The 137192-nt window shown below is 37.1% G+C and overlaps 12 protein-coding genes across 17 annotated transcripts; 5 read left to right on the top strand and 7 right to left on the bottom strand.

Annotated features, from left to right (window-relative positions):
* Positions 1-186: 186 nt before the first annotated feature.
* LOC103964224 (ethylene-responsive transcription factor ERF023-like) lies at positions 187-1002 on the bottom strand. The gene has a single exon (XM_009377131.3). It carries the CDS (start codon positions 941-943, stop codon positions 383-385), a length of 561 nt encoding a protein of 186 aa, XP_009375406.2. The 5' UTR covers positions 944-1002; the 3' UTR covers positions 187-382.
* A 15806-nt stretch (positions 1003-16808) lies between these two features.
* On the top strand, positions 16809-21889 carry LOC103929309 (exportin-2). Of its 2 annotated transcripts, none has more exons than XM_048565921.1 (2): positions 16809-20023; positions 21203-21889. In XM_048565921.1, exon 1 carries the CDS (start codon positions 17070-17072, stop codon positions 19983-19985), a length of 2916 nt encoding a protein of 971 aa, XP_048421878.1. In that variant the 5' UTR covers positions 16809-17069; the 3' UTR covers positions 19986-20023; positions 21203-21889. The 2 variants fall into 2 exon arrangements, with proteins under 2 accessions (XP_048421878.1, XP_009336759.2); XM_009338484.3 differs by having other exon boundaries at positions 16814-19988.
* Positions 21890-40886: 18997 nt separating this feature from the next.
* On the top strand, positions 40887-45520 carry LOC103964226 (auxin response factor 18). Of its 2 annotated transcripts, none has more exons than XM_009377136.3 (14): positions 40887-41502; positions 41761-41876; positions 42005-42100; positions 42197-42253; positions 42550-42702; positions 42811-42895; positions 43076-43166; positions 43266-43430; positions 43524-43637; positions 43726-43798; positions 43886-44033; positions 44131-44738; positions 44832-45019; positions 45111-45520. In XM_009377136.3, the coding sequence occupies exons 1-14, from the start codon at positions 41457-41459 to the stop codon at positions 45253-45255; spliced, it is 2085 nt and encodes a 694-aa protein (XP_009375411.2). In that variant the 5' UTR covers positions 40887-41456; the 3' UTR covers positions 45256-45520. The 2 variants fall into 2 exon arrangements, with proteins under 2 accessions (XP_009375411.2, XP_048422146.1); XM_048566189.1 differs by having other exon boundaries at positions 40895-41502; positions 44128-44738.
* Positions 45521-51694: 6174 nt separating this feature from the next.
* Positions 51695-53523, top strand: LOC103964227 (uncharacterized protein At4g00950). The gene is made up of 2 exons (XM_009377137.3): positions 51695-52330; positions 53155-53523. Exons 1-2 carry the CDS (start codon positions 51719-51721, stop codon positions 53230-53232), a joined length of 690 nt encoding a protein of 229 aa, XP_009375412.2. The 5' UTR covers positions 51695-51718; the 3' UTR covers positions 53233-53523.
* A 391-nt stretch (positions 53524-53914) lies between these two features.
* LOC103964228 lies at positions 53915-55724 on the bottom strand. The gene is made up of 3 exons (XM_009377138.3): positions 55571-55724; positions 54674-54756; positions 53915-54105 (listed from the first exon to the last, which is right to left on the bottom strand). Exons 1-3 carry the CDS (start codon positions 55647-55649, stop codon positions 54076-54078), a joined length of 192 nt encoding a protein of 63 aa, XP_009375413.1. The 5' UTR covers positions 55650-55724; the 3' UTR covers positions 53915-54075.
* A 1391-nt stretch (positions 55725-57115) lies between these two features.
* Positions 57116-60195, bottom strand: LOC103964229. 2 transcript variants are annotated; one of them, XM_048566203.1, is made up of 4 exons: positions 59978-60195; positions 59665-59799; positions 57935-58854; positions 57116-57793 (listed from the first exon to the last, which is right to left on the bottom strand). In XM_048566203.1, exons 3-4 carry the CDS (start codon positions 58813-58815, stop codon positions 57325-57327), a joined length of 1350 nt encoding a protein of 449 aa, XP_048422160.1. In that variant the 5' UTR covers positions 58816-58854; positions 59665-59799; positions 59978-60195; the 3' UTR covers positions 57116-57324. The 2 variants fall into 2 exon arrangements, with proteins under 2 accessions (XP_048422160.1, XP_009375414.2); XM_009377139.3 differs by lacking the exon at positions 59665-59799 and having other exon boundaries at positions 59978-60194.
* Positions 60196-62054: 1859 nt separating this feature from the next.
* Positions 62055-75944, bottom strand: LOC103964230. 3 transcript variants are annotated; one of them, XM_009377141.3, is made up of 16 exons: positions 75451-75940; positions 72210-74942; positions 71499-71958; positions 70539-70767; positions 69901-70065; positions 69343-69615; positions 68976-69221; positions 67950-68342; positions 66459-67847; positions 66235-66291; positions 65109-65537; positions 64281-64504; positions 63516-63649; positions 63103-63372; positions 62826-63004; positions 62055-62711 (listed from the first exon to the last, which is right to left on the bottom strand). In XM_009377141.3, exons 1-16 carry the CDS (start codon positions 75854-75856, stop codon positions 62616-62618), a joined length of 7683 nt encoding a protein of 2560 aa, XP_009375416.2. In that variant the 5' UTR covers positions 75857-75940; the 3' UTR covers positions 62055-62615. The 3 variants fall into 3 exon arrangements, with proteins under 3 accessions (XP_009375416.2, XP_009375417.2, XP_048422087.1); XM_009377142.3 differs by having other exon boundaries at positions 72210-74922; positions 75451-75605; XM_048566130.1 differs by lacking the exons at positions 62055-62711; positions 62826-63004; positions 63103-63372; positions 63516-63649; positions 64281-64504 and having other exon boundaries at positions 65317-65496; positions 75451-75944.
* Positions 75945-76750: 806 nt separating this feature from the next.
* On the bottom strand, positions 76751-80344 carry LOC103964231 (protein KINESIN LIGHT CHAIN-RELATED 1). Its single transcript, XM_009377143.3, has 3 exons — positions 79258-80344; positions 77808-78716; positions 76751-77153 (listed from the first exon to the last, which is right to left on the bottom strand). Exons 1-3 carry the CDS (start codon positions 79851-79853, stop codon positions 76919-76921), a joined length of 1740 nt encoding a protein of 579 aa, XP_009375418.2. The 5' UTR covers positions 79854-80344; the 3' UTR covers positions 76751-76918.
* A 2908-nt stretch (positions 80345-83252) lies between these two features.
* On the top strand, positions 83253-87140 carry LOC103964264 (probable alkaline/neutral invertase F). Its single transcript, XM_009377182.2, has 4 exons — positions 83253-84280; positions 84745-85185; positions 85565-86123; positions 86527-87140. Exons 1-4 carry the CDS (start codon positions 83591-83593, stop codon positions 86817-86819), a joined length of 1983 nt encoding a protein of 660 aa, XP_009375457.2. The 5' UTR covers positions 83253-83590; the 3' UTR covers positions 86820-87140.
* An 874-nt stretch (positions 87141-88014) lies between these two features.
* On the top strand, positions 88015-88697 carry LOC103964232. The gene has a single exon (XM_009377144.3). It carries the CDS (start codon positions 88058-88060, stop codon positions 88343-88345), a length of 288 nt encoding a protein of 95 aa, XP_009375419.1. The 5' UTR covers positions 88015-88057; the 3' UTR covers positions 88346-88697.
* A 3125-nt stretch (positions 88698-91822) lies between these two features.
* On the bottom strand, positions 91823-93947 carry LOC103964233 (pyridoxine/pyridoxamine 5'-phosphate oxidase 2). The gene is made up of 7 exons (XM_009377145.2): positions 93788-93947; positions 93657-93706; positions 93525-93582; positions 93358-93390; positions 93143-93238; positions 92105-92272; positions 91823-92016 (listed from the first exon to the last, which is right to left on the bottom strand). Exons 1-7 carry the CDS (start codon positions 93881-93883, stop codon positions 91915-91917), a joined length of 603 nt encoding a protein of 200 aa, XP_009375420.2. The 5' UTR covers positions 93884-93947; the 3' UTR covers positions 91823-91914.
* Positions 93948-126143: 32196 nt separating this feature from the next.
* On the bottom strand, positions 126144-129234 carry LOC103964234 (myb-related protein 308-like). Its single transcript, XM_048566242.1, has 2 exons — positions 127195-129234; positions 126144-127010 (listed from the first exon to the last, which is right to left on the bottom strand). The coding sequence occupies exons 1-2, from the start codon at positions 127325-127327 to the stop codon at positions 126280-126282; spliced, it is 864 nt and encodes a 287-aa protein (XP_048422199.1). The 5' UTR covers positions 127328-129234; the 3' UTR covers positions 126144-126279.
* Between the last annotated feature and the right edge of the window lie 7958 nt (positions 129235-137192).

Raw genomic sequence — 137192 nt, 5'->3', positions numbered from 1 at the left:
TTCACGGTATTCACCTTAACAAATGCTAGAACTTCTCGCGCCCCAAATGTTGTGGGGTTAGGCTAGGAGCCTAGTGACTAATCAAACCAACCAACAATAATTTAATAGCTATTCATGCATGCATACACAAATTTTCACATATTTACGGGATAATTGTACTCGATTTTAAGTGTGATTTTTAAATAATGAACTAAATTTAAAAATATGATTAATTCAAATAATGTGACTGTCCACATCAGATGTCACTTAAGGTGATATAGAAATGTTGTATAAAAATATGGTATGAATAACATTACTCCACGCCCAAAAACAATCTAATCTACCTAACAAAATTAACTAGTACACATAAATGGCCTTACCAACCACACCCAACACTTCTTAATCAGAGGCAAGCCTCTCCCTCCGGCCATGCTACCGCCGCTGCATCACCTGAAAACGCAGTCATATTCCAGCCACATGAATTCCAATAGCACCCGCTATTGTTCATCAACTCAGGCAACTCAATCTCTCCCCAAAAATCATCACCACCGTCCAATCCACCGTGATGATCGTCGTCGTCGTCATTTTTCTTGGTGATATGTGATGACTTCATGACTCTCCGTGCTGCTTGGGCTGCTGCTGCCTGAATGTCCCTAGCCGTACTCGTGGAGGGCCTGGGCAAGTGGTCGACGTCCTCGGGGAAGTTCAGCTGTGCTTTTCGGCCTTTGAGACAGTAGGCGGCGACGTCGTAGGCCTTGGCTGCCATCTCGGGCACGGGGAAAGAACCTAGCCAAATGCGTGACTTCTTGCGCGGTTCCCTAATTTCGGACACCCATTTCCCCCACCTCCGCTTCCGGACGCCTCGGTACACCGGGTGGCGGGTGCCTCCGCCTTGCGAGTTGGCTTTTTGGGTGTTGATGATGGTGGTGCTCGGATCATCTTCAATGTACGGTGGTTGTTCCATGTACAATATTAGAACCCTCTCCTCTGAAGGGGAGTGTCACTCGCACTTGTTACTTTGTGTAGCCCTTTGGCCTTATAAGTTATAGTTTTCTGTGAAATGTCAGTTATGCCCTCGCATAATAGATCAATGGACTGGTTATTTCAATGCCATGTGTGCGCGCCGAGTGATAGTTGATTGTGATGGTGGGGTTCTACAGCTTTATAGGGTGCGTGCATGATTTAATTGAACATTCAAGTCTAAAAAAGCTCCCTCATCATGCCCAAGAAAATTACGAAGTATGATAAGAAAAAACAATACTTTCTAAAGCATCTTAAAAGAGATGCCAAAATATTTAAATTAGCACTAACAATAAAAAAAAGATAATAATGATATTTTTCAACCGAAATTGACAGTAGCTTCAAATTTTTTTTTTAAATGATTATAAATGAGTTTTATTATTATTTGTTTTTGTCTTAGTTTTAAAACATTTATTATAATAATTTAATTTGACAACTCGAATGAAGAGCAAAACTTTAAAAAGATGTCAAAATGTCACATAGACGGTTAAATTAAGGGGTGTATTCAATTAAGATTTTGAGGCATTTTAATTCTTTTAATGAATGTAGGGGGTATTCAATTAGAATTTCAAGTGATTTTCTAAAATTTAACATGTTCAATCAAGATTTTAAAATAGTTTTTTAAAGTCATTAGCAATCCGAGAGTATTCAATTAGGATTTTAAATAAGTTTATAACATATCAGGTGTATTCAATTAGGAATTTATTCTAAAGAATTTTAAAAAGTTAAGGAATTTGAGGGAATTGGAGAGATTTCGTAGTGTATTTTAAACATTCACAAATATCACCTCTCTCCCTAAGATTTCAAGAGAATTGAATCAAAATTTTATATTGAATCTCTAAAAATCAATTAAACTCCATGAAATCTATGAATTTATAAATTCATTAAAATTTTACAATTCCTTTGCAGATGCTCTTAAAAAACAAACAGTTCTGATCGTTGTATAAAATCAAGGAAGATACATAATTTGAGTCATCAAGCAAGTAAAGGAAACTTACGTAGTTGGTGCCTAGTAAATAGATTTTTCTCATGAAAAATAAATGTGATGGGTTGAACCCGAAATTAAATGAGTTATAAGGGAGAGAGTCTAATTTTCATTTTTTTAATCTAGTGAAACAGTAATCCTGCATGAAAAAGAGAAGAAAACCCAAGAGTTGCAGGTTATAAAGAGAACTTTTATGAAAAAGGTTTGAACTAAGTTTACCTTAATAAAAAACGATGCTATAACTTTATTTAATAAAAAAAATTTAAATTTTAATGAAAAAGACATAATTTTAATATTTAAAATAAAAAACAACTTACACTCGGATCCACGCACTTCTCACACAAACTGTTTATGAAACTTACTACACTGTTTATGAAACTTAATAGTACTATACTGTTTATGAAATTTAGTACACTGCTTATGAAACTTAACGATACTACACTATTTATGAAACTTAACGATAGATGCTCGTCCTAGATTTTCAAGTTATTTCACCAGAATGCAATAAAAAGATCAAAAAAAAAAAAAAAAACATGATAGAGATCAACATCCACGCTGTTAAAGTCATGCATGGCTAATAACTCAATGCCACACAACCCATACCTGACCGACTCCCACCCAACCATACTGCCCCAGATGTGGTTCTAAATCGAACAAAACCCACTTCAATTTGAAATTTTAATTTTAGAGGAATAAAATATGCTTGGATTATGTCAAAGGGTTATGCAACTGAAGGGCTAGTTGGGTGCTCCTTGCATGCGCCTTTAGTTAGGGTTTTTTAGTTTTTAGTTTTCTTTCTCTTGTCCTTATCATTAAATAAAATTATAGGATGATTTTTTTGTTAAAACTCAAAGTTTTGAAGCCCTTTGCATTAGTTTTCTTTATAATTTTTTTGAAAAAATTCTACAATGCACACATACACTGGAACATTGGACGGCTAAATTTATATAACCCACTGTTGAAAATCTCAATCTAGCTACTCAAACACCGATGTTTATCGACAAGGGCTGAGCCATTCATCGAATCCGGGATGCCCTAGAACTTTATGTGAATAAGCAAGTATATGCAAGAAGGCACCCAAGGGGGTGGGTGGTGTTTCTAAATTAATGATTTTGTTGGGTACGTAGCTGTTATTTAGACCACAGGAGTAGATACCCCAAGTGTATGCAACACGTGAAGAAATGTTTTGGAAGAACAATGGCATGTGGAGGAAAATTATATGAGGGTATATGTCTATGTCACAATTTTAATTTTAAGCATGGCCCTGAATGGTATATGATTGAACCTTTTCCCAAATAATTAATGAGCCTGATTAGGACGGATGGGCTATACATTTTGGTCCAATGTATTCTAGCCAGGTGGAGAGTGAGAGAGACAAAAATTGGCATTTTAGGAGGGGAAAAAAAAAAAAAAGGTTTGTTGCCACTTAATACTACGGTCTAATGATATTCTTCTTTACTTAGGTAAGATATCTTAGATTTAATTTTCACAAAAAACGCAAAAGTTTGGAGGTTCCGGTGCCAAGAGACCATGGAAGAGATCTCATCCGGAGATTTGGACCCTTAAAATTTGATTAAACAGTTATAAACAAGTGGCTCCTCTAAAAGTTAAAATAATTGTAGCTGTTTGATCAAATTTCAAAAGTTCGGATCTCCAGATCCTTAGAACTTGGTGAGAGAGATCCGAATGGAACCTCTTCCTAGAGACCATATACGATTAAGTGTTCTTTTCTTCTTCTTTTTTATTTCTCGTATAATTTGGGAAATTGGCTACCATACTGGTAAGCATTAAGTACATTTTTTTTTTTTAAGAAAAATCAGATGAAATCAAAATATCAGTCACATATCACTATTAGGCCCCATCATTTGGTGGCCCATTGACGTAGTTCCACATGGTATATAATTTTCTTATACTTTAGTTTAGAAATTTCATAGTAAATTTATTGTACCTTGAGAAATATCTAGGAAATTGCTAAATGTCCTCCTGTTTGGACCCAAAATTGCATCATCGGTCCGTGCAATTAAGATCGTTGAATGGGTATAGCTCCCAATCGTTGGATGAAAAAGTGAAGATAATTTTATTATTATTAAAGGATAATATTATGGTTTTGATCATAATTATCTTTTAATAGTGATTTGTCTTGACATTTTCTTACGCAATGAGATGCAAATTATATCTCCGACTTGAAAGCGAGCAATGCAGTTCAATTTGATTTGGGATTCTTGGAATTTAGACGTTGGTGGATTGGAGTATCAAAGCATTTTATCAAGAGTCCTAATGCACTACGGCGTTTGGTTGGCAAATGGATATTGATTGGCAGAGAGATTAATGCATGCATAAAGATGAAGATGCCAAATATTCTGGTTTAAATGGGATACCAAGATGGAATCAACAAGGAGTATCCTCCACGTGTGCTTGGAGTTGGTTAGCCATGCATGCAGGTTATTAGCATATTTCAAATTGGGATGCTTATCAGCACAAAGATATATGCTAATAATTGGTATATGCTATTAATTAGTACGTGGTGTTGTCGTGCTGGTAAGTGACAAGGCATAACAATCTTTTATTTTGCATGAGATTGTTTTGCAGGAGGAAGCTTTGATATTGACGACAGTTTTACAACACGACGACCATCAAGATGATAGTCCTATAAATACGAGATGTGTAGAAAACAGAAAGCCCCTCGAACTCAACACACAAACTGCCATGCGCAAACTCTTACTCAACACGAAACCTCTCAACAACCTTGAGATTTTTATTTTCTTTTTCCGCCAACACATCTTCAGTTTGGATAAGTGATGTTAAAATTTACTTGACACTCAAATTAAACCCTCGTTTGACAATTGTAGTAGAATGGATAAGTGAGGGATCGTTCTAGACCGGGGATTAGGAGGGCTTGCTAAAACCTTCTAAATTGACTTAAAAACGTAGAAACAATATAAAACACTAAACTGGACTCAAAGAATGCAAAACTAAAATTTAAAACATTAAGATAAACCAAAAGACTCAAAACTAATTTTGGACGAATTTAAGAATATGGCTTGATTCAAAATACTTTAAAACATAAACTAAACAGATTCTAAGCACTAAAGAACAAGAAAGTAAAGGGGGGGGGAAAAAGTTTTGATTTGACAAAATTTGAAATAACAAAACAAGTTAATAAACTAAGCGGAATGTAAATATGAATTTGTGATGGAATGAATGGAATGAAGGCTAGCTAAGGGGTTCTTCTCCACACATGTTATACTTGCATACAAGATTGATTCTCAGTTGGTCTTTCGATAAATTATGAAACTCAACACTCCGGATTAATTAGGTCCGCTTAAATTAACCGTCAAGTTTTCCTTAAGTTAATGAATTGGATGGGTTTGCGCAACGCAATTCACAACATTCTCCAAAAGTCCTTTACGTGAACAGCACAATAAAGATACAATCAAAGATCATTAAGTATTATGAAAACTATAAGTGTTGACGAGGCATTCTTACTATGATGAGCATGAAACTCGTGCCAAAAATTCATTTAATGCGATTGTTTATAAGCAACCTCCACTACTTGTGAATATAAGTTCATAACGATTAGGTGAAATTCACTTATATTCTAGCGTCATATTTATGCATGAAAATTAAGCGCGCATTCTTAATAAACATTCATAAATAAGTTATCAATCAAACGGTTAAACAAATTGAATCCACAACTTATGAAATTCCAACGAAAGTTAATCAATTCATATTGCAAATATAAACATAGTTTCGAATCACCCCCTAGCTAAAGGGGGTTTAGTTCCTCATAACTTTGAAATCAAAGAAACACCTAAACATTCTAACAACTCAAAACTTGAATTGTATGAACGTTTAAGCACTCTTTTCTTCCATTTCTCATACGTACAAAACAAAGAGAATTAAAATGAAACTTTGAAATCAAAGAAACACCTAAACATTCCAACAACTCAAAACTTGAATTGTATGAACGTTTAGGCACTCTTCTCTTCCTCGTTGTTGTAGCACAAGGTTTAAGGATAGGTTGGTTGGGGGGATGGAAGTGTGGAATGGAGTGGAAATGGAGGAAATGGAGAAGTGTTTGTGTATTGCAATGGAAAATGAGATGATTTGGTGAATGGAATGAATGGGTATTTATAGGAAGAGAATGGGTGTTAATGGATGTTTGTTTAAGGTATTTGGTGGATGGGAAAAGGTGTGGATGGTGGGAATTATGGTGGATGGATGGTTTAGTGGATGTAATTTAGGGTTTATTTAGGTGAATGTGGATGCATGGTTTAGTGGATGTAAAGGATAATGGGATGGTGTGGAATTAAAAGCTAAAAAAAATGGGATAATGGGCATTTAAGTGTGAATGGAATGGTGGGATGCACTAATGGAAATTATGGAATGGAATGGTGGGATGCACTAATTAGGAGGAAGAATTAGGGTGAAGGGCTTAATGCATGGATTTGGGCCAATTAGGGTGAAGGGCTTAATGCATGGATTTGGGCCTAAAATGCCCCCCCTTGCATGGCAATGGAAAGGACTTGGACTAAAGCCCACGACAATGGCTCTAAAATGGGCTAAGGTTAGGGTTTAGGTGCGGCATAGGCTTAGGGTCCACAAAGAGTTAGGGTTTAGGTCATCTAAAAGCCCAAAGCCAAGAATAGAAACTCACGACAATGGAAACCTCCAAGAATAGAAACTTCCAACTTTAGAAACTTTGGTTACCAATTCCGACTTTCTTGCTCTTCACTTTCATTTCTTCATTTCTTAAGCTCCTTTGACCTTCAACCTCGTTCATTCCTCAAAGTGCTCCATTTGCATACACCACATTCCAGCTCAGTTTTGCTCCAAAAGCTCCCAATTGCATCATTTCATGTAATATGTCCTTTAAACCTGAAAACACATGAAAGTAGCTTAAAAGACTACTTTAACGAATAAAACATAACAAAAATGCATAAGAACTAGCTAACTAAGGCGCATAAATATGCTCCTATCAATAAGCAACACTGTGAAGGCAATCGGTGACATCTTCAGTTTAGATAAATATCATTGTTGCCGTAGAATCAGCCGACCGCAGAGCACCTTCAATTTGGATAAACAACACTGTATCGAGGCCGACTAGTTATCTATCCAAATCTCGGTCAAGAAGGATTTTTGAATCTTTATTGGCAGATGTCATCTAATTAGCCTTCTCGGTGAAGTGAGGTGTTACAGATTACTACATTCGGCATATTAAAAGCCCAATTTGATATTGAACTTTGCAGAACTAGCAGCCTTGTCTTCAGGCTCTAGAACCCGAAGACCGAGACATGTTACTTCCTCGGCTCTAGTCGCAAGATCAAGAAGTCAGCAGCACGCCCAATGCCACATCAACATATTTTACTCCTCAGCCGATGAGTTGGCACACCATGCACACAACCGAATAACGTAGTTAGCCTATTAATTACTGGCATGCATGCCACGTAGGCTTGGTAGTTTTTAGGGTCAACATTTTGGCACGCCCAGTAGGACCTAGTGCTAAAACTATGAAGTTCACATGATAGATCAAGATCTCAATCAGCTTCCATTGGACAAGATTTGGTGCCAAGTAAAGAATTGCTACAAGAAGAAAGCAAAACTCCTTGAGAAGTTGTCTAGAAGATGGGAGCAATTTTCCGCTCCAGCCACAATCAAAATTCGGCCTAGGAGAATTGTCAAGACGGCCGAAGAAAAACCTAGGCCACCTATTTTTTCAGTCAAGACTGAAAGTTTGGTTGGCCTAATAGAAAAAATTCAAGTTTCTGAGCCAAAAATCAACTTAGAAAATGATTCGTCAGATGAGTGCTCTAATGATGAACAAGGCCGAGATATAGGCCTAGCCGAAAAAACCACGATAATTGATATGATTATTGGCAATAAAGCCGATATAGAGAAATCTCATTCGGCTAAGTTGTTCGAGTTAAAAGTCGAAATTGGCGACATTATTATGCTCGGGGGGCTTAATAATTGCTCAACGCATTCGGCGGGCGATGATGAAAAATCATTCGTCAAGCCAAACATATTTGGAGATGATATTTTATTCGGCCTTGGAAAAACTCAAAGTGGAAATTTTGATATCAAAAATCTCAGCTCGGAATAAGGCATCGTTGACCTCCTCTTGGTTATGATTTGGTTTCTTTTATCTTCTTTTGTAAAAATAAAATAAAAAAATGAATAAGAATTTATTTTCTTAACCATTCGTCTGCTCAACCGATGCCTAAGAAAATAAAGGGGACAGGTGGTACATTTCGACAGTTTCGGCAATTAAAATTGTTTTAATCTCGCCGAGGAAGAGCATATATAAAGGAGCTGCTTGGTGAAATCTGATACTTGGTGCAGAAGAGAGAAAAAGGAGGAATCATGGTTTACTTCTTGGTGATCATGGTCTTTGATGCACCGACTGAAAAAATAATATAAAAAAAAAAATCGAACAAACTCAAGAATCTCCGTCACTAAGCAGTGAACAAAAGGAAAATACAGAGCCTGTAAGCCAAGGCAGTCGAGTGGAGCAGCGTCGACTCGGCCGACGAGTTCGCCATCGATGAGGCAAACCTGTTTCAGAAACTCAGCCTCCAGGCCTTTGTCAACCTTTCCACCAATTTCTACACTAGGGTATATGATGATGAACATGAATGGTTCTGGTCAATTTTCATCAATTTGAAGAAGGAAGACATTTAGAACCAGTACAAATTTTTCATGCAGATAATGAAAGGCCCAAATCTTTCCTCTCAGAGAAAAGGGTATATGCATGGCAAGTTTTCTGGTACGTCTTAACTGAGAAAATTACAAAAGCTAGCCACCAAGTTTATTTGTCGATAGTCACCGAGCTCGGCAAGGGGGCCTATTCAGTGGAGAAAGACAATTTTGAAGCAACTTTGCTTTGTATCGTCAACATGCAAAGCAAGACCCAAGTTAATAAAGTTTTTTTTTGTATTTTTTGTTTCTTTGTATCGTCAAGTTATGTTCGTACTCGGTGGAGCAAATATTATGTGCATACTTGGTGGAGTATAAAATTTATAAGGTGGATTCTGGAACAAAAATTAGAATGTATGAGCTGCAGACTGGTTGAGGAATTAAATCATTTTTGGCTTCAAAGTGCTACTTGATGGTGGTTTTGTGGAATGTAGTCGACAATAGCATTGCTTTGGGGTAAGCGGTGATGGTCTCCAGGATGTGAGCGCAGAAGCCCATTTACTTCTCAACCACTTGGCGGTTGCATAATGGTAACATATCTCATTCCAAGTTGTTAACAGCCGAGAGAATCAAAATGCTATTTGGTGAAACCATGCATGCTGGAAACAATGACGAAAATTGGAAAAGAGTGCCAACATGAAGACTTAGTCTAAATGGTGACTACGTAACTAATACTCGACCTAAGGAATTTCGTATGGCGCCGAGGTATTTGGACAGCAAGACTTTGCATCGGCATCCTGCCTATAACGTAGTGGTTAAGGATATTGAGGACGTTAATTTTTATTTGGCTCTGTTGGCCGGGGGGGGGGGGGGAGGAGGGGGCGGGGGCTGTGTTTGGACCCAAAATTACATCATCGGTCCATGCAATCAAGATTGTTGAATGGGCATAACTCCCAACTGTTGGATGAAAAAGTGAAGATAATTTTGTTATTATTAAAGGATAATATTATGGTTTTTATCATAATTATCTTTTAATAGTGATTTATCTTGACATTTTCTTATGCAATGAGATGCAAATTATATCTCCAACTTGAAAGCGAGCAATGCAGTTCAATTTGATTTGTGATTCTTGGAGTTTAGACGTGTGGTGGATTGGAGTATCAGAGCATTTTATCAAGAGTCCTAATGCACTACGACGTTGGTTGGCAAATGGATATTGATTGGCAGAGAGATTAATGCATGCATAAAGATGAAGATGCCAAATATTCTGGTTTAAATGGGATACCAAGATGGAATCAACAGGGAGTATCCTCTACGTGTGCTTAGAGTTGGTCAGCCATATATGCAGGTTCTTGGCATATTTCAAATTGGGATGCATATCAGCACAAAGATATATGCTAATAATTGGTATATGCTATTAATTAGCACGTGGTGGTGTCGTGTTGGTAAGTGATAAGGCATAACAATCATTTGTTTTGCATGAGATTGTTATGCAGGAGGAAGCTTTGATATTGACGGCAGTTTTACAACACGATGGCCATCAAGATGATAGTCCTATAAATACGAGATGTGTAGAAAACAGAAAGTCCATCGAACTCAACACATAAACTGCCCTGCGCAAACTCTCGCTCAACACGAAACCTCTTAACAACCTTGAGATTTTTATTTTCTTTTTCCGCCAACACATCTTCAGTTTGGATAAACAACACTGTTGTCGTAGAATCAACCGACAGCGGAGCACCTTCAGTTTAGATAAATAGCAATGCATCAAGGTCGACTGGTTATCTATCCAAGTCTCAGTAGAGAAGAATTTTTGAATCCTTATTAACAGAGGTCATCTCATTAGCCTTCTCTTCGAAGTGAGATGTTACAGATTACTACATTCAGCACATTGAAAGCCGAATTTGATATTGAACTTCACAAAATTAGCAACCTTGTCTTCAGGCTCTAAAACCCGAAAGTCGAGACGTGCTTCTTCCTCGGCCGCAGTCGCAAGATCAAGAAGTCAGTAGCGTGCTTAACGCCACATCAACATATTTTACTCCTGAGCCAAGCTCAGCCGACGATTTGGCACACCTCACACACAACCGAATGACGTAGTTAGCTTATTAATTACTCGACCTGTGCGCCATGTAGGCTTGCTAGTTTTTAGGGTCAACACCTCCTTATAAGTTACAACTATTCTGGCAGGGAAAATGATCCTTTTTGGATCCTTTCCTTCTAATCTATCAAGTCCGGGGATCTGGGCAGTTGAAATTTGATCTAACGGCTACAAACAGGGGCCCAGTTTAAAATTTATAATAACTTTAGCCGTTAGATCAAATTTCAACGGCCCGAATCCCCGGACTTTGTGAATTAGGAGGAAGGAATCTGAAGATGATCCATTTCCCTTTCCTTCTGGCAGTTGTGGAAAAAAGTAGCGGGTGCCTATCAAGTCCTAGGGCATTGAGTGGGCCAATATAGAATAAAGCATGTTTAATTTCATGTTTTAACCTCAAATCAACCGGCTCAATAATGACAATAAATAATTTAAGTAAATCCACAATCATGGAATCAGAATTAAGCTCAAGAAAAAGGTAAAGCATTCCATAGGTAAGTTATTGATAACCTCCTTAAATTAACCAAATTCCATCACTAGTCTTCAACCTTTCAATCTTGTTTCTTCTTTCGCCTTAAAAGAATGGAAATGTGAAAGAACTTTGTATTTCTGTGCCAATCCTTGCGAAAGCACAAGCATCATTTTCTGATTCAGGAAAGAATAAGCTTTGTATTGCTTCGAGTGTAGTGAACGCTGCCCGGGAGGTTAGTGCGAACGGTTGAAGCAGCTTCTTTTAGAACCCACTATGTAAATAGTTGTTCGTGTCTTAGTTGTAGTTGTGGAAGCCGGGTCTTTCTATTTCTGTGTAGTGAAATGGTCTCTAAAACGGGCTCAGGACCGCGGGTAGCAGCTGTTGAAACAGAATTCATAGGCAGCAGCGCCAGATAAGTACTTCGCTAACCGCAGATAAGGACTTCTTCACAAAGTGGCACAAGTGCTCATAGAATGACTTTGCTTCTCTGAGATATCCTTTGACTCACATCTATTCCAAACCTTGATATGAAATAGCCCCCTATTCTCTAGCAAGTTTTTTTAACTCTTGAGACATTGTCTTCTTCCCTATGGATCGAAAACCTTACTTTTCTTAATAAAAAGTTATCCAAAAAACACAAATTTGTTTACATACTACTAAGTATGTTATAACTTAATTAAACTTCATCACCTTATAACACTTATATCAACTCTTAATTTCAAAAGTTGTTAAAACATAAATGTTGGTCGGCTAGCCTTTTTACCCTGGCCTAAATTCTAGATTAAATTTGCTCAAATTTTAGGTTTTAACTCAAACTTATTTTAGGTTTTAACTCAAGAATGAGATAGTCTTAGTGTAGGACAATGTCATTGTCGTATCTCAATTATGTGTCATGTTCTTCGCGCAACCATGTCCCTTGCTCATAGGCTCAAACCACCACCATCACTACCACCATGGCATCAACCATTTAGTGTAGGACGATGTCATTCCATCACTACATGTCAAGCTCGTCGGACATAAGAGTAGAGTTTTGTCCTTTCTAGTGATGGAATTGATTCATTTTGGTTTGACTTTTTAGCTAAAATGGTCCCTAAGATTTGAAATCAATGGAAGTGGTCCCTGAGTTTGTTCACCATCAATTATATTGGTATTTTCTTGAAAAAAATTATATTAAATAGGACCCAAATGACAAAAATACCATCAATTTAATAAACAATAGGCCAGATGATTTGACAAAATTGAGAGTATTTTTGTTATTTTAGCCTTATTTAATGGAGATTTTTCCATTGAATGACCAAAATGATTGATGGTGGACAAACTCAGGGACTACTTCTATTGATTTCAAATCTCAGGGACCAAAGTAAGAGTTATACAAACCTCAAAGACTATTTTGGCTAAAAAGGTTTCTCGTTTATGAGAATAGGTGATGCGGAGGAGAGAAAATGAGGTAAGAGAGAGGAAGGAAAAAGAGTTGACAAACAACATTGTTTGTACCATGTAGCAAGCGGTTTCTTTGTTCTTTATTTTCCAAAACACTTTTTCTCAATCGTTATATGTATTTAATGGTCAAGATGGTGAATGCATTCAATACTTAGGGCATGTTTACCAACCCGTAATCAGAATGAGAATAAGGAATCTGATTCCAATTACGGATTATGCATGTGTTTACTAAAATTAGAAGGAATAAAAAAATGCATGGGACCCACACAAAAAATGGAATTCAATTCCTGGGATTGGAGGAATTGGACTCCCTCTATGTATGTGGTAATTGAATCGGGAATACATTTGCTCTTAGAGGAATTGGACTCCCTTTATGTATGTGGTGATTGAATCGGGAATACATTTGCTCTTCCTATTATGCCCTTTTATCAATCTGTCGTTTAACCCAACAAATTAATCTCACGAGCTTGAATTCCGGTTGGGTGAGGGAATTGGAAAGCTGATAGGTTCAAGAGATCTATTGGTTGCATACGAGATCTCATCCCCAAACATTGGATCGCCATCGTTCAGGAGGCGATGAATCAACTGCTTCAACACCGCCGACAAGCATTCACGGACGTAGCTTCGGGACGATGACGTCAACGTCAGTATCTCACGGACATGCTTCTCACTCGCAGGGCCCTCCTCCTGCAACATTGATGCGAGAATTATACGCACACAAATTAAACCCTCTTTTTGTCAAATTGTAGTAAAGATGTAAGTAGGGATCGTTCTAGACCGGGGATTAGGAGGGATTGTTAACCACTTGGATTTGAATTCAAAAACGTAAAAACAAGTTTAAAATACTATACTAAACTCGAAGAATGCAAAACTAAAAGTAAGAAAGATTAAGACTAAAACTTAAACAAAATAAAGGGGGATTGGATTTGGACGAAATTAAACTAAAATGGATAGAATGTAAAGAAACAAATTGTAAATACGGATTTGACGGAAATGAGTGGATGGGAAGCTAGCTAAGGGGTTCATCTCCACACATGTTATACTTGCATAATAAAAAGATTTCTAATTGCATTTCAATAAACCATGAATTCTCAACGCCCCGGGTTAATTAGGTCCGCTTAAATTAACCGTCAAGTTTTCCTTAAGTTAATGAATTGGATGATTGCATACGACAACCCAAAGCATTCCTCACAAGTTCCCTACATGAATTGCATAATAGAGATACAAGCAAGAATCATTAAGCATCATGAAAACTATAAGTGTTGACGAGGCATTCGTTACTATGATTGCATGAAACTTATGCCAAGAATTTGTTTAACGCGATTGTTTATAAGCAACCTCCACTACTTGTGAATATAAGTTCATAACTATTACGTGAAACTCCCTTATATTCTAGCGTCATATTCATGCATGAAAATTAAGTGTGCATTCTCAATAAACATACATAAATAGGTTATCAATCAAATAGTTAAACAAATTGAATTCACAACTTATGAAATGCAATTAGAAGTAATCAAATCAAAATGCAAGCATAAACATATATTTCGAATCCCCCCTAGCTAAGGGGGGTTTAGTTCCTCATACGTTCAAAACAAAGAGAATTGAAATTAAACATTGAAATCAAAGAAACGCCTAAACATTCCAACAACTCAAACTTGAATTGTATGAACGTTTAGGCCCTCTTCTCTTCCTCTTCGTTGTAGCATAAGGTCTAAGGATAGTTTGATGGTGTGGATGGTTTGGGGAGTGGTAGAAATGGAAGTAATGGAGGAGAAGTGGAAGGGAAATGGAGAGAAACTCACGGCTAGGGAGAAGATGGAAGTGTTTGTGGTGTGTTGTGTATGAAATGAGATGATGGAATGGGGAATGAATGAATGATTGCAAGGGTATTTATAGGAGGAGTGGAGATGTATATGGCTATTTGTTTAAGGTGTTTGTGGTTGCAATGATGAAGAATTGCATGTGGAAATAAAAGGGAAAATGTGGTGAAATGATGAAGTAGGAAGGTGGAAATGCATGTGAGATGTTGGAAAGGAAATGGGAATATGAGTAGGCCATGGCATGGGAGTTGTTTTGTTGGTGTAAATGTGCCATGGTTGCAATGATGAAGAATAAAGGGTGCATGTGGGGTGGAATTGAATGAATGCAAAGTGAATGAATAATGAAATGAGTTAAAGAGGGAGAATGTGGTGAAATGATGAAGTAGGAAGGTGGAAATGCATGTGACTTGTTTGTGGAATAAAGAATGAATGGTGGAATGATGAAGAGTTGCATAAAGAATGCATGTAGGGTTAGCTAGGTTGGCTTTGTTTGGGTGCATGTGTGTTAATGGTGGTTTTGCATGTGAATTGATGGATTGTTTTTTATGGAATGGATGGTTCTTTGCATGGCTTTTGAAGTGATTGTGGGCTTTGGAATTGGAAGGAAATGCATGGCCTTGGGGTTGGTTTAAGAGAGAATGGGCTAGGCCCTTTGTTTTATGTCCAAAATGAATACAAGGCCTTCAAATTCGTCCAACACTTTGGCTCCAATCATATGCTATCCATTCCAAGCCCAATTTTGCTCCAAAATGCTCCAAAATGCATCTTTTTGCTTCCTTAGCCATATGAACCTAAAAACACACGAAAATGGCTTAAACTACTAAAACAACTATGAATTAACAACATAGATGCACAAAAACAAGCTAAGTAAGTCGCCTAAATATGCTCTTATCAAACATCGCTTTGACGATTGTGACCTCAAGGTCTAGGGCCAAATTGCTCGTGTGTCTGGTCTTGATGGCTTAGTTCTTTCTGTTTCTGGGTTTTTTCTTCTGCAGGGAGGAAGATGAATGTGGCTGGGTTATTTCTTTGGCTTTTATACAATAGTGGACATTTAACTCTTTAATTTAACTAAATAACTAAAAATAAGTAGTTAAATATTTTTAAAAATAAATATAGAATAAATAAAACAAAAAGGGTATTTTAGTAATCATATCAATTTTTATTCCGATTTAAGTGAATTAGCAAACAACTTCTATGAATTCAGTTTCATTTCTATTCCGATTCCTGAACATTTAAGTAAACAGTTTCAACAGGAATCTGATTATGACTCCTCTTCACTTCAGTTCCTCCTTAATCCAATTCCTCATATTTTGATTACGGTTACATAAACGAGCTCTTATATGTATTCTAGTCGGATCCATAATTTGGAGGTTTAGGTCTCCGTACTCTTATTCCAGTTGGGGTTGATTGGGGTCAGCTTTAGCAAAGGCCCATTAATATAACTGGCAAATGTTAAAACCCAATTTCAGGAATGGGCTTGTTTGTTGTTACCAAACGGGCTACATACGCAGACCTTTGTATAAGAACCCAACAGGGTATTAGCCCACTTTGGTAAACAAATAGCCATTTCATTCATTAATAAATAGTTGAGGAGGTGTTGAGGTGTGGCTGCTCCTTTTTCTTTCGATCGGTTGAAATTTTCGATTAAGTTTCAATTAAACTTACAATGGTGTGGCATATCCCTTTGTAAGATTTTCATCGTACCTTTTAAAAAACAAACATATACAAATTATGATTCGCATTCAAACAAACGAGGTTGGTCAAATTCAATTATCATTATCTTGTTATATTTGCGCATATTCGATCTCAACTATTGAATTTAATGAATTTACAAACTTGGTTTTAAAAAAAAAAAAATTGAATTTGACCGTTGGTTGACAGTTCAACCACGTGGGCCGTCCGATAAAAAAATAATCGTTGGCCTTTCCTCGGTCGACAACATCAGCAACTAGATCCTAACATTGGGTCTCATGCACTAATCTTGGCTCATTGTATGGGCTAAATATGGCCTGAAAATAAGACCCAAAACATTTTTTTACCCCAATAATTGTAGAAACTTTGGATGAGTTTAAAACTTAAATTTTAAATTTTATCTCAACCATTGGAGTTGTTTTAAGTCCTAAAAAAAAACTTGTGATATACCTTGGCCTGGAAGGGGTGGCCTCCCACTATTCATTTACTTTTCTTTATTTTGGCAAAGGAAACAAAAGAAATTTTAAACTGATATAATCCTCCCAAAATCGTATATATTAGGAAAACAATTTCACTAAATCTTTTCCCTTCCCCTTTTCAAGACATATTTTCCTCTGATATAATTTATGAATTAATGGCCTTGGCCCTGAGGGCTGCCAAACGCCGCCGTTTAGAGGGGAATAATCACGGTGCGCATCTCCACATTTTTCTAGCATTGCTGCTTTCTTCCACAGTTCCACTCGCAGACCAAAAATCCCTAAATTAAACCCCCCGACTCTTCAATTTTCCCTCTCCTCTTTCTCTCTCTCTCAGTTATTTACACAAACACCTTTCGCTCGCATTCAAAATCTCCGCACATCGCATAAACCCTAGTCCCCCCCCACCTAACCAAAATCTAGATACTGCGAGAGCTCCATCCCAACAATGGAATGGAACCCCGAAACCCTACAGCACCTCTCTCAGTGCTTCCTCCACACCCTCTCTCCATCCCCGGAGCCTCGCCGCCGCGCCGAGGCTTCACTCTCCGAGGCATCCCTCCACCCCAATTACGGCCTCGCCGTCCTCCGCCTCGTCGCCGAGCCCACCGTTGATGACCAGATCCGGCAGGCCGCTTCCGTCAACTTCAAAAACCACCTCAAGGCGCGATGGGCTCCCAACGCCTCTTCCGACGAGACCCCCATCCCCGACGCCGAGAAGGACCAGATCAAGGGCCTCATCGTCTCCCTCATGCTCTCCGCGACACCCAAGATTCAGGGGCAGCTCAGCGAAGCCCTAGTCCTCATTGGCAAGCACGATTTCCCCAAGTTGTGGCCCGCTTTGCTCCCCGAGCTCATCTCCAGCCTTGGGGCGGCTTCGCTTGCTGGCGACTACGCCTCCATTAACGGTATTCTCGGCACTGCCAACTCCATTTTTAAGAAATTTCGTTATCAGTACAAGACCAATGATCTTTTGCTTGATTTGAAATACTGTTTGGATAATTTCGCCGCTCCCCTTTTGGAAATTTTCATGAAAACTGCAAACTTGATCGAGTCTGCTGCTAATTCCGGAGGGTCTGCCGTGGTGCTTAAGCCCCTTTTTGAGTCACAGAGATTGTGCTGTAGGATTTTCTACTCATTGAATTTTCAAGAGTTGCCTGAGTTTTTTGAGGACCATATGAATGAGTGGATGACTGAGATGAAAAAATATTTAACCACTAGTTATCCAGCGCTGGAGAGTAGCGCTAATGGGCTTGCACTGGTCGATGGGTTGCGTGCAGCTGTTTGCGAGAATATTAACCTTTACATGGAAAAGAATGAGGAAGAATTTCAGGTGTACTTGAATGATTTTGCGCTCGCTGTCTGGCAATTATTGGTGAATGTGTCTCACGTGTCGAGCCGTGATCAGTTGGCTGTTACAGCTATTAAGTTCTTGACCACAGTTAGCACAAGTGTGCATCATAATCTTTTTGCTGCTGAGGGTGTGATACCACAGATTTGTCAGGGCATTGTGATCCCTAATGTGAGACTGAGGGAGGAGGATGAGGAACTATTTGAAATGAACTTTATTGAGTTCATCAGGAGGGATATGGAGGGTAGTGATCTCGATACTAGGAGGAGGATTGCATGTGAGCTTCTTAAAGGGATCGCTAGCAATTATAAACAACAGGTTACCAATTTGGTTTCTCTACAGATACAGAGTTTGCTAAGCTCTTTTGCTACAAACCCAGTTGCGAATTGGAAGGATAAGGACTGTGCTATATACTTGGTTGTATCGCTTGCTATTAAGAAGGCTGGTGGTACTTCTGTTTCGACTGATCTTGTTGATGTTCAGAACTTTTTTGGGACGGTAATTGCTCCAGAATTGCAGAGTCAGGATGTCAATGGGTTTCCGATGCTCAAGGCCGGTGCACTGAAGTTTTTCACAATGTTCAGGAATCACATACCAAAGCCTATGGCATTGCAATTTTTTCCAGATTTGATTCGGTTCCTTCGTGCAGAGTCAAATGTTGTTCACTCTTATGCTGCAAGTTGTATTGAGAAACTTTTGATGGTAAAGGACGATGGTGGAAGACCAAGATATACTTCAACAGATATTTCTCCTGTTCTACCACAACTGATGAACAATCTCTTTGAGGCCTTGAAGGTTCCAGAATCTGAGGAAAACCAATACATAATGAAGGGTATTATGCGAGTTCTCGGGGTTGCTGACATATCGTTTGAGATTGCTGATCCTTGCATTAAAGGGTTAACATTACTACTCAACAAAGCTTGTGAAAACCCCAAGAATCCAATATTTAACCACTATCTTTTTGAGTCGGTGGCTGTTCTTGTGAAGCGTGCATGTGGGAAGAATGCCTCTCTAATATCACTTTTTGAGACGAGCCTATTTCCCAGCCTCCAGAAGATACTAGGGGAAGATGTGACCGAGTTCTTTCCTTATGCATTTCAGCTGCTTGCTCAGCTAGTTGAGTTGAATAACCCGCCAATCTCACCGTCTTACATGCATATTTTTGAGATACTTTTGTCCCCTGATTTATGGAAAAAGGCGTCTAATGTTCCAGCTCTTGTGCGTTTGCTTCAAGCATTCCTTTACAAGGCACCCCATGAGCTCAACCAAGGGGGGAGGTTGCAGCAAGTGCTTGTGATATTTAATAAGCTTGTCTCAGCTCGTAGCACAGATGAACAGGGTTTCTATGTGCTAAATACTATTATCGACAGCCTTGAGTATAATGTGATTGCGCCTTACATTGGTGGCATTTGGAGTGCCCTTTTCACGGTGCTCCAAACCAGGCAAACAGGAAAGTTTATTAAGTCTCTCTTGATTTTTATGTCACTCTTTCTGGTCAAACACGGCTCTCAAAACCTTGCGGATACAATGAATGCTGTTCAGGGCAACATATTTCAGGTCATCTTGGTGCAGTTTTGGATATCCAATCTTAAGCTTATTACAGGAGTCATTGAGACTAAGTTGACTGCTGTTGCATCAACCAGACTTCTATGTGAATCTCCAGCACTTCTGGATGCCGCAGCTGTTGAACACTGGGGGAAGATGCTGGACAGCATTATGACCCTTCTTTCGCGGCCTGAACAGGACAGGGTTGAAGAGGATCCAGAAATGCCTGATATTGCTGAAAACGCAGGTTACTCTGCCACCTTTGTTCGTCTTCACAATGCTGGGAAGAGAGAGGACGACCCTCTGAAAGATATAAAGGATCCAAAAGAATTTTTGGTAACTTCATTGGCTGGGTTTTCCAAACTTTCCCCTAACAGATACCCTCAAATCATCAGTCAGTATCTTGACCCAGCCAATCAGGCAGAACTAGGTCGTCTATGTGAATTTTATAATTGCCCGATTGTTTGAGTGGTGAGTATGCATATAAAACATTCTTGTTCTCTTAGTTATGCACCATCCCTACTATTTTCTATGGATATGCATGCACATGTTTTAATTACAATATGGAATTGTTTGTAATATATTTATATTGTGGTAATAGTTGGTGAGTAAACATGTGATACACAATTTTTCGTTTTTTGGTGGGGGTGGGGGTGGGGGTACATATGTTCTGACACAGAAAGGATGTTGGCTAGTTATTTGTTACTCAGCATTGAGTTTATCTTGCAGTTTGATCGAAATGTATTGGGCTAGATAAGAAATTATCTAATCATATCTTCTCTGTCATATGCTCTTCTTCCCTTGGATAAATTTTTTGTATCTAAAAGATGTTTTGTCTATTGGAATGCTAAAATAACGGCCTAGGAAGACATCTTGTTTAGGTAATTGTTATGAGTAGCTTTAATATTTGATTCGTGCTAAAAATACTGCCACTGGTAAACTACAGAGTAGAAGTTGGATGGTAAGGAAAAAGTTATTACTTGTTTGGGAACATTTATTGATTAAAAGTGTAAAAAAAAATAGTTGTTGAAATTGAATGGTGAATCTGGGGTATTAGCCGTAACTGGGACAGGTTTGAACTTTGAGTATTGCCAAAAACTGGTTTGCTCATGTTGTGACTGGAGGAAAGCAATGGCCTTGGGACTCTTAGCCAGTTTTGGCTATACGTTTGTGAAAAGCTGCATTGTCTCAATTTTCTTTCTGTACTAGAGGGTCTCCAGAGTTGATGTTTAGTCCTTGTGTGTTCAATGTTCAAGGGGTTTCCTCAAGTTACAGTGAAAGTTTGGTTGGTTTAAGCTCTTGCTGTATTCGTTTCTATTTCTCAATCTAGGCATGCTAGCACTACATGTCAAACCTGCGAGTGAGTGTTAGCACTATTTTGCATCTATGAATTTCCTCGCTTCCCTGTTTGCATATCTTACCTTTGACTATTAATTCTACTGTAATTGCTACTTTTTGGTAATGATACCTTTGTTTATCATCTCATGTATTTTCGTGTTAGTGGCATATATGTTATATTGCTGTATAACTTAACCTCCTATGTTAGTCGAGTAACTGCTCAGATTTTCCTACAGTTTACCCCCTTCAGATCTTTGTTTTATATTTTATTTTGTTTCTGTCTAATCCGAATATGATTAATGCCACAACATTCAAGAAATCATCTAATTTCATGTGTAAACTTGCAGGATTTCACGTGGCAATGAAGGTGTGGGCTTTCATTTGAAGTTTCAACGAGTCTTGGTCAGCATACATATGTGAGCAACCTGTACTGCCTTGCAGTCTCCAGGTTTTGATGATTGTCGTCTTCATCTCTGCAACATTTAAGATCTTGTGCAGAAATGATGTGAGATTTTTTGTTACACTTGTCCTGAGTCGATCTACCATGACGGCGAGCACCCAGTTACCTAGATTCTAGTGTTGCAGTCCTATGTCCAAGTCATCATGGATACGTCTTTGCCGCACCCCGTCCTGTGTCAGCATGCATTTGTCTAAATTATGGTAGATCTGTATTGTTGTCATGTAAGTCTGTTTTTGTTGAATATTTCCATTGCATGTATGCATATTGTTGCACCTTTGTCTTTCCCAAAAGAAGAAAAAGGAATTGTTGCGTCGTCGATATTTCAGTTCGTGAAATCCCTGGTTGGTTAAGTGAATTAAGGTTTTAGCATTACCCCTATGAAGTTTTTTTTGTGGTGGGAGGGGAACCCGGAAGTTTTCAGGTCTGAGGAAGAAGATGAAGCTTTTCTTCGACTTTGTCGGTGTCGAAGGAAGGAAGGTTTTTAATGGACGCATGCTGGCAGCACTTGTGCAATGTACTTTTTAGTAACATATGGAGAGTACACAATAAAGTGTGCAACATGTTTGTTCGTATATACGACGTTTATTGTTGATATAAAATGTCGTCTTTTGCTAAAACACAGTGACCTACTTATAATCGAGCACTAAACCCCTGTTGGATTTGCTAATTTAACTAAACAAATATGATTCCATTGACATCATGCATACGACGTGCCCGTGTAAGATATAGAATTGTATAAAGGGAAATTATTTTTTCGCTCTTCATTTATGGTCATCGAATTAAATAAATTAAATAGAATTAACGGTTCAAATTAAAATGAGGGGTGTAAGAGGTTAAAATAAGTGTAATAAAAATCTTACGCCAACTATTCCTGTCTTGTGTCAATCATATGCTATTGTGCGTAATTTTCTGTCTACTTGGTGGATTTACGGACACAAGGCCCGCGATGGCGGGTAAAATCGAGAGAAAAACTGGTGTCCACACAGACTTCTTGTTCTTGAAAGTTGAATCAATCAAAGAACAGGTAGATGTGAGAAACTGTCCTAGAATTCCGTAGATGTGAAAATTGTGAGGCTTGTTCATATACCTTTTTACCCTTCGGCCGATGACTCTTGAGAAAGCAAATGCAAATTCATGATCTTGTTGGACTAAGCCCAAAATGCGTATCACTATGATGGACTGTTGCTTATTTGTCCAGATCACAGTGCCTTCCATTTTGCAGTTGCGTTTAAATCTATTTCTCCATAGTTTACTGTATATATAGAGTATCACCTTGTCAAAATAATAATAATAATGCTTGCATTGGGGGAACAAGCTCATTCTTTTTAGGAAAAATTAGAATGTCTTACATCTTTTTTATATTTGTTAGATTAAACATTCATCTCTTTTAAAGATTTGATTAAGATGCCTTGATCAATTGTCACCTCAATAATTTTCTATTTATTTAATTTTCATGTCATTAATTTAAATGCATTTATATAGAGGCATAAGGTAGCTTAGCAACTAATTACCTATAATATAGGAATTTAATTTCATCAATCAACTTCTACGCATTAAATGAATTTTTTTTAATATAAAATAAAATAAAATAACTAATTCCTCATTACCTTATTATCAGTATTTAAAAAAAAAATCTCTTTCTATTAGAAATGTCTCAATAAAAAGTCTTCAATACATATTTTTTCACATATAGATATATAAAAAATATACTTAAAACTTATGGTACATTTGAGAACAAAAGTATTGACTTTTGGTACGTTTAGATTTTAAATGTACGGAGAAACCAAATATACCAAAAATTCAAATGTACCATAAAACCAAATGTACAAAAAATTCAAATGTACCATAAAACCAAATGTACCCATTGTTATGTAACCCTTTTGGTACGTTTCGATTTCAAATGTACAGAGAAACCAAATGTATCAAAATTTCAAATGTACCATAAAACCAAATATGCCCATTGTCAGGTAACCATTTTGGTACGTTTAGATTCCAAATGTACCAAAAGACCAAATGAACAAAAAATCACAAATGTACCACAAAACCAAATGTCTATATTAGATAACCTTTTTGGTATATTTACATTCCAAATATACTGAGAAATACAAAAAATCAAATCCATTATAAAACTGAATGTGTCCATATTATAGGTAACTAGACGTAGCTATATAATCAAACAAATCTTTATTATGTGCGGGGTCTTTTAAATAATAAAATCTGACAATTTTTTTTTGTTATAAAATCACAAAAAAAAGAGTAAAATTATAACAAACAATAAAAAAAAAATGCATAGAGGAGGATAATAAATGCATGAATATAGGGATAAGAGGAAAAGAAAAGAAAGAAAGAAAAAATACGAAATGTCCAGGAAAAGTTGTGAAAAACTAAAATTCTAAACAAAATTGAACTTATGTGAAAAACTGAAATTAATAACCAAAATTTTAGGAAAATGTTTGATCAAATTTTCAAAATGATTGTATGTTTAGTCAAAAAAATTAAAAAACGAGGTGCCTATATCAAAACGCCCCTTCTTTTTATTTGTAAATAATGTGTCTTTATCTTCATATGAAAATTGTCCTTATAAAAAATCATTTAAATCGGCAATTGTTTAATCATTTAAATGGGAATTGGATCCGTTCCAAATCTTAGTATCCGGAGCCTAGGGATCAATTCATCTAAACCATACAAATTCAATCCAATAGTCCCCATTAACACAAAACCAATGACTCTTATTTCTTTTACACACCAATTAGCGGTCTAGATGATCTAATCCCTAGGCTCCAGACATTAAGGTCCGTAGTGGATCCAATTCCATTTAAATGTATCATAACAAACCAACGGTATAGGTACCAAGTAACATATTTATGATGAACTGTTGATTTATTTGATACATTTGGATTACTAAACAATCTGAAATTCGAATAATTTTTTTGTAGGAATGATCTTCAAATAAAGATTAAGAGATTGAATGGTTCTAGTTATAAAATAATTTCGAAGATGACACGTTATTTGCAAGTAGGAGAAAGTGTTCATCCCCAAAGAAAGAAATCAACTAAGTACATCCCAATAATCATTTACGTAGTAATCTATACTAATTAATAAAACACTTATTGTCAATCAAAACATTATGAAATTACCAGTTTAACACTCTAATTAACACAGAACATGAATAAGAAATATATGGTAGAAATAAAATTTCACTCAACCAAATTCTGCTTTTTTTTTTTTTTTGTCAAAACCTCACTTACATGTAATCCTAACATACCTCTAATTAAAAAAAATTAAAAAATAAAAACTTCCCACCCCACATTCTCCATCACTCTCTTCCTCTCTCCTTCTATTTCAAAAACAAAAATAAAAAATTTTCTCACACACTTTACGTGTACCCATATTCTAGTATACAATGATGTTAACCCTAAGCATTGTCTAACAAAAAGTGCACGTAATATTAAATCAGTCATCACCAATGCTATGAATTCTGCTGGGCTGCCTAACTGACATCCACTAAACACACTTTTTCTTCTTCTAATCTTTTGTTTATTTCAAACTTTGTCAAGGGTAAATTATATTATACAAAAACTTATATTTTAGCTACAATTTACCGGAAAGAGATTCTCTCCTAATATCTTCCATCAATGCCACTAGATCAAATGATTTGGATCTTTAAAATTTCATCCAACGGTCAAAAATTATTATAGCTTTTAAAGAATCAAAACAAGTGGACCGTTAAATGAAATTTCAAAAGCCCGAATCACTTGATCCGATAACCTTAGTAGAAGAGATCTGGCAATTTACCCATTCATTAATTGTCTGATGTTTCTTACCAGCAAGCCTTCTCCAAAATAAATATTGGACCCCCAGAGAATTATGAATGCCATGTCATTGGGTGAACTCCACCATATGGTCCAAAGAATAGGAAGAGGATTCTCTCATGATTCTCTTTGTAAGAATCTCATAGATTCATAAATCATATCGGTTTATCGTACATTTTACGATTAGAAATTATTTTAAATATTTTTATTTAAAATTAAATAAAAACAGTACCTGACAAAAATTGACTGCACAATATACAATGAACGGACATGATTTACAAATCTCCATCATCCTCGCACAAAAAAATCATCCGGTTGGCAAAGAATATGGCTAGTGGTCCCCCATAAAATGCAAATAACTTACCATCATCATTTAATTGTGGTCCAAAGGCAATTGATCATTGTCCTATAAGAAGAAGCCACTCCATTTTAGTTTATTTTTATTTTTATTTTTTATTTTTTTTTGTTAATCTACTTTAGTGGTGACTGGAACTAATTTGACCAATCTTTTGCCATCTATGTGTGATGGCTTATCCTCCTCTTGTTTCAATGAAAAGGTTGTGTGAGTGTGATGTTCCAAGGCATTTTTGTTGATGGTGGAAACAACACACATTGGACCTCATAAGAAAGAAATATCCCAGTATCTCAAAATATGATGATAGTAGCTAATTATTGTTTATTTATCTTTAACTAAAATTGTTAGATTATAATTAGACCAAAATCAAAACTTAACTGTTGGAGACCAACACAACAATGCGTATCAAGTTAAAGATTGTGTTAGAGAATCAATAGACTCTAAACATTTAAGCTATTAGGAAACAAAACAAAAATGTACATCAACCTCACAAATAAAAGTACTATTTGTGAGAATGTGAAGGTAAAAGAATCTTACATTGGTGAAAGGATAAACTTTACAATGGTTTATAAGAGATTTGGCTAGTCCCTATATAGCCAATTGGTTTGGAACCTCAACTTTCGTTATGATATCAGAGTAGGTTGGCCCACGTGTGAAGTCCAACGACTATACGTGCTCCATGTCACCCAATTCGTGTTGTCCACATGTTTGGCTTGAAATTTCACCATACGTGAGAGGGCGTGTGAGAATGTGAAAGTAAAAGAGTCTCACATTGGCGAAAGGAAGAACCTTCCAAGGGCTTATAAGAGATTGAGTTACTCCCCATATAGCCCATTGGTCATTGGTTTTATTGTGGAAACTCAACTTCGTCGCTACTAAAATGAAAATGATACATATAACGTATTTAGTAGACTAGATTTCTATTAGTCGTGGACGAAGTTGTTAAATTAATTTTATTGGAGGTCATATGATTTTTATTTGATATTTATTGTTGAGTAAATGAATGGAACTTAGGACATCTTTAACCATTGACGAACTTGATTGCGTAGCATGTATACATATAGGCATCGTTCAATGCCCAATATTGAATTGGTTTAGATAACGTCAATGAAAAGAAATAAGTTTCCTTCATGACTAATTTATCTTCTACTTGCAATTTTACCCCCTCAAGTATGGGGTCAATTACAACCTCATACAATATCTTTAAAACATTTCAATTTCATACATTTAATTATATTTTCTTTTCAATTTCATACATCCGTTAAAAAATTCGTTAAGTTAATTGTTAAGTGATGATGTGGTAAATGTAGTATAATAAAAAAGAATTATTTAATCATTTTATATTATAATTAAAAACAAAAAAAAAGTGAAAAGGGGATTTGGACAATCACCTTCCTCTTCCTCTCCCTCTACCTTACCTCCCGCCACCACTCCTGAGCCTAGAAGGCCCAGCCGAAGCCTGCTGCCGCCGTCATCCACCACTGCATCACCACCGTCCAGCTAGTTCCTCGAGTTCTCCGAAACGCATCCACCACTTCAACAGTTTTCGAGTGGAGTGGGTCGTCATGGCATGCAACAATCTCTCATTTCTCACCTTCGTTCTTCACATTCTCGGCGACGGGAAGGATGAAGAATTTCCATCGCCGTAGAACCTCTGCCAAGCTCTCAAATCTCTTTCCGATTTTGAGCGTTATGCTTCTTCCGACTCCGAAAAACGGACTAATGCCGAGGTCTTAGTCAGAGATCTGGCCCTAGGCCTGACTTGTCTCAGCAAAGTGCCAAAGCATGGCAAAGCTCATGCGTCGAACAATGCGCTTGGTGGGACTGGTGACTATGTTTATCTTTAGAGTCACGGTGTCGTAATCCACATATCTCCGGATATGGTTAGGGTTCGAGCCTCGGTGGAGTGTCCATGGGCCGAGTCGTTCAACGAGCTGGGTTTTAAGGAGAAGGTGGAGGTGGAGAGTGAATGAGAGGGAGAAGGTGGATCAGGGAGGTGAAAGAGGGAGGAGTAGGTTTCTGGGGAGAGAGAAGGGAGGGAAGGAGAGGGAGAAATGGGTCGAGGAAGATGGGATTTAAGATTTTTTTTTTTGGATAAATTACACAGAACTACCTTAATTATTGGTTCATTAATAGTTTCATATCTCATCTTTAAAAAGTTTCAAACTCATACCTTATCTTCGAATTTGTTGCAATTTCATACATCTCGTCAGTTGTCTGTTAATTCCTTCGTTAAAATGCTGACGTGGCTTGAGAAGGGACCCATTTTCTATTAAAAATTTAATTATTTAAAAAATAATCCAAAAATCTAAATCCCCCCATTTTCTATTAAAATTTTAATTATTTAAAAAAAAAAATCCAAAAATCTAAATCTCCCCCCCCCCCCCCGGCGGCTCCCCAAAATCTTCATTCCAAGCCCAGAACCCCACCCCCACCCCTCTTCTCCCTCCTTCGCCTCCCAACCGGCTCCCTCTCCTCCACTTTCTTCACCTCCCCTCCCATTCAAAAAAAAAAAAAAACAAACAAACAAAAGCAAATCTAAACCCATATTGTCCATATTGTCGCACCCCACCAAACCCTTCCTTCCCGTCAAAGTCGGCCCACCTCATCCTTCCCATTGAAGTCGGACCACCACAACTGGTTGATTTTTTTTTCTAAGTTTTCAATGGGAGGGAAGGTGAAGAGAGTGGAGAAGAGAGAGGTGGTTGGGAGGCTCGGGACGAAGAAAAGGGGTGGGGGTTACGGCGGAGGTGGGGGAGGGGGACCGTCGGGGAAGATGGTTTAGGGGGGAAGTGAATGGGGGGTTTCGGGGGAAAGGGGATCTGGGTTTGGGATTTTTGGTTTTTTTTTTAACTTTTTATTATAAATATAATTTTTTAATATTTAATTAATTTTTTTAATAGAAAATAGGTCCCGCCTCAAGCCATGTCAGAATTTTAACAGAGGAATTAACAGACAACTGACGGGAGGTATGACATTGCAACAAATTTGAATATAAGGTATGACATTGAAACTTTTTAAAGACAAGGTATGAAATTGTTCATAACTCAATAGTTGAGGTAGTTGTGTGTAATTTATCTTTTTTTTAATAGGATAAATTAGTATCTTTTAAATGCATAAAAAATTAATTTTTTTGCCACATGGCATTTGCCAACCACGTTAGCACAAATGTGGATCCCATATTTGCCACGTCATCACTTAATGGATTTTCTAACAGATGTATGAAATTGAAATAAAATGATAATTAAATGTACGAAATTGAAATGTTTTAAAGATATTGTATGAGGTTGCAATCGACTTCAAACCTGAGAGAGTAAAATGTAATTTACCCAACATTAAATTTAAATTTGTTTAGATAACTCATTGTATATAACGGTAATTTCTACAAGAGTGGTGTTATCCACGTGCTCATTTTTACTTTTCACAAACTCCTTTCAAAATCTGAGTGTTTGATCGATTAAATTGAAAAATATCAATAAACAAAATTTAACAAAAATATGTAAGAAATAAAAAAAATGGGTAGATAACACTTCCCTTTTGCAAAGGCCCACCTTTCGACAAAATGAAACGAGCTTTTCTTACCATAAGGTACGTATAAAAGAATACAGATCATCTCTAGATCTGTGCAACCAGAGCCACGGATTAATGGATTCAGACCACTAAAATTTAATCCAACAGTTATAATTATTATAATTTTTAGAATGATTCCTTATTTGTAACTGTTAAATTAAATTTCAATGATCCGAATTCATTGATCCTGACTCTCATTGCACAGATCCGGAGAGGATCTGTGTTCCATATAAAAAGGTAGAATGGGCAGAGAAAGCGTACTACGAGGTCCAATGGATCTCATAGATCTTGGCCTAAGAAACTGATCCAACGGCTCACAGAGTTTCAAAATTGGTCAAAAGTGAAACATAATTTGTACGGCCACTGACATGATCAGATATGAAGAAAATAATATCTTATTCATATAATTTGTGAATATGGAAGATCCGATCTGCTTCGATCAGATATGAAGAAAATCCACGGTATTATATACTTTAATGAAAAATCATATTTTTACATTAAAAAAATCAATTCTGGTACTATTTATTTTACCTTTTATTTTGTTTTTATGATTAAAATTCAAAATTTTCAAATCATTTTCATTAGTTTTCCTATATATATGTATATATTATGTTATTTTTTGTCTTTATTGCATTATATAAGTGTTGTGTTTGTAATAACACAAGAAACTCAGTATAAGTTGTCTAGTCTCGTAGTAAGAGAGCATAGTAGTTTTAGTTGCGCTATAAAGTGAGTTGGGTTGTTGTGTTATCGGTATGGAGGTTCACCAAAGTATCAGAGGTGAGCTGGTTAAGTTTGTTGAATCTACTATTAAATGGTGTTTTATGATCATAAGGCAATATGGAGCTGCGATGTCCTTCCTTGCATAATCTAGATAAAAGCATGGCGTTTTTTATCTCTCGCACTATCTTGTAACACTTGATACATTGGTTGTTATGAATCCTTTGTTTCTTACAATTATTTTAAACATCTAAGATATTATTTGTAATTTCATATTTTCGTTCGCAAGTACCCTCTTATTGTGATCATGTTCTTCATTTCGTGTGAAATTGAATCTTGTATTTGCCCATTTCATAAAGAAAAATATGTCGTTCTTTAAAAAAAATAAAATTAAAAGGACATGTTTCTTTTAGATATGTTATCTAGGTTTTATTGTTATTTATTCAATGCTTATAAATTTAAGTAACAAAGAATATACAAGACAAGCAACAACCTTTGAACCCAACTTATCCCTTTTCTTTTTTGTTAAAGAAAGATGATCCACAACGAAGAAGTATTACAATCTTCAAGGACATGAAACACTCATGTATGTGTATAATTTCTAAGGAGACTTAACTTATAGTTGAGCCGGATTTGTAACACAATTGTTTTTTCACAATTTGTGATAAATGTTTTATGAGTTCGAGTCATTAATATATTTTGACGATCCGAATTGTTTATGTTTTAGGATATTATTCATAGATCGTCCTTACAAAAAATTAGACAAATCCAAAATCATTAAGACATTCATTTGTAATGAAGAAAATTGATGAATATGGTTCTATAAAGAAATCCTAAACTCTTAATCCAACGGTATATGATTTCAAATTTGGTTTATTTTTAGTAGACATAATCTTTGAAATAAGAACTAGAAGATAGACGATTTGAATTGTTGAAATACGTTACGAAGTGGGCCATGAAAAAATATATACCAAAAATTATGTAAAAAAATTGTGTCACATATTCGTTTTTATTTATATTTTATTTATTGGACAAAAGGCATTACAAAGATATATTCATAAGGGTGTGATATCCACACATCCCATATTACTTCTCACACAGCTTTTAATTTTCAACCGTTGGATCGGATAAATTGAAGAAGATCAACGGACATAAATTATCAAGAGGTGTGTGAGAAGTAAAATGAGCAGTGTGGATTACACATCCTTATTCATAAACAATTAACTCCACCGTCCACCGTAATTTAGTTACCTGTGATTATTTTCACATGTAGCATGGATCGTAACCTCATATGCTACTCTGGTTATAATTTCATCTTTGGCACTTTGATTTTTCTTTTTTTTTTTTTCTTTTTTTTTTTTTTTTTTTTAAGAAAAAAAAGAACTAGCTGGTGACTTAGTTACGATAGTCCATTATTACGGGGACCGAGATGACTTACGGAGGCATTTCAGCTTCTTCCTGGCCACCATCGTGCGATTACGAGCGCCACAAATCGAACACATGACATGTCGTGTGAAATATGACTATGAAATTCATTTTTAACTATGGAACCAATCCGGGTTGGTTATCTTTGGCAATTTGATGAATTAAGTTAAGAGTAAATTGTACCAATGGTCCCTCAACTTTAATCAAATTGGAGCAATGGTCCATCAACTAAAAATCCATTACCATTGGTCCCTCAACTCATCAAAATATGTAGCTATGGTCATTTTTATCAACTTCGTAAAAATTTTGTCAAAATGAGTTATGTTGGTATGATCATTGTTACAATTAGGGTCTCTTAACTCATCAAAACGTGTAGCTATGATCCTTTTCATCAACTTCGTCAGAATTTTGTCAAAACAAGTTATGTTGGAAGGACCATTGCTACAATTGGGTTAAAGTTGAGGGATTGTTTCTCTAGTTGGATTAAATTTGACCAATGGTAACTGATTTTTAGTTGAGGGATCATAGCTGCACGTTTTGATGAGTTGAGAGGCCAATGGTAATGAATTTTTAGTTACGAGACCATTGCTCCAATTAAATTAAAGTTAAACGGTGATTGCTAAAATTTACTTTTAAGTTAATCATTTCATGTAGGGTACACCTACATCAAATAATACGAAAACCTAGGTGGGAAAAAAAGGGCAAAGGACTAAGGTACCCATGCCCCAAGAGTGTGAGGGTTTAGGGCAGCCAAGAAACATGAACTGAAATGGTCTCCACATGGGGTTTGCATTCAAAATCAATTGTCCCACAGTCCCACCAATCATTTTTTCTTCTCAATATTTTATGCCTCGCTACAAGGGCACATCCCTTAACCTAAAGGGCTCTAGTTTAGCATGCCATATAACTTTTAGCATGATCTCCCAAAAGGAAGAGACTAATTATTTATTTAATTTTAACATAAAGCAATGGGAACAATTCAGAAGATTCTGCCAAGATACCAACTCTTTGTACAAAAAACTTGTGTCAAATGAAAGCAAAGGAGATGCTTAGGTCAGGTTAAAACGACAAAAGAAGCCATCTTTATTTGAATTAGTCACCAATGGATCGTCCATGTTATAATTGTGTTTGTAAAATTTAAGGGATCCAATCTCCAATCCAAATGGAATCTTCATATCGGAATCAGATGGATATTATTCGATTAGGGTTAATCCCACTTTACATATTATATTTTTATGGCTTTTTAGCCAAAATTATTTATGAGATGGTGTAATTCCTCATTTTGGTTCATGAGATTTTAAATCGATATAATTGGTCCTTAAAATTCTCTATCATCAATTATTGTGGTCATTTAGGAAAAAATCTAGGTTAAATAAGGATAAAATGACAAAAATGCCCTCACTTTTTGTCCAATCATTTTGGCCAATTGCTTATTAAATTAAGGGTATTTTTGTCATTTTAGTCTTTATTTAACAAAGATTTTCCATGGAATGACCAAAATGATTGATAGTGGGCAAACTCAGGAACCAGTTCCATTTTACTTAAAAAACCTATTTTTATTGGAGTAGTTATAAGTAATGGAGGAGATCTTAACCCTTAAGAGGTGGGAAGAGTCATTTTCATTATTTTAACCCTAACTATAATTTTTTATAAGAAAATTCATATTGCAAAGTATAAAGTCTCCTAGTCTCCAATAATTAGGATAAAAAAATTAATTAATAGTTGTTACCTATTGGGCTCTGTTCTGCTTGAACAGTTAAAACTTTCCCTTAATTTTTTGTTGTTGTTTGGATTAGTGGGATGGAGGAAGGAAAATTATGAGTCAAAATGCTTGCTTAATGTTTAAAAAGATGCAAAGCAAGAATCAAATCCTCTTCTGTTGCTTTAATTTAAAGTTGGTTCTTAAGACATACCCTCCTTATCATCTAATTGTTCTCTAAACAATAAGGTAAACTAAACAATTTGCCACTTTAATCATATAAAAACCAAGAAATAAAACATTTATCTTTGATCAAATTTAAATGCCTCTCAATTAAACTAGAAGAATGGCAACAACTATGTTTTTTTTTTTTCATTCGATTTTAAGGGTTATGTTTTGTATGGTTGATGATATTGTTGGAGTCTCTTGACCTCATCACATTATGGTATAATTTTTCTTCGTTTCGGGCTTTTAAAATTAGAAGAGATGGAGAGAAAAAAAAAAACTATACTTTTATCTAGGCATGTGAGGAAATGAATAATGTACTAAACCTGAAAGGCCCACCCTAATAAAAAAATAGTGAAACATATAAAGCTCGTCTAGAAATACTTTTAAAATTATTAAAATTGTTTTTTATGAGAGTGTTTTTGGAACCAATCTTTAGCAAAAATGCAAGTGAATTCTGAAAAAACACTTAGAATGTAGGAGCAAGAAGCGCACAACTGGTGTTTTTTTGTAAAAAGTACTTAAAGTGTTTTTGAAACCCAAAAACACTTTCAATAATTTTAAAAGTACTTTCCAAACGAGCCAATAATTAGCATAATATATAAGAATCATTTGGTGCTATATATAATAAAACTATAGCGTAGAGACCATAAATTGGATCCTACTCCACCACGGCACATTATGCTATAGAATAATAATTTGTAAATAGTTAGTGGTTGCTTTGGAAGCAACGGTTCTCATTAACCTTCAAAATTACATTAAATAAATAATGATTAAGCAGCTAATAGCGATTCCCTCCGCAGCTCCTCTCCCCTCCACTCCCCCATGTCCCGTCAAAGAATATTTCAAGGGCAAAACAACACACAAACATTCAACTGTAAACACGTAAAACTAGCCTATCAGATCTTATAAGTATCTGAATCTAGTTCCCATGACATAAGAACCACGCTTGTCGTAGAGGTTCTAGCTTGTTTTCTTTAAATTTTCATTTACTTTTATTGAGTTGATGAGTCTTCGTACGGAACTACTAATACATATGCTGTTAGATGATCAATGTGAGGGCACCTGCTAATGTTTGAGATCACACATTATGAAGATTCGAATAATATATACTGTCTTTTCGTAATATATAGAACCACGCTTCGTTGCTGAAAAAAAGAATATCAAGTGCTGTTGAAATCCAATCACAAATGAACAAATGTCCAATCATAGTTTTCAATTTCAACTATTTAGACACAATGTCAATTTATGATTATTTTTCCAGCAGTACCTGATGCTCTTCTTTCAGCAACAAAGCATGATTATAATATTTATACTAATTTTGATCTCTCATACATCCCCTACTAATTTGTGTATGTACTTTGATTTTCTTTAATTTATTTGATTGATAGCTGAAAATTAAGAAGTGTGTGTGGAAAGTAAAAAAAATAAGTAAATAACGCCACCTTTTTTTATTTGAAGGAAAACAAAAAAAGCAAGATTATGAGTAATATTCGATGAGATAAAAATGTTCCTGCGGGTCAGCTAAAAAAAGCTTGTGAAAAAGCTCAATGGTATATAACTTTATATGGTCCTCAGGCTTCTTTTGCCATTTGTATTTCATTTTAATGATCTCTGAATTGATCTTTGCTCCTATAAGAAATAAACTATTATTTTCTTGGGTATCATGTTAATTTGTGTTACTTTGTTTTTATTATCTTAATCGATGCTCTCATCTTTGTTGAAGGTGCCAAAAGAATATACAAATTAGAGGAAGGTTGAAAAAAAGAGGTCAAAATTAATAGTTTAGTTTAGTGCATGTGGTCCACTGGTTTATCAGTATCAACTTCATTTGATTATTCTGTGTATATTTGATTTGCAACGAAAATAATAAGGTAATGAAATGTTCGATTGAAGAAAAATTATGCCCCGCGATTTGGAACAACATAATAGGCAAAGAGTAATGATAGGCACATTAGTTCTATATAATTACATTGTACGTATAGATCCTTTATCTAGAGGGATACCCATTTTTTAGTAAAAATGAGAATTAGTTTTGGGGTCAACTTTATATCGAATTTTAACGATTCGGATCATTTATTTTTCTAGATGCACTTCATAGATTATCTTTACAAAATATTAACCAAATTGGAAATGTTTGAGACATCTAATCGAGTTAAAAAAGTTTGACGAATCCTATGTTCTAAGAAATATTGAAATTTCATCATGAAAATCAAATGAGTAAATGAGTTTGGATTAAATTGATTTTTTTGCAAGGATGATTTATGAATGACGACGTAAAAATATACGGTTCAAATCATTAAAGTTCGATATATAATAGGGCTCACAACTAGTCCTAATTTTTTTACCAAAAAATAAGAATCCCTTGGAATAAAAACCCTCTTACATCTATTTGAGAAACTCACTGAAATAAGCATTTGATTAAACTTACTGACTTAATCAAAGAGAAATTTTATTTAAACCGGTACAACCTCTTATACACCCAAATTACTCTCTACACTCATATTATTTTTAATTAAACTATCAATATCTCTTTAAACTCAAACTTATTATCTAAACTACCACAATTAGTATCTCTCACGTATTTGTTTCGTCCCTAATCCGTTTTAATTGATTATGCTTGAGCTCATATATCTTTTCTGGATGACAACATTTAAAATTTAGGTTGGATGTAGAAAAAAATTATATAGGTCCAAATAAAATTACCCTTGATCAAAATGGCAAACATATATGTCAAGCATCGACAATAAATTTGTAAATTAATGATTTCAACAAATTTTCCTATTTACTTCAAGTGCATAATTAGATTTTATTTTATTTTAATTTTAATCTTTAAATCTAGATTTATTAATCAAACATGTAACGACGCTGAAAGGACTCAGGGGGCGTTTGTTTGCCCTCACTAAGTTGGACTGGACTGGACTGGACTAGCTATTAGTCCAATACTGTGTTTGTTCCATGCTGGGACTAACATTAATGAGACTAAAGAGGACTAGCCTGGACAAAACCCTTTACTAAGAGGTCTTAGCGAGACCCCCCAATAACCATGGGACTAGCTAAGACTATCCTCTCTTTCTCATACTCGCCATGCTCAACGACCACTCCCGACAGATTCCTCATCATCTCCGGTCACCTAGATCAATCATTGACTTTCCGACTCTCTTTCAGATCCATTTCATAACCAACTTTCATATAAAATATACCAAATTGAAGCTGGGAGTGATAAGATTACGATTTTACCTGAATCAAGGCTAAAATGTGATCGAATGTGGCCGGAAAATGGCCTGGAAGTCTCAGCCTGTTTGGACTTCTTCAAATCCATGACAGATTCGAGCATTCAAAGCTAAGATCTCGGTCCAGGGATGGTGATGAATTTTTTAGCGGTGCTAACTTCATCCAATTTAACGAGGGTTGGCCGGAAAACATAGTGGGAAATTTGCAACTCGTCGGGAAAATTGAAGCCGTGAGGTTCCGTTCGAACAACGCATAGCTAGAGAGGGAGGGAGGATAGAGAAATAGAGACTGGAATCAATAAGGAGTTTGACCAGGAATGAGAAAGAGACTTGAATTGAGGGGTCTAATAGGAAAAAAAGAGGGAGAGGGTGGGACGATGAGAGAAAAGAAAAAGAGTGGGACGGAAATGGTAGGAAAAGATGGAGAAAAAGATAAGATCATAATAAAATATTAATAATTTATATATTAAATAATATAATATTAGAATTTGTTATTATCCAGCTTCTTAGTCCAATACTGCACCAAACGCTTTACTAAGTTAGTCCAGTTTAGTCTAGTCTAAGCCAGTCTAGCTTAGTCCTTGAAGCTAATCCAGTCCGAGATAGTCTGGCGCAACAAACGCCCCTCAGAGTATTCAACAGGACGGTTGTCCATTTTTTAAATATTTTTCCCTCTTTATTTGAAAAAAGTTCATATTTTCCTCTAAATTATTTGTTGGGTTGTTTTTATTTGTCCAATGACTTGTACGCAGAACGTCCTGCATCGGAGAGGAAAAACGGAAGCATTTTTTATCACAATCATTTATAATGATGTATATTTATCATTTTATTTATCATTATTAGATAAATTTAAATTTTAAGATTTATGTTTATCTGCTATGCAAATCTCGAAATTTAAACTCATTTAATGATGATAAATAGAAGAGTGAACATACATCATATTTATAGTAATGATAAAAATTGTACTCAAGGAAAAGCTAGTTGGCACACGACACGTGGGCACGGAAACGACCAGACCACGTGGCTAAGCTTAAAGAGTTTGGCAAGAGGACGTGTACGGTGAGAGCAGGACCACCAAACAGATCCGAGTGGTCACATAGATTATTGATAAACCCTAGGATGTTTGTCATAAGCCAAGCCGCATCGGCCAACGCTCTCTTCGTAACAAGTGCGTTCACGCGCACCTTCTGCTTGCTATTTTATTTAAAACTTTGGTTCACTTCAAGGGTTTTCTTTGGTTGTGTTCGTAAGTAAATAAGGGGGCATTCTGTCGAAGGTTTGGTTCTTTTTAATTGCTCTGAGCGAGAGGAAAGAGTAAGTTGCTTAGCTAGCCACTGATCATGTTTTGATGTGTATTTAGACTCACTTAATTTTCTACGATGAATTGAATTACTTAATACATTATCAATTGTTATCATTAATTTACGAGAGCAAGTTCTCCATTTAATTATGAAACTCTCAGTCATAATATTATGAGAAATGCTAATGAGGCTTTATTAAAAGTGAGACTTTTCATGAACTCTTTGTCACCTCATGTTTTTGGCATATGTTTTATAATGTTGGCACGAAAATTAACGTTAAACTATGAGATGTAGAGAGTTTATGTAGAATCTCATTTTAGGAGTCTCCTTAGCATTTCTCTAATATTATATATGTAGCTATAAACTTTTATTTTGGTATAATAAATGAGATTTGTAATTGTAATTAAAACAAATAATCTATTAGCAATATTTACTTGAGTACTGATTTGCCCTCGTAGTCATCCACTTTTGAGTGAAAATTTTAATAACAAATTTAACCTTTTGTAAAGGGGAGAAAGAAAGAGATAGAGAGGAACAAAGAAAGAAGAAGAAAAAGAAAGGAAGGTAAATTTCCTAGCAAGAAAGAGAAAAGAAGATGCTTCTGTTATATGTGATGTCTGATTGTTATTTCTTATCCACTTAAAATTATTAGGAATATTTTCAGAATATAAGCAGGTGGGAAGAGAGTATTTTTTTAATTTTTTTTTAACATTATATGGTGTTAAAAAAAAAGAAAAAAAAAAGCATCTATGTACATTTAATCATTTTACCTTGCTCCAATTAATTGCTAATGAGTTAATTGCTATACTCGCTACTTGGAAATAGTGTTATGGTTGCGAAGCGTGGCCTACAGTTGCCAACGGCGCGCGGAATCCAAAGTTCCAAACACTAACCAAATAAATGGAAGCGGTGGCAAGTTGCGTAATAAGAACCGCTGTACGAGGTCAAAAACTAACGAGAAAATATCAATAAAAACACACAAAAACATCAAAAGGAAATTCTTTGCCGGATTTACACGAGCCAATATGATTGCCTGACACGACGCAGACAGCGACAAAAACGGCGACGAAGCAAAACCTGTAACGGAGGCCGTCCAAGTATAACGGGGTAGCGTTAGACTCCGTTTGGTCAATGATGACGACGGAGGCATTAATTGGCCCGCCGTTGTTTTCAGATGGTCGAGGTTCGAATTATCGTGAGCCCTACTGTAGCACCACGTACTAAACTAGCTAGCACAGTAAAAGCACTAGCTCATTTACTTAACGAAGAAAAGGTCGCACAGGTTTGGTCCAATTAACTAAATTAGTTTTATTCTCGATACTTAAGTTCGAATTTTTCCTTTTGTGTAAATTTTTATTAATTTAGTGTAAAATATTAAGATTGTTGAGTACTGTGTTGTTTTGGTTATATAATAAATTAAGGTGGTGCTATACATATATTTTTTAATTTTTAGTTGTTGGATCGAATGAATTAAAAATAATCAATTAATGGGAGGTGTGTAAGAGATAAAAAAAATGTGGATAACACCATCATGAATCACTATTGTTTTGGCTGAAAAAAAGAAGTTAATGTAGAATATTAATTGATATTAAAGAATTCAAAAAATGCAATAATATAAATTTAATGTAGAATATGAACATCACTCATATATAATGGGTAATATAAAGAAAAAAAAATATTATTTCAGTTTTCTTGATTAAATAATTAGAATATAATAGAGATGTTACTTAAATTTTAGAGTAAGCTCATTTTTCATTTGTTTAAAAAACGATTAAGAATTTATTCTAAACTATTTGAAAGGAGAGTTTTTAAACTTGGAACGCAGTTGATGGAAGAGAAATGCGTTATTCACTAGGGCAATCCACTGTTCACAAAAGTCATTTACCAAATTTGGTACTACACGAAATTCGCGAACAAATTTAAGGATTTTTTTTTTCAAAACAATTTGACAAGTTATGCTAACAATTGCCAATTTGAAATATTAAAATAGTGATTTTTTTCCTTGAATGTATGCAACCAATTTACAAACAACATACCATATTCCAAATTTAACAATATACCATATTTCCATAACATATACTAATTAAATTGTGGATTGAATTTTTGGCCAGGAGGCATGCTACATTGCCAAACTCTCCACCTTAATCATGATTAGGTAAATTCTTATTTCATTGTGTAATACAAAGAAGAAGATGCAACACATTAATATTATTTGATACTCTAATTTATTTATTTATTTTATTGAACAAATGATATTATCTACACTAAAGGGAATGAGATGGACTTAGTTTCACAATAAATTAACAATAATATGATTTAAATTTATCTTTAACGAGAATCAAATTGTTTTCTTTATAAATGCGTACATTACTTCAAATGGGTAGAATACTTTTATTCCTTTTCTTTTTCGTTGGGTCACCAACCCACACAGCGGCTATGATAATTAACATTGCAGTCCCGGTATCTCACACAAATAGTGGGGGTGGTCCAATTATTGGTCTAGGGTTTCAATTTTTTTCATTTTTTCATGATAGGTATTGGTCCATCTTTTTTTTTTAAGAAATCTTTTTTGAATATACAATTTGAGTTTTTGTTGTATAAAAACATTTGTAAGGTCCAAAGCTTCCATTACAATGATTGGTCGCGTACCATGAACCATCAATACAAAAGACACTAACAACATGTCATCATATGTGACCTAAAAAAGAAATAATTTTTGCAACTCGATTTACTTCTAATTTTTTGTCACTCGATTTTCCAAAATTTATGTGTTTTAATAATTAAAAGTAATGTATGTAGAGGAAAAAAAAAAGTGCAAAAATCACTTCACAACTTGAAAAATCAAGTACTCAATTCATAATGGAAGAAAATTTTCAATCAGCTGGAACACACAGCCTAGTTCAGCAAGTGTCATAATACAAATGTTTGATTTTTTTTTTTTAAGTTTTCAACCAATTGAATTATGTTAGCCATGTTTCCGGTACATTGAAAAATCTTTCTATAATGAGAAATGGAATATTATCAAGTACAATTAATTACTTAACTAAGTAATTTAATTTAATTTTTTTTTTTTTTGCAGTGGAATGGGCTGTTATAATACAATAAAATCCCACTCATTTGTAAAGAAAACTGAATAAATAAACAAATGGGCATATGATAGATAGATCCCACTCCCAAGTTCCACTCAATTACATGAGAGAATTGAAAATAAATAAATAAATGTAGGCGTTTAAGCATTTTGCAATTTAGTATAATAACAACATGACTTGTAAAAAGAAGCAGCGGTTTTGGGGATTTGGTAACGTCGATTCAGATTAAACAAAGCCCAGCAGAATTAGAAAGCCACAAACACTCACAGAGAGAGGGAAGAGAGAGAGTCCTAGAGAGAGAGAGGAGAAGAGAGAGCTGTTTTCGCTGGGCTGAGAAGCCAAAGCAAAAGGCGGGTTTGTAACTGAAACACCCTCAGAGAGAGAGAGAGAGAGGGAGTATTAAAATTCAGTCGTTACAGAGAAAAAGTAAAAAAAGATAAAAGAAAAAGGAGGGAGAGCAGCAGAGCCACTAGCAATAATGGCCGCTTCCATAACCGTCCTGTCTGTTTAGCCTCTGTGCTCTCCTTCTTCTGGGTCTCTTGTCTGTAAATGGTGTACGTTATCATGGTATTTCACCCATTACGGCCTCAGCATTGAAGACCCTGCTGTTTTGAGCTTTCCTTCTTCTTCTTCTTCTTGATTTGTTTCAGTACTGCAACTCCTCTGCTCTCTGCTCCTCCGCTGCCCTGAACGACCTCGTTTAAGCTCTTGAATGGCACACCTCGAGTGTGAATCCTCGATTTCTCGTGCGGAAACAGGTGGGTTTGTTTGCTTCGTAAGTTTAGCAGAGCTGAGTAAATTGGAAACGATATGCAAAATGCTATAAATTTTGCAATTTTGGTTTCTGGGTTCTGAGCAAACACAACAATGCAGTCACCGAAGGCTCTAACTTGCTATAAAGTCTTAACCTTTAACCTGTTTTAATTTCTGGGTTTTCTTTTTTAGACCCATATATTTGTTTATTTATTTATTTATTATTTTTCTTAATTTTTATGGGTGTACATTTTGTTTGATAGGTTTGAGAGGTGATGATCTGTATACAGAGCTATGGAAGTTGTGTGCAGGGCCTCTGGTGGATGTACCAAGGCCTGGAGATAAGGTCTTCTACTTTCCTCAAGGTCATATGGAACAAGTACAATCCTTTCTTCTATCCTTCTTGTTTTAATTGTTTCTCAATGGATCAAAATCTGTTATCTTTTTTGTTTAATTTGTTTTATTTTCTGGGTTTTTTTATTTTATATGTTATCTGGTTTTTTGTAGCTGGAAGCATCAACAAATCAGGAACTGAGCCAGCAAATCCCTCTCTTTAATCTTCCCTCAAAGATCCTTTGTAGTGTGGTCAATATTCGATTACTGGTATTGCGTTTCGGAATCTAGTTTTTCATGTAAATCCACGGTTTTGAGCGGTTTTTGTTGGTTTTCATTGAAATTGAAGTTTGTTTTTGCTAACAGGCAGAACAAGAAACAGATGAGGTTTATGCTCAAATCACTTTGCATCCAGAAGCAGATGTGAGAAACATTTTTTTTTTGTTGTCTTATTGAATGTTTTGTTTCATCTTCCTCTGTTTGGTTGCGTAGAAGTAGGAGAAAAGAATATAAAGTCACTAATGTTAAAGTCTTTTTAAATCAGTTGGGATATTATCTGAAAAACGAATAAGGGAGATTTCACATTTTTCTCAACCTTTTGCACAATTTTCGTAATAACTGAAGGTGTTTAGATAAGAAAATTTAAGTTCCAACTCTGAGAAAAGTGTGTAAGGTTCTCCGCTTTCTTTGTACTCATCTTCTTTCGGCTGGTATTACAGCAAAGTGAACCTACAAGTCCTGATCCATGCAAACCTGAAGCTCCAAAGCCAACGGTTCACTGGTTTTGCAAGATTTTGACAGCTTCCGATACAAGCACCCATGGAGGGTTCTCAGTCCTTCGAAAGCATGCCACCGAGTGCTTACCTCCATTGGTATTTACTCTCGTTTACATACATTTTTGTTGTTTTTTTACCATGCTAATGGTCAGTCAATGTTTTCTTTTCATATTTTCACGTGTACTTGTATTTTTACTTCATTAGGACATGAACCAAGCAACTCCAACTCAGGAGTTAATTGCCAAAGATCTTCATGGGTATGAGTGGAAATTTAAGCACATCTTTAGAGGTATCCTCTCTGCAACCAAAAGCTTGGTTTGTGATGGAATATGAATGCGAATGTGGTTTTGTCTTTGACTGCTGAAAGAAACTAATTGAAAGAACTAATATTATTAGCCATGTCGAATGCTAGAAACTATCCTGTTTTTGTGTATGATTGATGGGCTTACTTCTCACTAATTAATGTTAGGTCAACCCCGGAGGCATTTACTTACCACAGGATGGAGTACATTCGTCACTTCAAAAAGATTGGTTGCTGGTGACGCCTTTGTGTTTTTGAGGTATTTGCGTTTGAGAGGTGTAATCATTCTTCGATCACAATTAATATGAATGCATATTCATGGTAGCATGGATTTTTGTTAACAAGGACATGTTTGTAGGGGTGACAACGGGGAATTACGGGTTGGGGTTCGGCGTCTAGCTCGTCAACAGAGTCAGATGCCATCATCTGTGATATCAAGCACGAGCATGCATCTTGGAGTGCTTGCAACTGCTTCGCATGCTCTTATGACCAAAACACTGTTTGTTGTGTATTCCAAGCCAAGGTTTGGACAATGGTTTCATTTTGTCTGTAATTTAAGATTCTTCAATTAATTAGAAATCCTTTTATTCTGGAGCCTTTTCCCGTTTTCTCTCAGGACTAGCCAGTTCATTGTTTGCTTAAACAAATATCTGGAGGCCATTAACAATAAATTCTCACTTGGGATGCGATTCAGGATGCGATTTGAGGGAGAAGAATCTCCTGAAAGAAGGTTCTCCGCGTCTATAATGGATTTTGGTCATTAATGTTTTCTTAACACTCAACTAGATCGTAAATTTCTACATATTTTAATTGCTCAGGTTCACAGGCACAATAGTTGAGGTTGGGGATTTATCTCCTCAGTGGTCGGAGTCTAAATGGCGATCATTGAAGGTTAAGATAGATGCTAACAAGTAACAGATCAAATGCTGATTTATTTGCTCCTGTTCATGTACTTATCTTTCACTGTATTTCTTGCAGGTTCTGTGGGATGAACATGCTGCAGTTCAAAGGCCAGAGAGGGTTTCTCCTTGGGATATAGAACTTTTTGTAGCTTCTGCTCCTTTAAATCTTGCTCAACCAGTGGTAAAGAGTAAAAGGTCTCGACCTGTAGAAATTGCTTCATCTGGTATGAAAAATAACCGCACTGGATTATTTACTTATTAAAAAAAAAAAATCTAAGTTCTGAATGTCTTCTCTTGTTTGCATAAATTGGACTGTAGAAGTTACCACCAATTCAGCTGCTTCAGCTTTTTGGTATCATAGCTCACCCCAGACTGCAGAGTTAAACCAATTAGGTGGTGTTCCGGAAGTCCAAAGCTCTAGTAGTCAGATTGTCTGGCCTATGAGGCAGAAAGAAAGCAATAGCAGCAGTTACTCTAGTTCAAGGGTATGCTCAGATGGCATCTGGCCTTCTTCCCCGAACGTGAATGTTTCTTTGAGCCTTTTCCCAGACTCAAGGGAAAGCAACAAGAATGTAACTATGGGGTCTGTGCTCTCTAGCTTTGCCTCCCCAATTACCTCAAAGCCAAATAATGTCCCGATGCATGACCAGGTGGAAAAAGGGAAAAAATCTGGCACTTTAGGTTTTAGGTTGTTTGGTTGCAATTTGACAAACAACACTAAAACAACTTGTCCTCAAGAGATAGAGCCAGTGTTTAAAACAATGCCGTCTGGTGCCAAAGGACCTATTCCAGCTGATGCATTTGAGTCCGATCAGATTCTGGATGTTTCGAAGCTGTCAAAAGAGCAGAAACAAGTAATCTTCGAGGCATCACCAAAAGAAACACAGGGCAAGCAAGGATCAACTCTTTTAACAAGAACTCGGACTAAGGTAAAATGTGGACTATTGCTGGTTCCGTTTTTATCACACCACTATTTAAAAGAAGTTGTTCCTGACGAGCCATTTGTTTTGTCTATTGAGAAGGTGCAAATGCAAGGGGTTGCTGTTGGTCGTGCTGTGGACTTGACTGCATTGAAAGGCTACGATCATCTAATTGATGAGCTAGAGAAAATGTTTGAGATCAAAGGAGAGCTTCGTCCACAGAACAAATGGGCAGTTGTTTTCACGGATGATGAAAATGACATGATGCTTATGGGCGATGATCAATGGCCGTTAGTAACCTAAGATTCGGTCTACTGCACTATTTCATTTCATTGCAAAATGAACTGGGTTCTAACTACATTAAACTTTTTCCAAATGCAGAGACTTCTGTAAGCTGGTGAAGAAGATATTTATATATTCAAGCGACGAGGTACAGAAGATGAACAGATTAAAGCTTCAGAGTTCATCTTTAGATTGTGAAGGGACGGTAAGCATGGATTCTGAGCGTAGATCAGAGCATGATTAGTTCAAATTCCCTTTTTGCTTCTTGTGGTGGTGGTAGTTTTACTCATATTTTTAGAGCATGCTGTAGGAAAACAGAAGGGGGCTAGGTGGGATTTAGGGGTTTTGTTTTGGTGCTGGGTTAGCAAAGCAACTACTCTTAATCAGGACTAGAAAATGGAAATCTGTCAATACTTGGTCTGGGTTAGGATGAGTCGGCCTGTAAAAATACATAATATGTATGTTTGCCATTTGGTTTTATATATGTATGTTTGCCATTTGGTTTTCAATTTAGTCCTTTGGTTTTATTGTGTGGAAAGTCCTTTGGGAGAAACTTACCTACTGAAGAAGATGGTTTTTAAGCCAGTCATGCATTGTCAAGCGCTTTAATTTTACAGTGCAGTTGAACATTAACGTAACGAGTAAAAAAAGGTGTTGGAAAAAGGAAAAAAAAGAAAGAAAAGGCTATGGCAAGGTGTGATGTGTGGAGCAAGTGGGGGAGGCAGCAACTTTTGGTCTAAGATGTCTGAGATGTGGAGGCAGGTGGTGTTTTCATGAAGATAGAGAGGAAAGTGGAAGTGGAGAAAGGGTGGAAAAAGGAGCATCAAAATGTGTAAAATCCATTTGACAAGGACACAGAAGATATGAGGGGATTTGCATCATTATTTTGTCTATGAAATTTTCCTTCACCAACTCTCTTTTCACTAAGAAATAAAGATACTAAAAGTTTGATCAACAACATTCACTCTTACGCTTGAGTTCTCGAGTTCAATTCTTCCCTCTCTGTCTATCACTTGTATTGAAAGTAAAAAGATGTGGGTTTTCCATGCATTTTCTCATTGCCTTCAGTTGCAGACATTTCCAACTTAAGCTCAAACTCAAACAACTCCTCCAAGGAAAAATGATCTTAAGAATTAAAAATGATAACATATATAGGAAAAAGCAAGGTAAAACTGCACCAAACATTAGTTTGAACTTCCACATATTTCAAGAAGGCTGGAAGAGACCCTTTTGTCCACTACTGATATTGGTGGTTTTAAACTTTACATTAGTTGTTAGCTGTAGATGGGTTGTGGATTCAAATTGTTAATGGACTTAGATTAGTGGTCTTAAAATTGAATCCGCACCCCTTGACGGCTGACTATCCTTATTCAAAATACTAATAAGCGCAAAACTTGTTCAACATTTTTCATGTAACATGGCATAGTGAGGGACATTTAATATCATAATATTTGTTGCTTTGTTGAATCAAACAAAATAATATTTGTTCTTTTGGTTCTTCCAAAGCTTGTTTCTATTAAAAATTTACGTGTTTTTGTTATACATACTACACATAAGTTGGAAATGTTCTTTTATTAACGTGTTATATCGTCAAACTGTTAATTAAAACATTAATTGGTCATATGGATTCATATTTGAATGCTTGATGTTGACGGAGATCAGCAATTTTCAAAAAATCAAAGTTAATTGTTTGTTTATTATAAATAAAAGACTATATTGTATATGCCTTATTTTAGGGGAAATGGAGTTGGGGAAGATTGCGTGATAGCTCCAAATTTGTTTATATTATGTTTTAAAAATATAAACGAAAGGCAGATTCAATTGTCTTCACATAACATACAAAATTTTGTTACAATATTATTCAAGGCAGTTTCACAAAAGAGTACGTATGAAAGTCCAATAAATGTAATATATATATAGTCTGACCTATTCCCTTTGTTTAATTCCTTCTTTGCCCAATGTCCATGTCTACTAGATTCTCCTACAAATCATGTGTGTGTGTGTGTATGTTTGCAAACGATATCGTTTGGCGAGTTAATTTGTTAAATGTTAGAAAAGGAGGATTTGTGAGGATCAAACTCGCACCAAAGTACATAAATATTATTACTTTCCGTCACTGTAATAAAGAGTTGTATGCTGGGATAAGTGAAATATAACTAATAATAAAATATGTGAAGTCAATTAATTAAAACAATTTGTGGCCTCTTAATCTAAATTCGAATAATCCTCACCTGCAAGTTAAAGTTATTTAAAATATAGTCTTATAAAAACATAAAAAACTATAGTTGGTCAACCACCTATGATGTCAAAATTCATCCATTAGTGAGGTGAATGGCTTCTAGTGTTTACCGGATCTATGCTCACTTTTATCATGTTTACAAAGAGAAGTTTTCTTTTATCTCTTATGTTTTTTATACGACGACATTCTGTATATATATTTTTTATACAGAGATGCATTTACACTAAAGTTCAGAGATTTGCGTTAATCATACATTAGTCATATGTCATAATAATTAGATTTTGAACTTGTTATTCGCGAGATTTGAACCTAAGATCCCTTCCTTTTTTTTTCTAGAACAAATGATTGCGTTAGTATATTACATTGTTAAACGTTAGAACATAATATTCGAATTTAGATACATGAGCCTGACCTAGTAGACCACCAAAGGTAACTCGCATCTGCTACCTCTACAATTAAAATGCTCGTCATCTTAGTCTTAAAAGGGTCGCCCTAACTCAAAAGAATAAGCCCATGAATTTATGTGTTTTGTATGTTACTAAGCAGAAATGAACATTTTTAATAGTAATAGCCCAAAGCTAAGAAGCCCTTAAAACGATTAATGGGTATGGGAGGGTTGTTTGTTTCCACCACCAAACTCTCTCCCAGACAAAATGCTTAACGATTGATTTCCCCTTGGAACTATCGTTGAGCTGCACTTTACTTTCTGAAACTGTTTTTGTCTCACTTCATCTCATAGAATTGCCATTTTCATCTCATTTAGTCTCAGTTCATCTTATTTTCGTGAATTCTATCAAATAAATCTTAAATTAAAGGATGGTATGGACATTTTATTTTTGACATAAATCTTTACCTCCAACTTGCATGCTAAAACAATCACAATTCAATTTTCGACAACTCTAGTTCAAACCCCCTTATGTCTCCTTGCGGATTGATGCTTAGCTGTATATGCAGTAGTTGGATTCAATGAGTGGCTTAAATTAGATTTTGAAAGACAACTCATTATTTGCTTTTAAACACACAACCCATTATTTACTTTTGCCAACAGTTGCAATTACAGCTCCACACCAATCTGCAAGAAAGACATATGAGGTATGAATCAGAGTTATAAAAAATGGAATTGGAATTGTTTAGCAAACAAGTTGGAGGCAAAGAGTTGTGACAAAAATAAAATTTTCATACTATCCTTTAATTTAACGTTTATTTGACGGAATGTACGAAAATGTGGTGAACTGAAACAAAATAAGACGAAAATGACAGTTTCATGTGGCAAAGTGAGACAAAACTAGTTTCAAAGATAAACTGAAGCTAAATGATAGTTTCAGAAGATAAATCAATTAATAAGCCTTGAAAAAAAAAAAACGTTTTTGTTTCATGCGTTTTTCATTTTTTTTGCTTTCTACTCTTTACATAATTACACTTCAATCGTTATCACCCTTAGTTTCTTACTTATTGGAGTTTCGCTATGATTAGGGGTTTAGCGAGTTTTTAGCATTTTTGCCAAACAAGACGAAGAAGCAAATTATATCAACATTGATTATACTAATCCAAATTATATCAACATTGATTATACTAATCTAATTTATGGATCGGGATTTATGATACAATATATTTCAATTACTTTCACTTAACCTAATTAAGACTTTTACGAGCATTTCACAATCATGACGTTTTGCTATTGTTAGCTGTAACGTGGACACAATGAGAAACTCAGTGTACATCCTCGTTACATGCTTCCCATGTGCGTAGGGATATAAGTACTATTGAAGTTAATGGATTGCAATTAGGCCTATTCTATATGGATTTGGATCCTTGTTGGATTCCCTTCGTAGGAATTCCAGGGATCAACGCACGTGGACTGTTGATAAAAAATCGTGCGGTCGCAATTTTATTTTTTTATATTTTTCATGCAAAACGAGGTTACTTTACTTTTTAAAAATATAAAACGTATTTAATTGGAGCCGTATTATTTTTTATCAACGGTCCATGTGCGTTGATCATTTTGATCCCCAGGGAGAAGATCCGACGAGGATCCAAATCCTATACTATATAGTCATAGGAGAGATAAAACAAGGACTTTGATCTCCCTTTTATGATATCACAAATCTGCTTTTGAGCAAAGCTAATCCTTTGATTATGAAAATGACTTGCTTTCTGCTTTTCCCCTTGACTTTTGATCCTGGATGACAATTGACAAGTAGCAACTCTACCACGCCACGTACAACGCTGATGGTTAGCCACACGATTCCTCCTAATACCACCATCCAAGTGTCCATGACTTGGATGAAGCTTGAGTGAAACTAAGTGGAGGTCTAAAGCGACTGATGTTAAAAAAATCAATGAATGAGTTGAAGTTATATGTAAACATTACTTCTTGCACTATGTCACACAATGCCTATGATTGCTTCCAAATCAACTAAGATTTCGTATAGTATTATTGACTTTCATTTCATTAGAGTTGATAAAAAAAGTTCCTATTATATGAGGCTTGGATTCTTAGGTGCATCTTTGCTACTAATCCTTAGTCAATGGCAAGGCAAGTCAATGGACCGTGATTAATCAGTACCCTAATCAAGAACTCGGCAATCTAGAGACAAATAACATTCTCATTAAATGTGAATTTGTACATAAGAGTTTCCTCGATAACAAATTTTTTTTGGGTGCAATCAATAGTATGTCTCTATCGGTCTATCATTCATCTTTCTCATCTTAATCACGTGATGAAAGAGACAGAAAAAATAACACGTCCGACCAGTTGCGTGACGGAATTCCCTTTAATATTTTACATGTATGGTCAATGTGGAGGCAGGTTTTGTTAGGCCTTCGAAAGCCAGCTGGTATCTTCTTCTTAGTGCCAACCCTTCAAAATCCAACTCTTTAGCACTATATTGGTCGAATGTGTTTTCTCATGCTTCGAAGCTTTAGACTTACAAGACTATATGCAGTTGCCTTGAGAGAGTGGGAAGGTTTTTAGGGTTTAGTGGCACAGAGAAGATGACTTTTGGTTGCAACTTTGATTGACCAACTAAGTTGCTAAAGTCCAAAGAAAGGCTCAGTAGGACTTCCGAAAAGGGTTTTATTCTCCATCACAGGTTGGCATCCTATGCTTTCATGACTCCAGTTCCAATCTGGTATACTCCTGTGCACCAAATGCTACCTTGGGGCTTTGAAATTGGTACAGAATATCTAACTTCCTATGCTTTTTGCAAGAAGCCCCATTTGATTGGCATAGTACACTGGACTACCTCTGTGATCCTCTTCCGACCTTAGTGCCCCCGAGCTTACGGATGGGAAATCCGGGGCTCTTGGATTGTGTGAAAGAAAAATTGAAGCACCTGATTTGTGTAAAATGGGCCAGTAACATGAGTTAATGGGGATAGTCAGATTCAATTTGAACGGTCTGGATTACCCGGTCCTTCGGCTCCGGACAGTAAGATCCAGAGTGGATCTCTATCCCAATGTACAGTGAAGCCATTGTCAAATTTTTATTTTTATGGTGGTAAAAGTTATTGTCAAATTGCTTGTTATGGTGTTCCCAATTACAGAGGAGATAGGATAAAGTGGATGTCTTTGTATTATTATCATGAGAAATGTTAAGATCAATCGCGTAAGTGTGCAGGATTGATCTTCATCGTTTATGCTTTGCTTTTAATATTCAAGAGGAATACTATGATTAGTAGCAAACACACATTGAACGGAATCCTGCTTTGCTTTTAGTATTATCCAACAGGAATTGCTAAAACAATCACTCTGTGTAAGACTAATTTTGCCCGATCTTGCTTTGTGAGCTCAATTAGCAATGTAGCATGAATGATTAGGATTAGTTGAGAACACGTGCGAAACTGATATGGCCTTTCTTACTTTGTGAGTTCAATTAGCACAATGGTTAGGAACAGTCACAAATTGATACAATCATTTCCACTTTGTCAGTCCAATAAACATAAACGATTAAAATTAGGAAGTGAATTGTCTGCCCTCTCATTTCTATACTTTTTTTATACTCTCTTGTTTGTGTGGTCACCGTTAAATCACATTAACATTTTATATTTCTATTACTTTTTGTTTTATTATTTCTATAAAAAATTAATATAAAATATTAACGCGATTTAACCGTGATCACATATCATAGGAAGACATAGAAAGAGTACGAAAATGAGAGAAGAGACAATCCACCTCCTTAAAATCAACCCACACTTTACACGCGATTGATCCTAACATTTTTTTATCCCCAACAGTAATTCTAATTAAAAACAAAAAGTGGGGGCATTGGATATTACCGCTCGCCATCAAATACCATATGTGGGGATTTCCTGTCAAGCAGCAACAATACGAGCTTAGCAAACATAGCAATCCTCAATTAAAAGGTATATGTGACTTTTGCCTTTTATTTTCCTCTGGGGACTTTCCTTTCTCTCTTCTCCTCCTCCTTTTGTCTCTCCCTTTTCACACTCAAAAAACTCTTACAGCAATGGGGCTGGGATCTGATGAGGCAGAGCCACCACAGCTGCCCTTATTTTCTGCCCCACCATTTCACTCCCACGAGCCATCAGGGACCCTAACCCCACCCCACCACACCTCAGTCTCTGTCCCATTCCGCTGGGAAGAACAGCCCGGGAAGCCAAGGTTCTGCACTGCCCTGGCCACCCTTCAAAACCCCACTGACTTTTCCCAAAAGTGCTTAGAGCTCCCTCCGAGGCTGCTTTTGGAAGCCAAACAGCTTTCTCCCACCACAGTGTTGGAGGGTCCTTATGTCGGCAGGCCAAAGTTTCAGTCTTCCTCATTCAGGATGGAGTGTTATGGCGGTTTTAGCCCCGAGCGAGGAGGGGGGCTTGGTGCTCTGGTTCTGAGCAGGAAAGGGAAGGAGAGAGGGTGGTTTGACTCATGGGGGAGGAGGGTGTTGAAGGGAAAAAGAGACGTTGGTGGGGCTAGTTATGTCTTTCCATCTTCTGTGGACGGAGAGATTGACGGTGGTGGCAGTGTGGGAGGAGAGAGTGGGAGGATGAAGGTGAAGAAGAAGGTGCCAAGGATTACAAGGGTTGGGAGCTTTTCTAGTCTCTCTCATGCCAAACCTCACTTCTGGGTAAATAATTTCTTTCATTTATCTCATCTTTTGATTTTTAATTTTAAATGGATTTTTATATATTATGGCACGTTCACATATCATTAAAATTCTGTCGGCGCATTCACCCTTGCACCTGATGTCCTGAGTTCCATTCCACCTTTCTTTAGTATCGCTTGTATAAATTTTGACCGAGAAAGTATGAACTCTAGATGGTTTTAATGTCATTGAGAAACTGGTCCAAAGCATTGGAAGGGTATGACAGGTTCCCCTCCTCTGCAGGCGAATTGATCTAAGGTCTTTGCTAGAGAAAGAAAGGGGTTCGTTTAGCATGCACCGGTATATAGTATGCACATACACACTGGGATCTCTAGTCGTTAGAATCTTGGCCGCATATCCAACCCTCTATTCATCCGGTGCATGCCATATTCATCTGGTATATAGCATGCCATAATGCCATACTATATGTACCCAACTAAGCAGGTCTCTAAGTAGGACAAGATAGATTGGGGTTTGTAGGGTAGGCAGAGGAATGGAATGGGAGTGTGAGAACATGTTATGTTGCTGGTTTGGCCAAGGCCAAGAGTGTAAAGACTTGAGGAAAAGTCGTTATGGCCCATTTTAAGATGCTTTTGGAAGAAGCACTTTTGATTATAAGCATTTTAGCTAGAAGCATTTGGAATTGCTTTTTGGAGAAGCACTTTCAAATGCTTATTCAATCTTTGCAAGCCATGTGCAAGCGCTTTCAAGCATTCTAAAAGCAATTCCAACCAGACGTTTAGATTTTCGTTTGGGAACATTGAAGTTATTTGTAATTGAAGTAAAACTTACTTCCATGTTTGCAGGCGACAGTCAAACAGAGCTTGAAGCAGGCAGTTCCATGGAAGAATAGAAAATTCAAGAAAGATGGGTTTGTTATATGATTTAGGCTTGTCTCTGTGTACTTGTGGAGTGCATCCAAATCAGTTAAACTGTCAACTTCTCTAGTCCTGTAATATTATATGTCAATGGAAAATGACCTTTTCTTCTCCATACGCAAGCTAAAGACTTCAGAAACACCGCCGCTGGCGGTGCTGAAAACCGGGATGGTCCCGAATTGTGGGGGACTTTGTTATGGGTTAGGGCTTAGGGTCAGTCCCCATAGGGACATGTAAAATGTAAAATGAATTTGTAATGTGTTTGCGTAAAATTTAGCCCTAATTTGATGTGCTTTATCCTGTCAACAATTTCAGTACATTTTGCCTAATTTGGTGTTAATCGCTGTCGTGTGAGCCTCCGTGTCTGTGCATTAACACCGTAATGACACGGAAATGACCCAAATACTTAACAGATTAGAACTCAGTGACCAAATTGGCCAAATCGAAAACCCGAGCAAAACATGGGGATCAGAAACGCATTCAAACCTGTAAATTATGTTTATCGGGACGAACGAAAGTTTATACAAGACGATGGAAAGAAATTTGAATTCATATGAAGAATAAAACAGCAGCAGACACTTGTGTCCAACATGCATTCATTAAGCTTCAAATTAGGCTTCAATCTAACAAGAACTGCATTGATTAGGCTTCAAATTAAGCTTCGGCTAGTTAAAGTTAACGCGACAGGAAACCAATCATCTGCTTGTAACAAAAAGGATAATATTCAACATGCAGCATCACTGTCTCCATACAAGTTTGTCATGCTTATTTCAATGCTCAAGAAAATGGAAAAATGACACAGGGAAATCGTTCGAATTTTGTTGCCTGTACCGATAAATCATATCACCGCTATTTTTTACCTGTCATACCTGCAACCACCTGCAAAAAATACCCGGGCAATTCAGAAAAGGAGTGATAGTAAACAAACAAGTTAGAACATGTCAAAATGTTGTGAGGGTATCAAATCATTTGTAACATTTTTTTTTTTTTGAGAAAAAATTGTTCACAACTCGTGGACGTGTAAAAGCACATAATCAAATCATGTCAATGTATGTAAGGGACAGGGCAAGTTGAGAGGATCCGATTATTCTATGTTCTTGTTTTCCTATCCTTTCCAAGTTACATGCTCATTGCAATGTAAGAGCACCAAACCATGTAGACCTATTTAAAGGGAGAGAAAGCAAGTTGAAGTACACCGTGTTGGATAGGTTCCTTAAAGCAGCTCAGTAGTGATAAGATCTAAGTTGAACACCATCATAGTATCAATGCTAGATCTTTTGAGCAGTCACTTTATCCAAGTTAAATTATGTTCTAATCTGGAAAATCATGGATCAGCCGTGAATATTTCACTACGAGCAAAACAACGTACCAAGTACTCCAATGGTGTAAAGTGCATAATTAGGTGGTACGAATGAAAATTAAAATTAACATGTGATTTAACACTCACATCACTTAAAGCAGGCTGAGGGACTTGCTTAGAAGCTTCAAAGGAATCTAGAATTGGCCTTACTACAGCGGGAAGGAAGAGTCCTGAAATTCAATCCACAATAACAAGTTAGTTGAAGATGGCAATAACCCCGACAGGAATGCCCTTGAAACCTTAACAGATACTGATTAGATGATTCTTAGAATGCTTGATTTATTAACTTGAAAACATTAGGAGCCAAATTTGACCCGAATCAAATATAGCAAAATGGAACATAGTTTCTCACGAGCGATCACTTCTCGTAATACAATTTCTATAGGGATAATTTTGCAATTGGAAAATGCAATTCTAATTCATTAAGAACTAATTATTTTTCTGAGAACGTAAAACTAAAAAAATATATTGCAGTTCAATACGATTAACAAAATGAGTATCCCAACCGTTCAGGCACTGCTTTTCCAGCCATGGAAGCATATGGTTACTCTACTAAGCTCAAGCAAGAACCAAGTCCTAGAATTTTTCTCCGATAAATGAATGCAAACAGCTCCAAAACATGGAATTCTTAAACTTGTAAATTGTAAGAGATCACGAGATATCGAAATTCAGCCAAAAGATTCAAACTTTGCCTTGAAACATGCATGCAAATTCCTCCTTTAAAGTATGCAATACTTCACACTTCAAAGGGGAAGAAACCAAGACTTCCTTGGCATCAAACGGCTCTAAATTACACCTTCATTGCTCAGAAAACGCATTGGCAACTGCCCATCATCTAATTTGAGAAGAAAACCCCCTCAAATCGGTAACTTTGAACACGAAACCAAAACTCAATTTATAAAAATTGAAATCAGTGCTCCAATTCTGGGCATTTGAATCCCATCAATTCGATCCTAAATTTAACTAGAGGGACAGAGAGAGTACCAACGCCGGCGATGAGGCAAGAAGCTGCGACGACAGGCTCCTGAGCGACGAACATCCTGAGCTTCTCCATGACTGCCATCTCTCTTGTGTGTGTACTTTCGAGTTTGTGCGCGTGACTGATCCTCTTCGTCGTCTGAGCTACGACCTAGAAGGCTGCAAGGAAATGGAAGGAACCAGAAACGGATCTGCTTCGCAAGAAGACCCGGGTGAAGGGACGGGTCATTAACGAATCGGGTTCGGTACTTAATTTTGGGCTCAAACTTGGGCTTCTTATTAATCCAGTCCTAACTATTATGGTCCACTTGCTTCCTTGATTTTGGTTCCAATAGAGAGACCCAAGTTTATATTTGGGTTATTTTCTCTACAACTCATGGGCAAAATGGAAATATTCATTAATAATCACATTTTCGGGCTAAGATGCACGTGTGTCTACTTTTTCCACGAAATATATTTTTAGTCTGTCTATTTTTTTGTCAAACGATAGATTTGGTTAGATTAGATGTTAGATTAGCTAACGACGGGACTTGAACTCACGCTGTTATGCAAAGGTTCAACACCTTTCTACCATTGTAGTAAAGGGTCACTTGCATTTTTAGCCCCCTCCTTGACACAGTTTGACGCACGGTAAACCATATCGCCTTCAAATTGTAGAAATAATTTTATTCAAATTGAAAGACTTCTTTGCAGTTAGACGTCCACTCGAATATGGTAATCTTCTTCATGAGCTAAAAAAGAGGTATTGCACCACCTACTGAAGATGCTCTAATGTATAACACTATTTTATGTCAAAGTGAGTTCTCTTTTGAGTTTGAGGATCACGATGTGTTAATATATTATCAATGTGATATAATAAGAGTAAATCATAAGGTTGAGTGAGTTTTAACGTTATAAGTGGATAAACGTATTATAACATGAATAAAAGTAGCACAACATTGTAATGTGACAATAACACCGATTGATTCCTCTCTCATCGATGGCAAATAACTCTTCATTCAGCAGGACAGGAAAGTCGTCCCTTCCAAATTTCCGACCGTGACGCCATATTCTGAAGCTACACAAAAGTATCATAAATCATCAGACCATCAAAGTCAAAACACACAAAATTTAAACACCAAACTGGCTTTCAAGGTCTTGATATAGACCTGGTTTGGTACTGAGGTGATTCTGAAAAAAGCTGCTATCAAAAAAAGCTGGGAGCTGCTTTTGTGTTTGGTAAACACTCAGCTTCAGCTTTTTTTCACAGTTTTGGATGAAAAAAAGCCAAAAACAAGAAGCTGCAAAACCTAGCTTTGAAAAACTGGCTTTTTTTCACATCTGTTTTACATAAAAGTTTACCAAACACTCTAATACTGCTTTTTTTTTTCAAAAGCACTTTTACAAAAAAGTTTACCAAACACTCTGCTGCTTTATTTCACAGCTGCTTATTCTCACAGCACAGCAGAAGCAGCTTTTTTTCAAAGCACAGCAATACCAAACCAGCCCATAGTTACATAGGAAAACAAAAGGAAAAGGAAGCAAGACTCGTAATAATTTACAAACATAAGGTGGAAGAATAACAACCAAATTTATGCAAAATCTCATCCGTCCTCACAGTATTTATACACGTACATCGGGGTATATTTACACATGAAAACTACGAATAACCTGCACGAAATACACAGAAAAAAAAAGAAACTAACCCAAAATACCTATTCCCTTTTAAACAATCATTACAAGAAGCATGAATTGGTCAGAACTCAGAACTACCACACAGCCTAGAAATGGGGTAACATCCAACCCACAGTCCATCCCAGGAGCAACCCAGCACCAACAAGACCGAACCCCAATGCAAAAGCAACAGCATATGTTGTAATGTCGTGTCTGGGTTCGGCCCTCCTTCCTCTTTTACCCTTGGCACCCTTACGCTGGCTCCTCCGCAGTTTCTTGCCTTTGGATGGCATCCATGGAAGTCCCTTCGGGAAAACAGTGGTGCTTGGACGCTGGTCATTGTTTTTGATACGGAGATAAAGGCTTTCCAGCTGCAGCAATCGGAACCACTGCTTATAGGCAAAGAGTTCAGAGGCTTGTCTGAAGAAGAGCTTAAAGATGTGCTCCTTCTCGGCATAAGCTTGCTTTGCTGCCTTCTCAGCTTCCCTTGCACGTGTTTGAGAATGGCAGAGAGCCTCCATTAGCTGAGCTTTTGTAGGCTCACCCTCAGAAGGTTGTTGAATCTCCATGACGTCTCTGCACGTAGTAATACAACTGATCTCAGATTGCTAGTCCCAATTTTTTTTTTTTTTTTAAGATGGAGTACAATCTAAAAATCTGAAAGAATTCGTAAATAACACAAGGACCTGAAATGTCAATCTAATATGTAATAAACACCTGAATGACTTGTCGGAGTGCCCTTCTCCGGATGCTTCTCCCTTTCCAGATTCTGGATAGCCATGTGTAGGAGTAGTCATATTGGAAAGATCATTCGCCTGGGCCTTCGCATCTAAAGATGTCCCCAACATCACATTCGGGTCGGAACATCCAATATCAGCATATGGATGTCTCTTAAGATACATTTTCTGAGGTGGGGGGAGGTCGCAGTTCTCAATATGGTTAAGCGACTTCTGAGCAACCAAGGAAGCCAATTCATCTCTGTCCGTTGTCCGCCACCACGGTTCAGCCCTCCCACCTCCAAGCCAAGGATAGTCACAACTAAATTCCTTGGGTTTCTTGGAAACTGGGCAATCAATGGTATCCATCACCATTATTTCACATTTTTCCTTCATTTCATATTGGAGAAGTTCCTGCATGTTTTCACAATATTTGGCGTTTACATCTTGCTTTTGGACCTCGTAATCTGTCTTCATACAAACAGCGGAGATACTATCCGCATCAGCGAATTCTGCTTTTTGCTGGTGAACCTCGCTAGTGTTGGTTGTTGATATCACGAACCCAGCTTTCAGTGTTTCCATGTCAGCCTCCAATGCATTTAACTGTTCGTATGTAAAATCATTTTGGTACCCATAGCTAGGTTGCAGCCACCATCTTGTATCGGGGGGTCGACTAGAATATGGATTCCGGTTGATAGGCATGAAACCAGCGGCGGGATGATCTGGCCCTTCTGCTCCAGTTGCAGGCCCAGCATCAACCTGCCTAGTTGTCGAAGACGAGGATTGGCAGCAGGCTAACTTGGGAGCTCTTTTGGCATCCTCTTGGACGAAACAACGATTAGCTGCTCTCTGCCACACAGCCCTTGCTTCTGCTGCTGCCATCAACTTGCTATTCTTATGCACATTTTACCTTGTAAAGGGCTACACATTGTTAACAAAAAAAAAAAAAAAGAAGAAAAGATCAGAAATTTAATCCAACAGAAAGGGTCGTACTATTTCACTACCGAAATCCCACTAAAGAAACAACAACAGAAAAACAAAACAATTATTCATTAGAAGAATCCAAGATAGGTTCTAAAATTAAAATCAAGACGATGGCAAGTCTTCAACATATTTGACAAGTTCACAGTTCATTTGGAGAGTCAGTCGAAGTTATGTAATGGGACACCGGATATCCCGATTTCACACACTAGAAGTAGCCGAAATCCTTCATTACCCGAAAAACTATAAGATACAAACCAGATTTTAAAGCTTGCTATACTTCATATCATGATCGGGCAGGTTTTGCAAGCATTGTCAACCCAGCCAATTTGACTGGTGACAAGTTCTTCCATAAACAAGGATCTTGATTCAAAACCCGAATCTCCTTACAATTCACACAACTGCGATCGATGTGGAAATTCCTAGATTCCAACTCCACAACCTACTCCCCTTTATATCAAGCTCGCTGCACGCGCGCTTGACTTTATGAGAATCCCACTCGAGGAGAATCAAAAACCCCAATCACCATCATTCCTTTTCTTTAACTCCAATGAAAAAACAAATCTTAATCCGCATCGCTCAAAACAAATACAAAACAGAAGTTCAAACGAATCAAAACACCAACACAATCAGAAGAAGAACAAAAACCAATGGATAACACAATTAGCAACTGCACAAAAATTTGAAACCACGAAAAAATTAGAAAGCTTTAACAACATTATACCAATTAAGATGTTGAAGAGCCATTACCTCCACTGGATGAGTAAAAGCAAAAGACCAAACCCTCAAACATTCATTCAACCGTCCGTAATCCAACCCTTGTTTTCTTTCTATAAGCAACCCCAATGCAAAATGCCAAGGGGGTTCTGAATGACCTTACTAACCCTTAAACAGCCAGCATATAATATCTCTTGTTAATTTATGAGACGAACCCAGATTAGCAAACATGATGAAAAACAAAACCCAACCAAAAAAAATCCATAAAAAACTTAGAAACAAAAGCATCCACCAATTCAATTCCATCAAACGGGAAGAAGAAGAAAAACAGAGAAGCAGAACAAACCTCTGAGGTAAATGAAAAAGTGGGAACTCGTTAGACTTGGATCTAAACCATTCAATGAAACGAACCGTTTTGCGGTTGCAAATACGGAAATTCAGACAAGGAATCTGAGAGGAAGCGAGAAGATGTCAGAGAAGAGCTTTCGTTTTTCGGTTATCACTTTCCTGCTTTTATGTCATCGGTTTGCAGTTTTGCACAGCCCGATTCAGCAACGAAATATTGCACAGCCCCTCGAGACTCCTACGACGCCGTATTGGCGTTACCCGCATTGTCTTTGTCGTGTGGGGGCCCATGTTTCATAATTTGGGTCTGAAATTAAATACCGATATATGATATCCACTCGAAGATGTAAAATTGCAGTCGGCTGGTGGATTCGTGACACGTGGCAGTGATGGGAGATCCAAGGGTACAAGATAGGTCCACATATTGCATAGGATAGGATTGTACCTTTTGGAGTGTTATTTTTTAGTCTTTTTGGAGGGAAACTGTCGTGGGGCAAGGCAAATGGGGAAATGGGTTTTCTTTGGATTTATTTTGTAAGGATTTTAGGGATTCTCACGTTTAACCGTTTATCGTACATCATGTTATCAAATTTTATTAGATATTAATTTAAATATAAAATTAAATAATTTCTAATCACACAATTCACAATGATTATTTAAGATATGAGAATCTCTAGAATTCTCACAATTTAGATTCGGATGAAATCCAAATCGGAATTGGATTCTCTCCGAGGCAATGCCTCGGGATCCTCCTGACCGGATAACACAGGCCGTTGGATTTTGATCCAACAGTTACAATTATTATAACTTTTAAAAGAATCCTCTGTTTGTAATCGTTAGATCAAAATTCAAACGTCCGTATTGTCTGGTCAAGAGGATATTGAGGCACTGCCTCGGAGAGGATCCAATTCCATCCAAATCCGGCACATGGGTGGGTTGGCAGAAATTTTTTAAAGTAATCAATATTCAAGCAATTAAACGATGTATCATAAAATAAATAGAAATATATTATAATATTAAAAAAAAAATCTTTCTAGGGATGGGGGTCCAAATAGACCTACCAACCATTTCGGCTTCTCCCAGGTAATAGATATACATTGATAATATGGAGCGAAATTTGGCATCTAGGGTGGGCCCCATGACGAAGTGAGAGAGTGATGAGGTGGACCCTTTTGTGTACAAGGGTTAAGATTTTAGCTTGAATTAATCACCAAGATCTTGAATTAGGTGACTATGATATGTAGAATTGTGCTAGCGTTGATCTCGTGGTGCTATCATAGTCCTCGTTGATGTGCGTTAGATTGTGCTAGCATTGATCTCATTGTGCTGTTATAGTCGTTCTTGATGTGTGTTGGATATACCGCACGAATTATAATCATCAACGGTTGTGTCACTGTCACGCATGACTGATGCTAGTATAAGTTATGTACAAAATTGAATATGATTCGTTTTTACTTGAACATAGTGATCATCAAGGCAGCCATGAGGATATAGTGTGTGCCCACCCAATGTTTCGTGCCACTTCACACATTGCCAATTGATTTGAGAGCTGAATCCTCACATTCTATCACACGAGTGATGTGTTATTGCATCTCAAATCAAAGAATAAAAGCATATCATAAGCGTTTCAAAAGATCTGGTATTAGTAGGTTTTGAATTTGATGCTCACGTTTTAACATCATCGTCACGACTCAATACGAAAGATCGAGAGAGGCATGAGGTATTTTTCAGGGTGTGCCCATTGATTTATGGCCAAGCATGGACAACCTATAAAGGCTAATTAAGTGGCCTAATTGATGGGAATTTTAGTTATCCAATGGGCAAAAGGTGTGAACCAAATTAGAAGCATTCCTTCCAGTAAAAGTTACCACCAAAAGCAGACTAAAAGTACTTTTGACTTTTTTTGTAGTTGCTTGCAATGCAATCCGGGAGTGCCACGTGCTTATCGTGTGCTGTCTTTCTGCCCACGGACTCACCCTCTCTTCCCACAGACAATCAGAGATTCAGGGTCGAGACCACAGAGAATATCTTGACATTTCCGTCTCCTTTTTCTTTTACTTTCTCTCCGGGGGCTGGAATGGCAGTAAAAAACTTTCAGTAAAATATAACGTAAAATGGTAAAAAATTGATTCACTTTACATTCTCTCCTAATAGCTTTTTGGAACAGTTTTGAGTTAATGCAAAATACTACAAGTAGATAAAAATAAGGGGTAATTTTTCTGTTTCAGCACATAATGCACATTAAGTAATTCGAAAACAGATACTGCCATGAGAAGGGCAGAGCAGTCGACGGAAGACACTCGACCATGCCGGCTTTCCGAACAACGTTGCTCGAAGATCACGGTGAAAAACCAATAAACTTCCTATCCGATTTCTTTTCTTATTGTATGGTCCTGGAAGACGCCTCCAAGCAAGAAACGTTATACAGTTCATACTGCCTTCACTTGTCCAAATGTGTAAAAATTCCAGGAGCGTCTCTTTGTCATTTCATCCTCCAGTCGACTACAGTATATGCTAGTGACAAGCAACAGTCAAGCAATGTGGGAAGTATCTCTCGTTTTCACCAATCACCAACTTTGAATTGTGGACGGTTAAGCAAAATTTTGTGTTTTCTGCAGTCAGTCCTATTGTCCATGAGTTCAGATGTGGTCTTTGAGTTGAACCAACTTTACAGTGCCGTCTCCACCGCACGAAAGAAAACCGTGTGAAACGACTTTTATATCTGTAACAGCAGCCTATGACATGGAATGTAGTGTCACCTTAAGTAATTTATCTTACGAGGTAACAGAAATCACTTACTGTGTCTAACTACAATACATATACAGACATATGATGAACAAAGGACTTACCTGGACTACTCCGCCAAAGCCTCGAGTGCTTGGTTGCAAAAATGTGTGCCTTTCATGCAACTTCGGCCAGTGATGTACCAACTTAGCTTTCTTGGCATCCCAAAGCTTAACATCTCCATCTTTGCTTCCCGTTAAGAACAAACTTGTGTTTGGGATTATGGATATCTTGGTCACACTCCCTTCACCCAGATTAATTCAGTAAAAAGTTAAATGATAAGTGATCCAACAAATAATTTTATTCACAGTTACTCTTGCATGAAAATTAATCAGGTTATACCTGAGTGAGCCTTCGGTATATACCAAAGCATCCCATTTTGATTTTGTTCCCCAAATTTGGTACCATTTTCAGAATGCGTATCATTATTCGGTGATGTCTTGATGACTTGTTCACCTTTATCCGAATGCCTATGCCTTTTACTCCTTCCAGTAGCAATGTAACGGAAATCATGAAGTCCGACATCACCACCCTTACCACCAGTCACAATAAGTGGGGAGACAGAGCCACTTCCTATGTCATTATCAAAGACAGCAAGAGAGCGTGCACCACCTTCACACAGAAAAAAATCAAGGCATATACAAGATGAAGAAAAATTATTAACTGGACAAGAAAGTTAATAACAATGTCCAACGTGTCACACAGAGAGAGAGAGAGAGAGAGAGAGAGAGAGAGAGAGAGAGAGAGAGAGAGACCTTCATGACAAAGAATAGAAGCTCGTGAGGTTGTAGGTGGAGCCAATGTATCCCATATCACCACATTAACACCATTGGAGCTATATCCAGCCACAGCAATGATTGATCCACTTGAAGTGACATAAGCAACATCGCTGCAAATGAAATTACAGTTGAAACGATAAGAAATTATCAGACTAAAATTGAGTGTTAACCACAGGTCAACAAATAATCATGCACATACAAACAATACTAGACAACCAAATGACACACATAAATTAAGCAAACATGCTGAAAAAGGTTACCAATAATAAATCAAGGTCAATAGATAAGCACTTCAATACAAATGGTCATTTGACTAGACAACCAAATGACACACATAAATTAAGCAAACATGCTGAAAAAGGTTACCAATAATAAATCAAGGTCAATAGATAAGCACTTCAATACAAATGGTCATTTGCTATGGATCAACATCCACCTAAACAGTTAAAGTTTAGGTCAACAACAAACTGTTGAACACAATGAAGTCCAGAACTATACGAGGGTATTACAATAATATCAGGTTTCTGCTATCACCGTAGAGTGATTGCATTAAATCATAACGAGGGAAGTAGCCATCCCAAAATGAAAAAATCTTGACGCAAAAGTTACTGTTACTTCATCTTAACACATACTGCAGCAATGCTCAAAAGAATTCCTGATGCTACACTTTTGTCCAAAACGTAGTTAAGAGCTTAACAATTGGAATTGTGTGATGAATTTTAAAATTTACATAGCACTTACGATGCGTGGCTGTTAAAGCATAGAGATGACTCCGTGGGACCAATGTTACTCCTTCCTCCGACCTCCAGCTGCCACGTGCACACAGTTCCATCTAAGGCCGCAGTAGCAAACCTGTGTCCACAGTGGTCAAACTGCAAAGCGGATATTGATGCAAGAGCATAAGGCGGAGGGACATTTGCAGCAGGCAGCACTCCATAAGTTGCAGTCGTTTTGTCCTTACCAAACTGCATTTATAAAATTTACATATAATTATATGCCCTTAAAGGTGACATACAGAGATGGCAAAATATTCACAAGATTGCACTTTACAGCACTTATTATGATTGTATTTGAACATAGTTTCGGTGCATTCTTCATAGTGCATTGTAGGAAGAAATATTTTACAAAAAGTGTGCGGGATAGATTGGAGGTCAGGGTAGAATAACATACAAGTGTATCATGAAAATATAAGTTACCAGTTACCACAAAGGGGACAAAGATATAATGTTTCTGGGGTAATTATGAATGTCTAAAAAAAAAGGGAAAATAAAAAAAAAATACTGCATGAATGCACCCTAGTAACAAATTATTGTAGTTAACTGTAATCAACAAAAAAACTTTGGATTTGACCACAAGACTCATCAAGCAAAGTACTATATGATAATACAATTTAAAATATCCTCGTAAGAAGACTTTCCTTAAGATTCTATCCTGCTCTGTTGAGATCTATAGGAATCTTCACAAAAACCACTCAAGGAAACCCAATGCAGATATCAGATAACAGATTGCAAATAGTATCTACAGGATCTTGAAGCAAATCCAATAACTTCACTGTCAAAAGTTTCATACCTCCCATAAGTAGATGTGTGTATTGCTAGACCCAACCAAGAAGAAAGGTCTAGATGGGTGACTTGAAAAAGCCCTCGTATTTGCATTCTCCACAGTAGCTGGAGGGTCAACAAGCTCCTCAAAGTCCTCTTGAGTTTCCCAACCTAAACCAGATGCCCCCATACCAGCATAACCTGGAACCCCAAATGCTCCACCACCTGTCAAATCTCTTCCCGGCCTTGCAAAAGAACCCACGCCAACAGTTGCTCCACCCAATCCAAGGTGTGCTCCTTTCTTGCTTCCAAGACCAACACCAGGAGAAACACATGTTGGAGCAGGGGTTGACTGAGAACCAGCCCACCCATTTGGTGGCCAATCAGCCAGTGACCAGATATAATCTGATTGATCTCTGAAAGGCATATCATTCTTCCAATTAAAAAATATAATCCCCTGAACCACAAGAAGTTGAAATTAATACTCTCTCAGATGCGCTCCCATACGGGGTGCAAAGTATAAACAATGACATTTGTCAAAATTGAAAAATCAGTTTAAATCATTCACAATATATGCATTTCTGGAAGAGCTGATCTTGCGATAAAGAAATCAGGCAAACTGATTGTAGGAAAGATCATAACTAAATATAAATTTATTTAGAGTTTTAGTAAATTTTTCATTGTTTTCTTAAGCTGCAGTTTCAACTTCAATAAATTTATACAGTTTTAGTAAAATTTTCATTGTTTTCTTAAGCTGAAGTTTCAACTTTAATTTTACTTGTTTGCTTATGTAGGTATATAGAGAACTCCATAATCAAAGGAAAATGAAATTTAACAATTTTAAATACACAGGACACATTTCTGGGGAGTAAGTAGTATATATGCAATAATTTAAACATCATTGTGGACCTACTAGTTGGTTATATGGCATGTATTTCAGTACAATTTTATTTTTTTTGCTTTTTGATGACCAAAATACATGAGGTACTTATCACAGTTCTCAAGGAAAAAAATATAGGAGGTTATATCTAGTGCACGCCCAAGCTAATAGAATCAAACCTTTAAGAAGTGTTAAGACACAGAAGATGGTTAGTCGTATGAAAATAAATTTAAGGATTTCCTCACCAGATTTGGGTTCAAGTGAAGGAACATACCTTTCGGTTGCTTGCAAGTGCAGCTTGACTCTGGTCAATGGAGTTGAGACACAACGCCTGATCCAGATAGAAGATAATCACTAAAAAATATCATCAAAAGTGCCAAAAAATGTTCTCTTTCAGGATTTAGAACCCTAATTCAATACAAAGATCTTCATGCAGTGATCAATATAATATTTGTAAATTGCCAAAAGTTAAGAGGAAAGAAATGAAGAGACGTGTACCTCCAAAAGCTCCCCGTTTCTCTTATATATCTCCTTTGGGTTTAGAAAAGGTGTGACTTCCTTTGTAATGGTTGTGTCTTTCTGCCAGGCACCAAGGAAAGAATGCCCACCCCGAAATACACTTTTAGCAGGTGATCCAGCTTCACTATTGGGAGAACTACTATTGAGTGTAACTTGATGATGGTGAATTTCCTCAGTTTCATCTGCAGCTCCAATGCCCCTGTTTATGGTACCCCATCCATTAGAGGGTTTATGATCAAGAGAGTGAGACAAGTCTACTTTTTCCTGGGCAAAACTTTCGGATATTATTTTAGGGTCAGCACAGGCATCCCATAACATATCAGATTCAAGTCTTTCACCTATCGTGTCCAATTTGACATTATCCTGATTTAGATGCTCATTGAGAGCTCCGGGTTGAGACTTGTTAGATTCTTCTAACCAAACAAGAGTCGTTACGCGCAACCCATTATCCATTTTGTGCTGTAGAAGTGATGCTAGCTGTTTTACATGATAAGAGGCAACCTGTGAAAGTGTGGGCTTCAATAACTTTACTAAGCTCAATGAGACCAGCCCAATCAGTTCTTTCAGACTGCTGCTATCAGAATCTAAACTTGCAGAGCTAGGTGCCCATGAAAAATATTTTCGATGGGGTTCACCAGCAAAACAGCCATCATCAAGGTTATACGACAACATGTTTAAGTTATGTTGCATGAATCTGGATATGTGTTGCCATAAGCAAACACTTATGATTTGCCATCTTTCATCTTCTGGAACCAAATGCGTCATATTTCTCTCTTGAGAAACCTGAAGGCCCACATTATTCTGAACCGCCACCTCTGGAATCTGGGTGAGGAGTTTCTTCATATTCATCATATCAACTTCATAAGGTGTATGCCCATTAGTAAATGTGATCAGAAGGGGTTGCACCAATAGTAAGAGAACTTTTGAGTTTCTATGACGCCAAGCATAAGCAAGATGTACATAATACTCGATCAAATCAATGATTGTAAGGGGTTCCATGATGAGATCTTCTGTGACGGAGCAAAATGTCGTTCCCAAAGCAGCCCTTAAACTCCTCAATAACAGTATAAGACCTTGAAAGTAATACTCCAAAGCATCTGACCCTGTAGATCTACTATCACCAGACACTTTGTCTTCAATATAAGGCGACTTCAGAACAGAGCATGTTATACCGCAGGCAACAATAACGCGTGAAAACAAAAGGGAAGTTTCTCTGGTGGCCTTCAAAAGCGGCTTATGCATAAGAGCATATGATAGGAATTTGTCAGCTGTTTGGATTTTATCTAGATCTTGATTTTGAGCAGTGTATCTATGTAATATATCATATCCAACAAACCACAGCCCATAATCGTACAGCGAGATTAAAATCTGCAGAATGAAAAGGAAAAAAATAAGGTCAATCTAGGACAACTAATCACTTTATGTCAGACAAACTAACAGGTTTGATCACATCACAGGCTAAAAATATACCATGCTAACAAGATGGAAGGGAACCACTGAAAACTTCTGCTCCAACTGATTTAGTGTTGTGTATAACTTCTGTTGGAAAGATTCAAGAACTTTTACATATTCCTGATTTTTGCACTCCCTTACACATGTACTATCTTGAAAAGATCCAAAGACGATATCCACCCAGCTTGGATGCTCTCTTACCAACTTTGATAAGTATTGAAGTGTCAAATCTGATTTGGCTTGGAACTCCAGATGGAGAGCCACATTACTCGATAACCAATTGCTAGAATTTCGGGGAGAAGGATTTAGAATTGCACGCAGATTTTCAGAATGCCCAAGATCTGACGTACCCCTTTCATCTGTATCCCCAGGAATGTTTGGTGAAGACGAAAGGTACTCCAAAGCTTCAAGCTTACAATAAGTATGAGATTTATTAGTCGCATATCCTTACAAAACATAAGAATTGTCCAATCATACACCTATACAATAAAATCCAATTACACTTGACAAGCCATAAGACAATAGAAAGCAGTATGAACCTTAGAAGAGCAGTTGTAACAAGAAGTGCAAAACCATATGCACAACCAATTCGAATGCCTTTCAATACATGTAAAGTCGTATGGAGTTTTTATGTAAAATTGGCAGGAGGCTTTTCTGTTTTTGGATAAGTTCATTACAGAGATCTGGATGTACATGGTACACATAGTATGACACCTATCCGCCTACTACAGAAAAAAATCATCAACATATTCCAGTACAAAGACAAGAAACCAGTTTGTATACGCAAGTCCTACAGATTATAGCATCTCGGTGTATAAACTTGACGGTGAAACTATATAGTCAAAACTCAAGCAGTATTTTGATAGAAACAGGTTATGAGCTATAAATTATGCAATTCATGAACAGGTTAACATGAGACAATAATATGGCCAACATTTCAGAATGTCATTAATCTTTCATAAAAGGAAGAATCACCTAAAACACTACATTCGCATCCAGCATATATCATTCAAAACAACAGCATGGATGAAACAGTAAACTTACTGGAAGACCGCATCTGTTTAATGCAGTAGCTGTAGTCAATATTGCCCACCTTCCGAGTAATGCACTATTTTGCTCCCCAACGGCATTTTTCATGCAATTATTGGTTGCTAGCATTAGACAATACAGACCAACGTTTGGGTCTGAAAAAGGAGCACCGTTGGACAAAAGTGCATACTTTTCAGTTGCAGAATTTATTTGGAAACCAAGCATGCATGTAAAAGATTGAGAGTAATTTCCCAGCTCCCACTGCAAATCAAGAAGAGTCACCGTAAGGTATGACATCTAAAGAACTGCGCTGCAGCACATCACAGACAGTGGCAGAGTCCATTTTAACAAGAAATACTTGTGTTAAACTATACAAACACACCTCCAAAAGGCTTCCCAACCAACAGTCGCCCTTCTCAATTGCGGATGGTAGCATGAACTTCGTAATTAAGTGTCTCTCTAGTGGCCCACCATGACCCTCAGCTAGTCGACAGATAACTAATGCAAGCTGTTCATCCGCAAGGTTCTTTGCACAAATATTGACTGCAGAAGAAGTATCACCTCCAAGCAGAAAGAAAGCAATTGCTAATTCCAGCTGATGTCTCCCCATTAAGACATATGCATTCTTCAAAGCCGCTGCCTTATTTTTCTCCTCCTGAAAGAATAAAACGTGGATGCAAAATTGAGATTGAATATTGTTAAGACAACCTAAGATTGAATATTGTTAAGACAATCTACCGGTCAAGTTCAACTGATAGTTAGTAGTAAAAAAAATGTGTGAGAGAGAGAGAGTCCATACTGGCACCAATAAGTGAAGAGAAAAAAATTTGGGACAAGGAGGACCTCAACTCAAGAAGAAACATTTCCTCCGACAGAACTCCTTCTCTATAATCTTGTAAACAAGTGATTATATATTACCCGCCTATAAATTTAAAAGTACCTGAAAATTGCGTGAAAGAAATCCAACAAGGGGCTTATCCTTCTCATCCCTGCTTATTTTGAAAAGGCCAGACAAAACTTGAATTCTATTCAGTGCAATGTACAGCAATGCACAGTCTTTAGGATCTTTCCTTTTCAGATACTGCAATCTTGCCAGTTTCTCCATCTATAGTGAAAGACAAAAACAGAGTCATGTCCTAACTGCATAAAATCATGAAGAGAATTTTAATCACTATATTCCTAGCACAATAAGGAAGCTGCATGAAGTCACTGAACATCTTAAACATGACCATTGATAAACTAAAATTACCGCACAATAATAAAACTAAACAAATTAACTGCCTTTTGAAACTGTTTTCTTTTTATTTATATACTTAAGGTTCATTGCTTATGCGAGATCAATTTATTGCCTTGGTACACTTGGTCAACACAATGCATATTAATCTTTGCCAAAATGTATGGACATCACAGACAGGTTTAACTACTATGTTTTTTTTTTATTTTTTTATTTTTCTAGATAACTACTTGGGAAATTGGAAAGAAGAGAACCGGCTTTTCTGGTGATGTAAGAAGATTGAGAAGAGCCATTTCCCTAGTTTAGTGCATAAAAGTATACAAAGAATAATCTTAGAGTATTACCCTTGAACGCAACTGTGCTGTATTTGTAAACCAAAATCCTACACCCAAATTCCGCATTTCTTGCCAAGATGGATCATTAGGTAGAAACGACCCAAATAAATTCTCCTGGCAATCAGAGTGGTACGCCCATCCAATCAACTTGGAGTCAATTACCAACTCTTCCACGGATGCCGATCTACCAGACTTTCGGAAAAAATGTAGTTGCTGAAACCTCAATCCAACCCAAAACCTACAACGAATGGACAGTTCAGAATAAAATAGAAGAATTAGAAAAAGTGAAAACATTGTTTGAATCACTATCAAGAACTAAACAACTTCAAAAAAGTTATGAGCAAATAGTACAGTTTTATGCAACACTATTAGATAAAATTATTCATCACTGCTCAACCTTTTATTCTTGGATATTTTACCCAGCTGAAACATAGATATTTTCACTATAAATTTCCCTAAATGTCAAAGATTAGTACCCCTAAAGTTGGAAAAGACAAGGCTCATAGAGACGCCCAAAAGCAAACCCTCTCCAACGAAAAAATGTCTCCTCGCTCCTCCCATTGTCAAATATAATTTTATTCCTCTCCCTTTAAATCACCCAGAAAATAGCCATCACCACACACTTCCAATAAGAGTATATATGGTTGGGCAAAGAAGAGGCTTTGTGGATTCTGTGTGTTGGCTGTGTTTTGAATGGTGCGTATGGAACAAAATATAAGAGTCTTCAAAAATTATAGAGGGGAGGGTGCAGATGGTTTGTGGGATGGTTGTCGGTTTGGGTTTCTATTGGGTTTCAGACCTACCCTTTTATAGTTATGCAAATTGGAGGGCTGTTGTTACCTAAAATCCAGTTTTTCATGTTTTATGTTAGCTAGAAATTAGTGTTCACTGTGAATGTACCTCTAATCAAATTCAAGAATTGTAACTCAAATAAAAGAATACAAAATGGGGTACAGAAGTCAGAAATACCTCCGTCCAGGTTCGTCAAGACTTTCATATGCAGAACTAGAGTTTGAACTACACAATTCAGTAAGTAGATCTATAATGGAAAGAATTTGAATCTTCTCTATGTCACTTATAGCTGCTGACTTGTACAACTTCTCAAAAGGCTCAATAAAGTCATTGAGTTCAGATTTTGTTGAGGAAGAATTGATCATATTACTGGAACCATAAGAGTCCAAGCCGTATGTAGATTGGCCAAAGCCTATTTGAAACGGAGAAGATGACGTAAATACAGATGCATCACCATTCCACTTAAATCCTTTGTCATTTGAATTTATTGAGATATGTGCATCAAAGAAATTTGACAAAGGAATCTGCGGAATGCAATGGCTAGACTTTGCAGGGCTAAACTTCCTCTCGGGAGAAGAATTAGAAGAGAGAAACTCATTAAGATGCCTCAGAGCAATGTAAGCACGCTTCCAATTTCCTAAACACATTACAGATTCCTTGTTTATTAAACTAATTAAATATTACAAAAAATACTTACTTGGAAAACAAGGAATTCAAAAAGGATTCTTTAGAAGTAAAAGACAATTTGGAAACTTCAAATTGGGACAAAAAGAGACATGCAGAGAGTGGTAGGGAGGGAGAGGGTGTGAGAGTGAGCGGGGGAGGGGGATGAATAGAAGATTTTAACCAGTACCACACAACTCACTTGAACTTCTGTGATATTAATACCTGAATAGATATTCATAAATAGAGCCTCTGGGTGATAAACTGGCAGAGATCCACTTAACTGCTCAACCACGTCATGCATGGTCCATATACCTACTTTAGTAGCCCCACTACACTTCAGTTGAGCCCTTGCTACAAACAAGCTGCTAGAAAGATAATCCTTTTTCAAATCAATCTCCAATGGAATACGAGACTTGCAATCTCCTCTGTTGTCATCAAGTAATATTTTACTAAATTGACCAAGTGCACAATCAATGAAAATTCCAGAACTAATGTCCTCTTCCATTCCACCCACAGAATCCAAGCAATTTTCCATGATGTAACTTGGATCGACATTAACAAGATGTTTCTTATCTGCAAGGAATAACCACTGACTATTTACACAAAAGTAGCTACTATGAACAAACACAGCTGACAATCTGGGGCCCCAAAAGAAATCATTAATGGGAGGGAAGGTATGAGTCGACGCAATGCAGACCCATATATCCGTTTTCAATGATTTTTCAGAGTTTAATAAAGTCTGGCCACCGTAACGCTGCTGGGAATATACTTGCAACTGATTTTTTGTGCAAACTCCAAGTAATAACTGACCATTTCCAAATGATAGCCAATTTAAAGCAACAAGATCTTGACCAAAGGATATTGTACCTTCTAGCATAAAAGACCCTGCACCTGCTAGGAGTACAGAGTCCCATATATGAAGAGTGCTAACAGTATTTGAAGAAAGCTCCTTCCAAAGGGTTGCTATCTTACCACCACAGTCAGACAAGCATACATGGCTAATAGGTCCTTGATGTGCCTGAAACTTACCCACAAGTTCCCATGGAATGTGAGGTGTTGATGGCTTATCCATGTCACTCCTCCACAATTTCAAGCTACCATCGGAGCAACCTGTAGCCATAATATATGGAGGACAGCATCGATCAATAATAGAAGCCAAATTCTTTTCCATAGATATCTTTCTTCCCGGGTAGACCACAGCAAAACTTGTAACCTCATCATATATGTGAGGATCTGGGATCTGTGATGAGCAAGGTTTTACATTAAGACAATATCTTTTATCGGCAAAAGTAGTTTCAAATCCCCACATACTGCCTTCAGACGCATTTCCTGCATCAAAATTGCACTCACAGTAGCTTCTTGACAAATCAAAAGAATGCAAGGTTATTTCCCAAGAAAGAGCCTGAAACCCATTCATCCATACACCCAAAAGCAAAAATTTATTAGATTTTAGGGTTTTAGGACAAGTTGAAGGCAAAGGAATTGAAAAGATACTAGCAGGACCATCCACAAAAGGACCATGACCTGTAAAAGGTATTGTACATAAGTAGTGACATTCTATACTTTCTTCCTCATTGTGATGAACTTTTACAACAAAGCAATCAATCCCTCCAGCATGTCCCATAAGAAGAATAACTGCTTCATTTCCGATTGATGGTGCCCACCTCAAGCTTGTATATTTGGAGCATGAACCTTGAGTCGCAAGCTTCCCACAAAGCTCCCATGTTGGAATTAATGTTGGGCGGTCCAAGATGCAGTTGGAAATGGTAGAAAAGAACCAAAAAAGAAGTAATCCACAAGAATCTAAAGAGACAGCCAATTCAACTTCACAGCTATAAGGATGCACATCTACTTGTAAGATTCTTCCAGCATGACCATCCAAATTCAGGAGTCCACCAGCTGAACATGATAAGATGTTCTCCACACCAGATTTATTAACGGGTGCATCCTCTATATTATTTGACATCTGAGTATGTATTTGTGACCAAACCAAGGAATTACAAGGTAATAAATGAACCGAAGAGCATAATGTTGGTGGACCAGACAAGCAGTTCCTTGAGATAACGACTTTATTAAGAGGTATTCCATCTTTACAATTAGAAAGTCCAGTCCAATTAGAATGTCCCACTTTTAGACCTTGCAGTTTCTGTGTCTTCCATAAAGTAACCCGTGGAAATCTTACTGGTGAGACATCGTCAAGACAGTGTATAGCCCACAAATTTACCAACATTCCGGGGCCAAACCCAATTATCCACTCGCAGTTACCAGCCTGGTCCTGCAGATAACCTTTTGTGGAGAAAATTTGTTTAGCTCCTTCACTAGTTTTACATACACCCCCAATTTCTGTAGCCCACATCACATATATATCAGTGCCCAGAAGTCCATTCAAAGCCTGGTTTATCTCTATTACAGCGGCTACAGAAAATGACCATCTCATTGTTTTGGGGTCATTCATGTCCTTACCAAATTTTCTTCCCCTTCCTTCATCAACCTCGCACCATAACCTAACAGTTCCATCTGTGCTACAAGTGAGCAACAATTGCCTTGGTGGATGTTTTGCATCTCTGTTTAAATGCCTTCCGGTAGATGGTCTCCATTGAATCATTGAGACAGCATGAGGATGATGTAGCTCGGATTTCAAAAATCCAGATTTTCCATCACTTTGACATACTAACACACATTTGCTAGCCTTATTAGTTGACAATCCTTCAGTCTGCCATTTACTCTGATAAGCTGCAGTTGCAAATGGTCCATCGAGAGACCAAGTTGCGGTGACCATACTTTGTGGCAGCTCTGCTTTAAACTTCCAAGCAATTTCCCAAAACCTGCCATTTCTTTTCCACAAAACCACCTCAACTCCACCGGAAATAATTCCATCCCCTGAGCCCGTCCATCTGATTGCCTTAACCTTCGTCGACTGTACAAGTACTGCATTCTGGCTCCAACAAAAAGAACCTGAATATGAGTAAAAAGATTTGAAATTTAATACATACAAACCAAATTAATAACAAAAGAATACAGAATTATTGCCTATAATAAATTACTAAACTTTTAGGAACTAAAAGCCAACATTAATCATATTGCCATTTTGGACCACATGAATGCAGAAAATCACAAGAATGTCAATGTATTTGTAATCAAATATCACTTCCTTTCCTGATTTGCTTTCTCAGAAACCAAACAGAAAACAACTACGTTCGACATCTAACCAGGCTTCTCTGTACTCTATGCCCAAAGTCCAGTCGCCAATTCAAAATATCAACATTTCACCTCATTTTCTATCTTAAATTTCAGCAACCAAACAGGAAATATGAAACCTTTTTGCTGCAAGCAGTTTACACACCTGCTACTAGACATTCATTCAAGTCCTGCTGTCAATTCAAAACCTTAACATTCACTTTTCATTTTCTCTCTCAATTTTCTCAGTAACCAAACACTAAAACAACCTCCAACAATCACGCACCTTTGGACGTCGCCGAGTCATGCGAGAACACCCAAACGCAATTCTCAGCTGCGGCAGCAAGCTCGCCAATCGAGGGCGTGGCTGGGGACCAAGAGACAGCTTCGACGGCCGATGAGGGGTCGCCGGAGAGCTCGAATACCTGCCGGAAAATGGGTCCGATGAGTGTTTCTGTATCGGAGAGTGGGGAGGGGAAGTGGGAGATCACTAGTAGTGATGAGGCTCCGTAGGCGACCCATGAAAATTCCAGAAAGTCGGGGAGCCAGTCGATGGTGGATCCCGGTGGGTCGGATCGGGTCGGGGCAGGAGGTGTCGGGTCGGATCTGAGGATTTGGAGAGGGAGGTGGTGGGTGGGGCCCGCGGCGGAGATAGAGGTTTGGGACGCGGAGGGTGCGTCTGCGTCCGGCATTGGGTTTTGGGTTTGGTGAGACGGTGAGCGAGTGAAAATAGAAAGAAGAGGGAAGGAGGAAGAGGGCAGACGTCGAATGTGGCGCGAAGGAGACGACGTCGTGTAGGCGAAACGACCCTAAAAAAATATTCGCATCAGACCAAAGGCAAAATCACTGAAATGGCCTCCATCTCCATGTGTAATTCGAATCAAACTCAAGGCTGTAAAGTGATATTTTCTTTTGACAATATTAAAAAAAGTGTACCAATTCGAATATTTACTTGAAATTAAAATTGAAAAGAAAAATCAATTTGCCCTAATTACTACTGTATGTATGCGGTAAGCATGTCATGCTACTTGCTACATTCAAATGAGTTTGAGGTTGAATAGTATCATTTGATATTTTTTTTTTCTTCTCAAGATTCGATTCTGATTAATTGACCAAAAATAAGTATATAGATCAAGATTTTCAATCCGATAAGATAATATTTTCGAACTTCAGGCACTGGTCAGCTCCCGTTAAACCTAAATGTTACAACTTTATATGATTCTTTATTTTTGTGTACACAATGAATTTGAAATATAGCTAAGTTTAGCAACTATAAGACTCAATCTCCATGTGTTTTTGGTGGCTTGTATGACATCCATTTGAGGGTTTTGGACTGCAGTTAGACTGCTATTGTCCATTAGTTTGGTTGGTAGTCTCCTAGAAGCAAACCTCACATCGTCAAGAGCCTCTTGCATACAACCGAGATATATCTATGTTCCTATAACACTCATCACGTGGGTTATATCCCGGGTGACAGCCGGGTCTTTCTCGGGTCTTGATTCTTGAGCAGTGGTAACTTATACAGTGACCAACACAACCTTGATAGTAAGCAAGGAACCAGGTAGGAAAAAAAAAACAGTTCAACAAAGGTACAAACACGACTTAAATTTCACAAGAGAAGCATCCAGGAATAAAGTGAACGAGAGTAAAAGAAATACAGGAAGTGAAACCAAGTGGAAGTTAAACAGCTTAAACATGATATGTACAAAATTTGCAGCAAGGGAAAGAAGAGCCGGGGAGAGAGGCGTTCTCTGTCAAGTGTTGTATCCAAATCCAGACCGCCTCTTGGATCCTTCCTTCTTCGTCTTTTGGGAGTTGGGATCGAGCAGATTTTCAAGCGATTTTCCTTTTCTGTTCCTTGCCCTTCCTGCTTCTTTCAAAAGATCAGCTAGCCTTTTCTTCTCGTCGTCAAAATCTGGATTTGCCGTCCCAAGCTGCTCTTCCCTCACCTTTAAGACGTGCTCCAACATCTCAATTGCAGCTTCTACTCTGTAATAAATAACAGAATTTCATGTTCAAAGGACGAACTGAACTTGCTACAGAACTCAAACATCATGGTCCCTATACAAGTTTTACGACTGGATAATCAAAAAAACCTAATACGACGCTCGGCATTTCAGCAATTCTGCAAACACGCAAAATTTTCTATGATCTCAAAGTATAAATTGTAATTGATTTCAAAACGGACAAGCATCTCTACTTTCTGATACAAGCCTTCAACCTTTTACTTTACATCAGCCGCCTGACAATTACCCACGGAAGATCAAAAGAATAGAGGAACGATCATGATGAGTACCAGGGAGTAGCAACTGATTACGACTTCAAGCAAATGTGAGGACTCCTTACTAAAGTGACTTTTGACAGACCTCCCATATTAGACCGCATCAACTCTACAAGCTAAATTGTTCACTATCTATACTTCCACTATATCTTAGACATACAAGCTCACTGCAAGCAAAAGTATTTTTTGATAAACAATAATTCAACATAAAACAAAACAAAACAAAAGTGATCATAAGTATAAACAATGGGGCATAGACGTCTGCCGCCCAAGTGCTTCTGTGTAGATTCTAATAGCAGCGAAAACAAACTATTTACAGAATTTAAGAAATCCTTGTAGCTTATGTGTCAAAGATGAGTTACCTTCCCATGGCATCATATGTTGCTGCAAGATTAGTATACACTCCAAGAGTATCGGCGTGACAAAGGCCACACTCCTGCTCAAGTATCTCCTTTGCTTCTTCAAAAAGTTGAGCAGCCTCGTCCAATTTGTACAACTGCACACCAGCCAATCCCATCTGGTTCAACACAACACCAAAATAGGCAGATTTCCTCTCCCCGCCGGCCCTAAGCTTTGATATAGCACTCTCAAAAGACGTCCAAGCGTCCCTGTACCTCCCGACCATGTAGAACATAACGCCCATCTGTGCTTCTATTCCTGCGATAGAGCTCCTCTGTGCAGGTGTATCATCTAATAACTTCATCGCCTTCTGCAAGAGATTCAGTGCCTCCTCAGGCTCATTGACAGCTTCATAGATGGCTGCGATTTCAGTCAACCCGCTAGCAAGCTCCTCGGGTACGATTCCAGGTAAAGGTTTTGCATATATCCTCAAAGCATTCTCACAGTAGGATTTAGACTCTCTTAACTTACCCGTCTTGTAATACAGGTCAGCAAGGCGAATAAAGACGGATGCTACTGAAGGGTGATTTTCGCCCCTCATGGATTTCATGACAGTAAGTGCTTTCTGGTAGGAGAAAACAGCCTCATCAAAGCGGCAAAGAGATAAGTAAATATCGCCAATGCCCATGTCAATAGCGGCAACCTCATTGTCCTGTCCATTGGCAATCATTATCATGCTTGCAAGGACAAGGTGCTCAAGTGCAGATTCATAATCTCCCTTTGCCTCATAAATGAGAGCCATGAGACGCCGGTCAGCAGCCTCTTCAACAGACGCTGGCGAGTTGTGCTTCCTGCGGATTTCAAGCGTATTCCTACAGTATTTCTCCGCCTCATCGAATTGCATTACTTGGACATGGGCTTCTGCTAGGTACCTGCCATTTCCAATGTCTTATGTTTGTGTTTCCAGCACGTTTTTACGGTGCTTAAATTCTAATTATTATTTTTTTGTTTTCTAAGGATAATAAGAAAACATGGTACTGAAGAAATTACATTGCATAAGCAAGTTCTAAGTGGATAAGCCTATCAATACAAGTAACACAATCAAATTTCTGCCCACATCGATAAGTTGTTAACGCAAAGTAAGTGTTTGATAACCATTGATTCATGCGACATCCTACAACATTAATCAATTGTTAACAATAGCCGCGGGCGAGTGGACATCTCCAAACGTTGATGCGTGTATCAACGGTTGAGAGTTGTTCACACATGGCTAAATGTATCAACTGCTGTGAGTCGCCCACTAGCACAAGCAGACTAACCAAAGCAGTCATATAGCCCCACAACTAATCCTTAAGATAATGGTAATTTAACTACCAGATAAACCATGGCGCAATGTAGCAATTTTACAGCCTCACTAGCTAAAATGAGCCTGTAGAGCTGAACAAGCAGATAAAGAGATGAGCTTTACTTCACCTGCAAGTCTCCGCAACTCTCGGATCCGACTCACCCAGAGTCTCCTTTTGGATCTTCAAACCCGACCCGTAACATAAAATAGACTGCTCAAGCTGTCCCAGCATCGAATACGTGTCACCCAGCTGCATGTACCCCGAGAACTTTGCCAGAGCATGATCCGACCCATTTTCCAGATCCGACACCTCAATGGACCTCTCCAAGACCCGAACCGCCTCCTCAAACCGGCCCAAATTACAGCATATCGCCGCCACTACGTGCAAGCTCATAGCCAGGTCAAGACCAGGACCCGAGCAGCGCTCGAATGACTTGGATGCCCGAATGGCGTAGTCCAAGGCCTTATTCGGGTTCTCACCCGACCCAATAGTGTCCCGGGCGAGCTTCAGCAAAAAGGGACCCAGATCCGGGTTGTCGAGCGAGGTCTCGTCGATGGGTAGCTTCTCTGAGGCTGGTTTTTTGGCGGGTCTGGCCCGAGTGGTCGAAGGCGATGGGGTTTTAGCGCCATTGGAGTGCTCTGTTTTGCGGGCCGGGTCGGGTACGAAAATTGGCGGCGAAGGTGCTCCAAGAGGCGAGTTTTTGGGTGAGACTAAGCCTGGCATGGCTGAAAAGCTGAGGTACCCAGAATCAAATTCGACAAATTCAAGCTAGAAATTGATATATTTCAAATACCCACAACTGAATTTAGCTAAATTTTACCAAATGTGGTGAGAAATAGCTGCGTAAATGAAGAATTTGAATTGGGTTTCCTTTTCTGTATTACAAGAAGTAGGGAACTGATAAGGGGCTGGTAAAAACTTGAATTTGGTTCAGTGTGGAGAGGAGAGAGAGAGAGAGAGAGAGATTAGGTGGGTAAAAAGAGAGAGAGAGAGTTAATGGGGGTGGGGGTGGAGGGTTGCTTGGAAGAGACGCCCAATGATGGAGGAATTGGGGTTGGAGTGCTTTAATTTGATGATCAGCTTTAAAACGAAAAAGGGGACCAACAGAGATACGAAATCCATTACAGTAATTTTTCTTTTTTTTTTTTCACTTCCTTCTGCGCTGTCTTTCTATGCTTTGCTTCGTCTGTAATGTTCCTCTGCTCTGCTGACTGGAAGAGAACGAGAGAGGAGAGAGAGAGAGAGTCAGAGAAGGCTGGAGCTGGTTGGTTTCTGCTGTTTTGTAAGTATCGGCCCACAACGTGGCCCGGAGTATCTGTTCTGTAATTATTGGATTATTTTTAGGTCCGATTATAATGTTACGTCTCATTTAGGCCTTGTTTGACATTGTTTTTACTTATATACAAAACTGTTCAAATTTTAAAGTTAAAAAGTTTGATAAAAGTAGGATTTGGATCCTCTCCTAAGCTTAGGAGGCTAAGTCTCCTGAGCAAATCACACGGGTTGTTGAATTTTGATTCAATGACTACAATTATTATAATTTTTAGAGAGGTCTCCTATTTGTAGTCATTGGAGTAAAATCCAACGGTCTGTGTGATTTGCTCAGGAGACTTAGCCTCCTAAGCTCAGGAGAGGATACAAATCTATAAAAGTAAAATACTTTACTTATTTTTAAGGAAACTTTAACGAAAAACTCCTGGTACTGTTTACTTTAACAAAAAACCAAATTTTTACTCTAAATAGTCAATCATGGTACTTTCACTTACAACACCTTTTTTTCCTTATTGTTAAAACTCAAAGTTTCAAGCTTTTTTCATTAGTTTTCCTTATTTTTAAAGCAATATCTTCCAAACGACAACTTTTATAAGTTGTTTTTATAAAACAAAAAAAAGTTGGACGTTTAATGAATAATTTTAATTGTTATATACCCTCAAAAATTTATATTATTTATCCGTCTATTCACATCCTCTCCATTAGAGAACAAACGACCGCCACCACCTACCACTACAACTATTAACCTTAAATCATTACCGCCATTACCACTATCCTCATTATCACCACTGTCGTCCCACTATAATCGTCGTCACGATTGCTATCACTGCCATCGCACCACTGCCACCACAATCGCCGTTACTAGCACCACAACTGCCACCACGGCCATTACCACCACCATCATTGACATTGTCACACCCATAATCTACAGCCACCACCACCACCACCACAACCATCGTTATCACCTCTATCATTGACTTTAACACCATTGCTACCTTTACAACCTAAATACCATACCCTGTTATTGGTGCGAACATTGTACCCCCACCATTGCAGTAGCCATAGCCCAACATTGGCCTCGCCACCGTTGTTGCCACTACCCACCATTATTTTGTCCCTTTTTGTAATTATATACAATTATATTACTTTTACATTAAAGTTTATCAAACGCTTTTGCATTGTTTTTTTATACTCACAACATTTTTTTTTAAATACAGTTCATTAATTCCTTTATTTTATAACTGATTATTCTAAAAGCACAATATAAACAGTTTTTTTTTTTTTTTTAAGTACAGGTTTCCCAAAATGGCCTTCAATGGTACACATTTTATGTGAGATCCAACCATTACAAAGATCAAGTAGATTCCTATATCCGTCAATTTTCTGGACCACTCAAAAATACCAAAATAGAAAATCATACATATCAAAACTAATCTTGGTTATGTCTTCCATAGAAAAATATATAAACAAGAGTGATTTTAGATTAATATTGTTGTGTATAAGAGTAATTTAAGTTTTTATTTCTATTTTTATGAATTTAATATGTACTTCAGCTAGTTACTTTCTACAAAAAAAAAAAAAAAAAAAATTGAAACAGAAGATACTTCAATGATGGAAAACAATCATGTTTATGCACTATAATGTGGATTTCTATGAACAATTGAGAATAAGATATTTGGTTTTGTATCCACTCAAATGAAAAATTAAGGCGACAACTCAAAGCTTCATCGTCTTGGGATGGCCCAAGGAATCAAAAGTAGAACAAAAATTACAATATTGAAACCCTCGGGTTGATGTTGTGGCGTGTCTTGTCTTGTCATTTTTTTGTTGGTGTTAAAGTTTCATAATTTTATATATATAATTATAAATCTTTTGATATTAATTTCAAGTAATTACTAAGGATAGAGTTTTATATTTATTATTAGAATTTTGACTAAAGGGTTATTTGAAAGTGAAATAAAATAAGAGGGTTCTGAGTGTAATGTCTCAAATATAAGAAGGATTTCCTTAAAACTCGATAAATATTAGAGAATGTTAGTGTAATTAATCCTAATTTAGCGGAAGATTTGTATTTTTTTAACTCACTGTGCCCTGATGATTTGTGTAATTTCAAATATAAGAAATAGGTTGAATACCAAGGAGCTTTTACCACGAGAAATTTTTTATTGTGACGGGAACACAAATGGTACATCACGTGTTTTTATGTAAGTGGTGAGAAATTTTATTTTTTAAGTTATTAACTTTTTAACACGCATATCATATCATTTGTATAATAACACATGGTATACCACCTTATGTGCCGATCACACTGAAAAATCTCTCATTTACCACCTAAACCTTATTGGTAATGCAACTTGTAAAATAAAATTGAAGAGCTTGAGTGGTTTTATGGTATTGCAACCCACAATCCCACTTGCTATGAAAAGTCTAGAGGAAGAAGATGAAGTTATTAGCTTATGCAAGGCCTTGTCGATTTGCATGCAAACATATAGAAGAGCTTTATTGAAAACCATGATATAAATAAGTTTTTTTTTTTTTTTAAATACTTTCAAACGAGCTATAAGACTTTCCTATCATTCTTATTGTCATATCACTATTTGAAAGAAGACTTTCAATTATTTGTTAGATCACCATCAATGAAGATTATTTAAATAAACAACTAAGATATGTATTGTATGATTATATTTTACGGAATTAATGTTGTAAGTAAAATGAGACACGAGAACATAATTTGTGGGCCAAATTGGGTCAAATTAGCTTTGAGAGGAGTCGTAAAATTGACCCAAGTTTAAATCGCAATTTGAGCATAAAGAATTCTTGGTTCGATTTTTGTGGGAATCACCGATTCATTTGTGCCTTATGCGGTGTCGTTTCCAGATGATGAGCACTTCCCTTCCCGCGCAGACGAACGGTCATTGACATTGATTTCCGGAAACGCCCCCAAAGAAATGAAGATATTCCCAACGCCGCCCAAACGAAATTCGTCAGACTCGTTGCTTCAATTCCGTTTCTAACCGCCAAAACGAACCATGCTTTCCCGTCCTCCCTGACTCGGACTCCCCCACCCAGAATCGCGCCCCTTTATATACCTCTCTCTCTCTCTAACTTCTGTACGGACACACACTCTTTCTCTCTCTACCTCAAGATTTTACAGCTCTGTATCGATTTTTTCCTCTTTCTCGTAGGAAATGGGGAAAACGCTCAATGATCTCCTCACCGAAACAAAAGAAGCGGAGGCTCCTCCGCCTCCGGTGCCGGCGACGGTCGAGAAATCTTCCGATGATGTCATCTCGCCGGAAAGGATTTCATGCTCTCCGAACGATGAAGAAGAGCCTGAGACAAAGCCGTCGGAGAAAGATTCCAATTCTTTAACCAATGAAGGCTCGACATCGAGTCTGAAATCGACAGAAGCTTTGGATTACGATCAGATTCACCAAATGATTGCGAATTGGAATGCTGAGTCAAAAAAGTCGGCAGAAGAAAGTGCAATAACCTCTGATTCGAGTCCGACGGAGAAGTCAAGCTCGGAGACGTTTACGGAATCTTTGGATGCTGGCGAGATGCCAAAACGGAAGGAAGAGTGCGAGAGACCGCCAGCGAAGAAGACAACGAACTTCCAGCGAAATGATGACGTTCCAGTGAGTGTGAGCGCGGCGAAGCCAGGGGTACTGTTGCCGTCTCCAAGTGTGGGAGCGAGCCTTATTGAGAACTTGGATCCTTGGAAGGAAGGTTCGCCAAAGACGAAATCGGCAGGGAGTCCAGGGATGGTGGAGGAGGCTTGGGAGAGACTCAAGAAGTCGTACGTCTACTTCAAAGGCAAGCCAGTGGGCACTCTTGCAGCTATGGATCCAACGGCTGAGACTTTGAATTACAATCAGGTATACCAAATGTTTCTTGTTAATAACTTAATTGTTGATTAGTGCTTCTTGATTAATTGCTGATTAGTGCTTCTTGATCAACTGTTGATTAGTTGCTGATTGATGCTTCTTGATTATCTGTTTATTAGTGCATCTAATTGTGGATTAGTGCTTCTTGATTAATTGGTCTATAATTTCTAAGTTTAGGTATTGAAGATGGAGTATTTGCAAGTGTTTGTGTGTCTCTAATTCAGAAATTTAGGCATTGAAAATGGGGAATGCAAGTATTATTCTTCATTGTATTTGATAACTTGTGACACTAATTAGCCAGCTTGTTAGTGTTCACCTGATAGATGTCAGTATTCAGAATACTACAAATATGGGAAAGAGAATTGGTAACTTCAATTTATTTTGTTTATATTGTTTGAATTGGTTGGAAATAGGCGTTAAGAATGATCCCAATCAAGTAATGATATGTAATGCAGGTGTTTGTGAGAGATTTTGTTCCTAGTGGTTTGGCCTGCCTGATGAAAAAAGAACCAGATCAACGAGATGTTGTAAAGAATTTTCTCCTCAAGACCCTCCACCTCCAAAGCTGGGAAAAAAGGATTGATAATTTTACGCTTGGAGAAGGCGTTCTGCCAGCAAGTTTTAAGGTTCTCTTTGATCAACATCGTAAGAATGAAACTTTAGTTGCAGATTTTGGTGGCAGCGCAATTGGAAGAGTTGCGCCTATTGATTCTGGGTTCTGGTGGATCATTTTGCTGAGATCATACACCAAATGCACTCGTGATCACTCACTGGCAGAGCTTCCTGAGGTGCAGACGGGAATAAAGTTAATTCTCAATCTTTGCCTGTCAGATGGGTTTGACACATTCCCGACACTTCTCTGTGCAGATGGCTGTAGTATGATCGACAGGAGGATGGTGAGTCTTTTCTTTTCTGTTTGTAGGATTCTTGAAACTGTGTATCAGTTTTGAGTCGGTTTATTCTCCCAACTCCTATTAGAATATTGGCCTCACTAGCTGAAATGATATGTACTAATAGACACATTCTTGTGGTAAAATCTTGGTTCAGTACAGGATTTGTTTATGTGGCAATATAGTTTGCCTGCTAGAGAAGTTAGAATGCCATAACTCGCATGTTTTTCACTTCGATCTCTTAGTGATTTTGTGGAAAATTACTTGATATCTAATTTTCTGTGGTTTGGCCTTGTCAATTGCATCCATGGTTTTCCCAACTAGTCTAAGGATACCTTATAATTAAGTGAACCAAATTTCATGCATTTTCTTGATTTTTGGACAGGGGATGTATGGTTATCCAATTGAGATTCAAGCACTCTTCTACTTTGCATTGAGGTGTGCGCGGCAGCTGTTGAATCCAGAACGTGGTGGCAAGGAGTTCCTTGAGCGGATAGATAAGCGCATCTCAGCTCTCAGCTTTCACATCCAGACGTATTACTGGCTTGATTTTACACAGCTAAACAATGTGTACCGCTACAAAACTGAGGAGTATTCCCATACTGCCGTCAATAAGTTTAATGTCATTCCAGAGTCTATCCCTGACTGGGTTTTTGATTTTATGCCCTTGCGAGGAGGATATCTGATCGGCAATGTTAGCCCAGCTAGGATGGACTTCAGGTGGTTTTTAGTTGGGAATTGTATTGCCATCCTCAGCTCTCTGGTAACACCTGTGCAAGCTACAGCGATTATGGACTTGATTGAGGAGCGATGGGAGGACTTGATTGGGGAGATGCCTCTGAAAATTATTTACCCTGCATTGGAGGGACATGAGTGGAGAATTGTCACGGGATTTGATCCGAAAAATACACGATGGAGTTACCACAATGGTGGTTCTTGGCCAAGTAAGCTCTTATATGTTTGCTAATTGCTACTGCAGTTGTTATGCTTGTCCATTTTAGAACCTCTAATCCTCATTTTAGCCATTGAAGTAGTGAAGATTTTTCGTTTAAATCGTTGAATAAGCTGTTGGGCTGTTTTTGTTTGTTGCTTGCTTTTTACGTACTGATCAAGTGACTCTTGTATCTATTTGCATAATGTGACAATTTCAATTACCATTTGCCGCCACTTTTCCAATCAAAATCTTCAGCTATGTAGCGTGTCTAATCCGTTGTTCTTCATTGGACGTGATATTTGATGTTTGTTAGTAACTTAGTGTAGCTCATCGAATGCTGACACATGTGTTTGCTCTAAAACAAATATGCAAATGTGGCTTGACAATTGTTAATGCGTCATCCTCTCTTGCAGCGCTGCTGTGGCTGCTTACCGCAGCTTGCATCAAGACCGGGAGGCCTCAGATGGCGAAGAAAGCAATAGAGCTGGTGGAGCAGCGACTCTCGAAAGACGGGTGGCCCGAGTACTATGACGGCAAGACAGGGAGGTACATTGGGAAGCAAGCAAGAAAGTACCAGACTTGGAGCATCTCCGGATACCTGGTTGCTAAGTTGATGATCGAGAATCCGGCCAATCTTGCACTCATCTCTCTTGAAGAGGACAAGAAGATAGCCAAGCCAAGGCTTACCCGCTCTGCTTCTTTCTGAATAAGAAGACCACAGTGAAGTGGCACATGATTACATGGAGGTACATAACGGGTGGTTAAACTGATCGAGTTACCATTCTACTTTTGATTGAATTGGACATCATGGAAGTGGTTTCTGAGATTCTGTTGTGCCATGAATTGGCTATGAACCTATCAAAGTGGTTCATCCATTTTTTGGCTTCATTTCTTTATGGTTTCATAGCCTTGCCCTTTTGATTTGTGTTTTTAGTGATCGGGAATGTTGGGTTAATCATTTTAGTGGTCTTTGAATTTGTACCCGTGTTTCACTTTAGTCGTTGAATTTAGTTTTTAAATATCATGATTCTTCAATTACGTCGCACATCGTTTTGTTACTCTTTATTTCATTTGCATGCATATTTAAAGAGTGATACAGATAGTTTAAATGTACTAAAATAAAATTGATAAAATAACTATAGTGAGACATATGGAAATTGAAAACTAAATTGAAGGACCAAAAGTGAAACTTGGGAGAAATTCAACGGCCAGTATCACAATTAATCCTAATTTTGCATGTTCTTTGCTAAAGGCGTGGTCAAAATTTGGGGATACTATCTATTTCTGATCAGGAGAAAAATAGGAAACGTAAAATAATCAGCTGACAACAGCCCTGATGAAAGTAACAAAATATAATATAATTCTTTTTAGTTTTAATAAACGACTTTTTTTTCAAATAATTTAATAAATGATATTATCTAGAGAATTTTAACGAAAAGCTTGCACTACTGTTTAGTTTAATGAAAAATCATAATTTTTTATTAAAAAGTCAATATTGGTACTATTTATTTTATCCTTTATTTTATCCTTATCGTTAAAATTCAAAATTTTCAAATATTTTTTATTAATTTTTCTTATTATTTTATAATTAAAAAAATATAAAAATATGCTAAATTTCACATTTAATGAAAATTAAATATAACATTTCTCATTTATATATTAAAAAAAAAATACAACCATACCACCGTACTAAAGCAATATAATTTTATTAACAGAATCAAAACCATTTACTTTTAATCGAAAATCAAATATTAATTTACAAGAAACGGACAAATCACACAACGTAGCATAAAGAAGACTTCCGGTATCCCTTTATTCCAAATTCTAATTTCCCAAAAACTCCGTTGTCTTCCTTCCCCCAAAACTCTGCTCAGCTGCTCCTCTCCCTTTCACTGAGACTCTGCACTCGATCAATCTGTACCGCTCAATCAACGTGATCCAACGATGGAGACCAACTGCATGTCCGTGCTGTCGTGTGTGGGCACCAACGTCGCCTCCGCCTTCTTCGCCTCACTGGAACGCTGCTCCTGCATCAATCTCAACACCGCCGATTTCGACGACGACAATCACAACATCACCAACGACGACCGCCCTCTTTTCCTCTCCTCCTCCTGCTCCTCCAGGCCCACCGCCGGGTCCCACCAAGACCAGGCCATCGCCGGCCCCGATCAGCCCATCAAGCCCCCCGCCGCCGCCACCCACCACCGCCTCAGCGACGGCGTTTCAGCTTAATACAGCTACTCACTCGCAGCAGATCTCACATACGGTGAATATTAGAAGAGGAAATTTCAATGCTTTCTTTTGCTTTTTATGTGTAATTTAATTTGTGTCTCGTACGAATTGGAATTCTGTTTGGATTTTGTATGAAATTGGGAATTTTTGTAAAATTTCAATTTTTGATGAGTTTGGGAAAGGGGAAATGCTATATCCAGAGCTGACGTTGTTGCTTCCGTGTCAGGGTACAACCTTTACATGCGTAAGGTACAATCACTGTTTGCATCTAGAGTGCTCTGGAAGCAGCAGTTTTAGCTTCGATGGTAGCATTTTCGTCTGAGAAATAAAAATAAAAATGGATTTAATTTTATTTACGGAAAGAAAACAATCGAATGATAGCATCGGAATTGTATGTCTACATATGCTCTCTCTCTCTCTCTCTCTCTCTCTCTCTCTCTCTCTCATGCTAACATCAGTTATGGTTTTTCTATGTAACGTTATAGTTTGGTCAGAGACTGGCTTATGTCACTTTAGCTTGAAAATTATGTGGGTAAGTCCTCAGTCCCACACATCAGTCGGTGGATTTTATTCGATATTTTACGGACTTATAGTGATTCGAGCTTGATGTTTTACTTGTTTCTGAATTCATATGCGTAATGGGTGGTTACATCTTAGTTGATCAAAGTGTTATGTTGTTTAGGTTGGAAAATGTGGAACGTTTTGGAGTTTGTCTTGGTTTGTTCTTATGTTTCTGGTCATTTGAACCACGAATTTGCATCACGAGCCAAACTTTTCATGGATGACTTTCCTTTCAGATTTTGGACGATGGTCTCATTTTATTGAACCAGTGTGCCTTTTTGTGTGTTGTTGTTGTTAATTTTGGGGACCATAGATCATTTGCGAACAATTAGAGACCAGAAGATTAGAAAGAAGGTACTTTTCCATGTTACTGAGTTTGCGACTTTGCAGACAGAAAAATGGCTGACTAGGGTTCTTTAATTCCTTCTTTCTCCCTTTCTTTTATACATATTGTCTATCGAAACTCAGAGCTTTTCACTGGATTAATGATTATGATCGTGTCTATGTCGCAACATAGGACAAAATTGATTGTCGAGTTAGAACTAACGGTCTGATATGGTGTCTGCTTCTGTAACTATAAGATGTAGCATCAACGGTCTTCACCTTTCTGTTAATGCAAGATCTTCAGCGCTATGTGCGACAAAAGTCGTTAAAGCGTATTAAAGTTTGTCTTTCTTTCCTTGAGAGCCGCATCTCAGTCTTTGTGAAAGATACCACAGACAGAGTCTAGTATTTGATCTGAGTATTGCACATCACTGTGAATAAGTCTTCGATTTTCACCTTTGTATGCAAATGACTTTTTTACCAGATATGGTATGAATTTATTATGTTCCCTTTACTGGTGAAATCAAACATCGTTGAACAACGAATCCCTCTTCAAGCATGAGCATTCAAAACATAACTAAGGAGGAAGGGATTCAAATCTCAGGAGTACCAGAAGTCCTACGTGCCAAGTGTTCACCGCAAATTTGGTGCTCTCAGAGGTATGATTTTATTGTCTGTTTGAAAATAAGATGCTGCAGCATAAAATGGCACGTTTGGTTTGGGATGATTGCTTAACCAGCACAGTGGCTAGAAAGAACGATTCACAAAAAATCATCGAAAGAAAAACAGGGGAATATTAACGAAAGCAGCTTGGATATGCAGAACAAAGGTAGGAAATATTTTTCATTCAGCTCATCATCTAGATTTCTTATTTGCAGATAGCTCAGATGCAACTAATGAAACACATTGATCAATATTTGCTCAGTCGAATAATCTAATCACTACTGACCTTCTTCTCTCCAGCAAATCAGCATCAAGATGCAGCGCTGGATTATGTATAGCCTTGCTCGCTTCCCCTTCAAGACTCTACCCCTTGAAGCCCAAACCTTGCACCCCGTCCTTGGAGGAAAAGGCAAGCACCCCATCCCTGTGAGAGTCTCTGAACCAACTATCAAAACTTAAACTTGGTATTTTGGAGATTGTTCACACTTAAACTGACTGCTCTCACGTTTAGTAGTGCTTAGTGTGGGAGGTTACGAAATTTTATCTTCGAGTGCAGCAAGTTCCTGTAAATTTGTTGCAATTTTGGGGGTTAGAGCATGTGGCGTCCCTAGGGAGTTCTGCAAGGAGCCAAAACCCAATTTTCTGGATTCAACCATTTTTTTCACATCAGTGGCAGTTTCATGGGAGGGGAGTTTCTGCTTAGCTGTCTGTTCAACCAGTTGACCCAACTCTTTTTAACTCCTAGGAGGCTAATTATAACGCTCATCTCATAAGCACTTTTGAACAAGTGCTTTTGACTTCTTTCAGCGAGCTTGAATCTTATATTTTTAAGCCACCGAAGAGAGCTGGAGATGGGAGATTCTTCTCTGCACCAACTTTAGCTCATATGCTGCTTTTGCTGCTATTGTAGTAGCAGTAGTAGTGGTCGTACACACAATTTCTCCAGTGGGACAAATCATTATGGGATACTTGCAGGATGTGAGTGGCCGGTTGGTCAGTTGTGTAATTCTGATCAACTGAATACTCACATCCAGCTACTATCCCGCATTGGAGAAAACCTAGATACATTTGCATGCTCAAATTACTATATGAAACCTTGCACCATGACACACAGTGATGCAGCGTAGTTTTGAAGGCATCGTGGCGTGGCATGGCATGCATTAGACACAATTATGGGTAGCTCAAATTTTGACGTGTACATAATTTAATTTTTTAAATTGATTTTCTTTTACTCAAAAATGCAATTTTGTTTTCGTGCAACTTGTACCTCTTTTCAGCTACGGGCTAATGGCATAATATGCTAGTTTGGGCTGGTAAAAATTGGTACTCGAACGTCTCGATAGATTCTTCAACTTTCTATACAATCGATACATGGTCTCCCCAAGAATACGGAATTCCTTGTAATCTAAGTAGGTCTGATAATTTCTTACACGACCTGTTAACTTGACACGAAACGACATGAAATTAACATATTTCGGGTTGACATGTTAATGAATTGGGTCATTATCTGGTAACTTGATAAACACCTATTAAGATAATAGGTGTACATATGAGTATCATGTTACATGATAAGAAAAATATTATTATAATAATTTTAAAATACTACAAAAGCATACTATAAAATATCTTTATACAACAATATGGTATATGTGCAAATTCTATAAAAATATATTTTTCTTAATGGGCATTTTGATCTAGATGCTTGGTTTTGAATTTCTTTGATCAATCGTTTAAGGTTTTAAGAGATTTGATCAAACTACTTTTCTAAAATTTTAATTAATTTACTGTTGCGGTTGAAGGAGTCTTTATGTCACGTTACAAAGGGCAAGAGAAGCATGAGCACATAAAACACCACCACCACCACCACCACCGCCACCAACATTAGCCACAGATGATGAAGAACTGGCACTAGGCTGAAATACTAGCTCCGGCTTTGGCAATTCCTTTTTATATGTAAACGAAGGAGAATAAATTAGCAGTACATGGCAAATCGTTTGAATCTAAAATCATAGAACAGATGTTTATGGGTTAACCCTTTCCGAAGTCCAGCACTTGTCTCCATTGGGACTTTGCGTCGATGAAAATGTTACCCTCTGGTTACTCTTCAGATTCAAGAAATCAACCTGCGAATGCAATGAAATGCAGGAAAATAAGCAGGGATGAAACTAAGCAAATTTTTAGGTCAATGCAAGACCGGAGAAGCTATTAAACCTGTTGAGGGTCCAGAAAAAGCACGCAAAATGCAGCAGCCGGGCCTGCAGAAGGGTCAAGAAACACTTGCGCCGGTGTTTCTTCACTCAGATTAGGAAGTCCTGGATGCGGCCCCAAATACTGCAGTCTTGATCTCAGAGACGTGGAAAACCAAGATTTCTCTCTTTGCTGCACCAGGCAATTTTAGAGAGGAATATCAGGAACAAACAGAAACCCACAGTTTTAAACATCTGTGTGAGGTCGATGATCGTGACTAACTCATTAGTTAAACACACTTGTTTTTACCATATGATGTCCAACATCACTCAATCGTCTTACGTATACCTTCCACCTCCACATCTTGGCAACATGCTCAACTGTGGGATTTTCTTTCGACAAAAACACAGTATCTTTCATCCTTGCTCTGTAAGGAAGCCGACGAAGTGGCACCATGCCAAAAACTAATTTCAGTCCAGCACCAAGCTTCGCCCAATTTTACCATCTTTGGCCTAAGCATGTCGATTTCTAGAAATTACATGATAAATCAAAATATATTGCAAAATCTAGCTGAAATCTTATAAGCAAACATGAAAAATATTCGGTAAGCTTTGTATGAACTGTATTGACTACCGAATACATGTGCATGGGACTTCATATAGACATGATGATCAACGAAGATCCCAGACTTATGCTTATATAAGTGATGTCAAATTAAGCCTCATCGGGCTTTACTTTCCTCAACAAAACACCAGAGCATGTTGGGACTAGGTTAGGCCCTTGATGACCAAATTTTCTTAACTTAGTTGGGATGAGACCATGCGGTGAGTTTCAAACTGAATTTTGAAGTTCCTACCTGCAGCCCTTCGACGAATCAACTGGATTTGATGAATACATGTTTAACATGCCATCTAACATGGAAACTAGGATTTCTGCAGTATCGCTTACATCCTAAAAAGTTCCGACTCAAAATTTAGACATAGGAGTTGCCACAGCAAAAACACCATATACAAAGTATAAGTTCAGATGACGATGCATACGTTAAAAGGATATTGACATCACCTCAAGTTTTACGGGGTCGGGATTTGATCCATCAACCATGTCAACTGTTCCACTGATCCGAAATTGCTCCCACGAGTCAGTAAAGTACCAACATATCTAAAAACATGGAAAATTAAAGTCCCAAGCACAAAATAAGCATTGTTTGTAGTGCATATCGATAGAAAGCCGATCGTTTCTTAAGAAATTAAGGGGAATGTACCTCAAAGATAAATTACCTCAGCAAAAGGGCAATTCTTAAGCTCCTCAATCTGCAATAGTTTTCAGGCAGAAATGTCAGTTCCAACTTCCATTCCTTCAAAGCTCAAACATCATATCATCTTAAAATCTAAAGAAACATGTAAATTGGGGGAAAATACAAATTGGGTGGAAGGAGAATGAACACCTTACGACTTCTGCAATCGGTGTGGATTTGAATCTTATCACTGTCCTCTTGAAATCCCCTGAGAATTACCCAGAAAAGTTTTCAACTTTGATTTTAGAGAGAGAGAGAGAGATAGAGAAAGAGAGCCAGTACCTGAAAACAACGGTCCGATTTGAAGGTCTCCCGTTACAACCGATCGTAGCCTATATAACCAATTAACCATCAAAGATTCAAACTTTAGCAGAAAAAAATTGATTACGAGAGAGAGAGAGAGAGAGACATACTAGCTGAATGTAGGAAGAGTGCCTTAGGTGGGAATTTGATTCCATTGCGCCGAGAAGGAGCTGCTTCCATGGCGCCGGCGCTGTTAGTGTTCCCATTCCTCTGCTAATCTCTGCTTCTTTGTGTTTCCCCGTTTGTTGATTTTTCCAAGTATAGTACTTGCACAGCCTCTTTAATAGGAGGGACCCATTTTAGCTGAAAAAATGGGATGATGCGGAGAGTCGTCCGATCTCTTTCAATGAGATCGTGCGGTTGCAATTAAACACGACTCGTTACATTTCTTCTCTGTCCCCGTCGCTCTGAATCTCTGCCTCTCGAACGACGCAAATCTTCTTCCCCTTGATCATTTTGGCTTGCAACTGCTTGCAGATTGAGAATACCGGTCACATTTTCCTTCCATGAGAATGTTCGATGTTGCACTAAGGAAGGGACCAATTGCAGTGCGGGATATGTCGATCACACAAGGGGTGGATTTCGAAAAGTCATTACTCGTCCAGTCGTGGTCCTGTCTTCCCCGCACTACATGGTGTTTTTCATATGTTTATAACCTTCCAGCACTCTATCGTTGTGGTTGGGGCATTTCTTACTCTGACGTTGCAGTGTCAGAATGTGGCTGAGTATCCTACACTAACGGATGATGCATTGGAAGTTTTCATAGCATTATGGAATGCTACAGTAGAAACCATGATATTACAGCTTTGTCTAACTTGGATTCGGTTTTTAGGTGCCGAGTCAAAAGTTGTTCCTTCATTTGCCAACAATTACCTTGACAAGTCATAAAAAAGCAAGAAAAATATTCTCCTGGAGCTAGTTGGTGCAAGAATGGCTAGTGTATGCACTGCTTGCTTCAATTTTCATGGCAGTGGAATTATTGCTCTTCGCAAATTCAAACTGGAATCATCGTTTTTAAGGTCTTATTCACCTTATCGTCATCGATGTCACATACTTTTATGGAGAAGATCAGCAAGTTATATCTGCATTGGATGCTTGAGGCTGCTGTGTCTTACACAAGAACAGGGTGTTTTGAGCTAATTATAAAGCCGGTGACAAGTGTTGGGTTCAGCTGGACCACAACATATATAACCAAGCGATTTTGGTACTTTGGACTGCCAAGAGTCTTGAACAAACCTGTACTGTGCTACATGAGACAGCAACAAATGGAATTGTTCATGATATCAAGACTTGGGCCATTTTGTTTGAAGATCATTGTTTCACGGTCATGGAGCTTTACGTTTGGAGAGTTGATACAATATTGTGTTGATGATGCCAATTTGTCTGATGCCTCGCTACTTAATCCGAGGAAGCAAGATTATTACTGGATCAAGACAAAATTTGTCGATACCTACATGCAGAATGTATCACGAACTACAATAGATGAATCGTAGAACATTTCGGGTTTTTGTTCAGCAGCATTGTATGCATCAGGATCATGAAGGAACAAGTTCTTCGGTACATCACTTTTCTGGATTTTTGGAAGCTAGTGTGCTTGTGGGATGCTATAAGAATTGGAAATTTTGCATTTTCACCAAGGGGTACGTGGGAAAATTTTCAGCAACTGAGGACAAGTTTCTAGTCCGTTATTATTATCGTCTCTATCCTTTTTCTTTAAGGGAACCGAGGCCCTCCTTGCACGCCATTGTTTTTGGGCTTTCTACTTTTGTCAAACCAAAGGAGAGGTTGAGTAACTGTTTACGAGATTTAATGATTCGTAGCTCCGATTTTCTACACAGATCATGTATGATAGAAGCACAAATGGGCAGGCTTGGTCCTATTTTCTTTTGTTAAGCCAATTTTCTTGTGGCCATTTTCAGCTGAAATGGGGATCCCGCTTTATAAAGGGCCCGAATAGTTGCATTCCACCTTTACAGGATGATCTCATTCTCACTTACAAATAACATATTTCCACTTAAGAATTTTCAATTTTCATAATTGGAACCATTCAATCTCTTAATTTTTGTTTGAAGATCATCCTCACAAAAAAATAATTCGAATTGAATATTGTTTTGTCATCCAAATGCATCAAATAAATAACGATTTAGGCATCAAGTAGCATGTTCATGATAAACTGTTGATTTATTTGGTACATTTGGATGCCTAAACGATCTCCGGTTCAAATGTTTTTTTTGTAGGAATAATCTTCAAATGAAGATTAAGATATTGAAAGGTTCCAATTATGAAATTTTTATAGTGAAAATACGTTATTTACAACAAATTAGGAAATAAGCCATACCTCAAGAGAAGAATGCAAGCATTAGCCTTTTTCCAAAAGTGCCCGACAGAACATCGCGTGCTTAATGTTACCATTGCATTCCATTGAAAATAGTGCACATATCTCTATCATTATGAATAACGTATTTTTGTGGCATAAAATTTCATGTTCAAATTGTGTAATTTCTTAATTTTTGTTTAATGATCGTCCCTATAAAAAAGTATTTAATCGGAATTATTATACATAACGGATATAGTACGTGAAAAATACTTACGTTTATAATTTGGCAACTTTGCTAAAATAAAAAATTCAAAAAAATTCTGCCATTTTTAATTAATATTTTATTTACTTATATTTGTTTCTTAATAATTTATATTTTTATTTCTTTCTTAATGGTTAAAAATATGTATAGAAACATGAATTTTATACGTTTTATTGAAAAATGTGTTAAAATAATATATACTAAACGTAAAAAATACTTATCAACGTCTATAATACTTGCATGGTACTTTAGAATTATCAAAAATAATTCCTACACCTATAATTGACATTATATGTACAAGTCATTTAATTATCACATAAGATATTACACTAATTGACACATCTCGATCCGTAATGTCCACTAAGACTCCAAATCGAGCTGTGTTGGCCGACAACTGGAAGGTGATGAAGCTATAAAGTGCAGTGATGTGGAAAATGAATAAATTTAAACCTAAAAGTACCTAAAGACAATAGTGTGTTGTGAGTGGGAATGAATCCATTTTAAACGCGACGTCATAACATAAGTAAAGTACAGTAGTGTGGGTAAGGATCATACCCTTAGAGGTAGCCACCAATACTGAGTGGGCGCAAATAAGGGTGAGCGGGTCTGAAGATAAAGTTTTAATAAAAACTTTTTGAAAACGTTATAACTAGACTTGGCAATTCCTGACACGATCCGATAACCCGACACGACACGAAATTAACAGGTGTTCAGGTCGACACGATAACGAATCGGGTCGTTATCGGGTAACCTGATAAGCACCTGTTTAGATAACGAGTTGGTTCGGGTATACACGTGGGTAACACGATACACGATAAGCAAAATATTAATTTTATAATTTTATAACCCTAAAAAAAAAACTATAATAATTATATATATATATATTAATTTAACAATTTTATACCCCTGAAAACTATAATAATTATATATATATATATATATATATATATTAAATTAAATATTAAAAATTGGTGACCATTGGATCGGCTTAAATATACATACCTTTCAATTTCTTAAGTGTTACACACACAAAATAAATAAATTTAAATCTACTTAATAAATATATATATACCATTGAACTTGATGGGATACGAATTCTACGAAATTAATTTTAATGATCCAACCGTCAAACTTGTTTATATATGCTTCGAGATCACATCATCAAAAAATCGTAAAAAACAAATATTCAAAGATCAAGTAACGGGTTTATGACGGTTATTAACGAAAAATCACAATTTAACAATTATTTTAACTCCGATTTTGATGATTTTTTACAGCTACACTCCTTGCCTAGATGAATACAATGAATGAACTCGATCTTCAATTTAAAATATTTACACTAGTGGATACCACAAAATCTTATGTTGTACTTAATGAAGGTACGAATAAACTCTTAAGTGTTAATGAATCTATTGTTTTGATGGGATACGCATTCTACGAAATTAGTTTCAACGATCCAACCATCAAACATGTTTATATCGCATATGCCAAAAATTGTAAAAAACAAACATTTAGAGATCAAGTAACGGGACAATACTTTTCGACGGTTATCAATAAAAAATCACGATTTAATGGTTATTTTAACTCTGATTTTGATGATTTTTTACAATTACACTCCTTGACCCTATATGAATACAATGAATGAACTTGATTTATTTTGATCATTTTTTTACAGCTACACTTTTTGACCCTATACGAATACAATGAATGGACTCGATCTTCAATTTAAAATATTTACACTAGTGAATACCACAAAATCTTATGTTATACGTAATGAAAATATGAATAAACTCTTAAGTGTTAGTGAATTTATTGTTTTGGTGGGATACGCATTCTACGAAACTAGTTTCAACGATCCCATTGTCAAACATGTTTGTATATACTTCAAGACCGCATACGCCAAAAATCGAAAAAAGCAAACATTCAAAAATCAAGTAACGGGACAAAGCTTTTCTATGGTTATCAACGAAAAATCACGATTTAACAGTTATTTTAACTCTAATTTTGATGATTTTTTCCAGCTACACTCCTTGACCATATATGAATACAATGAATGAACTCAATCTTCAATTTAAAATATTTACACTAGTGGATACCATAAAATCTTATGTTATACTTCATGAAAGTATGAATAAACTCCTAAGTGTTAGTGAATCTATCGTTTTGATGGGATAAGCATTCTACGAGACTAATTTCAACAATCTAATCGTCAAACTTGTTTGTATATGCATCGAGATTGCATACGCTAAAAATCGCAAAAAATAAACATTCAGAGATCAAGTAAAGGGACAAAACTTGTTGACGGTTATCAAAGAAAAATTATGATTTAACGGTTATTTTAACTCCGATTTGTATGATTTTTTACAGCTACACTCCTTGACCCTATATAAATACAATAAATAAATTCGATCTTCAATTTAAAATATTTACACCAATGGATACCACAAAATCTTATGTTATGATGATCGATGAAAATTGAGGATTTTGTAAAAGGAATAACATGCAAGCTTTGAGTTCCATTGGAAAGGTTTAAACTTTAGAGAAAGGCTTCACAACCTTGAAACAAAAACTCTTTCATTTTGCATATCCTTGCACATTTAATATTTTATAATAAACTAGTAGTGTATGGATGCTTGTTTATTAGATTCTTATTTTCGAGTGTAGATGTAGTACTTAAATGACAAATGTGTTTTAATGTTTTGAAGTAATATTTATGTGGCAATGTGTGGTATGTGCAAATTTAAGAAAAAAAAATATTTTTCTTAATGGGTCATAACGGGTCGGGTCAGTTTACTTGTTGGGTAAAGTGACCTGACCTATTAAGGATCCTTTAAGATAACGGGTGTGACACAACACGACCCGTTAAGATAACATGTGTTACACGAAAACGACACGAACACGACAGACACAACCCGTTTGCCAGGCCTAGTTATAACCCCTCGTCGTAAAATCCGTATAATTTTCCAGAAAATAATAATATATACGTATATAGAAATCATGCTCGCGAGTAGTGAAAATCGAGTAGATGCCATGTCAAGTATCTCAACAATGAAATAAGTAAGCCAGGTGAAATAAATCAATGTAAAATGATATGCCAGCCAGAGTCACCTAACGTGCCCTGTACGGCTAAACCTATAGCTCATTAACCAATTCCTACACACGAGTCGGAACCAACTAATGTGGTATGCACGACAGGGCTGAGTTTAAATAAGTGCGCTCAAGTGCTACGATCATGTAAAGGTTGTGCGAATAATCGCGGGTCACCTATGAGTTGGAACCACCTAATGTGGTTTGTACGACAGGGTTGTGCACCAAACTTGGATCCAAGGTGAGCGTGCAGAGTGGGAGGTGAACATTATGTGAAGGACAGTGCCATGGCCACGGGCATGAGCACTAACACCGGGGTGTAGGATAATGAACTCTACATGCCTCTACGTATAACCATAACCAATGCAACCACTAACATCATACAATACTCACCTGAAACTTACCTGGTCTACAATAATATGCGTATACATACCAATGCATATAATAAAATGAAATGCAAGCATGACATGGCATTTAAAAGAATACGCTTTTTTCAAAACAGTTTCTGGGAAAATGTAAAGCATATATATACGTATATATAGAAAACCAAAAGCCCACTCACTCAGAGTCCATGCTACAACTCCCTAGCACAAACATGAAGGTGTCACGAACGATCGGCGCCTAGAACAATTATCAACTCATGTCTAAGAATTCTTATCATTAGAACATATAACTTACATATCCTATTCGGGGAGATCTGTACGTCGGATTCCCGATTCGTAAGTTTCAAATATCCTCAAATATTACGTATTATAACGTATCAAAGTTTGGTGACGATCCAACGGTCGAATCATCGATTGATATAATAATCAAGTGGCGGACCTTAATGGAACGACGTTCAAATGACGAAAATTCGTCAATTGGACTTCACCAATGGAATCAGGGTATTCAAATTTAGCCTAGGAAGGTCAGGGGACGTCTTGGCCCACGCGTCACCGCAGGTGGCGGTCGGTCGCCCTGACTAGCCGGAAAATTTTCAAACTTCATAGAAATGAAGATCTTAGTGAATAGAGCAACTTTCATACATGTGACTAAAGCCAATTTGGTTGGGAAATGTCCCAATTTCATGAAAACCTGCCTGAAACACTATAAAAAGGTGATTTTAATTTGACCTCCAAACTCACTCCAACGCCTCAACAAACCCTTGGGCTTCGTTCCTGAACTCAAGAGGAGTCTAATGGTGGTGATGGTTGACGAGATTTACTTTAGAAATGACGGATCGCCGCCACGTAACCCTCGGCGCACCCAACGTCGTTATTCACCAAATTGGATGAAAACACATCGACTCTTGAGTTTAAAAGGAAGAAGGAGGGTCGTGGAGTTGATTATAAAAGGAGTGTTGGTGTAATTCGTCGAATTTTGGATGAAATCTCAACGAAAAATGGTGAAGAAGATCGGGTTTAGCATCGGGTCAGGTACCAGGTCGTGTGGGCTCCGGGTTGGTTGCATCCTCCCTCTCTCCTTTCCTCTTATTTCTTCATTCTCTCATTGGCCAGCCTCTTCTCTTCTTCTTTCTGATTGGGCGTCCCACCCCTCATTTCGTCCTTTATATTTTATCTTCACCACCCAACTTTTCTTTCTTTAAATCTGGGCCACACATGTGGTTGTCTGGATTAAGCTCCAAAAATCTGGAGCTTTCTCGAAAATAACCAATTTACTAAAATGCCCCCGACTTTAAACGTTAATATCTCATTCGTTATAACTCTAAATTGCACTTTGTTTGCGCCCACGCATCCGCAACGACGAGTACTACAAGGATACACCAAAAAAAAAAAAGAATTTTACATAACTTGACAAGGCGGTCAACAAAAGTCAATGCATTTGCCTTGAATGACATTTTTGAAATTTCACATTTAAAAATTTATAAAGACTATACCTTTTGGGGACGGGTCGTTACACTAATACGATGTCTATATCATATCTTATATTTTAATGTTTAGTATTCTCTTAAGTTCTCTTTCTCTTGACTAATTTTAGCAAACAAATTATTCACATAGCTATTTTATCCTGAGATATAACTAATCTCTTGGAGTAAAGTTTTTTTATTTAGATTTTGGATTAAAATAGCTAAATAATGTGGGTATAGCTAATCTAGTCTCATAGATGCTCATGGTGTATGCTATAGCTAATTTTTGCAAAGTTGGGGTTCAGTCTCTGAATAAAAGTTCTTAACGTGATGAGATATACACAGATTTCTCTAACTGTGAGATTGAAAGTTAAGATGCATCCCAATCTTCCATATATTTTTTCTTTTGGCAAGTTCCGATCTTCCATCTTTAACCTAACTACTAAACCCTAAAAGAATTCACAAATTAGTTCAAGTACTAATATTCGTGGGCTGAGAACCGTGAAATGAGGGTTGATACTGTAAGACATATTCTGAAATCACAACAACAAGACATTAGGATTACGAATAAATCAAATCAATATAAAATAGAGATCGACTAATTATATTAAACTTATCTGTAGAATATGGAAGATATGGTTATGAAGATGAAACCATTGATCCTTGCGAACAAAGTAGAAGTAATCTTCTACTTCCAGTACCTCTCAATGAACTCTACTATCGAAATAGGTTTGTAGTTTTCGTGAGTTTCAGCTGGTATGGAAGCAGGGATTATTCTTAGGTTATATAGCTAGGGTTTCAACCAATTCGTTCCTATTATCGAAAATGATATCAACCCAAACCATGTCAAATCAATTAGAGTCTCATCATGACTCTCATTCCTTGTATTTACTTAATAAAGGCCCTTAATTGATTGCATGTAATTAGGACTCCAATATGTTTATTTCCTTAAGGCACCGAGAGTCCTAGAGATTTTATTAACTTGTATGCCAAGTCAACTATTCTCAACTATTCTCTCAATAATTCTCGGCATAATTCATTGCGATTCACAAAATGGTTTTACATTCTCCCACATGAATGTCAATGAGAATACCTCAACGAGATAAATATATATGTTGATCACTTGAGTCCACTAAAGTATGCAATCATACCTTTCAAGTAACTTGTCACTTTGAGACTAAGTGTAGAATCAAAGAAAGTGATAGGAGCATATTTAGGCGACTTACTTAGCTTGTTTTCGTGCATCTATGTTGTTAATTCATAGTTGTTTTAGTAGTTTAAGCCATTTTCGTGTGTTTTTAGGTTCATATGGCTAAGGAAGCAAAAAGATACATTTTGGAGCATTTTGGAGCAAAATTGGGCTTGGAATGGATAGCATATGATTGGAGCCAAAGTGTTGGACGAATTTGAAGGCCTTGTATTCATTTTGGACATAAAACAAAGGGCCTAGCCCATTCTCTCTTAAACCAACCCCAAGGCCATGCATTTCCTTCCAATTCCAAAGCCCACAATCACTTCAAAAGCCATGCAAAGAACCATCCATTCCATAAAAAACAATCCATCAATTCACATGCAAAACCACCATTAACACACATGCACCCAAACAAAGCCAACCTAGCTAACCCTAGATGCATTCTTTATGCAACTCTTCATCATTCCACCATTCATTCTTTATTCCACAAACAAGTCACATGCATTTCCACCTTCCTACTTCATCATTTCACCACATTCTCCTTCTTTAACTCATTTCATTATTCATTCACTTTGCATTCATTCAATTCCACCCTACATGCACCCTTTATTCTTCATCATTGCAACCATGACACATTTACACCAACAAAACAACTCCCATGCCATGACCTACTCATATTTCCATTTCCTTTCCAACATCTCACATGCATTTCCACCTTCCTACTTCATCATTTCACCACATTTTCCCTTTTATTTCCACATGTAATTCTTCATCATTGTAGCCACAAACACCTTAAACAAATAGCCATATACATCTCCACTCCTCCTATAAATACCCTTGCATTTATTCATTCAAAAATCATCTCATCTCATTTCATACACAAGATACCACAAACACTTCCATCTTCTCCCTAGCCGTGAGTTTCTCTCCATTTTCTCCACCACTCCTCATCCATTTCCATAATCCCCCAATCCATTCAACACACCAACAACATCCCTTAGTCCTTGTGCCACAATAAAGAGGAAGATAAGAGGGTCTAAACGTTCATACAATTCACGTTTGAGTTGTTGGAATGTTTACGCGTTTCTTTGATTTCAATGTTTAAATTCAATTCTCTTTGTTTTGTAATATGAGGAATGGAAGAGAAGAGTGCCTAAACATTCATACAATTCAAGTTTGAGTTGTTGGAATGTTTAGGTGTTTCTTTGATTTCAAAGTTATGAGGAACTAAACCCTTTTTGGCTAGGGGTGATTTCAATACCATGATTATTTATGTAATATGAATTGATGAATTCCGGTTATGAACTCTTGATTCGTGAATGCAATTGGCTTAACTATTTGATGATTAACTTATTTGTGTTTGTTGATTGAGGGTCGACACTTAATTAGCATGCATGAATATGTGGCTAAAGTTTAAGAAGGTTTCACATAATCGTTACTAACTTATACTTGAAAGTAGTGAAGGTCGCTTGTCACGATCGCGTTAAGTTTAATTCTTAGCATGAGTAACATGATGTCATAGTTGCAAATGCTTTGTCAATGCTTATGGTTTTCATTATTCTTAATGATCTTCGATTGTATCTCTATTATGATGACATGTAGGGAACTTTTGAGAATGTTTTGGGTTGTCGAATGATGCCATCCAATCCAATATTATAAGGAAAATCTGAGGGTTAACTAGTGATGTCACGGTTAATTTGGGGCATTGTCGTTCATAATTCAATGAAGGAATAACTGGAAATTAATTCATATGCATAAATATCATGTGTGGAGAAAGAACCTCTAGCTAATTCACCACAACCATCTTATTTCATCAATTTCATATTTACATTCTGTCTAGTTATTAACTTGTTTCGTTATTTCAATTTTCGTCAAACCTCAATCCCCCTTTTGCTTTAAAGTTCAATATAGTTAGAAATCAATTTAGTTTGTGTTTTTAAAGCATTTTGATCCTTTTGGTTTGTCTTAGTGTTTTAACGTTTAGTTTCACATTCTTTGAGTCTAGTTTAGTGTTTTATATTGTTTTTACGTTTTTAAGTCAATTTAGAAGGTTTTAGCAAGCCCTCCTAATCCCCGGTCTAGAACGATCCTTCACTTATCCATTATACTACAATTGTCAAACGAGGGTTTAATTTGAGTGTCAAGTAATTCTCGCACCAAATTTTGGCGCCGTTGCCGGGGATTAGCAACTTTGCTAATCCCTTGTCTTTATCTTTATTTTTATTTTTTTCGTTTTTCGTGCATTCTTATTTCAGATTCTTAGTTTGTTTGTTTTCTTGTTTTTCAGGTACTGTGTATGACTCGTAGCTCTCGGCCTATTATAGAGAACATCTCCGACTTTGACGGTGATTTTGAACGCACTTTGAGGAGAACGAGGAGTCAACAAGAGCCACCACAACCTCCACCACAACCTGGGCTTGAAGAAGACGAAGTAGGTGGAGAAGAAAAGCCCACGGATCAGATTTTTTAAGGAGAACAAGCCATGGCAGCAGATAATAGAACCATCAAGGAGCTTTCGGCCTCGGGTTTGGATAATGCATTGCCTCTTTGTATCCAATACCCCACGGCTGCAGAGGGGAAGATTAAGGTGTTTGAACTCAAATCCAATTTGTTACACCATATTCTGAAGTTCCATGGCTTGTCTATGGAAGACCCCAACAAACACTTGAAGGAGTTCGAGGTGGTTTGTTCGAGCATGACCCCCGTCACTGTGGATGGGAGTATATTGATGATGAAGGCCTTTCCATTTTCACTTATGGACAAGGCCAAAGATTGGCTCTACGAACTAGCCCCGGGAACTGTGACTTCGTGGGAGAGTATGAAGCGTGCTTTCTTGGAGAAATTCTTCCCTACTTCGAGAGTGATTCTCCTATGGAAGAAAATTAGTGGTATTCAACAGAATCATGGTGAGACATTCCCGGCTTATTATGAGCGCTTCAAGGGCCTTGTAGCTTCATGTCCTCAACATCAAATGAAGGAAGAACTTCTCCTTCAATATTTCTATGAGGGCCTCCTTCCTATCGAACGTCAAATGCTTGATGCATCAGCGGGAGAAGCATTGGTGGACAAAACACCAAGGGATGCCAAGGTTCTCATAGCCAACCGAGCGCTCAACGCTCAACAATATGAAGGAGTGGGCCAAAGGGAAGCCTCACGGCAACAAAGTGTAAATGAGGTTAGTGCTATTTCTGAAATTCAATCACAACTTGCTAATCTTACTTCTCTTGTTTCTCAGGTTGTGATTGGTCCAAAAGCACAAGAACACCAAGTTTGTGGCGTGTGCTCAATTCAAGGGCATCCATCCGACAAGTGCCCTCAACTAATCGAGAATGGTGGGTGGGAATCTGCCAATGCAATTGGTTTCCAAGGACAAAATCAAAACAACCCATACTCGAACACTTACAATGCCGGATGGAGGGACCATCCAAACTTCAAATGGAGGGAACCACAACAAGCTGCCCAACAAGGAGGATTTAGGCCAAACCCCCCTGGTTTTTATTCCAAGCCGTATGCACCCCAACAATCCCAACAACCTTCAGCATCATCTCATTCAGGTACGTCATTGGAAAGTAATCAAGCTATGCAATTACTAACCTCTATTTCGCAGGGGTTGCAAAATCAAAACAACCGGATAGAAAATAACGAGAAGGAGATGATGGATATGAAGAAACAAATAGGGCAGATTTCTGAGTTCCTTGGACAGATTAGAGAGCAAGGAAAGCTTCCTAGCTCAACCACAGTCAATCCAAAGGGAGGATTCGAATCCGTCAAGGCCATCACCCTAAGAGGTGGAAAAGAAGTTGGGACCCAGCCAAACAATCCCAAATCTGCCCAGAAAGTAGATGAAGAGACGACACAACCTGAGGAAGTGTCTAGCTCACCCACGGAAAGAGTGAAAAACCCAATTCCGCAGGCCCCCAATCACCCTAACTCGGCCAAATCAGGTAATTTAAATTCAAATTCATGTACTTCACGTCCTAATCTGCCCAATGTACCTTTTCCTCGCAGGTTCATGCAAGAAAAAAAGGAAGAAAGCGAGAAGGACATTCTTGAAACTTTCCGGAAGGTACAAGTGAACATACCGCTTCTCGATGCAATCAAACAGGTTCCAAAGTATGCTAAATTCCTCAAGGACCTATGCAATACAAAGAGAAGAAGGGCAAACAAAGAAGTAGTGAAGGTAAGCAAGAATGTGTCTGCTGTTTTGCAACGTAAACTGCCTACCAAGTGCAAAGACCCCGGTAGTTTCACGATTCCTTGTGTGATTGGACATAATCGTTTTGAACATGCCATGCTTGATTTAGGTGCATCCATAAATGTCATGCCTTATTTTATTTATGCATCTATGAATTTGGGTGAATTAAAACAAGATGGTGTAATTATACAACTGGCCGATCGTTCTAACGCGTATCCAAAAGGAGTTTTGGAAGATGTGCTTGTGCAGGTGAACCATTTAATTTTTCCGGCTGATTTCTACGTCTTAGACATGGAAGATTCGGCACACTCTCCATCATCACCACTCTTACTTGGACGACCTTTCATGAAAACAGCTCAAACCAAGATTGATGTGGCCAAGGGAGCAGTCACTATGACCTTTGGTGATGATATGATTAACTTTAAGATTCCTGAATCGATTGAGAATACTAATGATGTTCGTTCTTGTTGTGCCATTAATGTAATTGAACACATAGGGACGGAGTATTCAACAAAGATCAAGAAGGATGTTTCTCGAACTACCACCGAGAAGGAACTTGGAGTAGAGCACAAGGAATGCACGGCTCCAACCTTGAAAGCACCACGATTGGCCATGAACAACCCTTGTGCATCCGTCCATTGTGCTACCACTTCTTTGCCGTACAAAGGTAAGCCACCTATTCCAAACTCGATTCCCATTTCAACTAATAGGTTGTTACCTCGTGTGGTGCAGGTACCTAATCGAATTCAACGTCGTGGGAGAATTCGTGTTGATATAGAAAAGCAAAACACGACAAAAAGAAAGGATCATTATCCCACTCTATTCAAGGACCCAAAGCATGAAGTGGTTCGTCAGACAGATTGTATTTGCACCCCTCCATGCCGTGGGGTTCCATAAACCTTCAAGGGAGCATCGTCCGGCTGTACGACGTTAAAGCAAGCGCTACTTGGGAGGCAACCCAATACAGTAAATAAAACTTTTGCTTGTTCATTGATTTTTTCGATAAATTACAATTGTATCTAAACATGGCAGAAAGATGGAGCCTTTACAAAGGTTGTGTACGTGAGGCCCCACTACGTGGCAACACTCTCGGAGCAAGAGGCATCAGAGCAGGAGGCATCGGAGCAGAAGGCATCGGAGCAGGAGGCATAGGAGCAGGAGGCACCGAAGATAGATCATTCAAGGCCCCAAACCTTGGTGGAACGCTGGATAACCCAGGAAAGAGGTGCCTCTGGAAGAAAGCTGCAAATCGTTGACGGTCATCAAGCTCATCAAGCTTCCTTTTCATGCCTGTTGAATAATTGTTAGCAAGCACGTGCAAACTTCGGTTCTCGTACTTAAGTTGTTTGATCTCCTGTTTAAGACTCTCCACCTCTGCCATCAAGGATTCAACCTGACGGGAGCGAGCAAGAAGGCGTTGGCCCATGTTGGACACAGAGCCAGCACACTGAACACTCAAAGCCAGGGATTCTTGAACGGCCAACTTATCGGACCGTCCTGAAAGCAGCTGACTGTCTTTGGGAGTGAGGAGGTTCCGAGCCACTATCGTAGCTGTTGTGGGATCCGTCATCACAGAGTCCTCATCTGTAAGAGGGCCATGGGAAGATAAGAAAGACGGGCACCATACCTTACCCTGACGAGACGCGACCGGATCACTGCTTAGACTCAAAACTAAGCAAAGGTTCGATGGGTTGGATGAGCTAGCCATTGTTCACGAAGTTAAAAGAGAAGGGGTGGACGGAGTAGATTTTCAAAGGGCAGGAGACGAGTTTCAAGAATGGGAAATCTTCAGAGTGTGTAAGTTGGCGGTGATCGATAGCTCTATAAAAAGCCAAGGAAACGCGTCCACCGATTCAAAAAGCCAGAAGTTCATGCGTAAAGTTCGGCGACGCTTCCTCGGCTTTTCAGAAAACGCGTTCAACACGTGGAGGCCATCATCGCAACTACACGTCTTTAGCCGACAAGCGCAAAGTTCGGCGACGCTTTATCTGCTTTTCAGAAAACGCGTGGAGCTTTATCGAAGAGGCGTTTTCAAAGATCGAGGAGTCGTCACTATTCCAAAAAGCCGGATTTGCGGGATCAAAATGGTTGTCGACAACGGTAAAAGAACAGTATCATCACTTGCTATTGAATTCCCTTTATATGTCGACCTTCATCTTTTATGGCAAGACAGAACTGAAGAAAATGCCCAACTCTTCCTCACCTCTGAGGGCGCACTCGCAGCAAAGCCTTTTGAAATACTCCATTCTTTCTTCTTCCCCAAAGATAATACCAGATGCCTGGAGTACAGATGACCCAGGAGGAAACAGCACCACAAATACATGTGCTGATTCATTCACCGCTTCTTCAAAAGCAAAGGTATCTCATATCATCAAGGGCAAAAGCAAAGGTATCTCATATCATGCTCTTTCCCTGTCTTTTCCTTTGTCCTTGATATTACTTGCATGGCAAAGTGAAAGAAGCAATCAGCCGGCACTTGGAGTCTATCTGGACTCTATTCCCTGGTTGCTTACCTAGCTTTGCTGAGCTATCCTCTAACCCTCTTCAATACGAATTGGAGAGATTGAACAAAGAAACAGATAAGAGGAGGAAGCTCAGACCTTCGGGGGAGACCAAAGGAAGCCTGCTGCCCAGTTCAAGAGTAGCACAAAGGAAAATCAACGATGGGAGCAGCGCAGTTCAAGAGTAAGCCTGTGGAATCACAAAGATCCAAGCCTCACTGCAATCACCAAGGAGAAGATGGAACGAAAACTCCATAACCAGATTTGCATCTCTAAACTCTTCTCTTTGTTAGATACATTCTGCCATGTTTAGTATGTTTAATTGTTGTTTATATGTTTGTTTGTGTTTAGTGTGGTTTTTAACATTGAGGACAATGTTTGATTTAAGTGTGGGGGAGTTACTAAAGTGTTTTGATGCAAATTCGTAGGGTTTTATCCACCATAACTTCAAATGTTGTTTCTTGCTGTTTTTAAGTGTGTTTAGTGTGTTTTGACTTAAAAATTCAAAAATCACATAAAAATTTGAAAAACATATTTTGAAAAGCCTAAAAAGAGTGTTTTGAGTCGTTTTTGTGTCGTAGGTCACCTTCCAACACAATGATAAGGATTTGGTTTCTAATTGCATGACTGTTGAAAAGAGTTATAAACATGGAGAAAAGTTTGATTTACTCTTGGTATATGCTTGGTTATGGTTATAATGTATGACTTCACATGCAATCATAAAAGAAAAAAATTAGTTATGTAACATGCTTGAAGGAAGGAACTCAAACAAACGCTACAACCCTGAGAGACTTGAGCCTATAACGTTCTTTGGAGAGTATAATCTGTGATTTTTTGTTTTCTAAAGTTGTTGCATGATCTCATTATTCTTTGCTTGGTTACTACTTAGAAGGCGTTTCATCATATAGTTCCAAATGCTAGAACTCATGCCCATTTCATTCAAAGCATGTTATTGATTTACATAACATATTCAAGATGAAGTTGCGTAATTGCCACCATAGCCAAATAACCTCACTTCCCATATTTCGTATATGTTGTAAGTTTTACCCCCGTTGAGCCGTGTTAGCCCATGTTCTTTGTTAACCCACTTTATCCTCACCTAACCTAGAATATGATCATCCTTACCCTTGTTCTTGAAGCATAGTAAGCAATGAATTCCTTTTGATTAAGGTATTGCAGAAAATAAGTGTGGGGGAAAGAGTGTTTATGTAAGTTGATGTGCCATAGGCACGGCCCAAAAAGAAAGAAAAAGAAAAAAAAAAAAAAAGTTGAAAAGCATTATTGGTTGAAGTAAGGGCCCAAAACAATAAATTAGGCCCTAAGAGTTGTTGAATCTCCCTCTTATGTCTAAAAGTTGATTTCTGCATGCCAAGTGAATTCTAAGCCTTAATTTCATTACTTTGCTCACTATTTCTTTAAGAACCTTTGTTTTCCATATCCCTTCTTTGTTATCCACACGCCCCAAGCCCCATTACAACTCGTGACTTCAATCTTGAGTGTTATGTGTTTCAATTTGTGGAGTTTGAACTTGGTATGAGCATATGGTGTCACTGGTTCTCGCGTCTAAGTAGTAGCATTCCATTCATGAGATCATAATCTAAACATGCTTATTAACTCCAAAAATTGCGTTCTTTGTGATACATATATGTGAGTGTTCGTTTTCATGTTTACATCAATCTTCTCACATATGACTAGATTAGGGTGTGTAGTTAGAAAATCTGAGTGAAAATTGAGTGCATATCTTGTAAGGAATTGAGCAAATTCTCTAAGGCATGTTACTACATTCAAAACATGGTTTTAAATGCTTAATTGTGAACTAGTATGTGGTGACTATGATTAAGAATGTACTTAAGGGTAAAGATGGCTAAATTCTGTGGGAATAATAATTTTTAACTTGTCATGTGCATTGGAAATCCCTGAAACGATTGTTGGAAGGTGTAGGTTGTGTTTTACGTGTTTAGTGTCGTTTTGTTTATTTGTTTTTATTCTGTTTTGCTCGAGGACTAGCAAAAGATAAGTGTGGGGGAGTTTGATAGGAGCATATTTAGGCGACTTACTTAGCTTGTTTTCGTGCATCTATGTTGTTAATTCATAGTTGTTTTAGTAGTTTAAGCCATTTTCGTGTGTTTTTAGGTTCATATGGCTAAGGAAGCAAAAAGATGCATTTTGGAGCATTTTGGAGCAAAATTGGGCTTGGAATGGATAGCATATGATTGGAGCCAAAGTGTTGGACGAATTTGAAGGCCTTGTATTCATTTTGGACATAAAACAAAGGGCCTAGCCCATTCTCTCTTAAACCAACCCCAAGGCCATGCATTTCCTTCCAATTCCAAAGCCCACAATCACTTCAAAAGCCATGCAAAGAACCATCCATTCCATAAAAAACAATCCATCAATTCACATGCAAAACCACCATTAACACACATGCACCCAAACAAAGCCAACCTAGCTAACCCTACATGCATTCTTTATGCAACTCTTCATCATTCCACCATTCATTCTTTATTCCACAAACAAGTCACATGCATTTCCACCTTCCTACTTCATCATTTCACCACATTCTCCCTCTTTAACTCATTTCATTATTCATTCACTTTGCATTCATTCAATTCCACCCTACATGCACCCTTTATTCTTCATCATTGCAACCATGGCACATTTACACCAACAAAACAACTCCCATGCCATGGCCTACTCATATTTCCATTTCCTTTCCAACATCTCACATGCATTTCCACCTTCCTACTTCATCATTTCACCACATTTTCCCTTTTATTTCCACATGTAATTTTTCATCATTGTAGCCACAAACACCTTAAACAAATAGTCATATACATCTCCACTCCTCCTATAAATACCCTTGCATTTATTCATTCAAAAATCATCTCATCTCATTTCATACACAAGACACCACAAACACTTCCATCTTCTCCCTAGCCGTGAGTTTCTCTCCATTTTCTCCACCACTCCTCATCCATTTCCATAATCCCCCAATCCATTCAACACACCAACAACATCCCTTAGTCCTTGTGCCACAATAAAGAGGAAGATAAGAGGGCCTAAACGTTCATACAATTCGCGTTTGAGTTGTTGGAATGTTTACGCGTTTCTTTGATTTCAATGTTTAAATTCAATTCTCTTTGTTTTGTAATATGAGGAATGGAAGAGAAGAGTGCCTAAACGTTCATACAATTCAAGTTTGAGTTGTTGGAATGTTTAGGTGTTTCTTTGATTTCAAAGTTATGAGGAACTAAACCCTTTTTGGCTAGGGGTGATTTCAATACCATGATTATTTATGTAATATGAATTGATGAATTCCGGTTATGAACTCTTGATTCGTGAATGCAATTGGCTTAACTATTTGATGATTAACTTATTTGTGTTTGTTGATTGAGGGTCGACACTTAATTAGCATGCATGAATATGTGGCTAAAGTTTAAGAAGGTTTCACATAATCGTTACTAACTTATACTTGAAAGTAGTGAAGGTCGCTTGTCACGATCGCGTTAAGTTTAATTCTTAGCATGAGTAACATGATGTCATAGTTGCAAATGCTTTGTCAATGCTTATGGTTTTCATTATTCTTAATGATCTTCGATTGTATCTCTATTATGATGACATGTAGGGAACTTTTGAGAATGTTTTGGGTTGTCGAATGATGCCATCCAATCCAATAATATAAGGAAAATCTGAGGGTTAACTAGTGATGTCACGGTTAATTTGGGGCATTGTCGTTCATAATTCAATGAAGGAATAACTGGAAATTAATTCATATGCATAAATATCATGTGTGGAGAAAGAACCTCTAGCTAATTCACCACAACCATCTTATTTCATCAATTTCATATTTACATTCTGTCTAGTTATTAACTTGTTTCGTTATTTCAATTTTCGTCAAACCTCAATCCCCCTTTTGCTTTAAAGTTCAATATAGTTAGAAATCAATTTAGTTTGTGTTTTTAAAGCATTTTGATCCTTTTGGTTTGTCTTAGTGTTTTAACGTTTAGTTTCACATTCTTTGAGTCTAGTTTAGTGTTTTATATTGTTTTTACGTTTTTAAGTCAATTTAGAAGGTTTTAGCAAGCCCTCCTAATCCCCGGTCTAGAACGATCCTTCACTTATCCATTCTACTACAATTGTCAAACGAGGGTTTAATTTGAGTGTCAAGTAATTCTCGCACCAGAAAGCAAGGGTCAAGACACTCATTGGACAATTCCTTGCACTCTATGATTACATGCACACTTAACTCAAAGCACTATGTTACTAACAAAGTCATGATATCAAGAGCTAATAGTCAAAACATTAGCTCACAAAAGTCGAACTAAAAATATAAAAATATATTTCAATACAAAAGTAGTTCACAAAAGAACTCAGCAAGGTTGGTAACAAAATCCAACTTTTCTGTCAATTTAGAATATAATAAGAGAACAAGTAAAATACGACATACTGTTTACAAAATTAGGACCTCTTATTAAAACTTATGAACAAAATTTAAACAAAATTTACTCTTAAAGTTTTAGTCACTAACACTTCAAAATTTTAACACAAAAGGTAATCTCTTACTCCCATTGATTAACATAGACAAAATTATATAGATAAATTATTATTACTCCCACTGATTAAGAGAGTAAAAAAAAACTTTGTAAATGTCTACAAAATGAAACATATACCTTTCAAATACTCCCATTAGCAAAACATTAGTCATGAGATCTAGAACATAAAATATGTGAGATTCTTGATATCTGTAGGGAAGTGACTCTCATGACTGAAAAACTATACAAAATTAGTTGGTTAGTTTTGTTCATCTAACATTTGACAGAAATAGAAAACTTTAACTATATGTTTTCTTATTGCATCAAAAGCATATAATTCCAAAATCATCTTTGGATAGAAACTAATTATATTAAGTTTGCATAGCTAAAACATAAAATACAACGGCAAACGTATATAGCTTCAACACTTGTGAGCAAATAAAGTATATACAACCTTGTCAATTCCATGCTTCACTATACATTGATTTATAGTTGTACTAAATAAGAAAACACTTTTGAGCAGATTAATTATCCATCAATAACATATAAATCACAAGTCCAATTTCTTGAACAACATACAAAAATTAATAAGCAAAACACTTTTAAGCAGAATATACTCATTAACCCTTCTTGAATTTCCTACAATATTAGTTGCATATATAACAAATAAAATATAAACAAGTATGATAATGTACGTTATTGACATATAAATTTCCGACAAGATTAATTATTCCATAAATAACCGTTTTGTTGGATATTCAATGATTCTCAAAAGATTCAATCAGACACAAAAATATGTTGTTATTGACATTGAACAATAGAGTTCTCGAAAGAGGAAACATGGTTATTCAATTATTCGATAGGGACCAAAATGATCAATTAGTAAACTGATGCCACTTTCCAATTTTCTCTCAAAAGACAATTATCATCATAATCAGAATTGATGACCAAACAAAACATTGGTTTAAGCAAAACAAACCAATACATCTTTAAATCAAAATTTAATTAGTGTTGTCTATAAAAGTCATTAGTATTGAGAATTTACATAAAATAAGGACATATTGGAACCATAAACTTGTATAATAATTGGTACCAATAGATGTGCACAAATCAGTGAAACAATATCACATAACAAAACTAGTTTTGAAGTACCAAAATTCAGTAGTACTACTTTAGTTTGCAAATTCACTAAAAACTCAATTCTCTTTAGATTGTCATGAAAATTTTTAGGTATGCACTAGACATATATGGCTACTATTTCGTAAAATTTCATAATTTAAAAATTTTTTAAGCTAGCCAAAAATGAATTTGAAAAGAGAGTTGCTTTAGAAACTGCAGAAAATGTTCAGTACAGACCTGACATTACAAATTCACCATTATTCATCCAATATGTATGAAAATTTTCAGGTATAAAGTAAACATACAAATATGTTAAATTCCCAAAATTTCATAATTTTTGAGACTTTACAAGTGTATTAAAAGAAAATTAGAAATGGGATGTGCTACAGAAATGGCAAAAATTCTGCAGTACATACTGGAGACTAAATAATTCACAAAAAATTCAATTTTTCTCCAATATGCATGAAAATTTTCAAAAATGAAGTAGACATATAAATTTAGTGTCACCCAAAGTACCATAATTTTTCTATATTAAAAGTGGGCTAAAAATAAAATCGAAATGGAATGTGCTGCAGAAGCTGCGTAAATTCTGCAGTATAGTCTCGAGGTTAAAAATTCACCAATAAGTCATTTTAAAACCAATGCGCGTGAAAATTTTCCAGACCTGAAATAAACATCTCAATGTATATCATACTAAAAGTTCATGAATTTATGAGTTACATAGATATATCAAAATACTGTCACAAATAGATTATGGTACAGAATTCCATCAACATAGTGTAACACTTAAAATTTTACCATAAATCCATTTCTTGTCCGAAAGATGTGAACATTTTTCCATTTGCAGAATATAACATGACATATTTCATCAAAATTGGAGTTAGAAAATTTATCAAATTATTGTTCTGGAGTGGTGAGTGAAATTTACAAAACCTTTTAATCAGATCATAATAAAATGAGATAAATATGCATTGATGAGAATTTGGCTAAACAATGACCATTCACTATATATGTCACATCCCGGGCCCACTCCACCACCGTAGCACGATATTGTCCGTTTTGGGCCCCGACCACGCCTTCATGGTTTTGTTTCTAGGAACTCACATGAGAACTTCTCAGTGGGTCACCCATCACGGGAGTGCTCTCGTGTGCTACTCGCTTAACTTCGGAGTTCCCATAGAACCCGAAGCCAGTGAGCTCACAAAAGGCCTCGTGCTAGGTAAGGATGAGAATATACATATAAGGATCACTCCCTTGGGCGATGTGGGATCTTACAATATATTTGCTACACAAAATGCAAATAGGTAACAAAAAATTTCATTCTTTTGGTGATTACAACAAGCAAATCATTCCTTTTCACCATAAAAGAAAAGGATTTAGTCATTTAGACAACTTCGCTTAAAGTCTACATAATCAAATATTAAAATTTATTAACCATATCAATTTTCAATACAAGGGTCGCACTACTATCCTTTTAATCTATTATTCAAAATTATGGATGGAATTGGAATAAAATGAAATTAAAAGTAGTCGGAAGATCCCAAAACCTTTATCGTGGAATTGACATTTGAAGACTCAGAAAACTTGACAAGCGAGAGCTTGCATAAGACATTAGTGTCATGATGTTTACAAATGCAACTCAATTTTTGATAAAGCAAGTGTAAAATTGAAGATATTATATTGTATTCAAAACTAAATATAAACCATGAGAACATAAAACCAAAACTTGCAGCTCCTTTTATTTTCCCTCAATTATAAAAGGTTCTTTCATATAAGTTTTCTTAATCATGAGCATATGCTTATATAATCAGAAAATTGCTACATGCCTAATGCAATTCTTCCATTCAATAAAATATCATTAGAATTTTCATATTAAGAATAAGAATGATAGGAAGCATGAAATCCGATAAAATCCTATATGATGGCTCACCCAGGAAAAAAGTATCCATAAGGTTAATTTGATCCTTCAACTCAAATAATATGAAAATAAGCAAACTTACCAAATCTAAAAAATTTAAAGGCTAGTTTATATTACAATAAGCGGAAGCAAGAAAAACCACAGAATCATATCACTAGAGCACGCTTAGTCGAACCAAAATATATATTTATTTATTTTTAATTTTAACCTGAGAAAACTCACTTCTTTATGCCTTATCCATGAAAGAGCCAAAAAAAAGAAAAAAAGAAAAAAAAAGAAAAATAAATTTCATGAATACTACTTAGCGGAGCAGTATCCATAGTCACCAGACTCACCACCCAGAGTAGTCCGTATATTATAGTCAATAGGAATCATACCAAATAGAATTATATCACGGTTCTCTTTCATCCGAATTCTAAGGTTGTTGTGTGGCTCTGATACCACATGTAAGACATATTCTGAAATCACAACAACAAGATATCTGTAGAATACGGAAGACATGGTTATGAAGATGAAGCCATTGAACCTTGTGAACCAAGTAGAAGTAATCTTCTACTTCCAGTACCTCTCAATGAACTCTACTATCGAAATAGGCTTGTAGTTTTAGTGAGTTTTAGTTGGTATGGAAGTAGGGACTATTCTTAGGTTATATAGCTAGGGTTTCAACCAATTTCTTCCTATTATCGGAAATGATATCAACCCAAATCATGTCAAATCAATTACAGTCCCATCATGACTCTCATTCCTTGTATTTACTTAATAAAGGCCCTTAATTGATTGCATGTTTTAGGACTCTAATATGTTTATTTCCTTAGGGCACCGAGAGTCCTAGAGATTTTATTAATTTGTATGCCAAGTCAACTATTCTCTCAATAATTCTCGGCATAATTCATTGCCATTCACAAAATGGTTTTACAGATACAACTGAAGTTAATCATTTAGCAGAAGTGAGAGAGAACTAGCTAGCTAGTAGTGAAACATTATATCCTCACATTCCTAGTAAGATTTTCATCGAACTTCACGCTCTTGTTATAAAAGAAAGGGGGTAAATATTAAGGACCTTGACTAATAAAAATGGGTTCTTCTAGTTTTTGTACAACAAAAATTGGATTCTTTTCTTTTCTTTCTTTCAAAATCGGGAAGGATATATGGGTTGCAACTTGCAAGCTGAAAAGTCATTCGATATTAATGTTATAAAAACTTAGAGGTTACAACGTTGCTGTCACTACTGTTTTGAGAACTCTACTTATTGTATTATTGTGAGAAGTTATTCTCTTATTCTTGGAATCCCAATTGTCCCACATCGGATATAGGGAATGAAAACAAGCAATTTATATAGAATTACCTCACTCTAACACACATCAAGGCTTTTTGTATTAAAACTCCACACCTGACGGATTGAGTAGGTGGCTAAGTGGGAACAATATTAGTGTTGTTGGAATGGGCCCATGACCTGTTCCATATCGGACATGGGGAATGAGAACAAGCAATTTATATAGAATTACCCCACTCTAACACACACCAAGGCCTTTTGTATTAAAACTCCACACTTGACGGATTGAGCAAGTGGCCAAGTGGGGACAATATTGGTGTTGTTGGAGTGGGCCCATGGCCCGCCTGAAATTTAAGACGGTATCAGAGTCAGGGGATGGGTTCGTATTGCCACGTGAACGGATGGGTCCCCTTTGACCCCGCGCGAACGAGTGAGTCCCAACTTGGCCCTACACGAACAAGTGAGCCCCGGCTTGGCTTCACGTGGTTGCCGATGTGTGGAACTTCACGTGTGACCCATAAAATGGGGTCTCACATGCTGGAGAGTGTTGGAATTTCAATTGTGCCACATCGGACATAGGGAATGAGAACAAGCAATTTATATAGAATTACCCCACTCTAACACACACCAAGACCTTTTGTATTAAAACTTCACACCTGACGAATTGAGCAAGTGGCCAAGTGGAGACAGTATCGGTGTTATTGAAGTGGACCATGGCCCGTCTACTTGAAATTATTAGATATATATTATTTTGTCCACATTTTTTGTAGGAAAAAAAGTTCAACGTGCGTCCACACCAAAATACCAGATGGAGCTTGTTTTTGCGTGCAAGGAATGAACAGCGCCCACCAGAGACCCATAGATGTGGAGCAGACATAGAAATAATGGAAAATGATATGAATGGGATTAAGCAATTGGTCAAGGTTGGACCCTTTAAAATTGTCACAGCAATAGATGGCCGTTGATTTCCGTTAGCCCTAATTAAACCTCGCCAACCTAAACTATCCCATGCAAATATTTCTATCTACCTGTATGGGAACAGAAGTTGGCCACGAGTTCATCTACCATGCATACCTGCACTACCCAAAAATTGAAAATTCAAACATGAGAAATATGCAACTAGAGAGCGAACAAAATATTGAGTTGTGGAGCTCGTGGTGCATTTCGTTTTTATTTTTATTTTTTACCATGTTGATCCCGCGCAAGGCTCTAGTAGTTCAATTTGACCATGCTCACTACGAAAAAAGCTCCTTTTTCAAACGAAATCATTTCATCAGACCAAAGTAAGTTTTTGTCGCTTAAGCTTTTGCATGACGGAATTTCGTCAGGCAAAAGTCGTCATGCAAACTTTTGTCTGGCGAAATTGTGTCTTCGAGAAAAGCACATTGACTACGTTTGTCCGACGAAAATAAATATTTTGCCCGAAGAAATGGTTCGTCTAGCAAACGTTAAATTTTTTCTAAAAAAAATTTGTAATTTTATTTTCCATTTCGTTGGGTTAAGTATCTATGATGATTCTTTCATGGAGCCTTGTTTTGGATGGTTGAGTTGGAGTGTCTTCGCTGAGAGAGATGTTTGTTGTAGCTCTAGGGATTCAGTTTTTTCCTTTTGTGTTGTGGTTGCTTCGGCTTTATACCCCATTTACAAACCAAAAACAAAAGTATATATCCTTTCCATCACACATACTTCTTATCACTCGAGACACAAACTCATCTTAGTTTAAAGAAACATAAAGAAACATGAGAAACTAACTTGATAGAAAAACCTCACCAAAAAATAGTAAAGAGATAAATAAAAAAATTATGAAAAAAAGGGGCTAGGCCAATGGCCTAGTAAAGAAATATAAACAATAATTTGTATGCCACATGAACAAAATAATTATATTTTGGAATTTTCAAGAAGGAAGCCGGAGGAAAGCTATTAAATATTGATAAAAACAAACCTAACACCATTAGGCAATCTAATGATCATTAGTTTCGTTTCTTTCTTTCCAATTTGTTTGGTTAATTATTCGTCTGCATGCAAAGGGATGATGTAATAAAGGAGGATAAGTTTTTTCGCATGTAGGAGTGGCGAATGGCCTGACAAAAAACTATATAGTACTACTTTAACGGTCTGTTTCGTACGGATCCTCATAAAGAGAAATTCAGAGAGGATCACAGGGATCAATACAACCAACTTTAGTTAGATACTATTTATGTTCAATTTTAAATTAAAAAATCAAAATGATTTTTGACCGTATGATGACTAATAAACGGATCCCTTAGATCCTCACAAAGAGTATGGCAAGAACAAATGCAGGCTAGCATGAATTTTTTTATTTTTTTATTTAATCCATAATGCACTAAACAATCAAGGAAGTGGATCCTAACAAAAGCCAGTTGTATGATGTACAATGAACGATTAAAAGGAATTGATCTCTAGGATCCTTGCAAACAATCACTGCAAAAAAAGAAAAAAAAAACCACTTTTTTCAAACGAAATTTATTTATTGGGAAGGCAAATACCAGAGGCTGCCATTGCTTGGGTCATTCCAATAATATATCGTAGAACGACCTCTACTCACTGGCGCTTTTCGCTGTCCCAGGTCCACTAGCTTAATCTCCAATTGATGCAGTTTGGAAGACGTCTATCTGCTCCTAGGCTGCGAAGTTCTTCCCTTTCTGTCGCCCAACCCCGTCCATCAGCAACTTTAGAAACACCTCTAAATCAGGTCCCAACTCCTTCATTGGCGTGTATGGGTGCTACTATAAGAGGTTGGCGATGTACTCGTCTTTCTTCTGCAACATTGAAGCCTAAAAAAAATGATAAACCAATTAAGATTGTCGATCGTAAGTTTAAAAATTTTTAAGTGTAATGAATTTTGAAATTAAAATTTTGAAAGGAATACTTACATATATGTTGTCAGCCACGTAGTTGCCATAATTGGCATGTTTATCCCTCAAGCATCAACTTCTGGGAAAACTGACCCTTTATCATGTTGTTCCTTAACCCAGAAAGTGAGGGGCCGATAATCAGAGTGATGAAGGTACAACTTTGCTACTCAGTTAGCCTTATTTGTCGTCTGTTTTCGCTGCAAATTAAAATAAATAATTAAAGAAATAATAAAAAAATTGAAATTAAACTACAATAATTAACTAGAAATTCTGTGCTTTGAAAATGATTGCATAGCCACTCACACTGGTCAATCCTTTCTGCAAACTTCGGGGGTGGATTGATAGGAGCTTCAGCAGGAGATGCACAAGTCTTGTAGTACATGTGCAGCTTGCACTTCCATTCTTTGTACTGCTTATTCCACACCCAGTTTATGTTTCCTTCATACCCAGGTGCTGCATGTCAATGGAAAAGTTGGCCTGAAATAGATAAAAATAACAAGTGTATTAGTTTAAAAAATACATTAAATAAGTAAAAGTAAAAATAAATAAACCACTTATCGATATCTCTCTCATCATCTCCTCATGCACTTGGGGGGATAGCTTCTTCCATGAAAAGGTGAGCATGGGCATTTGGTACAGATGATGACACCCATGTCGTGAGTCAAAAAGCTGTTGACTTTCATGTTAACTCACTGATGGAGTGCGCTGTAACCGACTACGATCTTGTTTTGCTATAAGCTGACAATTTGGTTAGATGCTTAGCCTTTACAGATCCCCTGCACTTTGACCTTCTTCTTGGTTGGGAGTTTTCCATCTTCTTTTGGGTGCACGACAATCGAATTGTCATCGGCCTTTTTGCCGTCAACAAGGGGCTGACATAGCGTCTTACCGTCTCCGACCGTGAACACACTAGGCAGATTGGGGCACCTGGCCTAATCCAACCGGTGTACTTGGGACCAGCTACTGACTCAGCAATGGACGCTAGGTATCTTTGTCGTCGGGTCACTTTGACCCAAAACGAAGACAGAGCGGCTGCCATTGGTGATCACCCACAATGACATTTTATGAAAGAAAATAACACAATGAAGAAATAGTAATTGACAAATATTATTTCTTAGCATGACATTATTTCATAAAATACATTTGTTTTTGTGAAGTCTAGACCTAAGTATTTGGCTTTCCTTGTCAAATATTGTAATTGAACCATACATGCTCAATCTAGCTTTAGGCTATTCTTTGTTTATGGGTTGTGTTTGCTAGAAAGAAATGTTCAAGAATGTGGCACATCTTACTTCAAAAGGTTTGTTCGTGCATGTGCATTTCATGTCTATATTCTTGTTACATTCTGATTGGTTTGGTTGTCTCGTCAAATTTGCACACTGACTTCCAGCTGTCTGGGCACACAAATTAAGACAACACACATGGGTTGACTGACACCTTTTTGCTGATGGTCATCTTTAGCCCTTAATTTGCTCAGATTGTTTGTTAGGTTGACAAGTGGTTTTTGTCCTTTTTGGATGTACGTAATATAGATTGTCTATATAACCTCAGCTAAGGTTTTCATCCTTTTTGGTTAGGGATTTTACATTTTTCACAAGAGTGTCCTTAATTTGCTCAGATTGTTTGCTAGGTTGACAAGTGGTTTTTGTCCTTTTTGGATGTACAAAATACAGATTGTCTATATAACCTCAGCTAAGGTTTTCATCCTTTTTGGTTAGGGATTTTACATTTTTCACAAGAGTGTTCTTAAAGCTTCAAGTTGCCTCTAGGTGTTCCTCATTAGAAACCCTTTCCTGCAAAATCACATTCATGCACTAAACACCCAAATTTTTGTATATTAGAGTAGCATTGTCTTTGTGATTTTGTTTTAAGTTTGTGGCTAGAAGATTCATACTTTCTGTTAAGAGTGTTTTTAAGCTTGTAGTTGCCTCTTGTTTTCAAGCTTTGAGCTGCCTCTTAGTGTTCTTCATTAGAAAACTTCTTCTGCAAAATCACATTCATGCACTAAACACCCAAATGTTGGTCCGCCTGAGGCTTGTTGCGACCCAACCATATAGCACCCTTTAGTTGGTTATTGGATATGAACTCGACACATCACATATGCGTATTTTTGGTTGTGCGGTCTATGTGTCCATTTTGCCGCCCTTACTTACAAAAATGGGGCCTCAGCAAATGATGAGAATCTATGTCAGATATGATTCTCCTTTGATTATTCGTTACTTGGAACCTTTGACAGGCAATCTGTTCATTGCTTGTTTCACGGATTGTCACTTCTATGAGACATTCTTCCCTTCATTAGGGAGAGATAAGAACGTTAACGTTCCTGAAGAACGACGCGAATTATCTTGGACGACTCCCACTTTGTCACATTTAGATCCCCGCACAGCTCAGTCTGAAATTGAAGTGCAGCGTATATTAGATCTTCATAGTGTAGCTCAGAGCATGCCAGATGCTTTCACCAATCTAGTGTGACTGACAAGGTCACATATTCTAGCTGTGAATGTGCCTGCAAAGATGGATGTACCAAATGTACGACGAAGTTCCTTCCTGGAGGCCCGGGACGCCATTTTGATCGATCCATAAACATTAATGGCTAGCCAATCATCTGCCCCTACACAAAAACGTGGCAGACCACTTGGTTCAAAGGATTCACACCCTCGGAAAAGGAAACCCACAGAACAGGCACCTGAAGAGCCTACAGTGAATCCGACTGTCACCTACTCATTCTATTCAACTCATGAAAAAATTCTAGATTACGGAAGCGTCTTTGAAGAGACAAATCCCCCTCCTAAAAATCGTGAGATTTCGGTCTATTATGCTAGCTTGGATGATGTTTGGTGTAGAAATGAGATGATCGTTGATGATGCATTAATATATGTAGTAGCTACTGAGATCATATTGAGCGATGGCATTAAACCCCGTTTTGTTGATGAATGTTGATGTAGAACTGATTGGTCAAACTAGAAATAAGTAATCTAAGTCGAACTCGATTCGCTTGCGAAACGTAAGGTGTTTGGACCAGTAGTTCATACTTCTCTACATGTGAAGCTCGTTGGCTGCAAGTGGGTTTTCGTTCGAAAATGTAATGAGAAGAATGAAATTGTGCATTACAAAGCTCGTCTTGTTGCGCAAGGCTTCTCATAACGTCCTAGGATTGACTATGACGAAACTTATTCACCCGTTATGGATGTGATTACTTTTTGCTACCTTATCAGTTTGGTAGTTTCCAAAAAACTGAGTATGCTGATGGGCGTAGTAACTGTGTATCTCTATGGGGATCTTGATACGGAAATTTATATGAAAAGTTCTCGAAGGACTTACATTGACTGGATCAAATATTTCCAACCCCGGAACACGCTCCCTATTCGGCTGAGGCGTTTACTCTATGGTTTGATGCAATCTAGAAGAATGTGGTATACTCGTCTGAGTGAGTATTTGACTAGTTAGGGATATGTGAACAACGAATTATGCCCTTATATGTTCATTAAGAAGTCACATTTCGGTTTTGCGATTGTTGCAGTATATGTCGATGACATGAATCTCTTCGGAACTCCTGAAGAGCTTGCGAGAACTGCCACGCACCTGAAGTCAGAATTTGAGATGAAAGATCTAGGAAAGACTCGATACTATCTCGGTCTCGAGATAGAGCACCGTTCGAATGGAATCTTAGTACATCAATCGAACTACACCCAGAAGGTGTTGCGCCTTTTTAACGAGGATAAAATGAAGCTTCGAGTATTCCTATGGTCGTTTGATCGCTAGATGGAAAATCCCTTTCATTGAAGGAGGATGATCAAGAGATTTTGGAGCTTGAAATTCCTTATCTAAGTGCGATAAGCGCTTTATTTTACTTAGCTCAATGCACTAGACCTAACATGTCCTCCACTGTTAATCTTTTGGCAAGATATAGTAATGCACCAACACGCAAACACTGGACTAGTGTTAAGACATATTCCGTTACCTTAAGGGTACTACGGATTTGGGCTTGTTTTATCCCTATGGATCCTCGAGTGATGCCACAACCCCTTATCTCGAGTCGATTCTTGCCTTGTAGGTTATGCCAACGCAGCATACTTATCTGATCCGCACAAGGCACGCTTTAAAATGGGTTATGTCTTTACTATTGGAGGCACCATAATCTCTTGAAGGTCAACTAAACAGACCTTAGTTGCCACTTCGTCAAACAATGTTGAAATTCTCACCTTACACGAAGCAACTTAGGAATGCTTTTAGCTGAGAGCAGTTGTGGGCCATATTCGAAGCTCATGCGATCTTTACCCCGTCGTTGATGTCTCGACAATGATCTATGAAGACAACGCAGCATGCATCGAACAACTCAAGAAGGCTTACACCAAAGGAGACAACACCAAGCACATTGTACTGAAGTTCTTATTCTTACATAAACAACAAGAGCATCAGAAGATTGAAGTCACGCAAATCCGTTCACAAGACAATCTGGCCGACCTCTTCACCAAATCACTACCGAATGCGACATTTCAGAAGCTTGTTCAAGGAATTGGTATGCGTAAACTTTCTGAGTTGTAACATTGCTAGTTTTCTTTGGAGTTATGTCAAACTCAGGGGGAGTATCTTGAAGTATACTTGCTTGTTCTTAATGCACTCTTTTTCTCTATGATTAGGAGCATTTTTCCCATTGGATTTTTGCTACCTAACGAGGTTTTGATGAGGCACCCACCTTGGTTTGATCATATCCCCGATGACGTCCCGTAGACGTTTCATATGACTTTGTATTTCTCATGCATTTTTCCTTAGATTATGGATTTTGTCCCTACTCGTGTTTTTTCACCATAGCCATAGGGTTTTTTGTGAGACTTAGTTCCTTATGCAAGTTCCTACCTTATTTGAGAATAACGTGTTCCCAGAATCAGTGCCGACTAGTTGACTTCCTCAACTCTACATGATGCTAAATCTACATGAGCATTTACACACTCAAGGGGGAGTGTTATAAACTTCTTATTTAAGTGTGATTGTGTAAATCCTAGATTAGATTTGATTCTAGGTATTCTTTCCTATTATGACTTGTATTCTTTGGAAGAGAAGGATTTCTTCTCTCTCTTATTACTATAAATAAAGGCATTGCGTAGAGGGAATAACACATCCTCTACACAACCCTACAAATAAATTTCTCTTTCTATATTCTTTGTGCCACCAACCCCCTCTTCCTGTCAGTTAAATATAGGCCGCAACTTGAGTTTGATTGTTAATAACTAATTTACATTAAGCCCAAGCCACTATCAAATAAAATATTCACACAAATTTGTTTTTTTTTTTCTCACAAACAAATATTATAATTACAAATATAATAAAGATTAAAGAGGTCCGTACACAGAGATGGGTACAAACTACACGGGAAGCACGTGAAACCTAAAATTCAAACCCTAACATGAAAACCTTGCGCGGGACAAGCATACTTATTTATCTATCTTATACTAATACTTAATTTACTCATTGGGTATATCTTTTTCAGATTAACAGTGAGTCGGCAAATGAGTCTAATTCAAGTTGATTTTGATGATCGTGATGATGGTCTGTCAGAAGCGCCTGTAGATATTCTTCATAAAGATTTTCAAGTGTGTGATCATCGCCGCCATCAGCTGAAGAATTGATAGGATCTTGATCTGGATCACCAACACAAAGCACAACCCCATTATTACACCATGGATTAACACCGAAAGCTCCTCCTTCTCCTCCGTTTAAATCTTGGATTGAAGACGCAGGAGTAACTGTAGTGCTGCTAGTAGAACTGTCATTTCTTGGTAGGGATAAAAAGGAAGTAATCCTAGTGGGTTTTGGGAGATGAACTTTAGGCTTTTGTGGCTCCACATGTTGGCCTATTTTCGTCTTGCTTTTCATCATCACCTTTACCATTTCCTTCTTATTGTTTCTGTTCTTGCAACTTTGGTTCTCTCTCCTTTTATTTTCTTTGGCTATCGGCTCAGATAATTTTTTGTGGGTGTTTGGGTCGGTTCCTTCACTTATGAGTCTTTTGCTAAGATTGGTGTTCCAGTAGTTCTTGATCTCGTTATCAGTTCGACCTGGAAGCCTACCGGCAATGAGAGACCAACGGTTGCCAAGTAATGAATGTAGTCTGATAATTAGGTCATCTTCATCGGAGGTTATGTTGCCTCTCTTTATGTCTGGTTTTAGATAGTTCATCCACCTTAGCCTGCAACTCTTTCCACACCTGAGGAAGCCTAAATAACCATGGAAAACAATAATTAATAACAGAATAATTCGACCAAAAAATGTACGATACAAATAACTGTAAGAACAAATAAATAAAAAAAATTACAGAACAATGAGGAGAATAATTCATACATAAGAAGTAATATAATAATGTGGAAAATGAACAATAACAAATTGAGTAATTATGTGTACCAGCTTTTTCTGGCAAGGATCTCCATTGGCCTTCTCCATGAGCTTCAATATACTGGGTGAGTAATGTGTCTTCTCTGTTACTCCATGGACCTCTATTCAAACCAACCTTAGAACAACAAGGAGCCCTTCCCATGACTAACTATATCCAGCTAGATATCCTTCTATCTCAAGAATATAAATAATAAGAAGTGGTGTGGAATTAAGAGGGAAAGCACCGGAAACAAGAGGGCTCTGAAACTCTGTAGAGCACAAAGGATTCTTACACCTTGTATCCCTTTTTTATTTGTTGGGGTGCTAACGTGTGTCAAGGAGTAATAGATAGAGACTTGTCAGAAAAATTATAATTTTATAGGTGTTATTTTCATACAGGAAAATGTAAATCTCTTACTATCTACCAAGCAACATAAACATTATAAGTTGACTGTGTTACTAGGCTATAATCAAAATCATTGTTCAAGTTGATTTTTATCTAAACGTGTGGTCTGAATTTGATCATTAATCTTCGAATATAATTTTTATTTGACGACATAAGTCTAATGTGATCATTTATCTAACAATATATAAGATAAAAAATATCTAATATGGATCCGTCCAATGAGATTTATAAAGGGTATAATGTTAGGGTGACCAACTTTTTAGACTAAAATTCATAAATTGACGAATAGATTATTACTTACGTATTGATTAATGTGCTTATTTTTTATTGGTGTCATATTACATGATTTGGAATTTTTGATCTAAAAAATTGGTCTACATAGCAATACTCATTTATAAATGTTAAGTTGCATTAAAATAATAAACATATCGGTCCAATGTGAACCAAAAAAATGCTAAGAAGCCCCTCTCAAAAGTTGGACTTTCCGTGGATTCTTTGCCACCTCATGTTTTAAGCATAATATTGGCATAAAATTGATCTTAAACTGTGCGTTGGCAGAGTCCATTGAGAGTACCATTTTTGAGAAAGTCTCCTTAACATTTTTTATGCGGAAATGATATTCTTAACATTTAGTTGTACCATCATTTGTACTATCAGGTAATGCTCTAGAGACTAAATTTGTATACAACATTTACAAACTCAATGATGTGTAACTAATAGAAATGAGTACGTTTATCAACGCTTAAATAATAATCCAACATTTTACTTTCTTGTCATTTAGTTTAAAAAAATTTATCTACAAATTTAGTCTACTCAGCATTACTCATTTGTATTCAATCTGGGCCCACTATAGAAAGAATATAAAAAATAAAAAAAATATCATTTACTATTAGTTTGGACGCTCTTTTCTATCTTCTATTTTCATCTTCCTTCACCCTTTCACTGCGAACCGACAATCTCAAGCTCTTCATCTTTTTGTGGTAAATATCAAGCTTAAATGGAAAGAAAGAATCTTGTTAAATCAATAAAAAAACTTCATTTTAATCCTTAAAAAAGATGAATTTTAGACTATAACCTTGTGTAAGATTAAAATCCAATTCTAGTCCCTAGTACATTAAATCCTCTCATTTATTAGTTATATTTTGATGTTTTATTTAACTTTTTATTCCTCTTTTAATGTATTAATTACATTTAAATTTAATTTTCATTTCATTTATCATAATATATTTTAATTCCTACATTTAGGCAACTAATTTTTTTATAATATATAGTCCGATAACAATTTTGTATGTTCTTCATTTAGGTACATTAATACATTTGAATATTTCGGTATATCTATTGATACAGACATATACATGTATTTCGGTATGTACATTTTGGTACACACATTTGAGTTTATTTTATTTATTTTTTTTTTTTTTGTAAGTACAACGATATATTTTAGACTAAGGTGAGGGGGTTCGGCTAAGCCACACAATGAACAATTTAATTTGGTATCAAATTCGCCATCCACGAGATTCAAACTCAATACCTCTCATTTGAGTATTGACTTTTAGGTACATTAATTCAATATACTATATTTCGGTACATACATTTTGATACATACATACATTTCAGTATTGACATTTAGGTACATTGATTCAATATAATACATTTTGGTACATACATTTAGGTTCATTATAATATATTTTAGTACAATCATGTAGGTACAAATATTTCGGTACAAAAAAGTCAATTTTATATATTTCTACACAGTCATTTCTGTACAATTATGTATTTATATATTTTTGTATCACAAATTTCTTTTAATATTTTCTCATATGTGTTCATTTATAATTAAAGAACTAAATATGTGCATATTAATAAAATTAAAATTTAATGTGGAGAGATTAAATAAAAATACACATTAAGTAACAAAAATTGAATATAAATTTTGATAAAAGTACACTTCAAGAGATTAAATTGAATATGTAATTAGCACAAGGTTTTATTTATTTATTTATTTATTTTTTAATTTTAATTTTTTGCAAGAATTAATGTTCAAAAACCCCATCAAAATTAGTGGAAGAGGTGACACATAGACATAGTGCCAAATTCATAAAAAGCGGAAGGAACGGGTTGCTGATAAAATATATGTTCTTATTAAAACATATATCCATGAACTTTCGATAGAAACAAAGAATAACTTTTTTTATTTATTTTTAAAATTAAAGTATGTGCACTACTACAATATTGGCAGCCCGTAATTATTTTTGAGATGTTTACGTACATGATGAATTTGGCTAATTTACATTTGTGCACGTAACTCAACGGCCCTTCTTGCTATCTGCCCTTCTCGTGCATGCATGCGGCTTGAATTAATGCATGCTGTTAGTCAAAAGAAAAATTAATGCATGCTGGATTTTTTCGTCATAACAAATAAAACACCATATACTCAAAAAGTTGATATAAATCCAAAAGTATTAAAGTATTTTACGAAAAATTTATAAACTATTAAATTTTAAATTAAACCTTTGACCAATTTTTCAAATAAACAAACCTTCCTTGTTGTGGTGATAAGTCAGCCAACGACCCGTTTACTAATCCAGTTTTCCTCTCAATTGTAATACCATTGTGCCCTTCAATATGTCCTGGGCCGGCCGTTAGAATTTGAGGGTTCTAGGTGAGCTTTTAAAGTAGGGTCGTAGAGTTATTTAACTTTTGACATTTTGTACATTGACATGTGTAAAAAAAATCACTAAATACATGAAAAATGTGAAAAAAAAAAATCACTAAATACATGAAAAATCTATTTCTACATCAAATATCATTAAAAATTAATATAAAAAAAAAGAAAGATAAACAAACATTACTCAAATATTATCTGTCTCGCGTTTTTAGATGCAAATGCACTTATTAAGTTTACATAATCTAATTTTTCAACCAATTCAAACCAAAAGAAAAGTCCCTACCCAGTACGCCAAATTCAAATCATTTTTCTATTGTTACAATGTTACTTATTACATTCAATGAATGAATGAATGGTTGGATATCTTACCGCTAGGGAAAATACTAAAGTGAAGAGGATAGTAATTTTCGTATACGAACCTAGGCAGACGAGGCGGATTTTGAATAATTTATTATTTTTTATATAAACTAATTAATTTGAACATTAAATAATGTCATTTTTCAAAAAGATGAGAGTTTTAACCTTTTAGGTACATAATAAAGATATATGTGGTGTGATCTTAAAATAGGGTAATAAAACCTCATAAAAATAAACATAAAGGTGATATTTAGGAGAGAAGCAAAAAAGTAAAAATAAGATGGTGGGGGACTATTTAAAAGGGGGATGACGTGCGGCCATAAAAAAAAGATGATGAGACCATCTTAAGTAAAATCGTGCAATTAAAATGATGTTGAGAATATGGTTGTCTTCTTCCTCGCGTGAGGCCGACCCTGCAACAAAAGATTTCCATATTCTAGCTTTTACATATAAGCCCGCATAGCTCCCGTCTATCTTCGTCCAGACCTGCCTAGTTCCGCCAAAAAATTAGGGGCCCTTTCGAAGTGGCGGCCCTAGACAGGCGCCTACTCCAGCTACCTTCAGGGCCAACTCTGAATATGTCAACCGATCGATTCCTACAATTTAGTAATTCAGTGTAATTCAAGCCAAATGAGTTTGGATATGTAAATATAGGTTTTTTCAGATATTTTTCTTCCCCAATTACTTGTCGTCTACAACGCAAGCAACAAGAGGTGGCCTTCTGTTCATTCTTATCCTCCTCCATTTCTACATATGTGATCATATAGGTACACTTTTGTTTTTGGTAAACTATCTCATCGGTACACTAATCCTCTTATCTTTGTTTTCCTTTTGCTCTACCAAGCATATCCAACCGGTATTATTTTCTACAATAATAAACCTTTGATACAAGTTTTAACTATGGTTTTAATTTTTGAACAAGAAAATTGTTATTGTCACTGCAGAACCTAAGAGGAATGCCAGCTATCTTTCCCATTTGCCTTTCCTCACTTGTCTTCCCCACTCAATTTATACCATGTGGAATCAACTTACACTTACATTTATGTATTCATGTGTAAAGAATATTACTCTTCTCTTTTCCCGGCAAGTGCACTTTTCTACTTAATAATATGGTATAGTGATATTTCTTTTCATTTGTAAGTGATCTTAGGTTCAATCTTGCAAAAAGACGAATTTGAACTACATTATTGCTAGCTCATTATGAGGTTTAGCCCAATCCTCCACATTCTTAATGTAAATAATATATTCTGTTAAAAAAAACCCCATAATTAATGTCCAGAATTTAACCAAACAATTATGACTTCTCTAGTTTAATTAATGTTCCAAATTTTAACCAAATAATTCTTATAACATCTCGTTTACCTTTGGTCTCCTATATTGTTTTTGTTGGAGAATTTTTCTAGAAACAGACAATGTAAGAGAAAAAGACAACTCCACCCAGAGCTTAAGAAACATAACAAGTTAGAAATGATTAAAAAGTAATATTTTATTCAAAAATAGAAATAATAGTTGTTTGGTAAAATCTGGAACATTAATTAGGGGCACATTAGAAAGGAGAAAAATGAAATTCTCACACGTTAAATACATGATGCGAAAATTATATGCACACAAATTAAACCCTCTTTTTGTCAATTGTAGTATAAGTATAAGTAGGGATCGTTCTGGACCGGGGATTAGGAGGGATTGCTAAGACCTTGTAAACTGATTCAAAAACGTAAAAACAAGATAAAACACTAAACTAGACTCAAAGAATGTGAAACTAAACGTTAAAACATTAAGACAAACCAAAAGACTCAAAACTAATTTTGGACGAATTTAAGATTATGGCTTGATTCAAAATACTTTAAAACACAAACTAAACAGATTCTAAGCACTAAAGAACAAGAAAATAAAAAGGGGGGGAAAAGTTTTGATTTGACGAAATTTGAAATAACAAAACAAGTTAATAAACTGAGCGGAATGTAAATATGAAATTGTGATGGAATGAATGGAATGAAGGCTAGCTAAGGGGTTTTTCTCCACACATGTTATACTTGCATACAAGATTGATTCTCAGTTGGTCTTTCGATAAATTATGATACTCAACACTCCGGATTAATTAGGTCCGCTTAAATTAACCGTCAAGTTTTCCTTAAGTTAATGAATTGGATGGGTTTGCGCAACGCAATTCACAACATTCTCCAAAAGTCCTTTACGTGAACAGCACAATAAAGATACAATCAAAGATCATTAAGCATTATGAAAACTATAAGTGTTGACGAGGCATTCGTTACTATGATGAGCATGAAACTCGTGCCAAGAATATGTTTAACACGATTGTTTATAAGCAACCTCCACTACTTGTGAATATAAGTTCATAACGATTAGGTGAAATTCACTTATATTCTAGCGTCATATTTATGCATGAAAATTAAGCGCGCATTCTTAATAAACATTCATAAATAAGCTATCAATCAAACGGTTAAACAAATTGAATCCACAACTTATGAAATTCCAACGAAAGTTAATCAATTCATATTGCAAATATAAACATAGTTTCGAATCACCCCCTACCTAAAGGGGGTTTAGTTCCTCATAACCTTGAAATCAAAGAAACACCTAAACATTCCAACAACTCAAAGCTTGAATTGTATGAACGTTTAAGCACTCTTCTCTTCCATACATACAAAACAAAGAGAATTAAAATGAAACTTTGAAATCAAAGAAACACCTAAACATTCCAACAACTCAAAACTTGAATTGTATGAACGTTTAGGCACTCTTCTCTTCCTCGTTGTTGTAGCACAAGGTTTAAGGGATGTTGTTGGTGTGTTGAATGGTTTGGAGAATTTATGGAAATGGAAGAAATGGAGGAGAAATGGAAGGGAAACTCACGGCCAAAGGGGGAAGAATGGATGATTTTGAAGAGTGTTGTGTTGTGAATGAGATGAAGAATGCCTTGAATGATGAGAGTGCAAGGGTATTTATAGGAGTAGTGGAGGGAACATATAGGGAGAGAATGGATGGGAGAGCATGTGAATGATAGCTAGGAGAATGATTAAAGGGGTGTGAATGGTTGGAAATGCATGTGGGTGAATTGGTGGTGCAATGATGAAAAGTGAATAAATAATGCATGTAGGGTTAGCTAGGTTGGCTTTGTTTGGGTGCATGTGAGTTAAAGAGGGAGAATGTGGTGAAATGATGAAGTAGGAAGGTGGAAATGCATGTGAGATGTTGGAAAGGAAATGGGAATATGAGTGCATGTGGGTGAATGATTTGTGGTGCAATGATGAAGAGTGAATAAAGAATGCATGTAGGGTTAGCTAGGAAAGTGGGAATGTGGTTGAATGATTAAAGGGACATGCATGTGGCTTGTTTGATTGCTTGGTGAGATGATGCATGCTTGTAGTTTAGGGTGTTGAATATGGATTTGCATGGCATTTGAATTGATTGTGGGCTTTGGAATTGGAAGGAAATGCATGGCAAAGGGCTTGGTTTAAGAGAGAATGGGCTAGGCCCTTTGTTTTATGTCCAAAGTGAATACAAGGCCTTCAAATTCGTCCAACATTTTGGCTCCAATCATATGCCATCCATTCCAAGCCCAATTTTGCTCCAAAATGCTCCAAAATGCATCTTTTTTTCTTCCTTAAGCCCTTAGAACCTGAAAACACACAAAAGAAGCATAAAGGACTAAAATAACTAGAGAAACATAACGTAAATGCACGAGAACAAGCCATTTAAGTCGCATGAATATGCTCCTATCAAACTCCCCCACACTTATCTTTTGCTAGTCCTCGAGCAAAACAGAAAGAAAAACAAAACAAAACGAAACGAAACAAAACAAGTAAAACACACCTAAACCTTCCAACAACCGTCTTAGGGATTTCCAATGCACATGACAAGTTAAAAATCATCATTCCCACAGATTTTAGTCATCTTCACACTTAAGTACATTCTTAATCATAGTCACCATATACTAGTTCACAATTAAGCATTTAAAACCATGTTTTGAATGTAGTAACATGCCTTAGAGAATTTGCTCAATTCCTTACAAGATATGCACTCGATTTTCACTCAGAATTTCTAACTACACACCCTAATCTAGTCATATGTGAGAAGATTGATGTAAACATGAAAACGACACTCACATATATGTATCACAAAGAACGCAATTTCTGGAGTTAATAATCAAGTTTAGATATGATCTCATGAATGGAATGCTACTACTTAGACGCGAGAACCAGTGACACCATATGCTCATACCAAGTTCAAACTCCACAAATTGAAACACATAACACTCAAGATTGAAGTCACGGGTTGTAATGGGGCTTGGGGTGTGTGGATAACAAAGAAGGGATATGGAAAACAAAGGTTCTTAAAGAAAGAGTGAGCAAGACAATTGAATCAACTTAGAATTCACTTTTGAATGAAAACTCAACTTTGGAACAAAAAGGGAGACAATTTAGGGCCAGAATTGGTGTTTTGAGCCCTTTCTTCAATCACTCATTCTTTCATTTTTCAAGCTCTTTTTTTTTTTTTTTTTTTTTTTTTTTTTTTTTTTTCTTTCTTTCTTTTCTGTTTGAAACTCAAAACATACTTAAGAACAAGCATTCCTTCCCCCACACTTATTTTCTTGCATAATGTAACTCAAAAGGAATTCATTTAAGTTATGCTCACTATCTTTTAAGAACAAGGGTGTGGATTGTCCTAAACTAGGCTAGGTGAGGATAATGTGGGTTGACAAAGAATAAAGGCTAAACAAAACTCAACGGGGGTAAAACTTACAACATATACGAAATATGGGAAGTGAGGTTATTTGGCTATGGTGGCAATTACACAACTTCATCTTGAATATGTTATGTAAATCAATAACATGCTTTGAATGAAATGGGCATGAGTTCTAGCATTTGGAACTATATGATGAAACGCCTTCTAAGTAGTAACCAAGCAAAGAATAATGAGATCATGCAACAACTTTGGAAAACAAGAAATCACAGATTATACTCTCCAAAGAACGTTATAGGCTCAAGTCTCTCAGGGTTGTAGCGTTTGTTTGAGTTCCTTCCTTCAAGCATGTTACATAACTAATTTTTTTTTTTTTTTTTTTTCTTTTATGATTACATGTGAAGTCATACATTATAACCATAACCAAGCATATACCAAGAGTAAATCAAACTTTTCTCCATGTTTATAACTCTTTTCAACAGTCATGCAATTAGAAACCAAATCCTTATCATTGTGTTGGAAGGTGACCTACGACACAAAAACGACTCAAAACACTCTTTTTAGGCTTTTCAAAACATGTTTTTCAAATTTTTATGTGATTTTCGAAATTTTAAGTCAAAACACACTAAACACACTTAAAAACAGCAAGAAACAACATTTGAGGTTTATGGTGGATAAAACCCTACGAATTTGCATCAAAACACTTTAATAACTCCCCCACACTTAAATCAAACATTGTCCTCAATGTTAAAAACCACACTAAACACAAACAAACATATAAACAGCAATTAAACATACTAAACATGGCTAAATGTATCTAACAAAGAGAAGAGTTTAGAAATGCAAATCTGGTTGTGGAGTGTTCGTTCCATCTTCTCCTTGATCATTGCAGTGAGGCTTGGATCTTTGTGATTCCACAGGCTTACTCTTGAACTGCGTTGTTCCCATCGTTGATTTTCCTTTGTGCTACTCTTGAACTGGGCAGCAGGCTTCCTTTGGTCTCCCCCGAAGGTCTGAGCTTTCTCCTCTTAACTGTTTCCTTGTTCAATCTCTCCAATTCGTATTGAAGAGGGTTAGAGGATAGCTCAGCAAAGCTAGGTAAGCAACCAGGGAATAGAGTCCAGATAGACTCCAAGTGCCGGCTGATTGCTTATTTCACTTTGCCATGCAAGTAATATCAAGGACAAAGGAAAAAACAGGGAAAAAGCATGATATGAGATACCTTTGCTTTTGCCCTTGATGATATGAGATACCTTTGCTTTTGAAGAAGCGGTGAATGAATCAGCACATGTATGTGTTGTGCTGCTTCCTCCTGGATCATCTGTACTCCAGGCATCTGGTATCATCTTTGGGAAAGAAGAGAGAATGGAGTATCTCGAAAGGCTTTGCTGGGAGTGCACCCTCAGAGGTGAGAAAGAGTTGGGCATTTTCTTCAGTTCTGTCTTGCCAAAAAAAAAATGAAGGTCGACATATATAGGGAATTCAATAGCAAGTGGTGATACTGTGCTTTTACCGTTGTCGACAAACATTTTGATCCCGCAAATCCGGCTTTTTGGAATAGTGACGACTCCTCGATCTTTGAAGACGTCTCTTCGATAAAGCTGCACGCGCTTTCTGAAAAGCAGAGAAAGCGTCGCCGAACTTTGCGCCTGTCGGCTAAAGACGTGTAGCTGCGATGATGGCCTCCACGTGTTGAACGCGTTTTCTGAAAAGCTGAGGGAGCGTCGCCGAACTTTGCACCTCAAATTCCGGCTTTTTGAATCGGTGGACGCGTTGCCTTGGCTTTTTATAGAGCTATCAATCACCGCCAACTTATACACTCTGAAGATTTCCCATTCTGAAAAAATTGGTTCCGGCCTTTCGAAAATTTACTCCGTCCACCCGTTCTTTTTG

The sequence above is a fragment of a genome, unplaced genomic scaffold (genome assembly GCF_019419815.1).
Source record: "Pyrus x bretschneideri cultivar Hongxiangsu unplaced genomic scaffold, Pyrus_bretschneideri_v1 Contig40, whole genome shotgun sequence".
NCBI lineage: Eukaryota > Viridiplantae > Streptophyta > Magnoliopsida > Rosales > Rosaceae > Pyrus > Pyrus x bretschneideri.
The sequence above is the reverse complement of the archived record's forward strand: the minus strand, read 5'-3'. Positions and strand labels throughout refer to the sequence as shown.

Coding starts and splice junctions, on each gene's coding strand:
- LOC103964224 (XM_009377131.3), bottom strand. CDS start 943: ATGGAACAACCACCGTACATTGAAGATGATCCGAGCACCACCATCATC.
- LOC103964227 (XM_009377137.3), top strand. CDS start 51,719: ATGGGGCTGGGATCTGATGAGGCAGAGCCACCACAGCTGCCCTTATTT. Junction 52,331..53,154: donor ATGCCAAACCTCACTTCTGG/GTAAATAATTTC, acceptor CCATGTTTGCAG/GCGACAGTCAAACAGAGCTT.
- LOC103964231 (XM_009377143.3), bottom strand. CDS start 79,853: ATGCCAGGCTTAGTCTCACCCAAAAACTCGCCTCTTGGAGCACCTTCG. Junction 78,717..79,257: donor AGAGTTGCGGAGACTTGCAG/GTGAAGTAAAGC, acceptor TGGAAATGGCAG/GTACCTAGCAGAAGCCCATG. Junction 77,154..77,807: donor ACATATGATGCCATGGGAAG/GTAACTCATCTT, acceptor TATTTATTACAG/AGTAGAAGCTGCAATTGAGA.
- LOC103964226 (XM_048566189.1), top strand. CDS start 41,457: ATGGCACACCTCGAGTGTGAATCCTCGATTTCTCGTGCGGAAACAG. Junction 42,101..42,196: donor TGGTCAATATTCGATTACTG/GTATTGCGTTTC, acceptor TTTTGCTAACAG/GCAGAACAAGAAACAGATGA. Junction 42,254..42,549: donor CTTTGCATCCAGAAGCAGAT/GTGAGAAACATT, acceptor CTGGTATTACAG/CAAAGTGAACCTACAAGTCC.
- LOC103964230 (XM_009377141.3), bottom strand. CDS start 75,856: ATGCCGGACGCAGACGCACCCTCCGCGTCCCAAACCTCTATCTCCGCC. Junction 70,768..71,498: donor CTTGACGAACCTGGACGGAG/GTATTTCTGACT, acceptor CATTCGTTGTAG/GTTTTGGGTTGGATTGAGGT. Junction 67,848..67,949: donor CCTTCCATCTTGTTAGCATG/GTATATTTTTAG, acceptor TTCATTCTGCAG/ATTTTAATCTCGCTGTACGA.
- LOC103964233 (XM_009377145.2), bottom strand. CDS start 93,883: ATGGGAACACTAACAGCGCCGGCGCCATGGAAGCAGCTCCTTCTCGGC. Junction 93,707..93,787: donor ACTCTTCCTACATTCAGCTA/GTATGTCTCTCT, acceptor TTGGTTATATAG/GCTACGATCGGTTGTAACGG. Junction 93,583..93,656: donor AATCGGACCGTTGTTTTCAG/GTACTGGCTCTC, acceptor GGTAATTCTCAG/GGGATTTCAAGAGGACAGTG.
- LOC103929309 (XM_048565921.1), top strand. CDS start 17,070: ATGGAATGGAACCCCGAAACCCTACAGCACCTCTCTCAGTGCTTCCTC.
- LOC103964264 (XM_009377182.2), top strand. CDS start 83,591: ATGGGGAAAACGCTCAATGATCTCCTCACCGAAACAAAAGAAGCGGAG. Junction 85,186..85,564: donor GTATGATCGACAGGAGGATG/GTGAGTCTTTTC, acceptor ATTTTTGGACAG/GGGATGTATGGTTATCCAAT. Junction 86,124..86,526: donor CAATGGTGGTTCTTGGCCAA/GTAAGCTCTTAT, acceptor CCTCTCTTGCAG/CGCTGCTGTGGCTGCTTACC.
- LOC103964234 (XM_048566242.1), bottom strand. CDS start 127,327: ATGGGAAGGGCTCCTTGTTGTTCTAAGGTTGGTTTGAATAGAGGTCCA. Junction 127,011..127,194: donor ATCCTTGCCAGAAAAAGCTG/GTACACATAATT, acceptor ATGGTTATTTAG/GCTTCCTCAGGTGTGGAAAG.
- LOC103964228 (XM_009377138.3), bottom strand. CDS start 55,649: ATGGCAGTCATGGAGAAGCTCAGGATGTTCGTCGCTCAGGAGCCTGTC. Junction 54,757..55,570: donor TTGCCTCATCGCCGGCGTTG/GTACTCTCTCTG, acceptor ATTGAATTTCAG/GACTCTTCCTTCCCGCTGTA. Junction 54,106..54,673: donor CTCAGCCTGCTTTAAGTGAT/GTGAGTGTTAAA, acceptor TATTTTTTGCAG/GTGGTTGCAGGTATGACAGG.
- LOC103964232 (XM_009377144.3), top strand. CDS start 88,058: ATGGAGACCAACTGCATGTCCGTGCTGTCGTGTGTGGGCACCAACGTC.
- LOC103964229 (XM_048566203.1), bottom strand. CDS start 58,815: ATGGCAGCAGCAGAAGCAAGGGCTGTGTGGCAGAGAGCAGCTAATCGT. Junction 57,794..57,934: donor CACTCCGACAAGTCATTCAG/GTGTTTATTACA, acceptor TACTACGTGCAG/AGACGTCATGGAGATTCAAC.